At 38.3% G+C, this 140,143-nt stretch overlaps 10 protein-coding genes, 2 long non-coding RNA genes, 1 other non-coding gene and 8 pseudogenes across 98 annotated transcripts; 13 read left to right on the top strand and 8 right to left on the bottom strand.

Annotated features, from left to right (window-relative positions):
- Positions 1–6,480: 6,480 nt before the first annotated feature.
- LOC104773335 (putative rhamnogalacturonate lyase B) lies at positions 6,481–9,433 on the top strand. The gene is made up of 2 exons (XM_010497917.2): positions 6,481–6,489; positions 7,364–9,433. The coding sequence occupies exons 1-2, from the start codon at positions 6,481–6,483 to the stop codon at positions 9,332–9,334; spliced, it is 1,980 nt and encodes a 659-aa protein (XP_010496219.2). The 3' UTR covers positions 9,335–9,433.
- On the top strand, positions 9,362–12,696 carry LOC104773330 (uncharacterized). The gene is made up of 8 exons (XM_019242632.2): positions 9,362–9,698; positions 10,027–10,050; positions 10,395–10,500; positions 10,602–10,670; positions 10,987–11,480; positions 11,790–12,051; positions 12,150–12,358; positions 12,462–12,696. Exons 1-8 carry the CDS (start codon positions 9,694–9,696, stop codon positions 12,526–12,528), a joined length of 1,236 nt encoding a protein of 411 aa, XP_019098177.1. The 5' UTR covers positions 9,362–9,693; the 3' UTR covers positions 12,529–12,696.
- Positions 12,697–12,765: 69 nt separating this feature from the next.
- Positions 12,766–15,442, top strand: LOC104773328 (uncharacterized). Its single transcript, XM_010497910.2, has 5 exons — positions 12,766–13,054; positions 13,831–14,045; positions 14,512–14,592; positions 14,683–15,030; positions 15,228–15,442. The coding sequence occupies exons 1-5, from the start codon at positions 12,937–12,939 to the stop codon at positions 15,327–15,329; spliced, it is 864 nt and encodes a 287-aa protein (XP_010496212.1). The 5' UTR covers positions 12,766–12,936; the 3' UTR covers positions 15,330–15,442.
- LOC104773329 (aspartic proteinase 39) lies at positions 15,424–18,424 on the bottom strand. Its single transcript, XM_087490495.1, has 10 exons — positions 18,006–18,424; positions 17,622–17,751; positions 17,278–17,519; positions 16,966–17,190; positions 16,634–16,787; positions 16,466–16,536; positions 16,136–16,226; positions 15,931–16,006; positions 15,752–15,823; positions 15,424–15,668 (listed from the first exon to the last, which is right to left on the bottom strand). Exons 1-10 carry the CDS (start codon positions 18,218–18,220, stop codon positions 15,517–15,519), a joined length of 1,428 nt encoding a protein of 475 aa, XP_087346621.1. The 5' UTR covers positions 18,221–18,424; the 3' UTR covers positions 15,424–15,516.
- Positions 18,425–19,222: 798 nt separating this feature from the next.
- LOC104773327 (putative inactive receptor-like protein kinase At1g65250 pseudogene) lies at positions 19,223–22,961 on the top strand (annotated as a pseudogene). 2 transcript variants are annotated; one of them, XR_015583848.1, is made up of 2 exons: positions 19,223–20,599; positions 21,114–22,961. The product of XR_015583848.1 is annotated as a putative inactive receptor-like protein kinase At1g65250 pseudogene, transcript variant X1 (transcript). The 2 variants fall into 2 exon arrangements; XR_015583849.1 differs by having other exon boundaries at positions 21,527–22,961.
- A 988-nt stretch (positions 22,962–23,949) lies between these two features.
- LOC147925472 (uncharacterized) lies at positions 23,950–25,414 on the top strand. Of its 2 annotated transcripts, XR_015583903.1 has the most exons (8): positions 23,950–24,229; positions 24,390–24,451; positions 24,541–24,585; positions 24,717–24,762; positions 24,828–24,957; positions 25,052–25,151; positions 25,248–25,294; positions 25,366–25,414. It is a non-coding gene; the product is annotated as an uncharacterized LOC147925472 (long non-coding RNA). The 2 variants fall into 2 exon arrangements; XR_015583902.1 differs by having other exon boundaries at positions 23,950–24,451.
- Positions 25,415–25,514: 100 nt separating this feature from the next.
- On the top strand, positions 25,515–32,552 carry LOC109131558 (uncharacterized). 50 transcript variants are annotated; one of them, XR_015583872.1, is made up of 41 exons: positions 25,515–25,574; positions 25,678–25,712; positions 25,787–25,842; positions 25,936–25,968; positions 26,055–26,109; positions 26,224–26,272; positions 26,367–26,403; positions 26,511–26,955; positions 27,034–27,075; positions 27,167–27,222; positions 27,339–27,377; positions 27,452–27,520; positions 27,601–27,724; positions 27,836–27,890; positions 27,990–28,024; positions 28,099–28,154; positions 28,250–28,325; positions 28,401–28,466; positions 28,545–28,585; positions 28,737–28,851; positions 28,923–29,183; positions 29,265–29,405; positions 29,500–29,601; positions 29,698–29,730; positions 29,811–29,896; positions 30,013–30,077; positions 30,164–30,256; positions 30,328–30,370; positions 30,477–30,534; positions 30,646–30,701; positions 30,795–30,935; positions 31,039–31,096; positions 31,211–31,259; positions 31,354–31,390; positions 31,498–31,552; positions 31,637–31,679; positions 31,845–31,886; positions 31,979–32,033; positions 32,116–32,188; positions 32,263–32,319; positions 32,413–32,552. It is a non-coding gene; the product is annotated as an uncharacterized LOC109131558 (long non-coding RNA). The 50 variants fall into 50 exon arrangements; XR_015583873.1 differs by having other exon boundaries at positions 28,401–28,458; XR_015583853.1 differs by having other exon boundaries at positions 26,511–26,565; positions 26,649–26,691; positions 26,766–26,955; positions 28,250–28,585.
- Positions 32,553–32,642: 90 nt separating this feature from the next.
- Positions 32,643–37,037, top strand: LOC104773324 (uncharacterized). Of its 26 annotated transcripts, none has more exons than XM_087490505.1 (22): positions 32,643–32,704; positions 32,819–32,849; positions 32,944–32,980; positions 33,094–33,148; positions 33,232–33,274; positions 33,349–33,409; positions 33,503–33,558; positions 33,656–33,728; positions 33,901–33,972; positions 34,128–34,181; positions 34,298–34,397; positions 34,494–34,540; positions 34,612–34,676; positions 34,753–34,820; positions 34,924–34,958; positions 35,033–35,088; positions 35,182–35,314; positions 35,432–35,486; positions 35,601–35,807; positions 36,154–36,191; positions 36,325–36,567; positions 36,636–37,037. In XM_087490505.1, the coding sequence occupies exons 21-22, from the start codon at positions 36,457–36,459 to the stop codon at positions 36,921–36,923; spliced, it is 399 nt and encodes a 132-aa protein (XP_087346631.1). In that variant the 5' UTR covers positions 32,643–32,704; positions 32,819–32,849; positions 32,944–32,980; positions 33,094–33,148; positions 33,232–33,274; positions 33,349–33,409; positions 33,503–33,558; positions 33,656–33,728; positions 33,901–33,972; positions 34,128–34,181; positions 34,298–34,397; positions 34,494–34,540; positions 34,612–34,676; positions 34,753–34,820; positions 34,924–34,958; positions 35,033–35,088; positions 35,182–35,314; positions 35,432–35,486; positions 35,601–35,807; positions 36,154–36,191; positions 36,325–36,456; the 3' UTR covers positions 36,924–37,037. The 26 variants fall into 26 exon arrangements, 25 of the variants coding, with proteins under 25 accessions (XP_087346631.1, XP_087346643.1, XP_087346644.1 ...); XM_087490517.1 differs by having other exon boundaries at positions 34,301–34,397; XR_015583850.1 differs by having other exon boundaries at positions 33,901–34,181; positions 36,643–37,037.
- Positions 37,038–42,221: 5,184 nt separating this feature from the next.
- On the bottom strand, positions 42,222–42,824 carry LOC147925473 (uncharacterized). The gene has a single exon (XM_087492635.1). The coding sequence runs from the start codon at positions 42,822–42,824 to the stop codon at positions 42,222–42,224; it is 603 nt and encodes a 200-aa protein (XP_087348761.1).
- Positions 42,825–57,417: 14,593 nt separating this feature from the next.
- LOC104773323 (uncharacterized) lies at positions 57,418–61,186 on the top strand. 7 transcript variants are annotated; one of them, XR_015584306.1, is made up of 10 exons: positions 57,622–58,139; positions 58,388–58,450; positions 58,558–58,653; positions 59,005–59,052; positions 59,211–59,282; positions 60,056–60,114; positions 60,318–60,408; positions 60,489–60,652; positions 60,815–60,955; positions 61,071–61,186. XR_015584306.1 is itself a non-coding variant. In XM_010497904.3 (9 exons), exons 1-8 carry the CDS (start codon positions 57,816–57,818, stop codon positions 60,615–60,617), a joined length of 882 nt encoding a protein of 293 aa, XP_010496206.2. In that variant the 5' UTR covers positions 57,602–57,815; the 3' UTR covers positions 60,618–60,652; positions 60,815–61,037. The 7 variants fall into 7 exon arrangements, 4 of the variants coding, with proteins under 4 accessions (XP_087347365.1, XP_010496206.2, XP_010496205.2 ...); XR_765066.3 differs by having other exon boundaries at positions 60,917–60,955; XR_765067.3 differs by having other exon boundaries at positions 60,923–60,955.
- A 394-nt stretch (positions 61,187–61,580) lies between these two features.
- On the bottom strand, positions 61,581–62,401 carry LOC147925474 (putative inactive receptor-like protein kinase At1g65250 pseudogene; annotated as a pseudogene).
- A 479-nt stretch (positions 62,402–62,880) lies between these two features.
- Positions 62,881–65,076, bottom strand: LOC104773322 (protein neprosin-like; annotated as a pseudogene). The gene is made up of 7 exons (XR_015585448.1): positions 64,914–65,076; positions 64,691–64,777; positions 64,410–64,598; positions 64,154–64,312; positions 64,014–64,067; positions 63,797–63,921; positions 62,881–63,336 (listed from the first exon to the last, which is right to left on the bottom strand). The product of XR_015585448.1 is annotated as a protein neprosin-like (transcript).
- Positions 65,077–66,574: 1,498 nt separating this feature from the next.
- LOC147925475 (secreted RxLR effector protein 161 pseudogene) lies at positions 66,575–67,075 on the bottom strand (annotated as a pseudogene).
- Positions 67,076–77,856: 10,781 nt separating this feature from the next.
- Positions 77,857–82,158, top strand: LOC147925476 (uncharacterized). Its single transcript, XM_087492636.1, has 7 exons — positions 77,857–78,436; positions 78,487–78,996; positions 79,210–79,453; positions 79,540–79,695; positions 79,819–80,107; positions 80,230–80,973; positions 81,388–82,158. Exons 1-7 carry the CDS (start codon positions 77,857–77,859, stop codon positions 82,156–82,158), a joined length of 3,294 nt encoding a protein of 1,097 aa, XP_087348762.1.
- Positions 82,159–84,396: 2,238 nt separating this feature from the next.
- On the top strand, positions 84,397–88,131 carry LOC104773321 (uncharacterized). 2 transcript variants are annotated; one of them, XM_010497900.3, is made up of 12 exons: positions 84,397–84,557; positions 84,636–85,061; positions 85,330–85,640; positions 85,767–85,844; positions 85,938–86,040; positions 86,134–86,222; positions 86,352–86,463; positions 86,621–86,674; positions 86,764–86,812; positions 86,902–87,002; positions 87,091–87,206; positions 87,593–88,131. In XM_010497900.3, the coding sequence occupies exons 2-12, from the start codon at positions 84,651–84,653 to the stop codon at positions 87,954–87,956; spliced, it is 1,788 nt and encodes a 595-aa protein (XP_010496202.1). In that variant the 5' UTR covers positions 84,397–84,557; positions 84,636–84,650; the 3' UTR covers positions 87,957–88,131. The 2 variants fall into 2 exon arrangements, with proteins under 2 accessions (XP_010496202.1, XP_010496203.1); XM_010497901.3 differs by having other exon boundaries at positions 84,407–84,557; positions 84,618–85,061.
- A 9,981-nt stretch (positions 88,132–98,112) lies between these two features.
- LOC147925477 (small nucleolar RNA R71) lies at positions 98,113–98,219 on the top strand. Its single transcript, XR_015585610.1, has one exon. It is a non-coding gene; the product is annotated as a small nucleolar RNA R71 (small nucleolar RNA).
- Positions 98,220–103,188: 4,969 nt separating this feature from the next.
- Positions 103,189–105,553, top strand: LOC147925478 (uncharacterized; annotated as a pseudogene).
- An 873-nt stretch (positions 105,554–106,426) lies between these two features.
- LOC147925479 (uncharacterized protein At3g43530-like) lies at positions 106,427–108,424 on the bottom strand. The gene is made up of 5 exons (XM_087492637.1): positions 108,053–108,424; positions 107,638–107,923; positions 107,405–107,566; positions 106,992–107,308; positions 106,427–106,493 (listed from the first exon to the last, which is right to left on the bottom strand). The coding sequence occupies exons 1-5, from the start codon at positions 108,325–108,327 to the stop codon at positions 106,427–106,429; spliced, it is 1,107 nt and encodes a 368-aa protein (XP_087348763.1). The 5' UTR covers positions 108,328–108,424.
- A 5,730-nt stretch (positions 108,425–114,154) lies between these two features.
- Positions 114,155–115,450, bottom strand: LOC104750323 (cytochrome P450 72A13 pseudogene; annotated as a pseudogene).
- Positions 115,451–116,412: 962 nt separating this feature from the next.
- LOC147925480 (secreted RxLR effector protein 161 pseudogene) lies at positions 116,413–116,838 on the bottom strand (annotated as a pseudogene).
- Positions 116,839–134,048: 17,210 nt separating this feature from the next.
- Positions 134,049–134,447, top strand: LOC147925481 (histone-lysine N-methyltransferase, H3 lysine-9 specific SUVH7 pseudogene; annotated as a pseudogene).
- The last annotated feature ends 5,696 nt before the right edge of the window (positions 134,448–140,143 follow it).

Raw genomic sequence — 140,143 nt, forward strand, 5'->3', positions numbered from 1 at the left:
GGGCAATAAATGGTGAGAGGACAGCCGGTGCTAGAAGAGATTTGAAGTGATTCACCGCCAGGGTACTCATATCCAAAGGGTCATCTATTATAGAACCAAAGATAGAGGAAAAAGTTCGGATGGCATTGAAAGCATTCCTCATCTGCATGATTAGATGGAAATAGGTAGTGTTCAAGTCTCCTTCTTTAAGCCAATTAATTCTGGACCTTTGTCTAAAAAATGCCTCCTTTATTTTCCGCAAGAACTCCCATCTTGAGTGAATATCTTTTTCTTGTTGATACAAAGCAGGAGATGGGGTTACCAAGGCTTGACCTGCACAGATTGTAACAAACTGTTAGTCTCTCGCACTCTATTTTGGGTATCAGAAAAATTCTCTCGGAAAAGTGTTTTTAATTCTCTATTTAATGTTTTTTGCTTTGCACTCAGAGTGGACAAACAGGGTTCCTGAGGAGATATACTTCCAGCCTGATTCCATGCAGTTCCAACCGTATTGAGGAAGTTAGGGTGCTTGGTTAAGAAACTGAAGAACTTAAAAGGCTTTGTGCATGCTGAGGGAAGCGGGGTGAAAAGGTTTAGATAGCTAGGGGAGTGATCTGAGATGTCTGGAGCCAGAAAACACTATCATGGTAAGATGCAAGCCAGTGGTTGTTAACAAGCACACAATCAAGTTTTTTGGCTATAGGGTTTAACGGGTTTTTGTTGGTCCAGGTGAAGAGAGGGCCAGAGAAACGGAGATCAAACAGCTCAAGTTGCAGTAGACAATCACGAAGCTCCATCATACGGGTAGTAAAGTGGTTTGCACTTGGATTAGAATGATTTGTTGGGTGGATAATTTGATTGAAATCTCCACAGAGGACCCAAGAAGTTGAATCAAGAGATAGCCTCTGTTGGAGCCTCAATAGTTCACACCAAAGGTCAGTTCTATCTTCTCCCTGATTAGGTGCATATATAAAGGTATAGCAAAGGCGACGACCCCTTTGAACTGATACTTTACAGGTGAGTAGGTGACTCGACTGGTGTAGGACAGAGACTAATGTTGGCGCTTTCCAGATAACTACAATCTTACCATCTTCATGGGAGCTATGGTTAGAGGTAAAGTTCCATCCAGGACAAGCAAAGTTCATAACTCGGTTCAAGTTTGGTTCCTTAATATGAGTTTCTAAAAGAGCCCCAAAAATAGGCTTATTACTAGTTAGCCAAGTAGCAAAAGGACGATGTTTATCCGTATCGTTAAAACCACGGATATTCCAACAAAAGGATTTTATATACATAGGGATAGGATACGGTTAATGACAAAGAGGAGTTCCTCCAGAGGGTGGAGGATTTTCCCCAGAAAAAGAGTAGGAAGAGGTTAAAACTAGAGTGTCAATCACCATATCAGTAATAGGATCAACTGATAAAGTAGGGGAGGAGCAAGGATTAGCTAGAAGGAGAGGTGGGAAAGATTGATTGATAGGACTTGGTGGGTGCGAGCAAGAAAGAGTGGAAGCTAACACATCATAAGGATTGTGAGTAGCTATTTTAGGGTGGGCTGGGAGGGATGAACATTTAGGCTTGGCTTGATTTGTCAGGATGCGGGGCTTACGCTTAGAAGGGTTTTTGAGGTCAGTTGGTTGACTAACACATGACTGTTGGGCACAGGCTAATGAGACAGAAGAGAGGGAGGCACTTGCGGATGCACTCAAATCTACCAGGCCTTTAGGAGAAGCATCATGTAGTTCCGGAACTTGACGAGGAGAAGGACCTGTTGAACAGCCAACTTGTACATCAGCCGAACTAAATTCATGGACATGCTTCCCTTTACCTTTCTTGACCACAACAGGAACCGTTGGTAAGTCTTTTGCTTGTGGTTGTTTGTCTTGAGTCCAAGATTGTGTCACAAGAGGGCAGTAGCGAATAACATGACCTATTTCTTTGTAGTGAGAGCACGTAGGAGGAACCCAAGGGTAATCAACCTCAATTGTGATAATTTTGCCATTCTCTCTGACTACTTGAATTGAGGAAGGCAAGGGCTCATTTAGATTCCTCTCAACCTTTACATGAGCAACAGATAAGCTTACTAAATTCTTTGTAAACTCATCCATTTCCTTCAGCTCTCCAACCAAAACAGCAACTAAGCATATGCCTTTATGATGCATCAGGTCAAATGGCATACCCTTAAGATGAGACCATATAGGAATTGCATCAAGATCAGTATTCTCTCCTCCTGAAGCATCCCATTGGGCCACAAGGAACATACATTCACCAATATACCGCATTTTCTTCTCCAGGATTTTTGTTCGCAAGTATTCATTCGGGGCATGTACCAACATAGAGTTGCTTGCATGATTAAGGTGAATCTCAAGTCGTTTACCTCTACCCCAAATATGAGTGATAACACTCTTGATGTGCTTGTAGGTGGGGAGTCGTCCTTTAAACTTTTCAATGATAAAATCCTTGTGAATGTCAGCACCCTCTTGAAACACAGAGTCCGGTATACTAACATGAGGCTTGCCATCAGAGGAGTATTCGACTGGAGCTAGCCTCGTAAGTGATCTATCCGCAATAATTTTCAGCTTCTAAGCTAGAGTTTCCGGTGATTTATTAACAGTGGGAGGTTATGGGGCTTGTAAAGGAGTGGGTTTTGTGGGTTTAACGGTTGCAGGAACTGGAGTGGTGGAAGTTTGAACTGGAAAGGGAGGGGAGGGGAGAATAGGTAAGCTCAGGGAGAGGTAACTACGAAAGAGGCCAAATCTGTCTGTCTCTCAGTGGGTATAACATCTGCTTGCTATGTTTGAACTGAAGCACCCTTCGCCACAACTTATTGCTGAGTCGACACCTCCTGCGAAAGTACAACAGTATGCGGAATTACGCCGCCTACTAGTGGGGAACTACAAGATTGCGACTTGCTAATATAGCGACAAGCTACCTTCGGTGGAGGAGTACCAAGTAAACCATCAGTTTGTGCTACAACTTTTCCTTCCAGTACTGTAGTTTTAGCTATCGTGCCAACAGATCTAGGGTTTTGCCCCAAACTTTTGTAGTAGGAATTAAGAATTGCTTGTGCATGGGGATTCACCACCACAGGAGTAGATTTATGTTGAGCAGGGAGAGGCAGAATAGTTCTCTCAGGATCCAAGAAAACAGTTTGAGTTGTGAGATGAGTAGCAGAGGGGGAGATTGGGGAAAGAGGGGGTAATCGGAGAAGGATGGGAGAGGGATTTGGTCGGGTGGTGATGTTCATATATTTTACCCTGTTTTTCGTTAATATATTCACATCTTTTGCATCTTTTGCTATCCATTTTGACCATTATTGCATAGCTTTAGGACTGTTCTTGCATTAGAGTTTAGTTGCATTGCATTTGCATCTTTTCATGCATAAACAGGTGATTTTGGAGCTTAAGGAGCATGGAAGCAATGCTGAGGAGAAGTGAAGCAATCATGAGGAGAAAGCAAGAGAGCTAAGGCTGAAGAACCAAGGTCCGGAGTCCAACTCGACTGCCCACTCGACTGCCCACTCGACCAGACACTCGACCGTGTGCTGAGAGGGACTCGGCCGAGTGGGAGGAGCACAAGAGGAGCCAACTCGACCGGTCACTCGACCGAGCACCAGGTCGAGTTGGTCGAGCCGCCTGGCTATTTTGTCTTCTAGCATTTTTAGGGCTTCCACTACATTTTCTATATAAAGGCTTGTACCTACAGCCACCAAAAGAGTCCAGCTTTTTAGAGAGTCTAAAACCTAGTTTTTACTTTTTTGAGAATTATTCCTTTTGCACTTTTATTTTGATAGATCTTGTACTTCTTTTAAAAGGAGAAAACAAAGAATTCTTGGATTTTGTTGGTTCCATAACTTTCAAGATATTAAGAATTCGTGTTTGATTCCTTCTTCAATATTGTAGATCTTTGCTTTATCTATATAATCATGCAAGTTTCATCATTTTCTGGGTTTATGACTTTGGTGTTCATCATGTGTTCTTGTGAGTAGTTGCTTAGGATCTTGAGGATGGGTTAGGCTGGGCTGTGTTTGTGGTTTGTTTGATTTGGTCAAGATTGATTGTTGTAGATCTCTTCTAGGCTAGATGTTCTTAATGCTGATCCTATATCTGAGAGGGTAGGATCTGATTTCAAGCCTCTTAGCATCATACCAATGTCTAAGGAGCATAGATAAGGCTAGATCTAGAGACTATCATTAGGCTTGCTAAGAGATTAGAAGTCTTGTTTGATTTTTGACATATTGCTTAATGCCTGTTTGTGTAGATTCTTTACTTTGTGAGAACAAGTCTAGAGATGCATGAGTTTGATTGTTTCTTGCCATGAGAGTGGATTAAACATGTCTTAGAAATATATGTCTAGAGATTAGCTCAAGTTGTTTGAGATTTGTTGACCAAGTTAGATGACCTCAATTATTAGTCCAGCCCATGAATCCCTCCTCAAGACCTTCCTTGTTTATTGATTTCTTAGCTTAAATCCTGTTGTTTGATTCGTTTTGGTATTGCTCTGTTTTTCTTGTGTTGCTCTGTTTTGCGTATTTGTCCAGCTCGACCCTGCACTCGATCACCACTCGATCGAGTGCTTGCTCGAGTTCCAACCCAGAACTTGTGTTTATGATTTATGCTTGTCCTGTTTCATCCTAGTTGCATTTCTATTGCATTCATTTAGTATCCTGTTCATTACTTACCGTGCATTAGTTCAATATTTGCATTTCTGTAGTTTCTATTTCTGTTTGTCATAATCACTCTGTTCCATTTGCATTTAGCTCCTAGTTCTTGTAGTTTTACTTTCTACACTTTCCATTTCATCATAGGATTGTTAGTGACAAACAACCTTTACATCTGGCTTGACTTAGACTCATATGCACATCTTGATTGTTCACAAACACTCAGATTGGATTGACACCTCTTATACTACAATTGCATAAGGGGAATTGAAACACCCTGACATCCATTCATTCATAAGTCATCATTCCATACATCATTCATCACCACAAAAACACCAGTTTCAGGTGGGTCAGGGGGAAAGGGGGGGACGGCTAGAACTACCTTCAACCAAGGTTGAAGGAGGAGTCAGGCAGGAAGAACGATCATCAGGGAACCAGCAGTTCGCCATGTTGGTGGTGTTGTTTTGTGTTCCTTTACTACTGGTGAATTGATGATTTCTTCATGTATTGATTTATGCAATTGTGAAATCCAGATGAATTATGTGCCCACTAAGCTAAAATAAAGCCATTATGCCTGAATATATAAGCCAATGATGATCGGATCCATCTCTGCAGTGCATTAATCATCTTATTATGAATCAAGTTTGATATATTCTCAAGCATTAATCAAGTTTATTTTTTTATTTTGCAGAGATTTTATTTAGATAGAGTGAAGAGTGAGAGAACGAGTAATCTCAACAACTTGTGTCGTGTGTGATACACACGTAGTGCTGCCACAACAGTGTCGATTGAAGTTTTTGATCATGAGGTGGTTCCGGCCTCCCTTGGTACCATTGCACCTATGCTCTTGTCCCTGATCACTTTAATTTCCTTGAGCTCGTGTGAAGGTCGATTTGATGCATTCGAGAAAGCTCATAGGTTGGATGCAAGCTCTAGTGGAAGAGGTGTGAGGTGTGGTGAGAGGATGCAAGTTCAAAGGCCAAGGTTCCATTTTTAGGCTTTGGAGATGCAAACCATCATAGAGGGTAACAAACTACTGAACCATTTTCTTTCTTGCTGGTTGTTGTATCTCTTTAGATAATTTCATCATCTAAACTCTAGTTGAATACAAGTAGATGCAGAATTCAAAGTCCAAGATATGAAAAATAAATACAATGAATTAGAAATGAGAGAGAAGGGCAATGTAAAATTAAGTTTATGTATTAGTTTCAAGTGATGTTCATATGAGGTTTTGATTTTTGTGTTTCTTCTTAGTATTTATTTAACTCACCTGTTATACATTGCAGGGTTCTTCTCTTGAGTCTCAATGTCGATAACATGACATACGAGAAGAATCTGATTACAGTCTGTCACAAATACCTCTTTCCATTAATCACAGCTACTCTCCTAGCTTCTAAAGCAATAACAATTCAATGTTAAGAATGTTATTGTGAAGGATCTTAAGAGAGGGTTAGAGTATGACGCCTCCAACTCCAAGGATGACCCTGCCAAGGGAGCAGCCAACTTCACCTCTCAGGTTATCATCATGAACCACCCTGGTCAGTGTCAAATTTTACGTCGGTTTGCAAGGCAGTAGCTCTTGAACATCGACCTGAAACTCTACTCATCTTTAATTTCCTTTAGGTCTAAGTAGTTGCTGCTTTGTTCTTAGGATAGAGTACCAAATACAGTAATATATGTATTTGACTTGTGGATTCTGATTTGTTGGTTTAGGTTTGTAAAAAGGATCCTAGTTTCTGTTCTATGTTCTACTTCAAACAAATGTTTAAAAATTTGATAATTAATAAACAATAGTTTTAAAAATAATTATTTTAATGATTGGTGAAGGTTTCTCTAGTGGAAAGATGATTTTGGTTTAAGTACTTAGTGGGTTGCTTTGATTAGTTTAATATTAATGATATGATTAGTTTATTTTTGAGCAACCCATATCTATTGGACATGGTCTAAGGGTATCTCCAGTCTAAGGGTATTTTTGAGCAACCCATATCTTGTACAAAATTAACAGGTGCCATGTTTTTAATGGATACTACTAATAAAAGATAATAAATATATATATGATTAAAATAATACTTTTTTTTTAAGAAACCTTGCATCGTTCCTCCGTTTGTTTTCCTCTAAGAGTCTAGATAAACTCTACTGTTTACTACTTATCATTTGATTAAATTATTTGAAATTTCCAAAGTAACAAAACATTATTTATTTCTACTTTCAAATTATTTTTGTTGAAAACCAATCTAAATATATATTTCCAATACCAAATAGATTCAAACTGAACTATTTTAAAACTAAACCAAATTATAAATATTGTTTGTAGTTTCAGTATTCCTAATATTGATAAAGCAAAGACTTAAAAAATGAAAAAATTATCAAATTTTAATCTGTAAGTAAAAGTATATCAATATTTTTTAAAATTAAACCTTTATCAGATTTTAAAATATTTTAAATTTTTTTTGCTAGTTTCTGTTTTTTGTCGGTCTTTATATGGTATATTAATAATATTATCTTAGACAACAATTAATCAAAAGAAAAAATCAATAATAAATAAATATCAGACAAATCAAAGTCCTAGTTAGGATTTGGTGCACCTATTCCCGTTTAGTCCGGGACTTTGTTTAACAAATTAAACCATATATATATACATGCATATATAAATATGCATAGATTGAACTTGATGAAGCAACGATCTTTTTCTAAACTATTTTGAAAGCAAAGATGAGTTTGAAGAAGAAGAAGAAGATTACTTCTTTAATTATCTGTTTCCTTCTGTTGCTTCTTCTTCCAATCGTCTTTTCTAAGCCGACAAGAAACTTAGACGGAACAGGTACTGCAAGAGCTCCAACAGTGCAACAAATAAGAAACAAGCATGGAACTAGAGAGGTGATAGTGGATAATGGGATCATCAGAGTCAGTTTCTCGAGTCCTCAAGGGCTTATAACTGGCATCAAATACAAAGGAATCGATAATGTTCTCAGTCCACATCAACGAGCTCGAGGGTACTGGGACATAACATGGCAAGGAGGGTTAGATCAAGTCGAAGGAACTAAATTCAGAATCATAACTCAAAACCAAGAACAAGTAGAGATCTCGTTCTCTAGAACATGGGAGAGTGGTTCTCGTTCTCGTTCTCATCATCATATTCCATTAAACGTAGACAAGAGGTATATTATACGTAAAAATACTTCAGGAATCTACGCATACGGAATCTTCGAGAGACTTCCCGAATGGCCAGAATTTGATATGGGTCAAGTTCGAATAGTCTTCAAACTCGACCAAGATAAGTTTCATTACATGGTGGTCGCGGATGATATACAAAGAGAGATGCCAACGGACGGTGACCGCGATATCCATCGTGGTCATGCTAAGGCTCTTGGTTATAAAGAGGCCGTGCAACTGATTCATCCTCATAACCCCATGTTTAAAAACCAAGTTGATGATAAGTACCAATACTCATGTGAGATCAAAGACAACAAGGTGCATGGTTGGATCTCAACTAAATCCCACGTTGGCTTTTGGATTATCTCACCTAGTGGCGAATACCGCTCTAGTGGACCGGTCAAACAGGAGCTCACATCCCACACCGGTCCAACGGCCATCGCGAGCTTTATAAGCGGGCATTATCTTGGTACGGACATGGATGTGCATTATGGTGAAGCGTGGAAAAAAGTCTTAGGACCTGTTTTTATCTACTTGAACTCCGGAGATGATTTGCTATGGGAAGATGCTAAACGACAGTCTAAAGAAGAAGTTAAAGCCTGGCCATACGATTTTGTAGCATCCTCTGACTTCCCTTCTCGTCGAGAAAGAGGAACCGTTACTGGTCGTCTTCTAGTCAACGACGGACTCTTGACGCCGGGAAGATTTGCATATGTCGGTTTAGCACCACCGGGAGAAGCTGGTTCGTGGCAGACGAATACTAAAGGTTATCAGTTTTGGACAAAGACTAACGAGACCGGTTATTTCAAGATATCTAACGTTAGACCAGGAACTTACAATCTGTATGGATGGGTTCCTGGTTTTATCGGAGAGTTTAGATACAAAAACCGTGTTAACGTAGCTTCAGGTTCAGAGATTAGACTCGGAAAAGTTGTCTACAAGCCCCCTAGGAACGGTCCAACGCTTTGGGAGATTGGTGTACCCGATAGAACCACACGTGAATACTTTGTCCCGGAGCCGTACAAGAATACAATAAACCCTTTATATCTAAACCACACGGACAAGTTCAGGCAGTACGGATTGTGGCAACAATACACAGAGTTATATCCAAACCATGACCTCGTCTACACAATTGGAGCTAGTAACTATAGCCAAGACTGGTTCTACGCACATGTCACAAGAAACAATGGTGATTCCACGTACAAACCAACGACATGGCAGATCGTGTTTCATCTTCCATACGTGAACATGAGAGGCAGCTACACATTACAGCTAGCTTTAGCCTCAGCTTCACGGGCTAATCTACAAGTACGGTTCAATAACCAATACACTATGCCATTATTCTCAACGGGCTATATCGGAAGGGATAATGCTATAGCAAGACATGGGATCCACGGAATCTACCGGCTTTATAGCATCAATGTGCCTGGAAGGTTGCTACGAACTGGGACCAACACGATTTATCTTCGACAAGCTAAAGCATCAGGACCGTTCGAAGGACTTATGTATGATTACATTCGTCTCGAAGAGCCTTCTAGAGATTAAATTCATTTCTTAGTTACATTTGTTTTCGTTTTTTGGTTTTTTTGTGTGTGTTTTTTTTTTTTTAACATTGTTGGTTTAATTTAGCATTATTTTCTTCTATACGATTCTGTTTTCAATTAATCTTTTTTTTTCTTTCAAAGTTTATCGCAGTAAGTAAACTGACATTGAACCGGGCCGGTTTTAAAATCGGTTAGAGACACTAGGGTTAAATTCGTCATTTCAGCTTTACGACCTCTTCTTCTAGCTTAAAATTTTATGCAAGAGCGAGTAATTCAATTCCTTCTCCTTCCTCTTTTCTCTTCAAAGTCGAACTCTCACAGAAGCTTCGCCTCGAATTCGATCTATCTAGGGTTTGGTTTATGAGGTAAAGCTTCGTTTCGATAGATTTACATTCTGATGATGATGACGAATCTGTTGTGTTTGTTTCTCGTGAAAATTAGGTCGTCTTGAGGGACACAGATCTCGTATCTTTTCTTCGATTTCGCATTCTTTTGAATTTGGTTTACGTATCTGGCTCGCTATTGATTCACTGTTCTCCAACGAATCTATGAGAATTAGGGCTGAAAACGAGACTTGTTTGTTTCGGCTGTTAGGGTTTCTTTTCTTTTTTATCAATTTAGAATTCTTCTCAATATTCTTTTTTTTTTAAACCTGCTAATCTTGTTTTATTGCTCTTTTTTTCTTTCTTGCAGCTCAAAGGAGAAACCCACTCTCGGGTATGTGAATTTTAAAGCTACATTTTTGTTGTTTGTAGTTTGACACTTTGGTCTATGTTATTAATTCTTTGTGATTCGTCCATGGAAGTTGAAAACTTGATGTTCTGATAATTATGTTATTGTCATTTTAACCAAGTTAGTTCTGATATTTTCAAGTTGTTAATATTTTGGAAGTACTTTGAAATGATATATAATGTAAGAGAAGTCTTGCTCTGATTAACCTTGAGAGTTGAGACTTTTAATCGATCTAACTTGAGCCTTTCAATAAGTTTAGAATGGCTGTCTTGTATTATGACTTTTGGAACTAGTTGTATTCTTATATCTTGGTTCATTTTTATGTGTAGAGGTACGCGGATTAAGACCCGCAAAAGGAATATTGCTGCTCCTCTCGACCCTGCAGCTTTTTCTGATGCTCTAGTGCAGATTTATCTGGATACTGCTGGTGATCTGGTACCTTTTTCGTGTTTTGAAATTATTTTATGTATCTTTTTTATTTTTGCTTGTAAAATGTCGTGAACCTTAACTTGTGACTTTGCCTTTTCTTTTCTTAGGAACTTGTTGCCAAAAGTTTAGAATCATCAGATCTTAATTTCTCAAGATACGGTGATATTTTCTTTGAGGTAACTATACATATGTTGATTCTACCTCTGCTGTCTTATATTGCTTAAGTGTATTATATGTGTCTTACTTAGAGATAATTTCTCATGTCCACGTGAACTGTTATATTCACCTGGTTTTGTCATCACTTTCCCACAATCTGTGTTTATATATATTCACTGAAGGTGGTGTAGTAATCTGTTCTTCACTATCTTGTGGATGTTTGATTTTCTTCAATATCATCGGATACTAGTTTTTTTTTGTTTTCTGGTATCAAGTGACTTTATATTACTTTTTTTTCCGAGATTATTAATTGATGGATCTCTCTTATCATTTAAGGTTGTTTTCATTGGAGGACGTACACAAACTGGTTCAGTGAAATCTGATGAAGGGGAACGCCATCCCTACTCTATAATCGACTGTGAACCAACGCGTGAAGCGATTTTACCATCAGTTGTATACATACAGAAAATTTTGCGGAGGAAAGCCTTTCTTATAAAGAACCTTGAAAATGTTACGCGGAGATTCTTGCAGTCACTGGAGCTTTTTGAGGAAAATGAGAGGAAGAAGCTTGCAATATTCACAGCTCTCGCATTCTCCCAGAAGCTGTCAGGATTACCTGCAGAGACTGTCTTCCAGCCATTGCTTAAGGATAATCTTGTTGCCAAAGGGATAGTTCTCACTTTTGTAACAGACTTCTTCAATGAATATTTGGTTGAGAACAGTCTTGATGACTTGATTTCTATTTTGAGGCGTGGCAAGATGGAAGACAAACTCTTGGAGTTCCTGCCACCCACAAAGCGGACTACTGAAAGTTTTGCTGAGCATTTCACGTAAGTTTTTTAATTGCTTGAAGTTTGCTGCAATCAGTATTATAAAGTTGCTTCTTTTGTTGTTTTCTTGCTCTTCTGATTCCCTGTGTTTCTCTAAATTTTAGTTTTTTTAATATTGATATTAATGTCATTTGTAAGATCTACTTAGTGAAAATGCTTCTGTATAGGTTACCTTTTTGTCGATAGTTTGTGGAGTTCAACAATTCCAAGGCCCTCTTCCTTCTGAATGCTTTTATTATTTATCTGCTATGTTGTCTCTGCTTCTTAATGAATCTGTAAAATTGATATTTTTTTTCTTCTGATTTTAAGCAAGGCGGGTTTGACAGCTCTGGTAGAGTACAATGAAAGGAAAATATTTGAGGTGAAGCTTAAGGAAATCAAAGCGGTCCTTACGAGCCAGGTGACAGAGGAAATAAACGTAGACGAAGTGATTGAAACTGTGAAGCAACAGGTGAAAGATGCAAAGCTTCCAGAGATTGAGGTTGTCCATGTGATCTGGGATGGGATAATGAATGCTGTTCAATGGTCTGGGAAAAACCAGCAGCAAAATTCAAATGCTGTGTTACGCCAAGTGAGTGTATTTTTGTTTGTTTTAAGAGTTATTGTAAGTTTGAAGGAAGAATAGGTTGTTTGGTCTTAAAGCTAAATACTGGCTATATTGTGGTATAGGTGAAAACATGGGCGCCGCTTCTGAACTCGTTGTGCAGCAGTGGTAATATGGAGGTGGAGCTGATGTACAAAGTACAGATGCAATGCTATGAGGATGCAAAGCTGATGAAAGTGTTTCCTGAGGTAGTGAGGTCTCTGTATGAACTTGATGTGCTCGCTGAAGACACCATTCTCCACTGGTATCGCAAAGGGACCAACCCGAAGGGCAGGTACTAATTTTTGATTTTTTTGCACAAAAGGAAGGTTAATAATAAGATTCTTAGTAATAATATTAAAGGTAATAATGGTGTGTGTTGGGGTTTTGCATTGCAGGCAAACGTTTGTGAAGGGATTGGAACCGTTTGTGAATTGGCTGGAAGAAGCCGAAGAAGAGGAGTGAGTGAGTGAGAGAGTTGCTCTGCTTTTTTTTTTTTTCCTTTCACTCTATTCTAATAAAACAAACACAATCTTTTGCTTCCCTTACCGCAAAATTCAGATGCTTTTAAAGGTTTTGATTCCTACATTGTTGGTGTGATTTTTTTTAAATTGATTAATTTTTGCTTCCTTAGTTGATCGTTTGTTGGTTTATAGACAGATTATGTCTTTTTAACCCCTTGTGTGGTAATACAGTAATGCCATCTTGAAACATACTTCATTAATAAGAAGTTAAGAACAAAGAGAGAAAATAAAAAACCTTATCCAAAAGTTGAGTGATTTTGTTATTTAAAAGGGAACCACAAAAAAGGAGGAAGGAAGGCATTAAGCCGTTGGCCACACAATCAGATAAGCATAATGGAAATAAACTCCGATGGCTACTACTTCTTCCTTCCTCCTCCCTGCGTCCCCTCCCTCCACCGCCTCTCTCCGACGGCGTTTCTTCCGCCGCTCTTGTCTTTCCTCTAAGGTCCACCACCGTCTTCCCCGAGGTACATTATACTACTCTTTCTCTGTTTCACATCTCACCACTTCTCTGATTTTTCTATATCTTTGGATTATTCTGGAATCTTCTTCTATTTTTATGTGATTTTGTTAAGCCTTTGAATTAGGATTCCAGTTCTTGTTACTTTTAGGGTTTATGAGTGATTTCCAGCAACTTCTCAATTTGAGTGGTTTTTAAAAGTGATATATGAAGAATCTAAGTCGTAGTTCCAACTTGAATTTTCACATATTTTTCAAACTTGTGTTGTCTTCTAACTAAAGCCCTGGTTTATCTGACCGAGATCCATGATCTCACATTTGTCAGCTTATCTTCTTCCTGTTTGGTTACTATGCCTTATAACTTCCTTAAGCATTAGCAACCACTGTATAGAGAGTTAAACACCACATGTAGTCTATGTATATAATCCCAAGGATATATAAGATTTACTTTCATGTGCGTCAGAGGCCTGAGCACAAATGAATGCATGAACACCAAAACGATATGAGATTATGCGAGAAAATGATTTTAAGAAACGCTTAGTACAATAAAATTCTATTACAATTCCATGTTTTATCCTTTTTGACATGAGTTTAGCCCTTAGGTTCAAAATTGTGGTACAATTCTATCTCACTGGTGTTTTGAGTTGAATGATACTTCTGTTTTTTTTTTTTTTTTTTTAATTTATTTCTTGAGCCCTATTGATGTAGATCTCCCACTCTACTCTATCTTAAACCCTATCTTACTATCTTACTATGCAACTATCCTGTCCTTTATTTTTGTCAGTTATGAATGATTCCACCAGGACCGAAGTATCCATTGATAAATCAGAAGTAGACAAGCTTGTTGATAGGATTGATTTTGGAGAATTATGCAATGATTTTGAGTGCACAAGTAGCCCTCAGGTGGAATCCACAGCCAGACAACTTGTTCGCGACATTCTTGAAATCAGGGAAGGAAATCGGGCCTTTGCATGCTATGCAGTTTCCGTTAAATATAAGGTACATTTCTCTGTCACATTGTAATTTACAATGCATATTGTTTTTTGATAGATATGATTCAAGTAAATTTGGCACTGCCTTATCTACTTTGTTCAAAATGGGCACTTGGATATGTGTGCTTAAAGGAGTACTATTTATCTTGGGAGTGAATTATTCCAGCTTCAAGCAGTCTAAAACAAATTAGTAGGAACCTCTTGTCTTCTAGGCAGTTCATGCAACCGAATCAGATTTGTTACCTGTTTTGGGTAGCTTGGGCTATTTTTAGCAGTTGAAACGTTGTCTAGTTCATGAACTAGATGAGATAGTTCTTACGAGTTGCTGTTGAAATGGGAATATATATTGTGTTTAGACATGGTCCAATAAAATTGATTTCCTTGAACATTACTACTCTTTGTACCATTATTTCTGTTGTGATGTTCAGATCGTTGGCAGTAAGTAAATACATCGTGATTGATAGTGATTGCAGGATCCGGTTAGAAGTTTTACAGGTCGTGAGAAGTATAAAAGACCATTGTGGATAACTAGTGGATTAGAGAATCCTACGGTGGTGAGAACCGATCTCAACCCTTAACTTTTTTTTGCATATTCTAATCCTTTCCGGTTACAAGTAATGTGATTCTCTTCCTCTTATTTGTAGACGGTACAAGAGATGGTAATGTTGTCCACCAGCGTCTTGCGTATTAAATGGAGGGTCAAAGGAAAACCCAAATCTTTTCTTGCTGCTGTAAGTGGAGATTTGATAATCAAAGTCAAATCTGAATTTACTCTTAACCAGATTAGTGGCCAAGTGATTGAGCATGAAGAGTCTTGGGACTTATCTTCATCGGCCCCTATTGCACAAGCCTATTTCTGGACATCACGCCGCCTCTTTGCTGCTTCTGAATCCGCAAAAGATTTGAGAGATGTCACAAAAGACTTGACCGCCAATTTGACAACTCGAAAAGAGGACACAGATATATATCGGGATCCAACCGATCCGAATAAGGTCAGTTTCTACTAACAGTATTGTAATCATATAGACAATGATAATGTTTGGTTCTGTCAACCGGTCAGTTTGATTGAAATCCTTAAAGCTGAAGCAATCCCGAGACATGCTAGACATAAAGATACATAGTCGTCGTATCTATGTACATATTGTAGTATTGGGTGTAAACTAAGAGAATGTTACTTGTGGTGATGCAGTTTTTCCAAAGAGACGACAGCTTTGAGAGAGATGGGTATCAGATTGCACTATTTCTAGCCATTGTATACTTTGTTGTACAGTTCTTGAAGAACACCCTCTAATTGCTCCCTTCTCAATAACATACATATTTGTAAATTTCTATATATTTTTGTATATGATCTGTATAAAAACCCAACAAGCAAAGAGATATGTCTGTGTTGGAAGACTTCTAAAATTTATTTCATCTCCTTTTAGCATCCTTCACCAATACAAATGCACATATAACCAGATGAATGGTCTCTTTTGTTACTATGCTAATGAAGTAAAAGCCACTGCGATCAATGTCAACAAAAATGTAAGAAGCTTTGTTGTCATCAACAAAGGAGGAGCTGATGAGAGATTGTCTGCTCCGACCGAGTAATCACCTCCTGATCCGTCTTTTACTTTGATGGTTGATGAACCTTCAACATATGAGACCCATATATTGGTATGACAAAGAAAGGATAAAGAGTCTGCTACTTCTTTTGGTTCTAGAGATACTTACAGTTATGATCTGCCCATCCGATCACCTCGTTCTCCAGATCGTATACTACTAACTTGTTCGAGAGCACCAAATCTACATAATAGATAAGTCAATAAACACACTACTTGTGTTGTGGTATGGTATGGTTAATCGTTATTGTCTAGAGTCAGCAATATCGAAAGAAAGATTATGAAGTTTACCTCCTAAGAGAATCACTTCTGATCTTTCATCAGTTGTCAGACCACCAGCTTGCCAACCGAAGCAATACAAGTCATCCTGTTGGTAAATGGAGAGAGCATAAAAAAAAAAGAGAATTCTCATCAATCATTGTAACTCGAAACATTCTACTGAAACATCGCAAATTCTTTTTGTTGGAATTTCGAAAGCAAATGTTGATTTACTTACCTCAAGTGTGAAAAGATAATCATGAGGATAAACTGTCAGTTTGACAGAGTCCTCAAACTCAAAATTTACTGGTGGGAAGGCCTCATCCACGCTGTGAGATTAAGGAGGAAATATATTTAGCATATAACACACTGACTGCAAGACGAAAACGCTAGCGGGCATGCAAATGTTGTAGATAATTTCAGAACAGCTTATAGATTTTGTTATACCGCAAAACACTTACTAAGAGTGCATGATTGAAGCATGCTTATACAAAACACATAGTACGTATCTAAAACAAGAATGATTCGGAAATAAAACACCCTAAGGGAAAGAAACAAGCCGTCTTACTTTTTACTGAAGGTGAAGCATTGAAAAGTTTCCTCTACTACGTGAAGTTTTACAGGTTGACGAGCAAGAATCTACACAGCAAAAACTCATGTGTCAGGATTGTGATTCATGCAAACTAGAAATAAACACTAATATGAGTCTATATGAGCAGAGAAGAAAGTTAATTACCGTTTCTATTAGGGAGTCATAAAGAACTTTTGGGAAGTAAGCCAAAGTTGTACCACTGTCAACAATGGTTCCTCCGTTCCTGACAATACTTGGTGGAAGGTCAAGAGCAGCTCCACCCACATCCATTCCCATCAACATAACATTGTAATGCATCCTAAAATTGTTCATCGCAACACATGTTATAAATATTCAAGAGCATCCCTAGTGATTGTTCTAAATAAGTATAATTAAAGCCGTCGATATAAGAAGCTCTTCCTACAACATCAACTACTCATACTCTAGCTTCTTGATTGAAAAGAATAAATGAACTGAGAAGACAACAAGGCACGTACTGATTAGGTACCATAGGGGTTGTTTTAACTTTTGGAGAATCCACAACACCAACAGCAAAAATCCCACCTCCTTTAACATTATCCAAGCAATGCGAAAAAATTCTTTTCGCGTCCCCTGAGGCAGCTAGTTGTGAAAGGATAGAGGTGTTTGATTGTCCAAATCCCATAACACCATCAACTGCTGAATCACTATTCCCAAGTTGGCCAGATTGATCACTTCCACACCTGTCTCAAAGATAAGCCCTTATGAGCAAAGAAAAAAAATCACATCACAAGCCAAAACTCACACTAAGATATTATTATTAAGCTCACCCGAATACGACATCCTGGCCAAGTGGTCCGGTTTTAAGATCTCCAGTAACTTGTTCTAGTGTTAACTTGTCCCTTATAAAGTTCCCATCACTTGTGCTTTCGTCCGCATAGACAATGTGGTAACTACATCCAACAGCGGGCTGACAGCTATCCGATTGCGAAATAAAAGAGCAAAAATCATCTTCACAACCGACCTTCGTCGCGGTCGAGGAAGCATTCACATCGAACAATGATAAACGGAACTGCATTGGCAAAACAAAACAAAGATGATCTAGCTAGCTGAGAACATTTCTCTGCAGTTACCATTAGACACACTAGGTGAATAAGAAAGAAGGAAGCCTTACATTCAAGTTAGTTTTGGTTGGACATTTCGGACACGGCGCGCAATTAACCCAAAGTATATCACTACCTGTATCAACTTGTACATGATATTCCTTTGGTGGCGTCCCGAGCTTAATTCTAGTGAAATATAAACTGTGACACAAAAATCAAGAAAATGTAACTTCATTAGTACCTAAACTTACGCATTGTCCCAAAGGATACGTAAACTATACCAAACAAAATATAATATATATATATATATATGATTACAAATTTTGCGATGTTACAACGTCTCACATCAATATTTGCGGTTGTATCTAAACATATTATATAACAAAACATGGATGGTTCCACTTATTGCCAATTAGTTTTGAGTCAGGAGAGAGATAGGGGAAAAAGAGCAAAACCCGACAGAGTCTACGCGGCTGTCTCCACCGAGAGGGAAATCAACGGAAGCGAGCATACGAGAGTGGCGGCGCGTGTCGTGAGACTTGAAATGCTCGAGCTTTTTTGCTTTCCCTGCGAACTTGTGTTGTACCTTAAACACGAAGTTGCCTGATGCTAATCCGACCACGGTTACGAAAACTGCAACCACAATGCACAATTTTCTCCTCAGTTCCATCGCTATGATATCTCCGGAGGAGGAGAAAATTTTTGAGATTTTTATTTCGAATCTAATGTATGAAACTTTTGGTGATTCATATTCAGACAAAGAAACGGCAAAGAAGATACAGAGACGCGTTTTCAAAAGACGGATTTAGAAAATTGCCAAATTGTGATGTTTGAATTTTTTTTTTTCCTTTAATAAAAAAAAAAAAAAGAAAAACAGCTAAATTCTTGACTTTTCATTTATTACAAACCAATGCTTTTGTTTTTTATTTCTTCTAAAACCAATGCTTTTATTAGTAAAGAAAATCCATTTTGGGAACTATTGACAAATTTAAAAAAGAATCTTATACTAAAAAGGAATACAGATAAAATAATAGAGGTGATGATGAATGGTACACAAATTTTTCACCATCATCTCTATTTTATCTTCTATAGTAATTTTGAAGGATGGGATTTGCGGGAGAGAGCATACATACATATAAGAATCATTTTATAAGTATAAAACTAAAAGTTTATCATTTTAAAAATATAAACAGAATGATAATTATTGAATTTCGTTTTCATTTGCTATCATTATTATTATTTAATTATTGAAAATACTAAAAATCACCAAAAACGAAAATTTCCTAAAATTTTTCTCCATCTGTTCCAAATTATAAGATCTTTTAGCCTTTTTATTTTCTTTCATTTTATAAGATACAGATTTTACACATTTATATGCATCAGTTATCTTTATTAATATGTTATGACCATTTGTATTTTCCAGTCTTTTTTTTTGTCAATTGGTTAAATTTTTTGAATAAATTTTTAATCATATATTTCATGTAAAAATAACAAAGCATTTATGATTTCTTAAATATTGTGCTTTTAGCTAGAAAAATCTTATATTTTTGAACCGAGGGAGTATTATATTAAAAATAGAGATTTACAAAAGAACAATTTTTTTTTTTTTTTCTGTCAACGTCTAATTAAAATGTTTATTAATACACTCCCTTTCCATTGCTATTTTACGCGAGTATTGAATAGTCAACAAGAACTGAATAATCCCATTTCGTCTACAAGTCATTGTGTGAGGTCTTGAATCCTCTGGTGTAGTATTTATTTATTTTTTTTGTTTGGGGTTTAGAGATGGGTTGGAGGTGGAGGAAGAGGAATAAGAAGCAAACATTAGCAGGAGGCAGGGGGGCGAAGTTGTTAGAAGAGCTGATCGAATGTTGCGATGGCAAATCCAATCCCATCAAATTCTTCTCTGCTGATGAGATCTTAAAAGCCACCGACAACTTCAGCAAGTCCAATCGTGTTTCTGAATTAGATGAGTCTCACTACAGATGGTATTCAGGTAAAACCGAGAACCATCACAAAATTCTCATCAAGAAAGTTGTTTTATTCAGGTCCATATTTGACGTCTACCGAGAGGAAATGTTTTGCCGGGACGTAGCAGTATCAACGATGGTGAGTGGTCACAAAAACTTTATGAAATTGGTTGGATGTTGTCTTGACTCCGAAACTCCAGTCATGGTTTATACTGGTGTTAAGAAATATCACAAATTAGAGATAAGTAAAGAGCCGTGGAAAAGGAGAATGAAGATAGCAGAGGATATCGCCACTGCTTTGGCTTACCTTCACACTGCCTTTCCTATGCCTTTCGTATATAGGTGTGTGAGTCCTGGCAATATCTTTGTGGATGAAGATGGTGACGCGAAGCTGAATGATTTCTCTAACTGCGTCTTAATCCCAAAAGGAGAAACATTTGTCAAGGTTAATAATATACGGGGAAGATTTGGTTACATTGACAAGAAATACTTAAGAGATCTCGTAGTCTCCGAGGAAACGGATGTTTTTGCCATTGGAATGTTAATGCTAACGTTTCTACTAGGAGAAGAAACATTAAGGAATTCTAATTGTTATAGAAACGAACAAGAATCTGACGGTGAAGATGATGATGATAATTATGATGATGATAATAACTCTTATCACTCTGCAGCCATGTCGGAGATCAATGAACAGAGAAGACAATTTTCAGAAGAAACTGACATTGAAGAAGAAGAAGAAGAAGAAGAAGAAGAAGAAGAAGGTGATGGTGAAAAGGATGATGACTATGCAACCATGTGGAGGACGGCTTTTCCGTCTTATTTTAGATGGTTCAAATTCAGGGAAGAGCGAAGGATGGATGAGGTCGCAGATCCAGAAATGCTAGAAATGATGGGTGAAATTTCAGAGCATGAGCTTTCTCAAATGAAAGCCTTCATAATGCTCTCACTGAGATGCATTGTTGCTTGTAGAGGAATTATTCCAACCATGGTGCAAGTGGCCAAAGAACTAAAGAGGATACAAAGATCTCTTAACTAGGGTACTCTCTTCTTCTCCTTCACGTAAAACTCAATACATACAAGTATTGTTTGAAATACTTTGTTGGGGAATGCTATTGGCTACCCAGACCAACTAGTATTTTGTACTACTCTAATGGCAATTTGATGTAATATTTTTTTTTAAAAAACCCATGTCATGTCATGTTTCTTTTATTTCACTTATTCAAGCTTTAGTTTTGCAGATGCGAATTGTTTACCAAAAAGAACTTGTGGTTTTCTCGTGATATAAGTGTAACTTAATTTTAATATAATCTATGACTTTGCAAGAAAATGGATGCTTTTCCAAAAGTAATATGGAAAATAGACGATGATCAGTATTTACAATTTGTGAAATAATCTACTTATGTGAAAACTTATAGTGTATAACAAATAAATCCCTCCTATATCTTTGAAAAATATTGACACTTCGATAAAATAAAATATATATGTATCATTGTTATAAATGGTTGATATAAAAAATGAAGTAGAAAACAGAATGAATGTAATGAGGTGTGTAAGATCGTTAAACAATCTAAAACAGGATGTTTGTACTAACAGGTACTTTAAAACTAAAACTATTTTTTATCAGGATGTTTGTCACATATATTTGGATAACATTACTGGTACGGAATCAAAAAGATGGGTTAGTAAATTCATTTCTTAAAATTTAACTAATTTGGGTAAGAATTAACTATATGATAGATAATAAACTACTTTGAGACGTGTATTTTGAGTATTATGAATATTTTTGAAAATATTCTGAGAGTTCTTGAATTTTTTTACCTCAATTAATGAAAGGGGACAGTTATGAGACTTAAAAATTGTAAGGGAAATCAATACAATAAAAGAAAGATGTGTGACGTATCAACTTCAATATTGAAGCTGGTGTTGACAACTCAGTTAAAATTAACAGCCAGTAAAATGGTTCAAATGTTTTCAAAGTAAAGTAAACTTTTTTTTTTGGAGTTTAGAGATGGGTTGGAGGTGGAGGAAGAGGAATAAGAAGCAAACATTAGCATTATCCTTCTCTGCTCATAAGAAGCCACCAACAATTTTATCAAGTCCAATCGTATTTTTGAATTCGATGAGTCTCACAACAGATGGTATTCAGGTAAAACCGAGAACAATCACAAAATTTTCATCAAGAAAGTTTTATTCAGGTCTGACGTCTACCGAGAGGAAATGTTTGCCGGGACATAGCATTATCAACGATGGTGAGTGGTCACGAAAACTTTATAAAATTTGTTGGATATTGTCTTGACTCTGAATCTCCTGTCATGGTAATGGGCCTTACATGTCTACTGGCGGGCCCCAATCGTGTGAAACGGCCAAACCCAAGCTACAACGATTAGCTGGTCGGAGAGTTTTACGGTGTTGGTTTTGTGCTTTCTATTATTTAGATAGGTTTGAATCTTGTTAGGATGGATGTTATCTTCTGGTGTTCTTATCTCTTTAGAACTCAATAGTTCTATTCTTTGTAGGGTGCTTTTCCATATAAAAACCAATAAAGATCTTAGTAAAGAGGTAGTTTTAAGTACCCATAAAAACCTTGTGTCTTACGTTAGCATAACTCTGATTGGGACCTTAATAGATGGTATCAGAGCTATCGTGCTTTTGACTCGGACCACGTTGTGGTGTCAATAGCTATCTAGGTTCATTATCCAAGCAAGTTTGATCTGGACCACGACTTGTGTGGTGTCAAACATGGCGGGTACGGACAAAGAGAGGATTGGAGATTTGGAGGCTAATGTTATTGAACTGAAGGAAGAAGTGCAGCAGATGAATCTGGGGTTCACAAACAGATTCTAGATCATGGAGGCGGCGATGGATCGACTAACTGCAGCCGTGACGGCCAGCCAAGAAAGCGAGGGTAGTGCGATCCGTTCAAACACGAGACCACGAACCAGGAGCAACAACTGCAGGCGGCTGACCACCAACGACAGCGACGGTTGGAAGAGCTTCCCAAAGAGAATTGAAAGTGTTATTTCCAGCCAGACACGTTAGCTTCCCCCGTGTCTTCTCAAGGAAATCTTGGATTGGATCACAACAAGATCATCCGTGGTTTTACCAAGATTTATCTTGGCTTGCTTCAGTTCCATTAGGATCAAATCAGGAGATGACATAGGACTGTGATGGCAATGCTTATCGTTCATCCCTTTGATGTCTGAACTGCATCTCAGGGCTTCTTGCTGAAGCGGCCGCTTCAACGATCCTTTTTGTCGACACAAGTGCTTCTATAAACATCCATAGTTTCCAGCTCTTTCACTATCAGATCCTTCTCAAGCTCTTCCATTCTCTTTATGTCAAATTCTCCATTCTTAACATCGACAAACAAACAGATACGAAAATCATATCTAAACTCTGTAATAATCCAAATGCATAGACAATTAATCTCAGATTCTAGAACATCTGCTGCTTCGAGCATCTAACATGGGCTCTACTACTCAAGAGATTCCTAATTACAGAAGCAATCTCAGTGTACACAACGATGAAAACTTACTGATAATCTTAGAGGCAGAAGAAAACATTCTACACGACGTTGATCCTTTCCACAACTTAGTTACATACATAAGAAAAAAGGATAAGTAATAATGTAATATACTTATCTATATTAAGAGATTTTTACTAAGGTAAACACAAAACTTAAAACCAAAAAAAGAAGTTAATTTGGGGGAAAAAATATATACTATTAGGATTATGATATGCATGTACATTTTGGTTTTCTCAAGTCTGACAGAGCCACAAAGTGAGTATAAGTGTGTATAAATGTTAGGAAAGAAGAACTAAATTGTGTCATTTTTTTGAATTTTTTTTTTCGTTCTTAACATTAAAATAAAAGTTGTCTTATATATGTCCATTAATCATTATTTGCTTATTTGGTAAAATATGGTTTTTTTTTTCAAAAAAAGATAAAGTTGTCTTATATGTCCATTAATCATAGTTTGTTTTTTTACATCTGACTTTAAAAAAAAACACAAAAAAGAAGAAAAGGAAAACAGCGACGTTGGTTGTTGGCTATAGATTTCCAAATCTTTCATTTATTTTCCTTTTTAATTATTATTAGAATCCAACCGTTAGAATTTCCTGTCTTTTTTTTTCTTTTTTTTTTCACAACAAATCCCAATTTTTTTTTTTTGTTTTTAACAACAAATCCCAATTTCTTTTTCTTTTTATTTGCGTTTACTTAATTATTATCAACGGCTAAACAATTTAATTGCTTCAAAATCTAACTGTTGGATTTCCCTTTTTTATATACAACAATTACTAATTCCGTATCTTTTAATACAAAAATTACTAATTTCCTTTTGTTTTTACAACAAATTCTAATTCCCTTTTTTATCGTCTATAAATAACTCACTATACATCTCTCAATCTCTCATCATCATCACTCTTCATCGTCGTTTCTTCTTCTTCAAGCCCTATAAGATTTAGGGTTTTTTTTTGTTCTTCAAGCCCTATGAGAAACAGAGGAGGAGTGAGAGGCGTTTGATCGTTGTTTCTAAAAATTCAATCTTTCTAATGGATTTAGGGTTTTTTTTGGTTCTTCAAGCCCTATGAGAAACAGAGGAGGCTGGAGTGAGAGGCGTTTGATAGTTGTTTCCAAAAATTCAATCTTTCTAATCGATTTAGGGTTTTTTTTTTGTTCTTCAAGCCCTATGAGAAACAGAGGAGGAGTGAGAGGCGTTTGATCGTTGTTTCTAAAAATTCAATCTTTCTAATCGATTTAGGATTTTTTTTGTTTTTTTCTTCGAAATTCTTGGAGATCCCCTCTTTCTATTGATATAGGGTTTAGTCGTTTCATTGCTCACTGATTCTTTCTATTTCATATGTTAGATTGAATGGGTTAGCTTAGAACCGTCCAAGAAGAAGAGAAGACCAACTCCTCCATCCTCCAGGTGTATGTTTCTATAGATAGTGGCATCAGTCTTATGTTTAAGGTCCACAACGTTTTTATTGATACCCCATTCTTAATTTTTTTTTGCAGGTTAAAGAAGACCTGTGTTAGAACCAGTAGCTGCTACTACGCAAGGCAAGCCTCCAAAAATATATAACCAGTAGCTACTGTGTCTTTATTGTGTCTTTTTAGTTCAGCTCTTTACTGTTTTTTTTTTTTTTTTTTTTAATTATTGATTGATACCCCATTGATGGTTTTGATTGCAGGGTTTCACGCTTTCGGACTGATCTGAGATTCGGTGTTGGATAAGAGGTACATCTTTCTTCTAATTCTATGTATATTTTTGCTACTGAGTTGTGGTGTGATTTGAATTACAGGATTTAACATTCGACTGTTGAAGCTATATGATGCTTGACTCTCGAGCTTCTGATCTCAGACAAGGAAGAACATCATGAGGTATCCCATACTCTCGAGCTTCTCATCTTAGACAAGGAAGAACGTCCTGAGGTATCCCATACTCGTTGTCTCCTTCAAGGACATTTGAATCTTTAATCTCTTTCTATCTGACGTTTCTTCTTATATTTCTTATTGTATTATGCAGCAGCAGCAGCAGTAATCCGAGAGATGGTTTGAAGACTGGTGGAGTCAGAGAGGTGCCTCAACAAGTTCGTCTTCTTCTAAACCCTCTGCTCACCATCTATGTAAGTAAATCTCCACCACATATGTTTGACCATTTCATTATAAATTACAGATTTCTCTTGTCTTCTAACTCTCTCATAATCTCTGATGACTAAAAGATATCATGCTCAACAAGCTTGTTCAAGATGAAGACGAACTCCTCCAGGTTTTGTTTCAGTAATTCAGCACTTATGTTTATGGTCAACTACTTTGTTTTAACCATTCTTAGTTTTGCAGGACAAAGAGCCGTTAGAACCAGTAGCTACAACACAAAGCAAGCCTCAGGAAATAACCAGTAACCCGTAGCTACGTTTCTATTTTATGTCATTTAGTTCAACTCTGTACTAATTTTTTATTTACTGATGATACCATTGATGGTTTTTGGTTGCAGGTTTTCACACTTCCAGAGGACGGAGGACTGATCTGAGCTTTGGTATTGATAACAGGTATCTCCCTCCCTCCCTCCTTGTTCCTTTTCATGTTTTTGTTCTGAGTTGTGGTGTGTGATAAGAAGTTCATGTCATCTAATTCTGAAAATCCTTGAGGCAGTAAAATGGCGACAGGAGAGTAAACAAGTCAGAGAGGTATGCATCTTTTAAGTGTGTGAATATAGTACCTTGTTCTTTTTACGTTTTTTTAACCATTCTTATTTCTGCAGGATAAAGAGCCGTGTCAAAACCAGTACCTACACAGGCAATCCTCATAAAATAACCAGTAACTACTAGCTATGATTCTTTATTGTGTCGTTTAGTTCAACTCTTTTCTGTTTTATTGTTTATTGGTACCATTGATGGTTTTTGGTTGCAGGTTTTCACACTTTCAGGAAAAAATCAGTACCCTGTAGCTACGTTTCTATATTGTGTCATTTAGTTCAACTCTTTACTAATTTTTTATTTACTGATACTGCTGATGGTTTTTGGTTGCAGGTTTTCACACTTCCAGAGGACTGAGGACTGATCTGAGCTTAGGTATTGATAACAGGTACCTCCCTCCCTCCTTGCTCCTAATTCTATGATTCATTGATTTGTTCTAATATATATGTTTTTGTTCTGAGTTGTGGTGTGTGATCCAAAATTCTTGTCATCTAATTCTCAGAATCTTTGAAGCAGTATAATAGCGACAAGAGAACAAACAAGTCAGAGAGGTATGTATCTTTTTAGCGTATGAATATTGTTCCATGTTCTTTTTAGCGTGTGAATATAGTTTCATGTTCTTTTTAAGCATCATTATTTTTGCAGGATAAAGACCCGTTAGAACCAGTAGCTACAACACAAGGCAAGCTTCATGACATAACCAGTAGCTACGTTTCTTTATTGTGTGCCTTTTTAGTTCGACTCTTTACTTATTTTTTATATTGATACCATTGATGATTTTGGTTGCAGGTTTTCACACTTCCATAGGACTGAGGACTGATCTGACCTTTGGTATTTAAAAGAGGTACCTCCCTCCTTGTTCCTCTTTTAATTCTATGATTTGTTCGTATATATATGTTTTTGTTACTAGTTGTGGTGAGTGATCAGAAATCCATATCATCTAATTCAGGAGAGCAAGTAAGTCAGAGAGGTATGCATCTTTTTAGCGTGTGAATATAGTTACATGTTCTTTTTACGTTTTCTTAACCATTTTTATTTCTGCAGGATAAAGACCCGTTAAAACTCCATTTTTATTTCTGCTTCACCACATAAAACTCCACCACATATGTTTGACTATTTCATTATAAATTACAGATTTCTCTTGTCTTCTAACTCTCTGATGACTTAGAGATATCATTCTTATTATTTCATTATGCTCAACAAGCTTGTCCAAGATAAAGACCAACTCCTCCAGGTTTATGTTTCTATAATGCATTACTCTTATGTTTAAGGTCCACAACGTTTTTATTGATACCATTCTTATTATTTGCAGGATAATGACTCTTGTTAGAACCTGTAGCAGCTACAACACAAGGCAAGCCTCAGAAAATAACCAATAGCGACTGTGTCTTTATTGTGTCTTTTTGGTCAAGTCTTTACTGATTTTTTTGTTTACTGATTGATAGGTTTTCACACTTTCAGCGGAGTGATGATTGATCTGAGCTTTGGTATTTGATAAGAGGTACCTTGCTCCCTCCTTGTTCCTATTTCTATGATTTGTTCTAATATATACGTCTTTGGTCTGAGTTGTGGTGTGTGATCCGAAATTCATGTCATCTAATTCTAAAAATCCTTGAGGCAGTAAAATGGCGACAGGAGAGTAACCAAGTCAGAAAGGTATGCATCTTTTAAGTGTGTGAATATAGTTCCATGTTCTTTTTACGTTTTTTTAACCATTCTTATTTCTGCAGGATAAAGAGCCGTGTCAGAACCAGTAGCTACACAGGCAATCCTCATGAAATATAACCAGTAAATACTTGGTATGATTCTTTATTGTGTCGTTTAGTTCAACTCTTTTCTGTTTTTTTGTTTAGATACCATTGATGGTTTTCGGTTGCAGGTTTTCACACATTCAGAGGAGTGAGGACTGATCTGAGCTTTGCTACTGAGCTGCGGAGTGTAATTTGAATTTTCTTGTCTTATAATTCGGATAAAGACGTTAGAACCGGTAGCTAAAACACAAGGCAAGCCTCAGGAAATAATCAGTAACTTGTAGCTATGTTTCTATATTGTGTCATTTAGTTTAACTCTCTACTTATTTTCTATTTACTACCATTGATGGTTTTTGGTTGCAGGTTTTTACACGTCCAGAAGACGGAGGACTGATCTGAGCTTGAGTATTGATAACAGGTACCTCCCTCCCTCCTTGTTCCTTTTATGTTTTTGTTCTGAGTTGTGGTGTGTGATCAGAAATTTATGTCATCTAATTCTAAAAATCCTTTGAGGCAGTAAAATGGCGACAGGAGAGTAAACAAGTCAGAAAGGTATGCATCTTTTTAGTGTGTGAATATAGGTCCATGTTCTTTTGACGTTTTTTTAACCATTCTTATTTCTGCAGGATAAAGAGCTGTGTCAGAACCAGTAGCTACACAGGCAATCCTCATGAAATAACCAGTAACTACTAGCTACGATTCTTTATTCTGTCGTTTAGTTCAACTCTTTTCTGTTTTTTTTTGTTTATTGATACCAATGATTATTTTTGGGTGCAGGTTTTCACACTTTACTCCCTCCAAATGATGGCAAGCATGTATTGGAACTTGGAGCTGGTATGGGTAGATTTACAAGGTAAACTGGTTGCTCTTGACTTCATTGATAGGTCATTAAGAAGGTTTACCTTTTTGACCATTCTTATTTTTGGAGGATATCGACCCGTTAGAACCATTAGCTACAACACAAGTCAAGCCTCAGGAAATAACCAGTAACCAGGTTTATCTTTCTATAATGCATTACTCGTTTGTTTACGGTCTACAACGTTTTTACTGTTACCATTCTTATTTTTTTCAGGATAATGACCGTGTTAGAGCCAGTAGCAGATACAACACAAGGCAAGCCTCAGAAATAACCAGTAGCTACTATGTCTTTATTGTGTCTTTTTGTTCAAGTATTTACTGATTTTATTTTTTGTTTATTGATTGATACCCATTGATGGTAAGTATATTTTTGCTACTGAGTTTTGGTGTTTGATTTGAATTACAGGATTGAGCATTCGGCTTATTTGACAGTTGAAGCTATGATGCTTGACTCTCGAGAACATCCTGAGCTATCCCATACGCTCGAGCTTCTGATCATAGACAAGGGAGAACGTCTTGAGGTATCCCATACTCTTTGTCTCCTTCAAGGACATTTGAATCTTTACTCTCCTTCTATCTGACGTTCCAGCAGCAGCAGTAGATCCGAGAGATGGTTTGAGGACTGGTGGAGTCAGAGAGGTACCTCAACAAGTCTGTCTTCTTCTAAATCGTCTGCTACTACTACACAAGGCAAGCCTCCGAAAATATATAACCAGTAGCTACTGTGTCTTTATTGTGTCTTTTAGTTAAAGTCTTTTACTGATTTGTTTGGTTTATTGAAGCACCATTGATGGTTTTCGGTTGCACGTTTTCACACTTTTGGACTGATCTGTGCTTTGGTGTTGGATAAGAGGTACATCCTTCTTCTGATTCAATGATTCTCTTTTATATGTATTTTTTGCTACTAAGTTGTGGTGTGTGTTTTGAATTACAGGATTGAGCATTCGGCTTATTTGACTGTTGAACCTATATATGATGCTTGACTCTCGAGCTTCTGTTCTCAAACAAGGAAGAACGTCCTCAGGTATCCCATACGCTCGAGCTTCTGATCTTAGACAAGGAAGAACGTCCTGAGGTTTCCCATACTCTTTGTCTCCTTCAAGGCCATTTGAATCTTTACTCTCTTTCTCTCTGACGTTACTTCCTCTATTTGTTATTGTATTGTGCAGCAGCAGCAGCTGTAGGTCCGAGAGATGGTTTGAAGACTGGTGGAGTCGGAGAGGTACCTCAACAAGTTCGTCTTCTTCTAAATCCTCTGCTTTACCATCTGTGTAAGTAAAACTCCACCACAAATGTTTGACTATTTCATTATATATTAGAGATTTCTCTTGTCTTCTAACTCTCTCATAATCTCTGATGACTTAAAGATATCATGCTCAAGAAGCTCGGTAGATTTACTGGTACATCCTTCTTTCGATTCTATGATTCTCTTCAATATGTAATTTTGCTACTGAGTTTTGGTGTGTGTTTTGAAATACAGGATTGAAAATTCGGCTGATTTGACTGTTGAAGCTATGATGCTCGACTCTTGAACTTCGGATCACGGACAAGGAAGAACGTCCTGAGGTATCCCATACTCTCTTTTTAATAAAGTTTCATTGTTTGTCTTCTTCAAGAACATTTGAATCTTTACTCTCTTTCTATCTGACGTTTCTTCTTATATTTCTTATTGTATTATGCAGCAGCAGCAGCAGTAGATCCGAGAGATGGTTTGAAGACTGGTGGAGTCAGAGAGGTGCCTCAATAAGTTCGTCTTCTTCTAAACCCTCTGCTCACCATCTATTTTAGTAAATCTCCACCACATATGTTTGACTATTTCATTATAAATTACAGATTTCTCTTGTCTTCTAACTCTCTCATAATCTTTGATGACTTAAAGATATCATGCTCAACAAGCTCATTCAAGATGAAGACGAACTCCTCCAGGTTTTGTTTCAGTAATTCAGCACTTATGTTTATGGTCAACTACTTTGTTTTAACCATTCTTAGTTTTGCAGGATAAAGAGCCGTTAGAACCAGTAGCTACAACACAGAAAGCCTCAGGAAATAACCAGTAACCCGTAGCTACGTTTCTATTTTATGTCATTTAGTTCAACTCTTTACTAATTTTTTATTTACTAATGATACCATTGATGGTTTTTAGTTGCAGGTTTTCACACTTCCAGAGGACGGAGGACTGATCTGAGCTTTGGTATTGATAACAGGTACCTCCCTCCCTCCCTCCTTGTTCCTTTTATGTTTTTGTTCTGAGTTGTGGTGTGTGAATATAGTACCTTGTTCTTTTTACGTTTTTTTAACCATTCTTATTTCTCCAGGATAAAGTGCCGTGTCAGAACCAGTACCTACACAGGCAATCCTCATAAAATAACCAGTAACTACTAGCTATGATTCTTTATTGTGTTGTTTAGTTCAACTCTTTTCTGTTTTATTGTTTGTTGGTACCATTGATGGTTTTTGGTTGCAGGTTTTCACACTTTCAGAGGAGTGAGGACTGATATGAGCTTTGCTACTGAGCTGTGGACTGTGGAATGTAATTTGAATTTTCTTGTCTTATAATTCGGATAAAGACACGTTACAACCAGTAGCTAGAACACAAGGCAAGCCTCAGGAAATAATCAGTAACCTGTAGCTACGTTTCTATATTGTGTCATTTAGTTCAACTCTTTACTAATTTTTTATTTACTGATACCATTGAAGGTTTTTGGTTGCAGGTTTTCACACTTCAAGAGGACTGAGGATTGATATGAGCTTATGTATTGATAACAGGTCCCTCCCTCCCTCCTTGTTCCTAATTCTATGATTCATTGATTTGTTCTAATATATATGTTTTTGTTCTGAGTTGTACTGTGTGATTCGAAATTCTTATCATCTAATTCTCAGAATCTTTGAAGCAGTATAATAGCGACAAGAGAACAAACAAGTCAGAGAGGTATGTATCTTTTTAGCGTATGAATATAGTTCCATGTTCTTTTTAGCGTGTGAATATAGTTTCATGTTCTTTTTAACCATCATTATTTTTGCAGGATAAAGACCCGTTAGAACCAGTAGCTACAACACAGGGCAAGCTTCATGACATACCCAGTAGCTACGTTTCTTTATTGTGTGCCTTTTTAGTTCGACTCTTTACTTATTTTTTATATTGATACCACTGATTGTTTTGGTTGCAGGTTTTCACACTTCCATAGGACTGAGGACTGATCTGACCTTTGGTATTTAAAAGAGGTACCTCCCTCCATGTTCCTCTTTTAATTCTATGATTTGTTCGAATATATATGTTTTTGTTACTGAGTTGTGGTGTGTGATCAGAAATCCATATCATCTAATTCAGGAGAGCCAATAAGTCAGAGAGGTATGCATCTTTTTAGCGTGTGAATATAGTTACATGTTCTTTTTACGTTTTCTTAACCATTTTTATTTCTGCAGGATAAAGACCCGTTAGAACTCCATTTTTATTTCGGCTTCACCATCTGTGTAAGTAAAACGTATTTATTGATACCATTCTTATTATTTGCAGGATAATGACTCTTGTTAGAACCTGTAGCAGCTACAACACAAGGCAAGCCTCAGAAAATAACCAATAGCAACTTTGTCTTTATTGTGTCTTTTTGGTCAAGTCTTTACTGATTTTTTTTGTTTACTGATTGATAGGTTTCACACTTTCAGCGGAGTGATGATTGATCTGGGCTTTGGTATTTGATAAGAGGTACCTTCCTGCCTCCTTGTTCCTATTTCTATGATTTGTTCTAATATATACGTTTTTGGTCTGAGTTGTGGTGTGTGATCAGAAATTCATGTCATCTTATGCTAAAAATCCTTGAGGCAGTAAAATGGCGACAGGAGAGTAAACAAGTCACAGAGGTATGCATCTTTTAAGTGTGTGAATATAGTTCCATGTTCTTTTTACGTTTTTTTAACCATTCTTATTTCTGCAGGATAAAGAGCCGTGTCAGAACCAGTAGCTACACTAAGCAATCCTCATGAAATAACCAGTAACTAATAGCTATGATTCTTTATTGGGTCGTTTAGTTCAACTCTGTTCTGTTTTTTTGTTTATTGATACCATTGATGGTTTTTGGTCGCAGGTTTTCAGGCTTTCAGAGGAGTGAGGACTGATCTGAGCTCTGCTACTGAGCTGTGGAGTGTAATTTGAATTTTCTTGTCTTATAATTCGGAGAAAGACCAGTTAAAACCAGTAGCTAGAACACAAGGAAAGCCTCAGGAAATAATCAGTAACCTGTAGCTACGTTTCTATATTGTGTCATTTAGTTCAACTCTCTACTAATTTTTTATTTACTACCATTGATGGTTTTTGGTTGCAGGTTTTCACACTTCTAGAGGACTGAGGATTGATCTGAGCTTTGGTATTGATAACAGGTCCCTCCCTCCCTCCTTGTTCCTAATTCTATGATTCATTGATTTGTTCTAATATTTATGTTTTTGTTCTGAGTTGTGGTGTGTGATTCGAAATTCTTGTCATCTAATTCTCAGAATCTTTGAAGCAGTATAAGAGCGACAAGAGGTATGTATCTTTTTAGCGTATGAATATAGTTCCATGTTGTTTTGAGCGTGTGAATATAGTTTCATGTTCTCTATAACCATCATTATTTTCGCAGGATAAAGACCCGTTAGAACCAGTAGCTACAACACAAGGCAAGCTTCATGACATAACCAGTAACCAGTAGCTATGTTTCTTTATTGTGTGCCTTTTAGTTCGACTCTTTACTTATTTTTTATATTGATACCATTGATTGTTTTGGTTGCAGGTTATCACACTTCCATAGGACTGAGGACTGATCTGACCTTTGGTATTGATAAGAGGTACCTCCCTCCATGTTCCTCTTTTAATTATATGATTTGTTCGAATATATATGTTTTTTTACTGAGTTGTGGTGTGTGATCAGAAATCCATATCATTTAATTCAGGAGAGAAAGTAAGTCAGAGGGGTATGCATCTTTTTAGCGTGTGAATATAGTTACATGTTCTTTTTACGTTTTTTTAACCTTTCTTATTTCTGAAGGATAAAGACCCGTTAGAACCAGTAGCCACAACTACACAAGGCAAGCCTCAGGAAATAACCAGTAACCACTAGCTATGATTCCTTATTGTTTCTTTTAGTTCAACTCTTTTCTGTTTTTTTGTTTATTGATACCAATGATGGTGTTTGGTTGCAGGTTGTCAGGCTTTCAGAGGAGTGAGGACTGATCTGAGCTTTGGTATTTGATAAGAGGTACCTCCTTCTTCTAATTCTATGATTCACTTTATTATATATTATAGCTGCTGAGTTGTGGTGTGTAATTTGAATTTTCTTGTCTTCTAATTCTCAGATTCGTTGAAGCATTACAATGGCAACGAGTTGAAGCATTACAATGGCAACGAGTGAGCAAACAAGTCACAGAGGTATGTATCTTTTTTTTTTTTTTTTTTTTTTGTGTTCTTATAAATTCAATATCAGTTAGTGTGTTTCTTTTTGACGGGTTTGTTTCTTTTTTTTTTGATTCAAGGTTTGTTTTTGATTGATTCTCGTTTCTTGTCTAAGCTCGTACTTACGTTGGATGTTTTGTTGCTACAGTTCATCGGTGACTTAGAGATATCATGCTCAACAAGCTCTTCCAAATTACAGGCCAACTCCTACAGCCTCCAGGTTTAAGTTTCTATAGATAATGCATCACTCTTATGTTTAAGGTCCATATCAGCCTACAGTTCATCGGTGACTTAGAGATATCATGCTCAATATGTATTTTTGCTACTGAGTTTTGGATTACTGGATTGAACATTCGGCTGATTGGATTGTTGAAGCTATAATGCTCGACTCTCGAGCTTCGAATCTCAGACAAGGAAGAACGTCCTGAGGTATCCCATACTCTCTTTTTAGTAAAGTTTCATTGTTTGTCTCCTTCAAGGACATTTGAATCTTTAATCTCTTTCTATCTGACGTTTCTTCTTATATTTCTTATTGTATTATGCAGCAGCAGCAGCAGTAATCCGAGAGATGGTTTGAAGACTGCTGGAGTCAGAGAGGTGCCTCAACAAGTTCGTCTTCTTCTAAACCCTCTGCTCACCATCTATGTAAGTAAATCTCCACCACATATGTTTGACCATTTCATTATAAATTACCGATTTCTCTTGTCTTCTAACTCTCTTATAATCTCTGATGACTAAAAGATATCATGCTCAACAAGCTTGTTCAAGATGAAGACGAACTCCTCCAGGTTTTGTTTCAGTAATTCAGCACTTATGTTTATGGTCAACTACTTTGTTTTAACCATTCTTAGTTTTGTAGGATAAAGAGCCGTTAGAACCAGTAGCTACAACACAAAGCAAGCCTCAGGAAATAACCAGTAACCCGTAGCTACGTTTCTATTTCATGTCATTTAGTTCAACTCTGTACTAATTTTTTATTTACTGATGATACCATTGATAGTTTTTGGTTGCAGGTTTTCACACTTCCAGAGGACGGAGGACTGATCTGAGCTTTGGTATTGATAACAGGTACCTCCCTCCCTCCCTCCTTGTTCCTTTTCATGTTTTTATTCTGAGTTGTGGTGTGTGATAAGAAATTCATGTCATCTAATTCTGAAAATCCTTGAGGCAGTAAAATGGCGACAGGAGAGTAAACAAGTCAGAGAGGTATGCATCTTTTAAGTGTGTGAATATAGTACCTTGTTCTTTTTACGTTTTTTTAACCATTCTTATTTCTGCAGGATAAAGAGCCGTGTCAAAACCAGTACCTACACATGCAATCCTCATAAAATAACCAGTAACTTCTAGCTATGATTCTTTATTGTGTCGTTTAGTTCAACTCTTTTCTGTTTTATTGTTTATTGGTACCATTGATGGTTTTTGGTTGCAGGTTTTCACACTTTCAGAGGAGTGAGGACTGATATGAGCTTTGCTACTGAGCTGTGGACTATGGAGTGTAATTTGAAGTTTCTTGTCTTATAATTCGGATAAAGACACGTTAGAACCAGTAGCTAGAACACAAGGCAAGCCTCAGGAAAAAATCAGTAACCTGTAGCTACGTTTCTATATTGTGTTATTTAGTTCAACTCTTTACTAATTTTTTATTTACTGATGATACCATTGATAGTTTTTGGTTGCAGGTTTTCACACTTCCAGAGGACTGAGGACTGATCTGTGCTTAGGTATTGATAACAGGTACCTCCCTCCTTCCTTGTTCCTAATTCTATGATTCATTGATTTGTTCTAATATATATGTTTTTGTTCTGAGTTGTGGTGTGTGATCCAAAATTCTTGTCATCTAATTCTCAGAATCTTTGAAGCAGTATAATAGCGACAAGAGAACAAACAAGTCAGAGAGGTATGTATCTTTTTAGCGTGTGAAATGAGATGAATGGCCGTTGGGATGCGACGTTCCTCGTGCTTGTACACCCAAGCAACTACTGCTAGAAAGATTAGCTAGTCTGCTGAAGAATCCATCTGCACTTAGGCCAAAGTCATCAGAAAATTGTGAAAAAGGTAGGTGACAGTCTTAACAAGTATACCCAAATATGGTATAACCAAGTTATATATAACATCACCTAAACGGCTAAACCCAGCAATTGCAAAGGAAGAGTTCGCAAGAAAAATTATACGGTCGTGTCAAATATCTCTTGGTGTAACTATTCTCGACTTTTTCTTTTCCCTACAAACGAAATACATTAGTTACTTACAATTCAAGAGCGATGATGATTGATGCTATTGCTATTTGTTCTTTCTAGCTATTTTAGCTTTTTCTTTGGTGAGTTGTTATAACTGAAAAAAATCAAAAAATTATCAAGTCTGAGCTTATCCAAACTTGTTTTTTTTTTTTTTTTTTTTGTAGCGATTCGACTCTTTTGGCGGCGGCTACAGCTGGATTCTGTAATCATCTTACCTAATACTCCAACTTTTTTTTGGTTTTGGGGCTTTATAAGTATAATAATTTACTAGATATTAGAATTCGTATATATTAGTTTCAATGAATAATATTAATAGATATTGTTGGATGGTATAGATAGTTTGATCCAAACAGATCCACCCAAAAGATTGGATCGAGAATGGATTTGAGAGGATAGCGGCCTTGCCGCCATGCCTGGTTGTGTACTGCAACAAGTGCTAAAAAGAAGCGGATCGGAAGCCGACACACATGGATCCTATCCTGATTGGTGATTTCATTCCAGGAAACGTCAAGTCGTTTTATATTAACAGGCGTGCTAATGATGCCGAGCTTGCTGAAGCCGATACTTTCTTTCGTCAGGTAATTATCGCGAGACATCCTACAATGTCCGCTTCCAAACTAATCCGTTGTTGACTTTGCTTATCCAGATCGCAGGTACACATCAAGAATTGAACCAGGATCTCCAGTACTTTCATATGAAAAAAGGTAGGATCGACCGCCAGCTGAAGACTTTAGAATCTGAAGTTGCCATACTTAAGGCAAAAAGGAAAAGTACTATTGACTTGTTGGATGAGTCCGAACAGAAGGCCAAGGCATTGGAAACTCGCCCCGAGGACTGGGAGAAGATCGGGCTGCAACTGTTGTGGCCGATGCCAAAACGACTTAAGACGAGTGTTCGTGAGATCGCGGCGAATGGCGCACTAGTTCGGAATTAACATGTGTTATTTGAAATAAAGATTATTTGAGTATTTAATAAGATTCTGCCGCATTGTAGCAGACGAATTACACTATTTGAGTATTTAAAGTTTGCTATTTTTATTGCTGAAAAATGTACCAGAAGCGAGATGTCTCTCGGCTTATATCCGGCAATTTTTATTTAAACGATGGTAAAAAACATCAATCAAACTTTAAAAATTAAGCTATTTAGCCTTAACGGGATACGTTTGGTCGGAGGGCGAGATATTGGGCTCGGCTTATCTCCTTTGCTTTAGTTCGGATGCCGGACTGCCAAATTATTCTCTGGGTTCGGCTAACCATTTTGTCCGAACTAAAGTTTGGGTGCGAAATAAATACTCTGGGTTCGGCTTATCCCAAAATTAAAAGATCGGGTGCAGAATAAATACTCTGGGTCCAGCTTATCCCTACATATGAAAGTCAGGTGCGAAATAACAACTCTGGGTTCGGCTTAATCCTGAAAAATAGTGCGTAGTTACGCGAGTTGATCACCTGGCCAGGGTGTCAACGAAGAGTGAGTTCAGTATATACCAATACTTAATCCAGTTCGGTGTTTTTTTTTTTTTTTTTTTTTTTTAGAAAAAATAAAAAGACGCGCTGCATTAAATGTGATACGCGGTCTTTGAGAATTACTTTCGGGACGCGGCAAAAATTTCGCGGTATTGTGATTGGTGGATTCAGCGGCGGTTACTTCCCACGACCCTATATAAATAGGGTTGAGGGTTGGGAGAAAGAAACATTCCAACTTTCACAATTTCTTGAAAAAGAAGGATGGTAACTACTCGATCCGCATGGCTAAGACGGGCCCGTAAAGAATAGCTGCTTCGGCGAGCAATGCCGGGTGTACTGAAGCGTCGGATAATCCCTCCGCACTAGATTGGGCAGAGACGTTTCTGGTTCGTGCATCTGTCCCCTTCGTCGATATGACTGGCGCGGAGGGGAGTCTTATATGCCAGGAGCTCCGACGGTACCGAGTTCGCCGCTATAGGTTGGGGGCTCATCTTACGGCGAGACGTCTTAGGCTCGGCGAGATCTGTCGGTTCTAACGCTTGGACGGGACTGTTCGGGTTCTGAACGAAATGATCGCCGAAGGTTTCTTCTTGGCGAAGTGGCGAATGACCAGGTTGCTTGCCGCGCGTGCGACGTGCCAGGAACAGGTTGCGCGCATGGATGTGCCTGCCTTACTCGAGGCCGACTGCCAATCTTTGGAGGATACCGCGCATCTGTTTATCATGGACATCTGGGCCTATCGGGCTTCCCTGGAAAGGTTGAGGCGATATGCCAATTTTTTGGAATCGGCTGGCCCAATCTTTCGCGAAAGGCATATGGTCGAGGGCCAATGCACCTTCCTGGAAGATTTGGTAGCTAATGGCTTCAAAGTCTCGGCGGATAGACTTGAGGCCTTAAGGCAGGCACGCCGGTTTTGGCGAGCCGAACTAATCAAGATGGAGGTGGAGGAACCTTTGGAGGACGATTTGTTTGGTCCTCGTCCTCCACTTCGGCTGCAGGACCGTCCAGAACGGTGATGGTGGGCCTCGTACCACTCCAAAAACGGGCAGTTTTTATTTCTTTTTGTTGTTTTTGTTTTGTTTTTTTTTTAAGAGAACTAGCGCTAGAAGGAAGGGTTTTCTCCTTTGCGTCTCTTTTCTCCCTTTTTTTTTTATCTTATTAATCGGTCAAATCTCCAAAGCATGTAATGGCGATTTGCGGTCAAGAATTTGCTCACTCGTATTATCCGAATTATTCAATTGAAGTTTTCCATTTATACTTGAAAATAACGATTGTAGACGAAGTGTAATGGAAATTAATCCAAACGACTTTCAGCATAATTTGGCGTACTACCGATCCAAGTGTATTCGAAACAAAGACTTTATTAATATCTTAGCTGCATTCACTTAATCTTGAAAAAGACAAGGAATTGCCTACGTACCCCGAAACGGGGATCAAGCCAACCGTAGTTCGTATTACAAAAGAAAGATGAATGGAGTTCGGATTCCCGGAAAACTCCTAGTTAGGGTCGTGAAGACGACTTAGCAGTAATAACGCTTCAAGTGGGTTGCGTTCCACGAGTTTTTGATCCGTTTTCCGGCCATGGTTACAAGTTCGTAGACGCCTGGGCGAACTGCCTTGGATACGAGGTATGGACCTTCCCACCGAGCGCCGAGTTTACCGGCATTGACTTCTTTGGTGTTCTCGAAAACTTCCCGTAGAACCAGATCGCCTTCGTTGAAACGCCGCTGACGAACAGTCTTGTTATAATACCGAGCCGCTGCATCTTGGTAGTGTTGTACTCGGACTAGGGCTTGATCCCGCAGCTCTTCGGCAAGATCGTTGTGGTCAACCAGCATCCTGTTGTTAAGTTCGGGATTGTCGACCATCATGGTACGTCGGAGTGTCGGGACTCCTGCTTCGGCAGGAGCGAGTGCCTCGAGACCATATGCAAGGGAGAAAGGGGATTGTCCCGTACTCCGCCGCGGGGTTGTTCGATAGGACCACAATACGCCATCCAGGTGGTCTGCCCACGCCCCCTTTCTTCGACCAAGTCTCTTTTTTAGTCCGTCGACGATCGACTTATTAGTGGCCTCAGCTTGTCCATTTCTATGCGGGTATCGGGGAGTCGAAGTGCTGAGGTGGATTTGCCACTTCGTTAGGAAACGTCTGGTGATCATCGAGGTGAATTGTGTGCCGTTATCAGTGGCAATCTCTTATGGAAGTCCGTGCCGACATATGATGTTCTTCCATATGAAATTGATTACATCCAAGGATTGGATCCTTGTGAAGGACTCTGCTTCCACCCACTTGGTGAAAAAATCGGTCAGCATCTATAGCGTCCATGGCCCAGCGCATGAAAGGATATGGAGCTGTCACGGTGTTTAGCAATTCCGGCGGGATGTGCCGCATTGGTCCGTGGCGCCGACAGGCTTCGCACTTTGCCGCGAAGGCTTCGCAGTCGGTCATCATGGTCGGCCAATAGTGTCCATCCTTTTTTATTTTAGGGCGAGTGCGCGTCCGCCAGAATGGTTGCCACCTTCGCCTTCGTGCATCTCCATCATGATTCTTTCGACCTCGTCCTGAGTGATGCAGGTAAGGAAAACTCCGGACGCGCTTCGGCGGAATAATTCCCCGTCCAAGAGGATGTATTTGGCACTTCGAGCCTTTAAGCGTCGGGCTGCCCATCTGTCTGGTGGGACGACGCCGTCGGAGATATAGAGTTTGATCTCAATTTGCCAGTCGTCCGGAGGCTTCGTGACGTCCGTCAGATCCTCTACTGGTTCATTGACCTCCATCAGAACTGAGTCGTCGTTGATTACTGCTATCTGATTGTCGGGGTCGATGCTGGGAGCGTCGATGCATTCGATCGGGATGGTGCACCGTAAATCAGGGTCGGAGCTGTTTGCCAGGGCTGCGAGGGCGTCGGCTGACGCGTTTTTCGTTCCGTGGGACCTTCGTAAGAGAATAAGACGTGAATTCCCCGGACAGTGCTCGGACCAACTGCCGATACGTCCCCATTCGCTTATTTTTGGCGTCGAACTCTCCACTGAATTAGCTGACTACGAGCTGGGAATCACAGAAGACTTGCAAATGTGTCACTCCGAGTCCTCGTGCTAACCGAAGTCCCGCAAGGACGGCCTCGTACTCCGTTTCGTTATTTGATGCTCTGAAGTTGAGTTTTAATGCTTGCTCGAGAACTTCATCGGTGGGGGACTGGAGAATGAGTCCCACTCTGGATCCTTCATTCGTCGACGAACCATCGACAAACATTGTCCAATGCTCTTCCCTAGGATTGGAGTTGTCGAGGTCAGGAGATAGCTCGGTGATGAAGTCGGCCAGGACTTGCGACTTCAAGCTTGGACGGGAGCGGTATTCGATGTCATACTCACTTAACTCGACTGCCCATTTTGCCATACGTCCGGATTGGAGGGGGCTATGGAGGATAGTTCGGAGTGGCTGTTCGGTTAACACGACGACGGAATATGCCTGGAAATAGGGTCAGAGCTTCCGCGCGGCGATGATTACTGCGAGTGCGAGCTTCTCCAGCGTGAGGTATCGTGACTCCGCGTCGTTGAGTGCTTTACTCGTATAGAAGATAGGTTTTTGATCCCTGCGGTCGTTTCGAACCAACACGCCGCTGACAGCCGAACTGGAGACCGAGACGTAGAGGTACAGTGTTTCGCTGTCTTCTGGTTTGACTAATATTGGGTGGCAAGTCAAGTACTCCTTCAATTGCAGGAAGGCGGCCTCGCAATCCTCGTCCCAGTGAAAATCCTTATTTCCGCAGAGAAGTTGGTAGAAAGGGAGGCATTTATCTGTTGATCGAGCGATGAAGCGATTTTAAGCTGCAATGCGGCCGGTCAGGCGTTGCACTTCTCGCTTGTTGGTCGGCGACGGCAGTCCCAATATGGCTTCAATTTGTTTAGGGTTTGCCTCTATCCCCCGCTCAGTGAAGATATACCCCACGAATTTGCCTGAAGTGACTCCGAATGTACACTTCGTTGGATTCAGTTTCATCTGAAAATAATCCAAGATATCGAAACACTCAGCGAGATGCTCGATGTGCTGCTCTGCGATCAAACTAGCGCACATCATGTTTACCAGCCGTTGGTAGGTTGCTCCAGCGTTCTTTAGTCCGAACGGCATGACCTTATAACAATAGGTCCCCATATCCGTAATGAAAGCCATTTTTCGCGGTCAGTTAAACTCATGGCGATCTGGTTGTAACCTGAGAAGGCATCCATGAATGAGAGCAGTTGGTTTCCAGCCGTGGCTTCGACGAGACGGTCTATATGTTCCAAAGGAAAGCTATCCTTGGGGCAAGCTTTGTTGAGATCGGTGAAATCCACGCATACCCTCCATTTACCGTTCTTCTTTTTGACCACTACTCGATTGGCCAGCCTGTCAGGGTACTGGACCTCCATTATCTGGTCAGCTTTGAGCAGCCGCTCGACCTCGTCCTGAACTACTCTAGCCCGATCTGGACTCAGGCGTCGTCGTTTCTGCCTTACTGGTCTGAATGTGGGATCGACGTTGAGCTTGTGGCAGATAACATCGGCGTCTATCCCGATCATGTCCTTCGTTGACGAGGCGAATGTGGAAGACCGAGATTGCAGAAAAGCGATCAGCTTTGACTTTATGTGCTCCTCCAGTTCGGCACCGATGCCAATAGTTCGTGAGGGGTTGGAGGGATCGATGTTCACCTGTAAGATTCGACACTCCGGAGACTTGAGGAGATCTCTCTCCGGCTTATGGGGATCGGTAAGATGGTCCCCGCTCTGTAGTTGCTACGCGTCTTCAGTCTTCCTCTGCTTCTTCTCGATAACAGAGCAAGTTCGAGCTACCCTCTTGTCACCATAAAGTGTGCAGATTCCCGTGGTGGTTGGGAACTTGAGGCAGAGGTGATAGGTCGATGGTACGGCCTGCATCGCGTATATCCATGGTACTCCCAAAATGGCCTTGTAGACTGGAGGCGCGTCGATGACTGCGAACTTGGTCTTCCGGGAAAATCCGCCGGCTCGCACCTGCAGCTTTACGTCGCCCATCGAAAGTTTGGCGACCCCATCATAGCCCGTTAATGTTCGAGATTCGGGTTTCAGTTGTTCCGGCGTGACACCCATTTTTTCTAGCGTTTGCCAGCATATTACATTGACGGTAGTCCCCGTGTTGACCAAAACTCGTTCGACGTCAAAATCGCCCGTGGAGACTTCGATGACTAAAGGGTCTGAATGGGGGTGTTGGATTCCCTTGGCGTCTTCCGAAGTAAACGATATGGGGTCCCAGCAGAGTGGAGGTTCGCTTGGGGCTGCCTGAAGGCTGCAAACTTGACGCGCCCTCTTCTTTAGTGCGCGGTCGGAGTCGGCGCAGTCCTCTGGTGGGCCTAGTATCATGGTTATTCGTCCTCGGACAGGAGAATTGGCCCGCTCGGGATTTTGCCCTCTCTGTCACTTGGGTGGGCTAGGCAGCTCGTCCGCCTGGAGCATCTCCTCTTGATGGTTCGCCCGTACTTGGTTAGCCGGCTGTTGAACTCCGTTGGCCGGACCGTTGTAGCCTCGTCCTCCTCCGGCGCCACGGCCGCCGTTAGATCATCCACCACGCCATCCCCCTCGGCGACCTCTGCCTCCACGAATACTCTTCGGCTGAAAGGTGGCTTCGACTTTGCCGGAAAGATACTTTCCGTACAAGAAATTTTTCAGATGGACGCATTCGTGCGTAGACTGGCCGACAATCATGTGGAAATCGCAGTACAGCTCCTTTGGGTCGGATGGCTGTTTGTTTTGGTCCTCCACTTCGGAGACCGCGTGAACGACACCCTTTTCGATCTTGGGGGTCGTGATGCTTGCGAGGTTCGTGGTGCTCGTCCCGACTTTTAGCCTTAGGGGGATGCGACGGTTGCCCGATTATTTTTGCGGCTAACTGGGCGTCGTCATCTTCGTCGAGCGCGAATCTGGATGCTCGATGTAGTGCGTCGTCGAGGTCCTTGGGCTCACGTATGTTAAGATCCTTTCGTAGTGGCGGCCCGGGAATCAACCCCTTTTTGAAGGCTGCCATTGCGGCATCCTCTGGGACGGTGACGCGCGTTAGTTTTTCCTTGAATCTGCTCAGGAAGGTGCCGATGGATTCGTCGGGTTCATGGGTCATCTCCCAAAGGTCTGAGCTTGTCACGCCTCGTTCGATGAGAATTCGATAATGCTTAAAAAAAGTCGTAGACAACTGGTCGAAGTTATCGATTGAACTCGGTTCGAGCCTTGTGAACCACACCAAGACAGGGCCAGAGAGGCTATCGACGAATAGCTGACAACAACCAACATCCCTCTGTTTTTCGGTGAATCGTGCCTTTGTCATGGTTGCCATGAAGGACGTCATGAATTGGACGGGGTCTTTGTCGCCCAGGTAGGTTGGGATGGCGCCCGCAAGATCCGTTGAGTAAAAGGGGATTGCAGGGTCACTTCGACAATCCTGTCGATTTCTGGAGCCGTGCTAACGACCCGATGAAGAAGCGTGTTCATACCGCTGATATGCATCTAGATTTCTTCGATTTCGAGGCAAGACCCCGCGTTCGTGAAGCGGGTGACCATGGCGGCCGAATTCTTGTGCATACGTGAATTTGGGTTTGTTGGTCGAATACTCGATGTCGTCTGAGGGGGAGGATTCCTCCGCTCGTATTGGACGTCCGAAAAGTCGAGACGACGAGTGAGACCATCAGTGCCGAGTATGGGCGACTGTCCAGCAGAGATTTGCGATGGGGTTGTCTCAGTTATAACGGCGTCGACCCTGCGGTTAGTTTCAGAGATCATCTGGTAGATCTCTTTCGTCATGGTGCCGAACAGGATCTTGAAATCTTCCATGGAGACGACTTGCGGATTTTGGACCGCTGTCGTGGTGCGAACAGGGGGGGTTCCCGTTTTGTGCGCGGAGCCGCTGCTCCGTGGCGCGTGCATCTTCCTCGCCTGGTTGTTCATCGGAGAGCTCCGTCTCGTGGTTGGTTGTCTCTTCGCGAGTTTGCCCTGCTTCCTGGCTGGTTTCCCCTTCAGATCTTGCCTCAGGTGGGAGTTCGGAGGAGACATCAGTCAGGTTCCTCGATTCGGTGACGGGGCGGCGAACATACACGGCGGTAGCCGGCCTGATTGATACATCGCTCTGTGTTGCAACGTTGTCTTGAGCAGGTGCGATGCCCGTGACATCGGGTGTGTTGGAGGTGGTACGGTTTGCGCCGGTGACTTCGGTGATGAGTGAAAACATTATCGTGGACTTTTCAGAGAACTTTTTTTGGATAAGATTGTCTTTCTTAGAGAGTAACTTTTAGAGACGATTTGCTGTCCCCACAGACGGCGCCAATTTGTTTATGGGGGAAAACTAATTCAGTAAAGTAAACCCTCTAGAAAATCAATCTAAGCTTTTATTGTTAGAAGAAAAGGAATTGATCTTTTAAGAGCTAGGGTTTCTATTGCTAAGAACAAGAAGGGAACTCAATAATTGTATTCAATGATCGATGCTTTACAATGGAGAAGTCTTTCCCCCTTTCTACATATTCATAAATCGCATAATATATTAACTTTCCTTATCAGACGAACTGAAATAAGGAAAGTTACTCTATCTCTTAGATCGGCCGTCGGGTGAAGTGGAATTCGGTTCTTAACCCTCGAGGCTGGGCATCTTCTATCCGAAGTGGGCTTAAATGACCTAACTGAGTACCTAACCGGATTCCCAGTTAAACAACCAAATTGTCTTTCTGGTTTAGTTCGGTATGTCGGGGGTGCTAAATCCCGCACCAACAAATACGCATGTTGACATCGTTTTGTCTGAATGACCAACGGAAAGGTCACCAAAGGATCAACCTTTCTCAATAGAACTTTACGCATCAAGTTCGTAGTAGCTAATTTTCCACAAACTTTCTCAATAGAACTCTACGCATCAATATTGTTTCGTCTGTCGAATAGTGATTAGGAGATAAAGAAAGATGTAACCCAACATAACGTGGGACGACGGTCCTGAAGAAAATGAGGAGAAACTTGGTCCTGAAGTACCATATATAAGTGGAATCGAAGCACTAATGTACCTTAAAAATTGCACTCGGCCTGATATATCATTTGCACTTAACCTTTTGGCAAGGTTCAGCTCATCCCCTACACAAAGACATTAGAATGGGATAAAACATGCCTTTCGTTACCTTCAAGGGACTATTAATTTAGGATTAGTTTATCCTAAAGACTCAAAGGTTCAAATGGTGGGTTTTGCAGATGCAGGATATTTATGAAATCCACACAAAGCTCAGTCACAAACTGAATATGTTTGTACTCCTGGAGGCACCGGCATATCTTGGCGCTCTCAAAAACAGAGTTTAGTAGCTACTTCCTCAAATCATGTTGAAACCATCACACTCCATGAGGAAATTAAAGAGTGTGTATGGCGTAGGTCAATAAGTCAACACATTATGTCAAGTAGTGGGATCAACGTAAATATAGAGCCAACTTTCTTATATGAAGATAATTGCGCATGTCTTGCTCACACGAAAGAAGGATATATCAAAAGCGATAGAACTAAACACATCCCTCCAAAGTACTTCTCATATACCCGAGAGCTTGAGAAGAATAAGGTAATTGATGTAAGATATGTTTGGTCATCTGATAATGCAGCAGATCTTTTCACAAAGTTATTGCCTACTATAATATTTAAAAAACATGTCCATAACATTGGGATGCGTCATCAATGAGATCTCTAGAGAGTTACACTAAGTCATTCGAGGGGGAGCAGGTGTGATTGTACTCTTTTACCTTACTATGGTTTTTCTCAACAAGTTTCCTAGAAAGGTTTTTAACAAAGCAACAAAACACATCAAAATGACAAATGACAATGGACTCCAAGGGAGAGTATTGCAAAAGTCAAGACTTTACATATAACAATAAAAATGGAGCCCAATTGTCATTATAACTCACAGTAATATTTGTCTCAATTTTTATCTATAAATTCGTTCATATGAAATATACATTATTAAGATTGCAAGAAAACGCATTTAAATTCCTCTCTATTACTCTTCTCATTACATATAGAGCTGTCAAAAGGGCTTAGAGCCCGCGGACATGGCCCGATTAGTACTGTTACGGGGCGGGCTTGGACCAGATTAATTTTGTCCACAAAACTGTGGGCATAGCGGGCACGGTCCATGCGGAACACGAATTGAGCAGGTTTGTCCATTGCGGGTTAGCGGGTTTAGGGAAAGGTTCTATCTCTAAGAGAGTTTTTGTAATCCATCAACTATCATAACGAAATCGTAACATAAAAACTAAAAGTCTAAAACCCTAGCTAAATATTTGAATTAGAAGGAAAGACAAAGACTCTCGAGTCTCGACTTCATCGAGACAGAGATTCAGCGTATTCCTAGTTTCACAACTCAGATTCTCATATCATCAATCAACTATCACAACTTCAGGTATTGAGATCCAGAAATCTGCAATGGTAAGCTACTAGCCTACTAGGCTACTACTTAATACTTACTAATATAGTGTCTAGATGATTTAACATTCAACCTTGTTGAAACTTAAAAGTAATACTTTGTGTTTTGTTTTAGGAGTCATGTGATTCTTGAAATCTTAGATCGTTGGATGTGGAATCATAGAGAATTGTTGATTATGCAAATGCTGAAAACGTAAGAGGAATTGAGATCAACGACAATGATTATGTTAACAAAGAAAACTCACCATTACAGAGGAAGAGAAAACAGTCTAATGGAGCTAAAACATCGAAACCTAGTAAAAGTTCATCCAATGAAATTGAAATCGATGATGATGAGGATGATGATGATGGTGATGATGGCGACAAAGGAAAGTCACCAAAACAGAAGAAGAGAAGGCAGACTGATGGAGCTGAAACATCTAAGCCTAGTAAAAGATCAACCATTGAGATCAACGATGATGATGACGATGGTGATGACGATGGTGATGATGGTGACAATGGAGATTCACCACCAAAGAAAAAAAAAAGACAGTATTCAAATGTGTGGGCTGACTTTACAGTGATTACTAAGAAGGATCGCAAGGGAAAAACTGAAGAAAGAGCAATGTGCAAGCATTGTAAGTCAAATTTTGCTTATAATCCACACAAAAATGGTACAAATTCATACAGACGTTATTTTAAAGGGTGTAAACTTAAGCCTAGAAATGGTGATATTAGTCAAAATGTGATTAATTCAGAAGCAAGGTTACAAGCTAGGAAGATAGATCATATGGTTTTTCAGGAAATGATAGCAAAATGTATCATTCATCATGATCTCCCATTTGCTTATGTTGAGTATGTGAAATTTATCAGCCGAAACACAGCGGCAGCCTATGTTTACAAGTTTTATGAAAATGAAGCAGAAAATTTCAAGCGAGAATTAGCTAATCTTCCTCGAAGGATCAGTCTCACTTCTTATTTATGGTCTGCAATCACTCAGGAGGGATATATGTGTTTAACAGCACATTACATTGACAAGAATTGGAAGCTTAACAACAAAATTCAGCATTTTGTGCTGTACCGCCTCCACATACAGATACACACTTAGCTATGAAGATTCTTGAGAAACTGAAGGAATGGGGGATTGAAAAAAAAAAGTGTTCTCACTTACTTTAGACATTGCTACTAACAACGATACAATGCAAAAGATGGTGAAAAATCAGCTTGTGTTGCGATACGATTTGTTGTGTGGAGGAGAGCATTTTCTTGTGAGATGTGCAGCACATGTTCTTACTCTCATTGTTCAAGATGGTCTGGCAGTGATTGGTAATTCGTTGGAAAAAATCAGAGAGAGTATCAAGTATGCTCAAAGATTAGAACACCGGGAGATACTATTTGCAAAATGTGTGGAATCTTGGTATAAAGCATAAGGCTGGTTTGCTGTTGGATGTGAAAACCAAGATGGAACTCAATGATAACATCATTATTTACTCATTTTAGCTATAGTTTTCATATGCATTCAGAACTAGTTTGATGAGATTTCAGGTATAAAAGGTCTATAATCAAGTATTTAGGTTTCAAGAAGATTTTACAGGTTTTATAGCGAAAAGTACCAAAATACAAGGAAAATACGTTTTAGGACAGATTCAGAGCTTTACAGTACGAGCAACGTTTGAAGACCTTCCCGAACTCAAATTTTAACGTTCTTGGTGTCTACGGAAAGCTGAAAGAGTCATCTTTTTCCTCAAAGTAGAGTAAAGTCAATCCATTCAATAATCCGGAAGATATACCCAATTTACTGAGACGTGTTACAAACCAATGTAAGGAGAAGCAACCAGCCGATGGGCTTTTATTGAAAGTCGGACCAGCAACCATCACCACGGCCCAGTCCAAGACTCCTCCATGGTCCAGAAGCCTCTTTCGCCGCCCCTTGTCCTGCACTCAAGAAGAAAAGACGTTTCTACCCTTACAAACCTTAATTCAAGACAAAACCCTATAAATACTCTTAAAGACCTAGGGTTTCAAGTGTGCTTCCTTGGTGCCTCTAAGTTCTTCATCCAAGCCACCGTTCTCTCTTTCTACTCTTTCTAGTTTTTTCATACTTTCATTGCTTTTGGGATCAAGTTACTTTTGTGACAAATAGAGAAGTTTCCTTTGAACCCCTTTTTGTTATTGATTCGTTTTTGATGCTACACTTTATAATATCAATGTTGTTTCTTTGCATCATGAGCGAGTAGTGTACTTTGTTGGGTTTTATAGGGTGATTCAAGGGGAATTCATGGTTCACTTCAATTAGGTTGTTAGCTCTTATTTTCGGTTCTATATTAGAGTTCTTTTGGGACATCTTTATCTTAATGCATGTGCTTGGATTGATCACCAAGTGCGGATCTAGAGAACAGGAGCGCTAACCGCATTATCCTACTTCTCCGAACTAGTGTTATACCAAAATCTCGCGTTGTAACCTGCGTAAGTTGAGTTGCGGAGTTTGGTGAATGTATCGAACTTGTTTTACTAGCTGTTTGACATGCGTAGTTGCCTGTGAAAGTTGAGTAACGAAGTATGAAGACTTTAGACTTTCATTCTATGAGAATAGCTTGTTAGTTCTTTAGTGTTTCGTAGTTGAAAACCTAGACCGAAATTAGTATTTACCTGTTAGATCTTACACTTAATATTGCTTAGAACCATGAAAACCCTGAGATGACTCCCAAAACGCCCAACGCCTTAGTCTTATAGTTTTAAACCGCTTTTATTTACGCTTTCTTTATTTACAATAGATAATAGGAAAACCAAAACCCCAATCTCTTATTTAGTCTTAGCCATAGTTCTTTGTCTTTTAATTCAATTCGTGTTAGCTATTACTTTCTGTGGGATCGATCCTAAAATACTACACTGATTAACTGTGCACTTTTAGTCGTTGTGTAGTCTTTTCAGGCAAAAGATTTGGAGTGGAATTCTACACACATCACTCAACATACAAAATGCTTGATACGACTCTCAAGTATAGAGCTGCATTTGCTAATCTCTATGGGAAAAACTACAAGTTTTTTCCTACAGAAGATGAATGGAAACGACTCAATAGTCTGTGTGATTTGTTGGAGCCGTTTGATCAGGTTACTACTCTTATTTCAGGTTCCACATATCCAACTTCCAACTTGTACTTCATGCAAGTTTTGAAGATCAATAACTGGTTGACAGTGAATGAGTTTAGTGAAGATGAAGTTATTAGACCCATGATTGTACCCATGAAGGAGAAGTTTGATAAGTACTGGGAAGACGTAAGTGATATATTTGCAATGACTACAATGCTTGATCCAAGGTTGAAACTAACACTTGCAAACTTTTTTTTTGGTAAACGTGATAAAATTTCTTGTCATCAGAAGATTGAACACTTGAAAAGTAAACTAACTACTTTGTTTGAATCATATGAGAACAAGCCAGTTTTTGCATCACAATCTCCAGCAACACGTGAAACAAATCTCCACAAAGATGACAATGAAGGACAAAGAGGAACCTTCAGCAATTACGATGTAAGCACTCCTAAATTCTCTGTTTGACTACATTCAGGTTCCGTTTTTATAAAAGACTGCAGGTTCTGGTTTTGAACAAGTATTCAGTCTCTATTTCAGGTTCTGTTTTTATAAAAAACTGCAGGTTCTAATTTGTTTTGAACAATTCTAGTTTCAGTCTCTATTTTTATAAATTCTAGTTTTTTAAAAAATGAAGGTTTTGGTTTTTCAAGTTCTGGTTTTATAAAAAACTACAGGTGCTGGTTTGGTTTTAACAATTCTAGTTTCAGTCTCTGTTTTTATAAATTCTAGTTTTGGTATTTCAAGTTCTGGTTTTATAAAAAAACTGCAGGTTTTATAAAAAACTGCACGTTTTTAAAAAAACTGCAGGTTTAGGTATAAAAAACTGCAGGTTTTATAGCAAATGCAGTTTTAGTTTTAAAGTTTCAGTTTCTTAATTCTTACTGTTTCTTATGCTGGATTTCTTAGCCTTTCGAAAAGAGACTGTTGTTGCTAGTGGAAAGATGTCCTCACAAATGTATCTTGATGAACCGACAATAGACATGAAGAATTTTGAGAGTTTAGATATTCTAAAGTATTAGAAAGATAACTCTCCTCGCTATGGAGAATTGGCTTCCATGGCTTGTGATCTTCTTAGTATTCTTGTACCGTCCCCAAACCGTCCACACGGCTGGACTAACCGCGGACCGGCCCGGAGGTCGCCACAAGAGATGAACTGTCGCGATCCAGCTAAGGTTCCACCAACGAATTAGGTTCCCCGGCCAGTCCACTGACAGCTGTCTACCCGCTATGTACATCCCTTAGGCTTTTCAACCCTCAGTACGTACGCGGCGTTGTGCTGGCCCGGACCAGACCGTACCAGCTTCACTTGTCCGAATATATATAAGAAAATAATTTGATTTATTATATTATATAATGTTTACAATTCAACAAAACACGGAATAAAAGCAGTTGGATCCAAATTGAATGCGAAAACAATCGAGCAAAGAAATCACAGATTTTGCAACACAACACAAAAATATTATATCCGGTCCTAAGCCTTAAGTCTACCCACTTAGTTCCCTGCAAGAAAAACAATTGTGGAGAAGGGTGAGTAATCCAAGATTACTTAGTGAATTGGACAACCCTCTAACATGCTATTCCCCTCTAACATGCTATCACAACCCATCCAACTACCCCAACAACCCCACAATCAAAGCACGCAATGCGGAAGCGCGAACAAGCAGGCAAACAACAAAGAAACACAATCAAGCAAAGAATAAACCAGACACGACTCGTCTATACCTTGATTCTAACTTGGCCTCCACGACACATCACCAGCAATCACTGCCAAGGTGGAATATGCTAGTGGTGCATCAAGATAACTTGACCACCCTAGTCTTCACACAGTCAGGCCTCCACGCCGTGACCAACATAACTAGTTCTCAACCTAGGGATATAACTATCAACCTAAGGAACCACCACCAAACCTAGGTAAATCACATCCTAGAGAAACCACCACAACCAAGGGCCCATCGATCCTCTATTCCATCCCAACATTCTTCCGCGTTGATTCCACAAAGGTAACCAACCAGACACACCCAAATCCTCCGCGTTCTTACCCCCAAGTAAACAACCGAGTATACAATGCCGCATTGTCATGCGGTTCGGGCTAGTAGCTAGCTAGACAACTAATCTGTCATGCCATGAGATCCCTCTGGATTAGCTCACCGGACATTCACAACCCATATCAGGAACAGAGATCGACCACTAGCTACGAACCAAGACGTTTAACTCGCGAACTAGCTAGGACAACGCTTAACTCTAGGACTCAAGACTCCACGAATTAAGTACAACCACACCACACGCAAACATGCAAGCGTCACACGGAAGCAACAATCAATCACCACACACAAAGCTTAAGTAGCAAGAAAACAATCATGCAACTTAAGAAAATTCTAATCATGCATGCATCCTATATGCTCCCAACCCCAAATTTTTAACCTCAAGTTAATTCTTTAATTTTATACAATTTTTGCATGCATCTTTACCTCAAATTTCTCACATGCATGCGGCTCTTTCCGTCCTGGAGATTCTCGCATGACATAAAAAAAAAAAACACTCCAATGGCCTGATTTTCCATCAACACCATGAGGTTATATTTCTTTGGTTTTGGGTACATATGGGGCTCTTTCCTCCCGGAGATTCTCGCATGGCCTCACCAAAAACCACCCATTACAACTTAGAGGTTAAACTTATCCTTTTAAATTTTGGGTCCTCATACGGCTCTTTCCATCCCGGAAATTCTCGTATGTACTCACCAAAATAATTTCCCCTCATCTACACTGATCTCCTATCAAGTATATGGGTTTAGCCTCTGACAAAAATCATGCAAAAATTAAATAAAACTTTTAATATGCATGACACACCCCCAATTAACCAAATTTTAAGTAAGAAAAATTCTTACTAATTTTTCCATCGATCCACATGACCGAGAAAAAATCCAAAATCAACATGCAAGGCATTTCACACTTGCAAGTGATTTTTAAAATATTTTCTCACCCTTAGAAAATTCTCAAAACCCCCAAAATCAATCATGCAAGGCATTTCACACTTGCATGAGATTTTTTAAAAATAATTTTCACCCACCAATTGGTTTAAAAACCTTTAAGGTAAAACAAGTTCCAAGATTATAACTAAGGGAAAACAAAATTGGCCAAATCTCTGAAGAATAAATCTTGAAAGGAACTAAGAGCTTAATATCAGTCCAGTTCTACTTTTAATTTCACATCTCTTGAAATGAGGAGTCATATAACAAGATTCTAAATCAGGTGAAAAGAAAACTAGACCTCGTGGCTTCGATTTAAGAAAAATCATCGTCTTTGTCGTCGGAATCAGCCATGGGAGTCAAAAGCACTCGATCTCTTTCAAGATTGACCATAATAATCACCGGCTTCTCGTCTCCATCGCCGATATACTCAGAGAAGAAGAAGAAAGAAAGAGAAGAGAAGAGGAAAGAGAGCCAAACTAAATTAACCTAATCGATCTTATTTATCTTTTTTTTATTATTATTTTTTAAAACTATTTAGAAACATTTTAGAGGCAATGAAATTTTCACCTTCCCGGTTACTCTATGATAACGGTTTTATTTTCATCTATGCTATTGTAAAACTAAAATTTAGGAGCCAATTAGAAATATTTCGCGGTCATCATATCGTGGCGTTTGTCTTTTTAGAAAAGCTATGAAAAATTTCTCGAAACTCAACTATAGCAGTATCATCAAAAACGCTTTTATATACTGCTATTAATACCCTTATTTCCTGTAGTGGAAAAAGTCATTCTCCCCCAAGAATGCTTAAACCCCCTTGAATCCCTCTTGACTACATGCAATCCTCTAGATTGTAACAACCCGTCCCGTGGACCCCACTAGCCTCACTGCTAGCTTGCCCCTATAGGCCCAAAGCTAGCCCTGCAGGGCATCGATCCTAACCCCTCACCGTGGTAAATGGAACTACTTATCCAAATCCACAATAGGTTATTGGTGCGCCAGGCGTTCCTCGAACCCTGGTCTTCACCCTTTATCAACCTTCCCACAGGACAAGTTGCCATAGTGGAGATAGAGGATGACTTGAGGTCACATGTAGTGGTGGTCAGTCCAGCGGTTCAGACAGAGGAGACTTTGGAGCAGAACAATTCAAGCAAGAGTAACAAGTCGGAGCAAAGACATAAGAGGAAGCGAGAAGACATGTCAGGTATGCAACATGGTGGGTGAGGGTGCTTCGGATGTGGAAGCAAGAAGAACAGGTTGGCAGACTGTCCCAAGAAAGGTGATCCACAGGAATATCGTCGAACTTGTTACCATTGTGGGGAGGAGGGGCACATCAGGCCTTTATGTCCTAAGTGAAGGCAGATGATGGAGGGTGCGGCACAACCGAAGGGAGGACCGGGTGCTCAACCCGGAGTTTAGTTTGACTTCTCTTTCTTTTTATTTCAGCTAAGTATTTTTCATTTGGAGTTGTAAACGCTTATTGCACTTGAGGTTTTAATAAAGTGGAGTTATTTGGTTTTTGAAATTGTGGATCTTGTGAAAAAGGAAATCGCTCGGGAGTTCTATAAATGGAAAGTTTCTAAAAATAGAAAGTTCTATGAATAGTTAGGACTTGTCTATTTTTGGAAAGGGGATATGAAATGTTGGAGTTGCGGCTTGCAAAGCATTTAATGCGGTAAATTAGAATATGCGAACGTATGGTACTTGTTTGTTTTATTACGCTCGTATTGATGATTTGCTGTGGATAATTGGCAAGCGGAAAAACTATCAGTGGAAAGGGTGTTTGTAAACACCAAAGTGTTTGTGATGTTAGTAGTGAGGCCTGGGGGTGGTCATGGCGGTGGTAATATTCTTGGAGAGAATATGGTGTTGGTAGGACATTGAGATGTTCTACGCGGATCACGGGGGGTGGTCCCGGTTGGAGAAATGTTTATAGATGTTATGACCATTTGCTATTGGGACGGGGGGGTCCTGAACAACTCATGAGGAGATGGGGGTTCTCCTGAGGGGACGGGGGATTCCCTAGATACCGATAGCTCAAAGGACTGCGGTCCTGAGGGTGGCAGGGAGATGGGGGTTCTCCTGGTACCGAGATCTTGAGGGTGACGACCCAAGGGTAAGACGGTATGGCTCAAAGACGGGGGTCTAAGAGAGTTTGATCGGTATGGTTTGAAGGTTGCGGCCTAAGAGCAGATGAGTTGGTGGCAAAAGTGTCAAGGACGTGGGGATAAGCATGGTAACCGGATGTGGATTTTTGAGATTGATGGGGGTTCAATCTCAGGTGTCCCGTTGAGATCAAATGCGGATCTCGGGGTTGATGGGGGTTCAATCTCGGGATATCTGTGTGTTGACCGGGAGGGTCAGGTGTATGCTGGTCGGGGGGACCAGAGTGGTGATGATTGGGAGAGTATGGTATGGATTGACCAGCGGGGGCAGGGCTTTGTTGCCCGGAGGGGTCAGGATTGTGTGGACCAGTGGGGTCATGGTTGCGGCAGACCAGATGGTTGGATGGTACAAACCGTTGCGGCAGTGGTTTGATGAGTTTTGTGGATGAGTGGCTGTGTGTTCAGATTTGAGGACAAATCCTTTGGTAGAGGGGGAGAATTGTAACGCCCGCGAACTAATTTCTGGAATTTTGGAATTGTAAATCAGTTTTGTTTCATTTAAATCGTTTTAAAAAAATATTCTTTTTTATTTGATGAATTTCAGTTTTATTTGGAAAAAAACAATATATATATATATATATATATATATTTTATTTAATTCGTATAAAAAAATACAAAATATCATTGTTTTGATTTGTTGAATTTCAGTTTTATTTGAAAAAAAAAATCTTTGTTTTCATTATATTTTTCAATAAAAAAAATGCAAACTTTGGTTTTAGTTTTGAGGACAAAACCTTTTCAAGAAGGAGAGAGTAATGTTATCCTAGAAATATCAACTCATCAAGAATTGATTCAAGGAAAATCAAGATCAAATTAAAAAGAAGTTTCTAGAAGACAATCAATTCATGACTACATTAAGAAAGTGTCTACATACAAAGAACCAATCTCCATCAATGATGATTGATAAAATCTCTCAAATTTATTCTTGATTTATTTATGTAATTAATTTGATTTATTTTATATTTCGGTTATTGATTTGTAAATTGAGCCTATATAAGTTCATGTTTCCCTTTATTGTAAAGATATAATTTTTTTGGAAAAATAAAAGGGAGACTTTTCTCACTTTGAAGCTTTGACTTTTGTTTTACTTGTCTTTTCTATTGTGTGTGATTCCTTTAGAAAACAAGTTGAATCTTTATCTTTGTGTGTGATTCACTTAGATATTGATTTGTGTTCTTATCACAAAGTCATTCTGCAACTTTGTGTGGCGAACTTCGATCCATCATTCATCTGCATCCTATCTAAGTTAGTTAGAGAGGTCCTTTAGACCAGCTATCGCCTCACCCCTATTTTGGCTCACATCACCTTAGTTTTAAAGCCCTTTGGCCGACTGTAACTTCACCACACCACGCCGATCTGACAGCACCTCCCCTTGATCCAAGCTCTTCTCCCACCGACGAGATCTCCTCACCTTCCTCCTTTTATCTCGAAATCAAAAGATTTTCTCTCCAAAAGAGTTGAAAGGAAATTTGGGCAGAGTTTTGTTGTTTGAGAGGTTTTGGTCAAAAATGAGAAGGCAAGGAGTGTATTTATAGCCCCTTTGGTCAACTTCTTGGCTTGGCAAGTGGCAAAAATAAAGTGACAAGTGTCACATTTTTGCATGTACTCTCCCCCACTCGCGCGTGCATCTCACTCGCTGGCAAAGGAGGCTTAATCTGACGATACGTGGTGTTTCTGACCCACTTGTACCTCACGTACAGTGTCCTTGTTCGGGTCTGTCTACTTTCCTCCATTCGACTTGTACGTCTCGTGCGTACTTGTCACATACCATGACCGTCCCATCCTTGGTCCCGTGGTACATTTTTCAATTGATCGGTACATGGCCATTCCGTTCTCATGGTCTGTTTTACGTCCTTCTCGCCATTTTACCACGGCCATTACTTTCTTTTTCCTTACTTTGGTCCTTTCACCATCGTCCTTGATCATTTGTCATCCAATGAACCGGATATCCCAACGGTTCACGTTCGTTCTTTGGTCTTGGACCGTTCCGCGACTTGGTAACTTTATGCACAGTTACTTGGGTCATTCTCGGAGATTTTCTTTTCTTTGTCTTTCAGAGATATCTCCACGTCTTTCGTACACGTTTCCCGTGTCCGGTACGTATTCCGTGATACGGGTCATTACAATTCCTATCACAACAGTAATCTCTGAATCCTCATTTAGCATTGGAACTAAAGTTTTGAACAAGTATAGAAGTTGTTTCCTCCCAAAAAATGTTCAAGCATTAATATGCCGTCGCAATTGGTTCAAAGGTTTTGAAGCATATGAAAATGATAAGCAAATGTATTTCATAAGTTTTCAATCTCACAATCTTAGACCGTGTATTAACTTGTTTTTTTTTTTTTTTTTTTTTTGAAATCTGTAGAGAAGGAGAATGGATTAATTGGTGAAGATGAGGCACTACCTTCTTTCCAATCGATTGTTGATGATGAAGACACGGCTTGAGTTCCAGTTTAGTTTGAGTACAATAGTATCTGGATCACCATATTATTACAAAATTCATTACACAATTTATTACTTAAATAAAACATTTTTTTTTTTTTTTTTTTTTTGAGTACAATAGTATTTGGGATAAAAGCTTTCATTTTTCGTTTTCTTCTATTTATTTATTTATTAATTTTGTTTCGTTAAGACTCAAAAACTTGCAAAATTGGATCGTCCGAGATATATTGACTCCGCGACCCTCTCTGCTGATCTACAAACACAAAAGACCTCAATCGCCCCGCAACAATGGCGAAGCTCACACTTGTCTTCTTCCTTTCCTTTCTCATCTTCTCTTCATCCATCGCTTTCCAATCAGACGAGCTCCTCGTTGACGACGATGAATTTGGTCTTGAAGGAGCAAAGCCCCGCTCCACCGATCTTTACACCTCTTCTTCTTCTTCTTCGCCGCAGCAGCAGCAACAGACTCCCACTATCCGGAGAAGGTACTCAGATCCTACCGATTTGGATTCCAAAGTCCAATTTACTCTCGAACATGCCTTTGGCGACTCTGATTTCTCCCCCGCCGGTACTTTCTCCGCTCGCCTCAAAACCTGGAGCCATGGCGGAAAGGTATCCTTGTGATTGATTTTTTTTTTTTTTTTTTTTTAATCGCATCGTTCCAGATTCGGTTTATTGATGTTAGGATTTTGGATCAATCTTATTCAGTTTAAACTGCAAATTCTCAGAATTAATCTATAGATCGCTTCAAGTAAATTGAAGATATAATTTCATTAAGATTAAGATTAAGATAATGAGTAGAGAGAGCACACCTTACTTAATTCACTAATTAAAACTACTTTTATTATGTGTGGATGCAGACATTAACAAAGCTGCGCTTCTCAAGGAACGATTTTTCTGCTGAAGAGAAAGATGCATTCAAGGTAATGTTCTAATGTTGTTTGTATCAATTGTTTCTCTAATTTTCTTGGAATAGAGAGAGAGAGAGAGAGAGAGAGATGGAATGCTTTTTGTTGGAACCTATTTGTAGAATCTGCTGAAAGGAGATGACTTTTATCGGATTCGGCTTCCATCTAATGTGGTCTCTCCACGGGGGAGAGAGTTTGTGGTTGCATCAGTGAGAGCTGTAAGTCAATGTCAACCTTTTTTTTTTTTTTTTTTTACTTTTTACAAAAGACTCTTTGTAACCACGGTGACTGCAAGATTAGTTTATGTAGTTTCACTCATTGAACTCCTAGTAGGCTACAGCTTTCTAGTAATAATCTACTCTTTCGAGATTGGTTATTTGTAGAATTGGTTTCGAATGAAATGACTAGTCCTTCTCTATAACAAATTTAAATTTGTTGTTACAAAGACAACCTAGACTTGTTTAGATTTGTCTAAGTCTCTGTGTTCTGTATTTCGTTTTCTTTTTGTTTCCCGCTTTTCTGTCAGATTATGTGTTTGGTTTTAAAACAATATATATGTCTGGTTACAGAGATGTCTACCACGGGATGGCTTGGATGAGCATTTCATTATACACATGGTAATGCTTTTTGTTTTTCATATAAACATTTGTGAGCTCAGTTTTGTTCGCACCTTAAATGCTACTCTGTGAATTACAGAGAAAGTTGGGACTATGAATATGGTTCATATCTGTGATTGGCTCGGTTAGTTTACTTGCTATACTGTCTCTGCTTGCAGGAAGGTGCCAACATCTTGGCAGTCAGTTATGGTTCTCCTGGGGCGTGTCAATATCCTAGACAGTTCAAACTTGTAAGTGAAGTCTATTATCACAACTTCTCTTTTTATTTTAAAATCTAACTGAGATAAATAGGACTCAGACTAATCCCTTCTTGCCTTCGGTCTAGATTCTGATGTAATGATAATTTATGAATGCAGATACTATAATAAAGTCATTAGTTTTTTGTTTGCCACTTCTTTCTGGGATTGAACATAATTTGAGTCATATTCTAGAATACAGTATTGCACCCTCTTTCCCTATTATGCTTATGTATTTTCAACTGAAGTGGACTCTTTATTTGCGTTCTATAATATGTGATAGATCTACAGACACTTTCTTGAGGAAATACCATTAGAAGATAAGATATGTGAGAATATGGTCTTATGATAATTGAAACATTACATAATAGTGTGACTTTGGGTGTGGTTTGGAGTGAGGAATGTTGTGAGTTTGTTTGTGTGTTTCTAATTGACTTTCCGCATAGTCTAAATCCCTGTTGTAATCTCGTGCCCTATATATGAGGGTAAGCGTCCTTCCATGGAAAGATAGTCTTTTGTTGTGGATTGATTAGAGCTAACTGTTTCCTTTAATAAACAAAGTAGGCGATTTGCTGATTTCTCCAGGCATCCCTAATAGTGATATTTTCTGATAGAATCCAACCTTGGGTTCTATTACATCTCTTGTCTACTTGAATTCTGAAACCCTATATTTATGATGGAAGAAGGTTACATTTTCGTAACAACTTCTAACTTTGATTATCTATGTGATCTAATCTATGTTTCCCTTTTTATTTTTCTTACTGTAGCCAGCAAAATGGTCGTTTAATTCACACACAATTCTGAAAAGCAGTGAGCAGGCGCCAAGGTAGACCAATTATTGTAGTTTTTTTGCATCAAATGGCTTAACTTTGCATGAGGCTGCATATTTATATTCGACATGTGTTCTAGATACCATAAATCTTTTTGTCAGTTCATAAAGTTATATCAATAAATATCTTTGCTTCCACTGCAGCAGCGCTTAGCCCAATAACTAATATTCTAGCTTATCTTCACCTGACTATTCCGCAGAACTCCAATATTCACTGAGGAGATTCTAGGCAGTGAGAATGCAGAGGGAGAAGTTGAACCACCAGCAGAGAGATCATTTTGGGCGAAATATGTGAGTAATACAATAAAGATCTTTTGATGGATCCTTTTGTTTCAGTTCAAGTCTTGATGTAAATTTCATATGATACGCAGTGGATGTATTTGATACCACTGGGACTGGTTGTGATGAACGCCGTAACCCAAGCATCAAACATGGCTGAAGAACCAACGGGTGGACAGGCCGGAGGCGCACAAGTGCAACAACCTGCCAGGAGAAGATGATTCCACTTTTACTTCTTCTCCCATAGCAATCAAAGGTAGACCTCGACGCATTTACGATTAACAAATTCTTTTAAACCAAGAAGTCTTTAAAGCCTATGATCCCAGGAGGATACATTTATGTATATGTTAGGCTATCTTTACAGCTGTGGATTTATACTATTTGGTTATAACTTATAAGTCACACGGATTTGAATCAGGAATTTATGATGATAATGATATCTACAAGGTTTAGAGAGAGACAAATGTGTTTTGACGTGAGTTATGGATTGGAGTCTGATTGTTAGCTTATGTTGTTGTAGCTGCAGCTGATAAGAGATGATAATTCAACAGATCTTCATGTAAGCCATCTTTTCATCATTTGGTAACTTTTAATTTTAATCCTCAGTCGGTGTTTTTTATGCAACAAATGAAAATCAAAAATCCTCGAACTTGATAGCATCTTTTGTTAACTAGAGGCTTCATGGCATCCCAAGAACAAAAACATTGAGAAGCATCATATCTTGTTTTGATCACTTTTGTCATGTGCCATCATGTGTTTGTCAATTTGATTTTGAATTTTGTTAGTAAAATGTAAGGAAAAAGGCCATGAAAGAAATCATCTTCAAACGAAGATTTAAGAGCGTGTGTAAGAAACTTGATTAATTATCCGTTCAATAAACGTGTAAACATGTATTAGACAGTAGATAATGAAACAATGGTTTCTCATACTACTAGGTAAACTTAAGAATATGTAATAGCTATACGACTTGAGTTATATGTCTATATAAATATTATCGATAGACTCACATGTATAACATCTCTTGATAACATTAATGAAACGTGAAAACAAAGGGATCAATCAAACCCAAAACACACGTACACAAAGCAGGGGGAGATGTGACAAAAGTAAAAGAAAAGCTCCGGGCGCTTGTTAATGAATGTCTTAATACATACAAACATGAAAGTAACTAATTTACAGCACATTCTTGGATTTAGTTTGAAGAACCGAAAGCAGTTCAACATTTGGTGAAATATCTGACTATGCAAAATACCTTTGTCTTAGGGAGAAACGTCTTAGGGAGAGTCAGAATTGAGTTACATCTGAAGGAGAAGAAGAGTCGTTTTGAAGAAATATTTGGATTTTGTTTAGTTCTTTGACCACTTCAACAGCCGTTGGTACTTCCCCTTTAAGACCAATGCTTCTCAGTGAGAGCTTTAGGAAAGCTTTCATTTGAGAAAGCTCTACCTCTGAAATATCACCCATCTCTTCTAGCATCTTTGGGATCTGCAATCTCTTCCATTCCAGCTCTCTTTCCATGAATTTTAAAAGCCCAAATTGAATTATCCAAATATTCGAAGGGCAGCAAAGACATCCGTTTTCTCGGAGACGACACTAGTTTTCAGGTATTCAGATTCCATGGAACCAAATATTGGCATTCCTTCGACCTGTACAAATGTTTCTCCTTGTGGAATTGAGTTGAGACACACAGAGAGAAATCATTCAGCTTAGCAACGCCATCTTCATCCAACAAGATTTTCCAAGGACACAAAAAACCTATATACGAAAGGTAAGCTAAAGCAGTGGCGGGCCATATCCTCTGCTATCTTCATTCACCTTTTTCACGTCTGCTCACTTATGTCTAATTTGTAATGTTTCTTTACACCATGATAAACCAAGACTGGATCTTTAAGCTCAACACAGCATCCAACCAACTTCATGAAGTTTTTGTGACCACTCACCACCGATGAAACTGCTGTGTCGCGGCAAAATGGTTTCTTCTCCGTTGACATGTTTTTCTTGATATATCACCATGTGATTTTTCTTGGTTTTACCAGAATACCATTTGTTGTAATACTCATCTAATTCAGAAATATGATTATTACTTTATTAGACTGCCTTCTAGTAAAAGTAATACTTTTGCTGTTTATTAAGAGATTTGACTTGAGGATTTGGACCAACTCGCTTGTCGAATCAAATACACAACACACATGAATATAAGATGTAAGTTTAACGATTTTGTTTTCTTTTGTTTTTTTAATAGTTTTTATTTTCTTTGTTGGTATATTATTTTAGCTTTAAGGAACTTGAATAGTAGAAGAAAGCCTATGGAGTATGCATTAGTAGTGTTTACAAAAATGAAAGTGCAAGTAGATGTATTGTTGTAAAAAAAAATAAAAGTGTTATCTTTGCTAAAAGAAGAAGTATATATCATTGCTTCATGTGAGTCCATCTACTTTTTTTTTTTTCTTTAAAAGACATTTAAGAAAGAAGAAATAACTAGACTTTATCAAATTGTGGATATTATTTATTTTTATTAAATTTCAAGTTTAGAGGTAATATTTGTATATGTCAAACTCCACAAGAGTTTCCTCCCGGACCACCATAATTGAAAAAGAAACCAAGTATTTTTACTTTACCAATTCGTAACCCGTAGCATTTTGGACTATCTAACAACTTCTCTAGAGGAAAATAATCAATTCTACGTTGTACATAGTTGGAATTCACGACTTTAATATCTGCAAACAATGCTGAATCTCTATTGCCTCCATTCGGAAATTTACCATTACCCATAGGTGGGCTTGAACCCTGACGAGAAGCCTGAACTACACCTCCAACTCCAACCATATTTGCACCAGTATCCATGATGAGATCAAATAACTCTTTTGGCCAATATCCAATATCTATGTTAGGTACTTTTGGTATCAATTTTGTAATCCACCAATTTCCTGTTCGTTTATCCTTTGAATGAGAGAGAAAACAAATTAAAATTTTAATTAGAAAAGACTGATTACGAAACTATGTTCTAATAAAGATTATTTAAATGGTAAATTTTTAGACATAGGAGGTTAGTCAATACATCGATCATTAATTTCAAAATTAAATCCTCCACAACTAATTGGGAACGACAAGATAATTTAAAAATTGCACTGGTTCTTTTTTTCATAACATATCTAACTTTTTTTAAAAAAAATTAAAGATATTACAGATTTTAGATAACATTTTTCAATGTTAAGAAAATTCATTGAATACCAGACTAGAAACAATTTAACTGATAACACAAATGATACAAAATTTCAAGAATTACGAAATATCAGACAAATTGATTTTTTTTCATAATATGTTAAAAACGAAACAAAAAATCAGATAAAAATTATTGAAAAAAAAGAATGGAAGACGTATTTAAAAAATAGATAAATACCTGATGAATAGAGTAATGCAACAAATCTTCCCCTCGTTGGTCCAAGGGTTGTGCTATTGGTACCTCCTCTCATATTTGAACAAACCCAGGACATGCTGTATTGTAACATCTTTTCCATCTTTACCCTATTAATAAAATATTTTATATTTATGTTATTTGATCTGGTTCAACATATATATATATAGAAACCAAAATAATTTATTACATTTGCTCACACCTTCCAAGATCCGTATGACCAATGATTAGTGTCGCCAAATAGACTTGGAATTATCTATAAACAATTACTATACTTTAAGACTATCTAAAGTTTTATAAATAGATTTTAAAAACAACGAATTAATTAAGTATAAGATTTACCATCCAACCTGCATGGATAAAATTAACTTGGTTATTCAATCCACTGCCTATATATATTTGAGTATATGAAGTTTGATCTCTTCCGATATTTAAGTTATGTAAACTAAACCGACCTTCTACACCACGATATGGACCATCAAGTGATCTTACTCCAGCAATCTACCAAAAGTCAGTTACAATAACATTTCTATTAATATCTGAAATAAGCATGTAAAATGTTATTAGATCTAAGGAATTAAGAGAAAATTATACTTACATGTGTTCCAGGACTATCACCTGTAAGTGGATGGAAATATTTCTCTGTGTAAAGTTTTGTATTGTTGATGTATTCTTTTGAATTTCTCAATATAGGAACAGTTCCATCTGGACATCCCATTTTTCTCTTATATGGTTTATTGTTGCCAGTTTGATTCTTCAATTCAGGTTCTGAAACTGATGTTTTCAGCTTTTCAAAAAATAAATAATATATTCAAATTCAATATCATTTATATCATAATAAAATGTGCTTATGAGATGCATTATTGAACATTTATGCACCTGAATTGTATGATCTTTGAGCAAGGGATGATCAAGTCCAGGCTGCTTATAAATGTCAATGCAATCATATGTTACATTTTTACTTATCTGCTAATAACAAACAATGATTAAGATTATAAATGAAGTTAAGCAGAGTCCATAAAACATATCAAACTATAAAATATAATGATGTTAAACTAATTAAGTATATCGAAAAAAAATTTAGTTATATTTTAAAGCTAACCTTGAAGGTTTTGAGAGGCATAACATTTTGATCTGAATGAATTAGGGTTGCTGAAAACAAAAGATGTAAGAAAACCATTATAAGAGGCATCCTAACTCCTGTAGACATTTTATGAGTTCTTAATTCTAGAAACACTAATTTGATTATAAATAGTACACTGATGTAAAGAAGAGAAAAGGAAACACATTAAGCACACTGAAATGTTTGACTGACAAAGGAAATATAATGTTTGACTGAAATATTATGGAAAGGTTGTGAAAGAAAGTTAGAGATAACTCAAATATTATATATATAAACAAAATTGGCAAAAAGTAGAAGATCATTAAATGGGAGATGGTAGAATATTGACTTTAAACAAAATTAGGTATATGTGCTCTCAACTATTTTTTATTTGCTAATTTAATAGTTAATACTAAGATTTTTTAGTTGGAATCCCTGTTTTAAAAATCGCTAGGCTCTAATCGGGCGGTAAGATTGGGCCTAACGCCTAGGAGAAAAATGGGGGAGTAATCAGGAATTAATCGGGAACTAGTTTTTAATAATTAATATAATTGTAGTTTAAAATAATAAGTATATGACGTTAAAAATATATAGTAAATTTTATTATAGTATAAATTTCAGTTAAAACAAAATTTGGAAAATATATTAAGGTAACTAACTAATGTATACTTCTAATATTAGTCATCCATCACTATAATATAATTGCTCCATTTAAAATAAATAATAATAAAACAAAATGAAGCTTGTACAAGAAAAATATATTATGAAAATAGTAATATGACAGAAAATAATACTCACCCTTGTGCATACATTGACTCTCGTAGGTGGTCAAAAAAAAAAAAAATACATTGACTCACGTATAGATAATAATTTTATTTAATAAATTATTTTTTAATAACATGGGATCCCACGTCGGCAGCTTGAGAACTGATAACTAGAAATACTGACTATAAATAAAGTAGCTGTTGAAAAACTATTATAATAATAGTAAAGAGAAGAGAGAGACGAGAGGTAATAAAGAGAGTAAACTAGAGTGTGAGCTTTATTGCTGTTTTCACCTTCCAATGATCCAAAACTATCACATATATATAGGTTGTAATTACTTAAGGAAGAAGTAAAAGATTAGGAGATAATTATCACCAATAGATAAATATCACTACTAGATAAATATCACTAATAGATAAGTATAGATAAATAGATAATCATTATTCAGTTTTTAACGCTTCCCTTAATTATCCATGATTACGTACTGCTTCGTTAAAAATCTTATTATAAAAAAACCCATTAAAATAAAAATTGTAATAAGAAAAAAAGAGTATAGTAATATAATCCTCCCTGGAAAAGATTATGTTAATCTTTTCTTTATAAACCTCGTAGATGACGCATTCCAATACTATGAATATGCTTTCTGAATGTTGAAGTAGGAAGTGCCTTTGTAAATAGGTCTACTGCGTTATTGCTTGAGCAGATATGTTGGACTTCAACTTTTTTCTTTTTCTCGAGCTTTTGAGTGTAGGAGAAAAATCTTGGAAGTATATGCTTAGTTATGTCGCTCTTGATAAAACTTTCTTTGATTTGGGCGACGCATGCAGCATTGTCTTCGAATAATGTTGTTGGTTCTTTATTAATGACTGTTCCACTCGATTTTTGTATGTGGTTAGTCATGATATGAGCCATACACATTCTTTGGATGCTTCATGCATTATTTCTGCATAATTTGAGGAAGTGGCGACCAATGTCTGTTTTTGTGAACGCCAAGAGATTGTTGTTCCTCCAATTGTGAAAACGTATCCAGTTTGAGACCGAGATTTATGTGGATCTGATAAATATTCTGCATCTGCAAAACCAACTAGACCAAATGTAGAGTTTCTACGATACAATAATCCCATGTCAATTGTACCTTGAAGATAACGAAATATATGTTTTATCCCATTCCAATGCCTACGGGTAGGCGATGAGTTGTATCTTGCAAGTAGATTAGTAGCGAATGCAATATCCGGTCTTGTGCAATTTGCAAGATACATGAGTCCACCGATAACACTCATATATGGTACTTCGGGACCATGTATTTCTTCGTTATCTTCACAAGGTTTGAATGGATCATTATCAACATTCATAGATCTATTAACCATTGGAGTACTCAAAGGATTCGCTTTATCCATATAAAAGCGCTTGAGGATTCTTTTCGTATAATTTGATTGATGCACAAATATTCCATCTTGGAGATGCTTTATTTGGAGCCCGAGACAAAATTTTGTCTTTCCAAGATCTTTCATTTCAAACTTTTCTTTCATATGAGTTCTTGCATCATCAATCTCCTTTCGAGTTCCAATTACATTTAGATCATCAACGTATACAACAATGATCACAAATCCCGATGGAGATTTCTTTATAAAAACGCACCCTTTCTTCAATAGGTATTCGCTTAAGCGATTATACCACATGCGTCCGGATTGTTTTAATCCGTAAAGTGATCACTGTAATTTGATCGCACAAATTTCATTAGACTTTGAGCCTAATGCCTCAGGAGTTTTAAATCCTTCTGGGATTTTCATATATATATATCATTATCCAATGATCCATAAGGTACATTTCTAAATTATTAGAAGTCGTTAGGCTCATTAATTACTTGAATGTAATTGCATCCATGACCAGAGAGTATGTTTCCTCATAATCAACTCCAGGTCTTTGAGAAAAACCTTGCGCAACAAGTCGGGCTTTATATCGTGTGATTTCATCTTTCTCATTTCTTTTTCGCATGAAAACCCACTTGCATCCAATAGGCTTTACTTCTTTAGATGTATTGACAAGATGTCCAAAGACATTTCTTTTATTGAGGGAGAGCAACTCAATTTGCATAGCATTTTTTCATTTCTCCCAATCAGGCCTATGTTGGCATTTTGATACTGACCTTGGATCTGAATCATCTTTTTCATGATCGAACTATTTAGATATAGAAAAAGTGAATATTCCATTATCAACATTAATTTCATCTCTATCCCATAAAATTTTATCTTGGGTATAGTTTATAGAAATCTCATATTTTTCTGTATCGTCCCGAGGACTTTTCTCTTTATTTGGTTCTTCCTGAACCTTTTCATTTTCATCTCCCATTTTCTTTTTCTTTCGGGGATTTTTATTTTTAGAGCCGATTGGCCTCCCCATTTTAGTTGAACCTTAGGTTCATTGGCTTAACCTCCATCGAATTCCTCTCTAGGAATTTCAACTCTTGATGGTGCATTTGCAGCAGGGATATATGATTTTGTCACCCTTTTTGTATCTATGAACGCATCAGGTAATTGATTTGCCAAATTTTGTAAATGTACAATTTTCTGAACTTCCAGCTCACGTTGATTTGTCGATGGTCAAGATGTATCAAAGATGGTGTAGACCATGTAATATCTTTCGGAATTTGTTTAATTCCTTGATGTGATTCTTGATGCTCTGATACCACTTGATGTGATTCTTGATGCTCTGATACCACTTGATGTGATTCTCCCAAGGAATCGATGCTCTAAGGTAGGTAGACTGATAATCCTAGAACTTCGATGGCTCGCGAAGCTGGATGATAAGGCGGGAGATAAACTCGAAAATCATTATGCCCCAAACTCTCTTAAAACAAACCAAACAAAGCAAGGTGGTGGAACTTTAGATAGAAGCTTCGCGGAGACAGATGACAAAGCGTGAGACGAATCCCAAAAATCCTTGTGCCTTAGACTCTCTTATAACGACTCTTCAATCCTCAGCTAGTGAATGGCAACGTCAGTGCGGCAGAATCACTTGATATACCGAAAATCTTTGATGTAACCCACCAAGGAGAACTCTTTGATGTAACCCACCAAGGAGAAAGAACAAGTTCCAAAAGGAACAAAGGAGTTTACCACTCTCAAATAAAAGATAAAAGATTTCTTGACTGAATGATTTTCTCAAATGAGATTACATGTGTTTATATAGGGATAGAAAACTTGGTCACAAAGCCAAGTATTAAACCTAAAAACATTAAAGATACTAAGTTGAATGAAGACCAAACTCTTGATGCATATTTCCTTCCTCCAAAGTGACTTTTGGTGCATGTATCTCTTATTTTCGTCATTCTTCTTAGACCACAAAATAAAGTGATTATTTTGGGCTTTCTTGGGCTTGTATTAGGTTCAAAGTGGACTGGACTTGGTAGACAACATCCCCAAAAGATTTTCTCATGCTTTCTTTGGCCATAAGCTCTTGAATTGACCCATTATGTGTTTCCTTGATCATCTCTCTATTTAACTCTTTGATCCAACTTGCTGATGAGAAACAACATGGACTGTATGATTTCTTCCCCTTGGGCTTAGTAGAAACAACTCCTGGCTGCCAAACATAATTCTGGAAGCACCTAAACCAATTGGACCTAAAACTCTTCATGTGAAGAATTAGATTGACCTCTTTTGGCAAATGGGGCCTAACCTTGTAGTTTGTTGGAAAAATCTTGTGTTCTTTGGCTTTTTGGAATCATAAGAGATCCATTAACTTCCTCCAACTGATTTCGTGTCGAAATTGTTGCTGAGTTGGTTTGTGTAACACGATCTTTGGCTCATACGTGAAACTGGAATTGGGATAGATCCACTGACTTAAAAAATCCATATCTTTCACATATGAACTGATATTAAGCTGGTTCCAATTCTCCGTGGTTATGTAATGTATCAAGATTCCAGAACAATTTGGTTCATACCTTGAATCCTTCTGACCTGGTCGGAATCCTCCGTTGAATGCTCGTAAGTCCAAATCGCATAACCATGAGTTCACCTGATTTGTAAAGTGAACAACTCCTTCATATGAACTCTGATTGGACTGATTCCACTACGAGATATGCTCTAAATGAGGTAAGAATGTATCCTAAATAGTCGTTTGGCTGGACGAATTTATCTTTGAATTCGTTCGTGTTGAACAAGACTGAAGGATCTTCTTAGATGGTTTCATGATCATATCATTCCTCTCCCTAAAGCTGGAAATTCATCTTCATTAAAATGGCAATCAGCAAAACGTGCTGTAAACATATTACCAGTTTGCGGTTCAAGATACCGAATTATACTCGGTGATGCATAACCGATGTATATACCCAATCTCCATTGAGGTCCCATTTTTGTTCTTTGCGGTGGGGCAATAGGAACATAAACCGCACAACCTAAAATACGGAGATGTGATACATTTGGCTTTTCACCAGATATTAGTTGTAAAGGGGAATGTTTATTATATGCGCTTGGTCGTATTTGGACCAATGCTGCAACATGCAGTATAGCATGACCCCATACAGAAATTGGGAGCTTTAATCTCAATATTAACGGTCTAGCAATGAGTTGCAGCTGTTTAATCAAAGATTCAGCCATGCAATTTTGTGTATGAGTATGAGGAACCGGATGCTCAACATCGATTCCTATTGTGAAGTGAATTCACCAGCGTTATCAAGTCTGACTTTCTTTATGGCATTATCAGGGAATTGAGCTTTCAACCTGATTATTTGGGCAATGAATTTTGCGAAGGCCGTATTTCGTGTTGTCAATAGATACACATGTGACCATCTACTAGATGCGTCAATCATTACCATGAAGTAACGAAATGGCCCACATGAAGGGTGGATAGGTCCACATATATCACCATGTATTCTCTCAAAGAACATTGGTGATTCATTCCCAACTTTGGTTGGCGATGGCCGAATTATGAGTTTTTCTTGAGAAGATGCTTTACATGAAAACTCACCAGATTGAAAAATCTTTTGGTTTTTCAATGGATGACCATTTGAATTTTGCGCAATTTTTCACATCATGATTGAACCAGGATGTCCAAGTCTTTCATGTCAAATCTTAAATGTACTAGTAAGCTTAGAGTTTACTGTAACATAAGATGTAATCATATTTATTTTTGTGCAATATAATCCAGAGGATAACATTGGCAATTCTTCTAATATGTGTTTCCTCTCATATGTGATGCAAAGATATTCAATGCCATTTTTATTCAGAGTCTCTATATGATATCCATTTCTTCGGATATCTCTGAAACTTATCAAGTTTCTATGAGACTTAGGGGAATATAATGCATGAATTTCAAATTTTGTTCCCCTTGGAATTGAGAAATTGGCTTTCCCAAAGCCCATAATGATCTTTGCATTTCCACATATAGTGCTCACGCTTCCGGCAGAGTCTTTTATTTTGCGAGAGGAGAAATATTTTTTATCTTTAAGTATTGAGTGGGTTGTAGCACTGTCTGCTAGACACATATCTCCATCCTCAATCTCAAAATTTGACATTTTCTGAGATAAAGCATTTATAAAAATATGCATTAATAAAATAACACAAAATCTTACAAAGGTTTGTTATATATATTATAAGAAAACCATTATTCAAAAAGACTTTTATGAAAAACATAAAGTACATATAAAAATATTACAAGCATATCATGTCATTGCTTTTATTCGCATGATTTCCCGTTTTCATGATCAACGAGAAAATCTGCGATATCTAGATGGGTTTCATCATTCAGGCTATGGAAGGATGGTCCAGCTTCATCAGAGATGAGGTTGGTCTCCACATCCCTTTCTTTTGTCTTTTGAGATGCTTGATACAGATCAGCCAAATGTTTTGGTATACGACAGGTTTGGAACCAATGTCCTTTCATGCCGCATCTGTGACAAGTACTCTCATCTTGTTTCTTCAAAACGCGACCAACATCATTTATTTGTAGATTTTTGTTGGGTTTTCTTGCGTTGAAGTTATTAGGAGAGAAACCCCTTCCCTTTCCTCGTCGACGACCTCCTCCACGATTTCCTCCATGACTGCGACCACGGCCTCGACCGCGTCCACATCCTCGTCCTTGCTAATTGTTGTAGCTGGATGTAGCAACATTCACTTCTGAAAGTGGAGCTGATCCAGTTGGACGAGTTTGATGATTCATCATCACGAGTTCATTATTGTGTTCAACAACAAGAAGAACTTGCATTAATTCAGAATATCGAGTATATCTTCTTTCTCGATATTGTTGGTGCAGGATTACATTTGAAGGATGAAAAGTTTGAAATGTTTTCTCGATCATATCATAATCAGAAACATTCTCTCCGCAGAGAATCATCCTAGAAGTGATTCCGAACATAGCGGAATTATATTCACCTACAGTTTTGTAATCCTGAAACCGCAGATTTAGCCATTCATGTTTGGCTTTTGGTAGGATCACATATTTTTGGTGATCAAACCTATCTTTGAGAGAGATCCAAAGATCTACGGGATTTTCTCTCGTGATGTATTCATTTTTAAACTATCGTGGAGATGGTGACGCAAAAACGTCATGGTTTTTGCTTTTTCCTCTTCTAACCCATTTTCAGATGAATCAAAGGTTTTAAGAAGCCCATTTTCTTTTAGATACATTTTTGCATCTAATGCCCATGTCATATAATTATTTCCACAGACTTCAAGGGCAGCGATCTCAAGCTTTGCCATGTTTGACATGATACTTATAGAAATAACAATATAATTTGTTAAATATAAAATATTATAATCTATAATAGATTCATAATATAAAACAATCATTTTTAAGAAGCATAACCTTCTATTTGATTGTAGAAAAAGGCATTAACCTTTTATGAGATCCAGGAGACAAAGCTTACCATTTAATCCAAATATATAGATCTAAATATATGATCAAGGACACAGAGCCTACTATTATGATCAAGATTATAGATCTAAATAATCGAGGAGGCAAAGCCTACCATTATGATTAATATAGATAGATCAAGGAGGCAGAGCCTACTATTATGATCACATATAAAATATAACGTCTTACTCTATAGTAATACATATAATAATATATGCATATAAACTTAAATTAAAATTAACATAATTTAAATGTTATCTCGAATTGACGACGAATTGGGAGTCGTTTATATTGATAACGTGTTGAAAAACTATTATAATAATAGTAAAGAGAAGAGAGAGACGAGAGGTAATAAAGAGAGTAAACGAGAGTGTGAGCTTTATTGCTGTTTTTTTTGTTGTTCTATTTCACCTTTCAATGAGCCAAACTATCACATATATATAGGTAGTAATTACTTAAGGAAGAAATAAAAGATTAGGAGATAACTATCACTAATAGATAAGTATCACTAATAGATAATTATCACTACTAGATAAGTATCACTAATAGATAAGTATACATAAATGAATAATCAGTATCCAATTTTTAATAGTAGTTAAGTTTAAATTTAGTGACTTTAAAACTGGGCTTCATATATTTATGGCCCGTTTGTAGCACATTACAGTTTTTTAAAATTAAAAAATTGGGTAATAAGTCGAGTACTGACTAAGATGACTGATTTGGTCAAAATCGCCATGGGTATGCTCCGATCAGCACTTAGGCGGACGCGTAATCGGCTAGGCGCCTGATTTTTAAAACAGGGGTTGAAATACTTCATTTTTGAGATACATATTTTTAGGTCAAAACAAAAAAAGTATCCCATCATTAAATATAAATATTTGGGCTAAATTTCTTGACCCTCCGCTTTAGTCTAAAAGATGCACTTATGCATTCTTAAAGCCTTGAAGATATGAATCTCCAACAATGTCGACAATTGGTTTTGATCATCAACAATTTCGCTCCTTTCATTATGTCAATTGATTTTTATTTAATTTGAATATTTTATTTTTATATAGATCACACCATATATTATATATAGAAGGCTCGTTTGTGTTAATGTAAAAATAAAAAAATTATGAATCAAAAACGTGTAGTTACTTTTGCGGACTCCGTTGAATTCATATCTTCATGCAATTGACAAAGTATTGCATGGATTCCATAATCTAGAAATCAAGTGAGATTGCCCTTTCACACGAGTGAATATCTTTTTGAAAGTGGTTCTTAGATCAAAATATGTGTGGCGTCGCGTCGATTTAAACTATTCAATTATGTGGATGTCGGATCCAATACTTGAATATAAATCTATGAACGAGATGAAAAGTAATCTAATAATCATAATTATATAGAGAATACATATTTAGATAGTAAAAATATGGTAGCAAGAATGTATACAATAGCGTATAAGATGGATCAAGAGGTCAAGAAGTATGAAATCGGTATCTCTATCCTTCATATTCTCAAGGGCCCTATATTTTATATACAAACAAATATTTAATGCGGTTAGGGGTGTCAAAATAGATCCAAATTTATGGATCAACTCAAACCAAACCAATCAAAAAACTTATTGAGTTGATAATTTGAGTTTTAATGAGTTAATGGATCAAATCTGTTTATGGGTTTAATGGATTGGGTTGAAATAGATTGGGATAAAATGGTTGATGAGTTGACTAAAACCAAGCTCTCTCTCCCACTTCCCGACTTAAACTTCTTCTTCTTCTACTTCGACCGACTCAAGCTTCTCACTGGCCCCTTCTTCTTCGATCTCCCTCAAATTTCTGAATACATGGGTATGAATAACGTTCTCAGATCGATTTATGGTGTGGGTTTCCCTAAATTTTTGCTTATGTCTTTTAGGGTTCTTATGTTGGGTTTGTTAGATCGCTTGTTGTATTCATCTGTGGTATTGGCAACTTTGGTCGAACGTTTGAAATCGATTAAAGTCAACTGTAATAAGGTTGCTAGATCGATTTAAGTTGTGGGTTTTTCTATTTTTTTTCTCTATTCTAGCTTAGATTTTTTACAGTTGATCATTTGTGTGTTCTATGTGTTTAATTTTGGATCACATGTTCACATGTTCATCCACTAATACATTGGCTTCAATAGTTGTATATTGGCTAACGCAATTGAATAAATACTCGGTTTGGCTGTTGATTAACAAGACTATGTTCATATTTATGCACCTGGAACTGTTGATTAAATTGAAATGATCATATTTATGCATCTGGGGTTTATCTATATGAATTGCGTGGGGCTTTGAGTGAATGTTAGTTGTGTTAGAAACGTCTCATTGGTTTTGTGTTGTGGTTTGCAGAACAAGTGATGAATGAATCGAATGATGAAGAAGAACCTCCTAGTGTTGTTGATGGAAAATCATCATCATCAAGCGCATCACAATCTAAAATACTAGTAAGTTTTTCTCATCATGCAAAAAGACATAAGAAATAATTAATGTGGAATTACTTTGTAACAGAAAAAACTGATGATGGTAAAGAAAGGGCATATTGTAAGAAATATCCAAAGAGTTAGTTGTGGAAGCCTACTAGTAGAACATCTAATTTGAAACGACATTACGATGAATGCTTACTAGATGTGGATGTAAAAAGAATGAGGGTGAAGTTTGATGATAAAGTTGCTAGGGTAGAAGTTTAGTAGGGTGGTTATACGACATAATCTTCCTTTTCTTGTGGTTGAATACGAGGAGCTTATGGATTATCTTAGTTATTTAAACCCGGATTACAATTGTTATAATAGAAACACGACTACAGCTGATGTGATCAAAACTTGGGAAAAGAAAAAACTGAGATTAAGGTCTGGCTGGGAAAAATTCCTAGTATTATATGTTTAACTTCTGATTGTTGGACTATTGTTTATGGTGATGGATATATAGTTGTGACTGCACACTATGTTGATGCAAAATGGACAGAATTTTGGTATTAAACAGATGCAAAATGTTGATGCTTTAGCTTGCAAGATTCGTTAATGTTTAAAAGAGTGGAGGATAGAAAAAGATGTTTAGTTTGACTCTGGATAATGCTACAACTAATGGAACATTGAAAGACGTTAAAGGATACACTTAATTTAGATAATGATTTGATTTGTAAATGAGAGTTTTTCCATGTGAGATGCTATGCACGCATCCTAAATCCTATTTGATGAGGACATCAGTATTCAACTTCCAGAAGAACCCATTCTTCCAATTCCTGAAGAACCTGTTCTACCATTTCCTGAAGAACCCGTTTTGCCAACAATGGTACATAAACCTATGACAAGGTTGGGAGCAAGGACCTTAAGGGAACAATTCAACAAGTCCATTGAAAGTCTAATTACTCTCATTGAGCTAGAAGATTCCAAAGAGAAGACTCCGAAAGCATCATTTCTGCCAGTTCTACAAGGTATTAAAGAACCCGTTCTTTTCATCATTTCCAAAGTAATCAATGAAGGGCTGGAGCGTGCATGAGAGCTATGACCAAGGTAAGTGTTTGAATTCAAATAATAAATGATGGTTCTTTTCTTGTTTTGCAGGAATCGACCGTTGGGTCTTTATTGAGTCTTTTATTTTATTTAGGTCCTAAAATTGAGTTTGTTATTTTTGCAAGTTTAGTCCTTTTATTTGTAATAATTTCGACCCTAGAAGGTCTCCCGCTGCTGGATCGTTATATAAGGTCCCTTCTCAGCATTGTAACCTTTCAAGTTTTTATGAAATAAAATGAGAGGTTTCTTAGGTTTTCTTCTGAGATAGAAGCAACCTCCCTTTTCTCCTTCTTCTTGTGTGTGATTCCTTGAAGACTAAGATTTGACTTGTCATAGATTCTTTCACAGATCAGTGTGGCGTCCTTCAATCCACCCATCTATCTCTTCATCTTCCACTGCTACCGAATAGACAGAACAGTGTTTTCAACCATTTGTTTATTCACCATCTCTTTGCTGCGTTCCATCTATCATCCAACAAATAGGCAGAACAGTGTTATCAACCATTTGCCTATTTCTCTCTATCCATGTGGGTTCCCTCATCTGGGTTCCTATATCATCTGGTATCAGAGCTAAACGCTCCAAATCAGGTTTTATCTATCCCTTTTGTTTCAGTTTATTTCCCTTTGTTTGCTTCAGTTTGTGTCTGTTTCAGTTCGTTTTGTTTCATTTCGTTTCTCCCCTTTAGATCTGCTATTTTCGTGTGTCTTGCTCTATTTTGATTGTTCATCTTCTAAAAAGAAAACCCTAAAAAAATTTCGTTCAGATCTGTTTATTTGATTGCCTAACCCCCCCCCCCTCCTCCCAAAATCCTAGATCTGTCAGTTTTTGGCAGTTTTCCATTTTTGGACCTTTCAACTTCCTGTGCACTTGATCTCTTTTTCCTTATTTTACAGAAACGTTTTGAACCATGGGAGAACAAGGAGCAGAGGTGAACATGGCTGAGATGCTTACAGCTATTTAAGCCCAACTCCAAATGTTTGGTGATTGCATGACACGAATTGAACAACCCCCACCTGCACCAAGAGCACCAGTTCGTAACTCGCCAAGAGGAAACCATGAGGTTGATAATGGAGATCAGTCTGATTCAGAGGAAGAATATCAAGATCTTAATCAACACCACAGGCCAAGGATACACTACCAACAAGGTAGAGGACGAGATGAAGGCAACATAAGAGAAGGATGTTATGATCTTAAGCTTAATCCGCCAACATTTGCTAGAAAGGTTAATCCTGAAGCTTACATTGATTGGGAAAAGGGGTGTCAAAATGGGTAACCCGACCCAACCCAACCCATGCCCACGTGGGTTCGAGCTTTTGTGGGCGGGTTCAACCCGACCCATTTATTATAATGGGTTGAATTTATATACCCAAACCCAATAATATAAAACCCAATAGCTAAATGAGTTATATGGATTACCCATATATAAATTAAATAAAATAAAATAATTAATATAAAATCCATAACATATTATATAGAATAGAATTATAAAACTAATCAAAGTTTTCAAGCTTAAGAAAATAATATCAGATATTAAAATAGAAAAAGCATCCTATAACTTAAGCCAAAAATCCTTATAACCAAAATACAAAGTCATTATATTATATATATATTATTTTTGTTTTTTTCATTAACCCATGGGTAACCCATAACCTTAATGGGTTTACCCCGTTAAACCCACAAACCATTGGACGAACCCATCAATACCCATTTATTTATATGGGTATAAAAACTTAACCCATACCCGTTAAAATAATAGACAAACAGGGTAAACCCATGGATTTCTATCCATTTTGACACCCCTAATTGGGAAAGACGTATGGAGCATATCTTTGGCTACTACAACTATTCAGAACAGAGAAAGGTATCCCTAGCTGCTGCTCAACTTACCGATAATGCCTTAGCTTGGTGGAACAGAGATGTGTCTAAGAGGAGGAGGCATAGGCATATACCAATCACTACTTGGGATGATATGAGGTTTCAGCTAAGAAAGAGATATGTCCCAGCTTATTACCACCGGGAGCTACAAAAGAATTTCCGCAAGCTCTCACAAGGAAGCAAATCTGTTGAGGAATACTTTGAAGAGTTTGAATCTCTTAAAAACAGATGGGAGGTAGAAGAGTCTGAGGAGAACTTGATGGCGCAGTTTCTAGATGGCCTTCATGATCGGATTTCTAGAAAGGTGGAAAGACAAACCTATCATGATCTTGTAGAGTTGTTGCACCTAGCAGTCCAAGCGGAACAACACATCAAAAGGAAGACAACCTCTACTAACCGTGGTAAGATTCCATGGACACCGCCACCTCAGAAACCTTTAGACAAGGGAAAATCTATTGATGTGGACCAGAGATTTAAAAGAGTTGCACCTAAGGCATCAAAAGTAACCAAACCAGAGAAAGGTAAGCCTACTAACCAAAGAGCTCGTGATATTACTTGTTTTAAATGTCAGGGAAAATGACACTATGCAAGGGAGTGCCAAACCAGCGAGTAATGATCCTTAAAGCCAATGCAGAGTATGAAGCACAAGATGAGGAAGAAGAACGTGTTGAATGTGAGGAGGATATTGTGGACTATCCAGAGATGGGAGAGCTTCTAGTCATAAGGAGGGCTCTTAGCACTCTTTTTGATCCTGAAACAATTCAAAGAGAAAATATCTTCCACTCTCGCTGCTCCATAAACTCCAAGTTATGTAGCTTAATCATTGATGGTGGTTCATGTACTAATGTAGCCAGCAAGTATTTGGTTGATAAGCTAGGTATCCAAAAGACAAAGCATCCCCATCCATATCGACTTAAGTGGCTCAATGATGAGGCTGAACTAAGGATCTCCGAGCAAGTCACCATACCATTCACCATAGGCAAATATTTAGACCAAGTTGTGTGTGATGTGGTTCCTATGCAAGCTGGACACCTTTTTCTAGGACGGACATGGCAATTTGATAAGGAGACTTTATACAATGGTTGAACCAACTACTACACTTTCTTTCACAATAACAAGAAGCATACTCTAGCTCCACTCACCCCTCAAGAAGTGCATGACATGCAACATACCATGTCAAAGGGAGCTAAGTCAAACAAAACCAATCTTTACATAACACCTTCTACTGCTTTGAAATCAATTAATTCACAGGACAAGGTGCTACTAATGATCTTTAAGGATGTTTTGTTTTCAGGTCAAGAAGAGAAAGACTTACCACCAGAAGTGCTTGAACTATTAGGAAGGTTTAAAGAGGTCTTCCCTGAGGAGATACCACATGGACTACCGCCTATAAGAGGAATCGAATATCAAACTGATTTAGTTCCGGGAGAACCATTACCTAATAGACCAGCCTATCGAGTAAACCCTGAAGAAGCAAAAGAGCTGGAAAAGCAAGTTCGTGATCTAATGTCAAAGGGCTACATTCGTGAAAGCCTAAGGTTGTTCTTCTAGTACCTAAGAAAGATAGAACTTGGAGAATGTGTGTAGACTGCAGAGCAATCAACAACATCACTGTCAAATATAGACATCCCATTCCAAGGCTTGATGACATGCTAGATGAGCTTAATGGAGCTACTGTCTTTTCTAAAATTGATCTAAGGAGTGGTTACCATCAGGTGAGAATGAAAGAAGGTGATGAATGGAAAACGACTTTCAAGACAAAGCAAGGACTATATGAGTGGTTAGTTATGCCATTTGGACTAACCAACGCCCCAAGCACCTTCATGAGGTTAATAAATCAGGTCTTAAGGGAGTACATCTGTAAGTTTGTGGTTGTTTCTTTTGATGATATCTTGATTTATAGCACAAGTCTTGCAGATCACGTAAAGCATCTTGAAATGGTGATAAAAGAGCTTAAGGCTGAACATCTCTATGCTAATCTTAAGAAATGCACGTTTTGCACTGATCAAGTTGTGTTTCTAGGATTTGTTGTGAGTTCGCAGGGACTAAAGGTCGATGAGGAAAAGATCAAGGCTATACAAGACTGGCCAACTCCAACAACCATTGGACATGTTAGGAGCTTCCATGGGCTGGCTAGCTTCTATAGGAGATTTGTGAAGGATTTTAGTATCATTGCTGCACCCTTGACATCAGTGATTAAAAAGAATGTGGAATTCAAATGGGTCAAGCACAAGAGGATGCATTCAACCTGCTCAAAAACAGCCTCACACATGCACCCGTTTTGGTACTTCCTAACTTTGATAAAATGTTTGAGATTGAATGTGATGCTTCTGGTACAAGAATAGGTGCTGTTCTAACTCAAAGAGGAAAACCATTAGCATACTTCAGTGAGAAACTCAGTGGAGCTGCACTTAATTATCCAACCTATGATAAAGAGCTCTATGCTTTGGTAAGATCTCTAGAAACTTGGCAACATTATTTGCTATCCAAAGAATTTTTTATTCATACAGATCATGAGACACTCAAGCACCTAAGAGGACAAACTACACTTAAGAAGAGACATGCAAGGTGGCTTGAATTTGTGGAGACATTTCCATATGTGATTAAGTACAAGAAGGGCAAAGAGAACATTGTAGTTGATGTTATATCAAGGAGACATGCTTTGATCACTACAATGGAGGGCAAAGTCATGGGATTTGATCATATCAAAGGTCTATATGCGGAGGATCCAGATTTCAAAGAAGCCTTTAAGGAAACAAGCAAAGCGGCTTATGGGTCATACTACCAACATGATGGATTTCTCTTTAAAGACAAAAGGCTGTGCATTCCTCAAGGATCCATGAGAGAGCTGTTGATAGGAGAAACACATGGAGGAGGACTTATGGGACATTTTAGGCGAGACAAAACTCTAGGTGTTCTGATGGAACATTTCTTTTGGCCGCATTTGAAAAGAGATATGGAAAGGTTCTGCGCAAAGTGCATCACATGCTTGAAAGTAAAATCCAGGTCACATCCTTATGGTTTATATATGCCTTTGCCTATCCCTAACCTACCATGGGTATATATTTCTATTGATTTTGTTTTAGGGGTGCCTAAGATCAACAACCGAGATTCTATCTTTGTTGTGGTGGACCGGTTCTCCAAAATGACGCATTTCATTCCATGTAACAAGACAAATGATGCTTCTCAAACTGCTGAACTCTTTTTCAAAGAAGTGGTGCGTTTGCATGGAATCCCGAGGACCATTGTTTCATATCGAGATACCAAATTTCTCAGCCACTTTTGGAAGACTTTGTGAAAAAAGCTAGGAACTAAGCTACTCTTCTCCACCACTTGTTATCCTCAAACGGATGGACAAACTGTGGTAGTTAATCATACTCTCTCCACTATTTTGAGAGCTACGGTGGGTAAGAATCTCCGGAACTGGTTATCTTGTTTACCCTATATTGAATTTGCTTATAATCATGCTAAGCATTCTGGTACCAAATTCTCTCCATTTGAAGTTGTCTGTGGTTTTAATCCTCCAACCCCATTAGACATCACACCTCTACCCCAAGCTGTTTATTCTAGTGCAGAAGGATTCACCAAAGCTGACTTTGTGAAGAAACTTCACCAAAGAGTTAAAGAGAATCTTGAGAAGAAAAGCGCAAAGAACAAAGAGCATGCGGATAAGCACCACAAAGAGCTGACGTTTGAACTTGGAGATTGGGTCTGGTTACACATGAGAAAAGAAAGATTTCCCAAGAAAAGAAAGTCCAAGCTGTCACCAAGAGGATATGGACCATTTCGGGTCTTAAAGAAAATCAATGACAACACCTACAAGATTGAGCTACTAGGTGAGTTGAACATTTCTCCAACCTTTAATGTTGCTGATTTATCTCCTTTCCATGCAGATGAAATAGTTCTGCAGACGAAACTTTCTCAAAAGGGAGGGAATGAGGAGGACATCAGTATTCAACTTCCAGAAGAACCCGTTCTTCCAGTTCCTGAAGAACCCGTTCTACCATTTCCTGAAGAACCCGTTCTGCCAACAATTGTACACAAACCTATGACAAAGTTGGGAGTAAGGACCTTAAGGGAACAATTCAACAAGTCCATTGAAAGTCTAATTACTCTCATTGAGCTAGAAGATTCCAAAGAAAAGACTCTGAAAGCATCATTTCTGCCAGTTCTACAAGGTATTAAAGAACCCGTTCTTTTCATCATTTCCGAAGCAATCAATGAAGGGCTGGAGCGTGCATGAGAGCTATGACCAAGGTAAGTGTTTGAATTCAAATAATAAATGATGGTTCTTTTCTTGTTTTGCAGGAATCGATCGTTGGGTCTTTATTGAGTATTTTATTTTATCTAGGTCCTAAAATTGAGTCTGTTATTTTTGCAAGTTTAGTCCTTTTATTTGTAATAATTTCGACCCTAGAAGGTCCTCCGCTGCTGGATCGTTATATAAGGTCCCTTCTCAGCATTGTAACCTTTCAAGTTTTTATGAAATAAAATGAGAGTTTTCTTAGGTTTTCTTCTGAGATAGAAGTAACCTCCCTTTTCTCCTTCTTCTTGTGTGTGATTCCTTGAAGACTGAGATTTGACTTATCATAGATCATTTCACAGATCTGTGTGGCGTCCTTCAATCCACCCATCTATCTCTTCATCTTCTACTGCTACCGAATAGACAGAACAGTGTTTTCAACCATTTGTCTATTCACCATCTCTTCGTTGCGTTCCATCTATCATCCAACAAATAGGCAGAGCAGTGTTATCAACCATTTGCCTATTTCCATCTATCCATGTGGGTTCCCTCATCTGGGTTCCTATATCACTATTGTGCAAGATGGTTTATTTGTTATTAGTAGTGCATTGACTAAGATTAGAGAAACTATAAAGATGTAGTACATGAACTTGTACAAGAAGCGATATAATCGATACAGAGCAATACGAAGGAAATCAAACCATGGATCTAACCAACTATATGAACGGTCTAGGATTTGAAATTCCTTAACAACATGCCTATTTTGGAGATATTTGTCAAGACCCACGAGTAAAGAAAGAAGTGATTCAATGAGTAGCACCAAGAAGTAGCTCAAGGCATATCAAAGTTGCCATTTTGGGAGCTGAGTGCCTTTAATGCTCAACGGTCATATTTTCCTCAGATTTTGCAAACTCTCCTAAGCCTCATAAATGACCCTAGACGTCCCAAAATCACATCACTTCCAGCCCAAGTTGTCAAGACTCAAGCATCACAACTTTCCTAATTTGACTGATTCTCTCATTCAATTTCTAACTGCCATTTTTCATTTATTATTGAGATTTCTTGTATTTTACTAGCTTATTACCCTTGTAGTTGTAGATGAACCTATATAAGCTCACATTCATCATTTATAACATTCTTCCATCATTTTAGAAATTATCTCAATACACTTTAATAAGTTTGTTTTACAAAGAATTGTCTTTGTGATTTTTCATTTCAAGTCAAGTGTGGATTCACTTCTCTTGTGTGATTTGCGGGCTAAATAACTTGTCGATTCAGGTTGTTTAATTTGTGTGTTGATTATGGATTCATTCAACAAAACCTCCATTTTCCATTTCTATCATTGCTCATCGACCATCGAAGCTTCGAGTATTTGCTTTCGTTGATTAAATCATTGGGTGGATTCCCATGTTTGTATCATGAACCGTTGTTATGATGAATTTGATCTATTTACTTCATAAGCAAAGATAAATCACCTCGAGACTGAGCTTTATAAACTCTTTGAAGAATATCGAAAAAGATTCCTTTGACTCCAATTGTGAGTTTTGCAAGAGCAGACTCTTATGTTCCTAAACAAGGTCGAGGAAACTTGGACGTATATAATGTAAGTTTCCATTCTTGTAAGTTTAAGTACTCTGATTTTATGGGCTGTTTTAAGTTTCTAACATGGTTAAATTATAATGATAGATGACTTGTTTGATTTGGATGATGTCCCAGATTATATGGAAAAAGGAAAGTCGGCTTTGCGTATGTATTTAGAGGAACCAAAATTAGAAATGAAAATCATCCTCAATTGAATGTTTTGCATTATTGGAGAGAGAACAAACATTGTTTTGGCCTTAGACATTCTTATCATTCTGATAACTAGTAGCTGGTAACTCTTCCTTGAATACTGGAGCTCATTTGATTTTGAATCAACTTGGACTTTTTTGATTTTTCTTCATAAACCCATTTGCGGATTGCGAACTTATCCGCTAGGTAGTTTTCATGCTTATAAGTGGAGCCTCTATAGGTTATTTAATTAATATAAATAATTTTTTTTGTAGTCCTGAGTTGGACCAGTATAATAATTTATTTTGTAGTCAGACTTCTAAGCTCCTAAACTAAATTATTTCTAGTATCGCAAAATTACAACGATCGTAATTTATAAACCGCTTCATATGGATGTTATTATGGGCCTAAACGGGCTTAGCATTAAAAAATAGCCCATAACATGCAAAATAAATGGGTTTAATTGTTAATTTCGTTTAAACGACGCAGTTTCTTGTGTCGCCGATCTTAGCTCATCTCTTCTTTCCACAAGCAGACCTAAATGACGAACAAAGATACCGGTTAGGACGGAGTACTCCACCGGAAAAGTTAATTCTCGTTCTCAACGGTGCCGGAGGAGTAGAGGAAAGGTAATAGACAGGTCAATAGTTAACTTTCTCGTTTCAATTTTGTGATTGGGGGCTTTATAGGTTGAAATCTGAATTCAGGGTGATCGAAACAAAATGGGTAAGCATAGGAAGAGAGATGCTGATTTGGAAGACGATACTCCATCTTCAGCATCGTCGTCTTCGTCTTTCTCGTCATACAGCTCCTACGAGTCTGATTCGTCTTCTAGAAAACGGAGGAAGAAGCAAAGGGAGCGGCGGGAAAGTGACGGAGGAAGTTATGAGAGAGAGAAGCGGAGGAAGAGAGAGAAGGAGAAGAAGAGGAAGAAGATGGAGAGGAGGGAGAGAAAGAGGAGAGATATGAAGAAGAAGAGGAGGAGCAAGAAGCGTGATTATGAGTCTGATTCTGAGTCACAGTCTGGTTCTGATGATCCCATCTCCGATGAAGAGAGTTCACAGGATGAGCCTGAAACTGTGGTAAAAGAGATGCTTTTGGAGTTTCCTAATGTTGGCAGTGATTTGAAACAGGTAATGAATGTGATACTTCTTTACTCTAGATAGGTTTGGTTTATGAGTAGTAGGATTTGTGGTGAACCTGAATGTTTATGTCCAATATCTCTGTATGTGCTAAGATTTCGAATTTCATGACCTTTTTGTGTAGCTGGTGAAAATGATACGTCTTTCCCCGAACTAGATCTTAGTAGTATTTTATAGTGAATCTGAATAATTGCTAGTGCTATGCCTCCAATGTCTTTGTTTTTTTTTTGATATATCGAGTTTATGTTCTTTTTTGTAGCTTTTGAAAATGATAGATGATGGGCAAGCGGTTGATATAAAGGGTATTTCCGAGAGCGCTTTGAAGAAGCGGTTGAAGAAGCTGTTTCTTTCTTTAAAGCTTAAGGAACGTGGTGATAGAGTCTTTTTATTACCACCAGGTGCTTCTCCTTCTTTAGATTTGGTGGGGCATCTTATAAAAGGCGGAGAAGAAGAAGTTGAGAAAAACTGTGATGATTCTGTCCCATTAAAGAAGACTGAAAAGGTTTTGGCAGATGAGAACGATTTAGGATCGAATTCAGCTGATGATGATGTTGCTGGTCCAAAGAAAAGGTGATTCACGCTTTCTCTTTGTGGTTCTTTCTAGTGTGCTTCATATTAATTAGTTATCCTATTAGATCTTAAAGTGGGTATAGACTCTAGAGGATAAAACATGATGGTGTTATAATTTGATTATAGGGTGATTGGACCTGCAATGCCATCCGCTGAGTTACTTGCTGCTGCAGCAAAGCTAACAGAAGCTCAAGCTGAACTTAGGTACTTTTAAATGATTATTAGCTCTAAGATTATCATTCTTTATTATTTTATGTTTATTAAACCGTTTAATCAATATTTATTAATATACCTCAGAGAAGCTGAGCTAGCAGAAGATTCAGAATATTTCATTGGACCTGCTCCACCAGCTGTTGTTGCAGAAGTTGCATCATCTAACGAGGCAGAGCGATTTGAAGAGGTTCATAGTTTTCCTTCTGGCAATATAGATACAGTTCTTTGTTTTCAAATTTTATTGATAATTCGTTAGAGTAGCATCTTATACTCCTTATAGGTGACCCGGATTATGGAAGCTGAACCTGATAGTCCATACGATGTCTTAGGAGTAAATCACAATATGGCTGCTGATAATATGAAGAAGAGGTATGGATTCTGTTACACTTTTGGAATCAAGAAAAATGGTTATTAGTCACTAAATAACTGCGCTCAATCATTTTACACAATTTTACGCAGTCAGTTGCATAATTTGATATAGACAATTATGGTTTGTAGGTACTGGAAGCTGTCTCTTCTTGTTCACCCAGACAAATGTTCTCATCCCCAAGCCCAGGAAGCTTTCGTTTTACTGAATAAAGCTTTCAAGGAATTACAAGATCCAGAAAAGGTGAGATAATGAATCATCTAATGTCTGGTTATTTTTCAATATGCTCTCAGAGACTTACTGAATCATGTGGGCATTCACCATCTATTTATGTATATTCCCTTAATACCAGCTCTTTTATTGCCCTTTGTTTTATATCTCTAATGTATAATGTCTACAGAGAAAAGCAATGGATGACAAGATTAAACTTAAAGAGGAACAAGAGGCATTTAAGGTTTGTAATTCTGCCTGATTGATCTATGTAATCTTTTGGGATAAATCTGTTGGTCTGGCTTACAAAGACACGGTATTCTTGCTCTGCAGGCTGAATTACGCTCAATGCAAGAAGCAGCACAATGGAGAAGATCTCAAGGTGATGATGAGTCACTGTGTTATGCAGGCTCCCTAATCTCTTTCCCTTTATGGGATGAAAATATAATGCTGTTTTTCTTGGGCTTTCAGGCATATCAATGGAAGGTGATGCAGAGCTGCTGGCAGCAACTGAGGTTAAACCTATACCTAAAAGAGATGAGTGGATGACCACCCTTCCGCCTGAAAGAAAGGTGAGAGATCGACAATTACATTGGTAGAAAAAGGTTTTTAACTATTGGTTAGGGTAAAAATTTATATGTATCTCGGGTTCTTCTGCAGGTTGGAGTGGCCGTGCAACAATCAACAACATTTAGCAGAAATGCTAGAGAAGGACGCGGAGACACTACAGCTTGGACAGATACTCCTATGGACAAAGCTGAAAGAGCAAAGATGAAGTAAGTTAACGCCAATTTTGTCAACCTTTCGCTCGCATTTGTTAACGACATTTCACGAGGTTGTTTTGTAATAAAAGCAAAAATCACATTGGTTCTATTTGAAGAAGTTCAGCTGCTCATACTTAAGCTATAGAGGTCTACTATAACTAGCCTAGGACTGAATGCAGCGGATTGTAGCTGTTGTGAGTTGGTTAAAGAACGTTAGTAAGGGCTGGATTTTATAGGGCTGTCTCTGCAGATTGTTGAAGGATAGTTGATTTTTAAGGGTTCAGGTATTTGGTTAAGTGGCCCTCTCAGAAATTAGATCTCTCTGTTTTGCGATTGTAGGAATTATGAAGTTTCATAGCTTTGTTCTTATTTTTGTTCTCTTCTGGTGTTCTTATCAGTTACTTGGAGGCATACAACAAGGCGAGTGCGCTTGCATCAAACGAAGGGGAAAATATGAAAAGAAGCATGGATGCTGAGCTTGTGGACAAGTATAACAAAGAGAAAAGAGCAAAGTCTCTGGTAGAGAAGCACAAAGAAGAGTCTACTTCTTCTTCAAGCCGTCTGAAGAAGAAGACGAAGTTGTCTTCATCAAAAGAAAAAACCGAAAAGGACGAGTGGGTGGGGAAACATCCGTGGAAGCCATGGGACCGTGAGAACGACCTCACTGCCGGGAGACAGAAGGTGAAACTTGATGCTGAGGGTATGGCTGAAGGTTTGGCGTCCAAGTTTTCTTCTGGGAATTTCCAAAGAAGCTTTCTTTGAAGTGAAAAGCTTGTTGCATGTAACTTGTTGACCATATAGATATGTATCTAATGAAGTTTTTCTTTAAACTGAAAACATTACCCAGAAATTTTTTTTTTCTCATTTGCAAACTGCTACATGTGAACATGATTGGACACATGCTTAATAGTTAATACAAATTAGTAAGATTATAAAATCTGAGTTAATGTTGCATAGTTAATACTTTTTATACGTTCCATATATTTCTCTGAATAATAACATAAAAAGGAAAAGTTGGCTAGTAACAATTTTTTTTTAATTGACCAATTAAAAATGAGGATGGGTAGAGTGTTTCGTATATTTCCTACAAGTACGACCAAGAAAATCCTTCTTCCTACATGATATTTTAAAGGTTAAAAAAGTATTATCAAACTTTTATCACTTGAAAAAGTAATTCCTTTAATCAATTTTACTGAATTTTTGTTTCTCTACTGCTCTACATTCTTATATATGAAGGGTATGAAGCAGCACTATTATTCTTGTTAAAATCCAATCTTGGATTTCTTGATTTCTCTTATCAATTTCGTTTATGTAAACCGGTTGGCTTGATAAACCGCTGAGCTCACAGCTAAATTCCAGAAACGAAAACACCACACCTGAAGAATTCTGAAAAAGCGGCAAAGGATAGACCGAACCTGAAAAATCAGCTCAAGGCGTGTCAAGAGATGCATTCATACATACGTGAGCGTTAATGTCTCTCAAGATCGCTGCCTTGGAACACAAGTAATTACCGAAAAGTGCAAACTATGATATCATGGTTTGTAATTGTAACGGCAGCACGACGATGGTGAAGACTTGGTCGGGAAAAATAGAGATGTGGCAGCGAGGACACAGAAGATGGAGAATCTACTTTCCATTGCCGTTGGAGCCACCGTAGCTAGTTGGTGGGTGAAGACGATGATGAGTACAGATACCGTCGTAATGCATGTGATGATCATGTACATATTGAACATCATATTACTAAGAAGAAAGAAGAGCAGCGAGCGGCAACGAATATGCCTTTGAGATCATCATCTCAATCTTGAGAAGGCTTAACCTTGAGAATACGATCCTATCAAATCTTGATATATATATATATTTTACTAATGGTTTGGTATGGCTTAGTTTCCAACGAAACTTTCTTTCAGTTTTTAGTGACTATATAGAGTATTGAATTCTTCCTATGGAATGGCATCCGCGCGCGTGTGGGAAGGTGATAGGAATATCCGAATTCTCGTGTTTCTTCTATGGATGATATAAAGAGATATTATGTTTGATAAATAAAATTTTTTGAAGAATTGTTAGAGTTTTTTATAACTTTGTTGATTACTTTTTTTACAAAACGTCTCCCAAACAATTTCTGTATTTTAATGATTTTTTTTATGACTTGTGAAAAAAATGTATAGAATCATAAACTAATAACATAATAATTCAATTCATTAACAATTTTAGATTCTTTTGTTTTAGTTGAATAACACAAAACTTTATAAAAAGATTCAACAAAATCCTAATTGAATAACAACAGATTCTACATAACATTTAAATTATTAAAACTTTATTTAAATCACAAACCAATATATAACACAACCTTAACTAAATGAAAAATACGTTTGAAGAATATGAATGATCGCAAGTCACCTCGAGCGAGCAACATCAATTACTAAAATCATTAAAGTCTTTCTAAAAACCAGGACCACCTTCAAGTCCCTCCAAGCTAGCTATTTTACACCTCACATGGAAAATTATGCATATGTAGACTATCTAGTCTGAATTCTATTACTATCACAAAAACTTAATTTATGATTATATTTCTTGTGGAAGTTACTACTATTTTTAATCTTATTAGATGAAACAAGATTTAATTAGTGGTGTGTGAATGATGTATGCAATGGTGAGATATGAATGGAATGATGGATGTGTGTTTCAATTCCCCTTATGCTATTGCAGTACAAGAGGTATCAATCCTAAATGAGTGTTTGTGAACAATTAAGATATGCATATGAATCTAAGTTAAGACAAATGTAAAGATTGTTTGTCACTAAAAATCCTAGGAAGAAAATGTAAAATGCAGAAAATAAACTACAAGAGCTAACAACTAGATGCAGATGAAACTGAATGATTGAAACAGTGATAAAGCAAGAACAGAAACAGAGACTACTACTAATGAACTAATGCAAGATAATTAATGAACTGAAAACTAAATGTATGCAACTGGAATGAAACAGGAATGAAACAAGACAAACACAAATCATAGACACAGAGTTCTAGGGATGAACTCGAGCAGCACTCGACCGAGTGTAGGTCGAGTGGGTGGTCGAGCTAGACTAGATGCAGAAACAGAGCAATGCAATAAAAACAGAGTAATGCTAAATCCAATCAAACAACAAGCAAGCAACAGGATTAAGACTAAGATTTCAATAAACAAAGAAGGTCCTGAGGATGGATTCATGGGATGGACTAATCATTGTGGTTATCTAACTTGGTCAACAAATCTCAAGCAAACTTTGAGCTAACCTCTAGACATATTAATCTAAGACAAGTTTCTCCCACTCTCATGGTCAAGAAACAATCAAACCTATGCAATTCTAGACTTGTTCTCACACAGTAAAGAATCTACACAAGCAGGCATTAAGCAATACATCTCAAACCAAACAAGACCTCTAATCTCTTAGCAAGCCTAATGGTAAGCTCTAGATCTAGCCTTATGTATGCTTCCTAAACATTGGTGTGATACTAAGAAGCTTGAAATCAGACTCTACCCTCTCAGATATAGAATCAGCATTAAGATCATCTACCCTAGAAGAGATCTACAACAATCAAGCTTGACCAAGTCACACAAACCACAAGATCAATCCATCCTAACCCATCCTCAAGATCCTAAGGAAACTACTCACAACAATACATGGTGATCAAAGTCAAAAACCCAGAAAATATTGAAACTTGCATTATTAGAAAGATTAAACAAAGATCTTCAATATTGATGAAAGGATGAAACTCAAATTCTCAATATCTTGAAAGTTATAGAACCAACAAAATATAAGAATCTAGTCTTCTTTTTTAAGGAAGTACAAGATCTTAAAAATAAAAATGCAAAAGGAATAAAACTAAAAAAGGTAAAAACTAGGTTTAGGGAATATCTAAAAAGTTGCACACTTTGGTGGCTGCAGGTACAAGGCCTTATATAGGTGAGGAGGTGGAAGCCCTAAAAATAGAAAAAGTCAAAGTAGTCAACGGCTCGGTCAACTCGACTAGTGCTCGGTCGAGTCCATGGTCGAGCTGGCTTCTCTCGTGCACACTCCACTCGGTCGAGTCCATCTACCCACTCGGTCGAGTGCTTGGTCGAGTCGGACTCTGGACCTTGGTTCTTCAGCCTTAACTCTCTTGCTTTCCCTTCAAGATTGCTTCACTTCTCCTCAGGATTGTTTCCATGCTCCTTAAGCTCCAAAATCACCTGTTTATGCATGAAAAGATGCAAATGCAATGCAACTAAACTCTAATGCATGATTAGTCCTAAAGCTACACAATAATGATGAAAATGGCTAGCAAAAGATGCAAAAGATGTGAATAAACTAAGGGAAAACATGGTAAAATATATGAACATCAACACCCCCAAACTTAGTCTTTGCTTGCCCTCAAGCAAATAATCAAAGACAAAAGAAGGTAGGTGAGGTTTGAAAGTGGGATCTCAGCTCCTAAAGCTTGCAAATAGACTATCTAGAATCAATGTCCAAGTTACTAGTACTATGATGCAAGTTGAATGAGCTATACTTAAAGACTTTAGACAAGCATATCACAACCTTCACTGATTTGAGCCTTAGACATCCACATGCATTCAAATCAACCATTTCCTTTAACATTCATTAATCAAGAACATGAATCAATTCTATGCAATGCTTAAACTCATTTGGCTTGGCAGTAAAAGGTTTAGAGACAATGATGGTCTCTTTTTAGAGTAGGGCTTATCAATATCAAGGTTCTCTCATAAAAAATGAATTGAGCTTTAGAAGAATGCTAAAGGTAAGAACACTTAGACACATACAAGAACAAAACCTTGTCTATCCAAAGGCACCCAAAGTGTTTATCCTATCAATCTAAACCCAATTGGTCCTAGTGCTACCCTTTAACTTCTTTTCTTCTTTTTCACCCTTTTCTCTTTTGGTTTTAAAGTCTTAGGAGAGGTTTCTTATTTGATCTTTCTAGTGGAATGGGGGATTCTTACTTATTTGCTATGGTTCTCTTTTCTTCTTATTCTTAAGACATATAAGCATTTTGCTAGACTTCTCTTTTCTTTCTTTCTTTTCTTTAACTAGAACCATCTTTAAACAACCTTATTCTTCCCATTCTTTCACTAGACTTTAAATTTACTTAAACACATTCCCCTCCTAAAGACTCTAACCTTTTCTTTCTCTTTTTCCTCTTTTCTTTTCATGACAGCCAAGTCCCAAACCCAACAAGTGAACCACCTAGTCCTATCTAGTTTGAAAAATGCAAACTAGAACTACACAAGGCTTTACTCTTGTCAGTTCAAACCTAACACTTTCTACCAAGCTCAATCCCAAAAATAGGCCTCACACACACAAGAATAAACATGGCTTGAAAGAAGGTTTGGTTTAGGGGTAGGGGAACTGATTCTTAATGAGGAAATCAGCTACTTGGATCAACAAGTGTGGTAAAAAGGAAAAAGATGATCCAAATATGTATGTGGTATCCATGAGTTTAAAGCATTGCACACATTGATAATTGAAAGTCAATATTAGGTTCTTATAAATAGGAAATGGTTTCAAATCTCAACATGCTTCAATTTAGACCAAATGCAATGTAGGAATTCAAGGCTTGGTTCAATCTTATTCTAACCACTCAACTAGCATCAAAGTACTATTAACTTGGGCATTGATCCTAGTCTAGTGAATAAACAAGCTAATAAGGGAATACTCATCATAGATCCCTAATGCAAGTACTATACAATCCTACATGAAACATGCTAAACAAGATCCTAATGTGCAGTGCAAACTACATGAACACTCTTTTTTTTTATAAAGATTTTTGCAAAAATTTTCAAATTTTTAGGGTTTTTCTATGCCTTAGATGATTATGCAAGTGCTAACATGATGATGCAAGTGCTAACATGATGATGATAAAAATTTGAAATAAGAAAACAAAACACAACATCAAATGCTATCTCAAACCCTCCCCCAAACTTAAATCACACAGTCCCTTGTGTGAAAGAAATTTGCTTGAGGATTCAAGACTTAAAACAAAACACAACATATGAAATGCTATGGTATATACAATGGTAAGGTGATAATGTTACCTCAAGGATTGGAGAAGAAGTTGTCCACATCCTCCTGCATACTATCAAAGGTGTAGCTGGGATCCTGCTGGTGACTGGAGGAAGGTGATTGGGGCAGCTCGACAATGCCAATCGACCGTGACTCGGTCGAGTGCATGTCCGAGTGGGGGGGTCGAGCTGGACCGCGAGTCTCCATATCTTGAGTCTGGTACTGCTGGTACTGATGGTATTGTGCTGGATCCATAAAGTATTGGGGTGGTATGGGGGGTAACCTGGATAGCCTGGATAAGCAGCTGGAGGTGGGAAGCCAAATGGTGGTCTAGGCTGGAACTCGGTCGAGTGGCTCCAAGGTGCTCGGTCGAGTGGGTGCTCGAGTGACCCGGTCGAGTGCCTCGAAAACTGTTGTTCTCGGGTACTTGAGCTCCTCTTCCTCTGATTTGGCTCATACATTGAAGCCCTAGCTGGTTCCACAGGGTTTGCAACTCTTGAAAGTGCTCTAGTTGAGCCACTTCTCCTCAAAGAGCTTGATGGAGTTGGTGAAGAGTTTCCACTCTTCAAGTCAGCAACTTCCTTCTTCAGGCCTCTAATGGACTTAGCCATGTTGGTCACCTTCTTCTTGAGCTTGTCAAACCTCTTCCCATGCCATTTGTTCCACTTTTGCAGCAATGTCAACCTCTTGCTATGCTCTCTCACTCCTCTACTATCCCTTGGATTGGGCTCATAGTTCTCAAAGTAGAACTGCTCCTCTCCATCACCCATCTCTACATCTCCAACTGAATCAATTCTAGGCTGTACTACTCCATCAAATAAGTACTCATCAGCTGGCCAAAAATCAATGTTGGCTCCTTCTTGAATGGTAGTGAGCTCTTTGTTTGGTAGGATCACTTGTTTCTTCCCAACTGTTGGCAGCTCAAAGTTAAAGATATGGTTTCCTTGATGCATCTCCTTGGCTAGGATGAGTGTAGAGGTTAGGTAGCTGGAATCAATCCATCTTGGTGAGACCCCTTCTCCTCTAAGTGGAATGTTAGCAGCTTGAAGAATTGGAGTAATGATGCCTCCAATGGTAAGTGCTCCTCTTGAACCCTTGTTCTCAAGCTTGCCTACCCAACTTCTCAAATATATCATATGGTCTATCAGCACCATTGCAAGATCAGTCTCCACAGTGCTACCAAGGATGATGGTTCCATTCCTTGCTTGAAAAAGAACTCCATTGAGAGCCAAGTCAATCATCTTTAGCTCTCCCTCATTGATGTTTCCAGTTTCCTTCCTAGCAAAGAAGGTGTTGGCAAGAGCTTTGTGGTAGTACCTCAAGACTGGGCTCCTAATCCTTGAGCTCTTGGAGTTGGAGGATGAGTAGAGCTTGTTATCCCCAATGGTTTCCCACACAGCATACAGTTCTTCTCTTGGCACAATCAAGCTCCTATTGCTTCCAACCTCAAAACCAAACACATCAGCCAGCTTCTTCATTGAGAGCTCATGCTTCTTCCCTTTGATTGTGAAAGAAATGTGACCAGCTCCTACTACAGCATCCTTCCTCACATATGTGTGCAGCTTGACAGTGGCTAGGAACTCACAGCTTTCCTCTCTATACCCCTCCATACAAAGCCCCATGAACTTGTAAGGCTGCTCTTCTCAAAGAGACACTCCACATCTTCATCAATGGCAAGCTTCTCCATGGTCTCCTTATGTGGATATCTGGTTCCCAAGAACTCCATCCTCATGAAAGCATCATAAAGCTGCTTCTTTGACAATCCACAAGACTCAGCTTCTCCATCATCCATTAGTTCTTCTTCCTCACTTTCTTCTTCCTCACTCTCACTTTCACTCCCTTCTTGTTCAACCTCAACAGCTGGCCTCTTTCCTTTGGCCCTTGCTCTCCTCATAAACTCATTGAGTGTTGGCTCCCTTTCCTCCTCTGATTCAGTTCTCTCAGGATCTTCCTCAACAGCTGGGTTTCTGGAACTCGCACGCTGGCTTGGTCGATCACTCGGACGGCCACTCGGTCGAGTAGATGCTCGAGTGGGACGTCGAGTGGACCTTCCAGCATCCTCTCTTGATTCTAAATCAGCATCATGACGACCCTTAGAGATTGCAGCTGCTTGCTTGGACTTCTTAGTGATCTTGGAAGACATTTTTGAACAAAAACTGAGAGGAATAAACTCAAAGCTTAAAGTTAATAGGTTAGTGACCCAAAAACTAGAAAGAACTAAGCTTTGAGCAAAAGATGAACTTGAGAGAGACTTTTAAAGCTTGAATTTAGATATTTTGAGCAAATGAGAGAGTGTGAGAGGTGTGATCTCGTGCTAGGAGTATATAAAGAAGCTAAGGGGACAAGGAGACAAGGGTGGAGCGTCCATACCATTCAAATTTGAAATGGGAATCTTTGACCTGCTTTTTGGCTACCACTCGACCCCACACTCGACCAGCACGTGGTCGAGCTCCTTGACCAATTTGAAGTTTCAAAATTTTTCTTCCTTTTCTCCCTCCACTCGATCGTTCTAGAAGCTTTGGAAACCAAATGGGCCTTAATCCTTACCCAGCTCGATCGAGTACTTCTCGTGGCCTGGTCGAGTGGGCTTGCGAACCTCTTGCCCAAGTCCAAATCTCTTCTTACCCAACTACATTCTTAATAAAAAGCCTGTCCAACAAAAACATAAAAGAAAACACATCAAAACTACTAACAAATTAAACCATATTTACAAAGGATACCTTAGGGACTTCCTCCCTAGTGAGCTTGTTTAAAGTCACTAAGCTTGACTTTGATTTCCTTCTTAGACTTGATCTAGATACCAAGGAGGTGATGAAATCCTCCCTGGAACCTCTTGGTCACTGTGAAGTTGATCCTTGATCACCTCACCCTTAGCACACAAACCATATTTCTTCTTGATTTTGAGCCTTGGTCTTGCTTTCCTCAAAGACCTTTTGTTCAGCTTTACTTGAAGATCCTCAACCATACTAGTCAACTCTTGAACTGACCTCTTAAGCTTTTCCACAGAATCCTCTTGAAGTGGGAGCTCAGCTTTTGGAGTTGCCTTATCACTTAACCCTTCTTGACCACCTTTGTCCTTGATAGTAAAAGGCTGGTCATCAATGGTGGAAAGGTTGGTTGGATTGTAGATATTGAACTTCATAACTACATCTTCAGCAATGTTCAAGGTCACAAGACCTTCCTTGACATCAATAACTGCTCCAACAGTAGCTAAGAATGGCCTCCCTAGTAAGATTGGATCTTCAGGCTCCTTGTCCATCTCTATCACCACAAAGTCAGTGTGGATCCTTGCTCTTCCTATCTTGATTGGGACATTCTCTAACCTCCCAACTACCTCTCTATTTGTCCCATCAGCTAGGCACACATGGAGTTTAGTAGATTTGAAGTCAGTTCTCCCAAGCTTTTGAGCTATGGAATATGGCATGACACTTGTTGAAGCTCCCAAATCACAAAGGCATTGATTGTAGTGGAGGTAACTGATTGTGCAAGGCAAGTAGAATGGCCCTGGATCCTTAAGCTTTATTGGAATGATCACTCCTCCAAGGTTCTCAAGATCCTTCTCATCTTGAGCTACATCCTTCTTCTTTGACAAATCAAGCAAAAAGTCTTTGTAGAGAGGATATGGATCATACTGTTCCAAGGCAGGTCCTCTCTCCTCTTCTTGGTAAGCAATGGTGATCTCTTGTATGGCCAACACTTCCTCAACAACAGATTCTTCAATCACAACCACTTCCTTCAAATCCTTCTCTTCCTCTTGTTGCTTAGCCATCATCTCCTTTCTCTCAATGATTTCCCTAAGCTCCTTAATCTTTTGTGCTTTGAAACGTCCTGGGAATGGAAGAGGAGGCTTGTAGGCAGGAGGAATGTACTTGGCAGGTTTGTCAGCCTCGGACTGTCCAGCTCGATCGACTCGAGCACGCACTCGATCGAGTGGCTGCTCGAGTCCATGGTCGAGCTCAGGTGCGAGCTCCAATTGCTTGTTACAAACATCACTTGGGGCTTCAGTAACTAATGAATTCCCCCAAACTTGAACTGCACTGTCCTCAGTGGCTTCTGCCTCATGAACTTGAATGGCTTTGGCTGTGAACTCCCTTGGATTTTGGACAGCTTTTCCAGGGAGTTGGTTGGGTTTTGGAGCTGAAGAAGAGGCTATGTTACTCTCCATGTACTTAACTCTGGAATTCAGACCCTCAAACTTCATATTCAGATTATTGTATTGAGATGTGAGCCTTTGGTTTAGCTCAGCAAACTGTTTGGCTTCCTCTATCTTCCCTTGTGTTTGACCAATCAACAGCTGTTGTACCATGACTCTAAGGTCTTGTTCCTGGCCTTGGTTAGTCTGAAACCCTGGTGGGGGACACAACTGGGGCTGGAACACCTGTTGCTGTTGTTTGGGGACATAGTTTTGGTGCTGTTGAGGCTGTTGAGGAGGGTAGACTTGATCTTGTGGGTTGGCCACATTTGTGCTCCTATAGGACAGATTATTGTTCCTAAACCCTCCTTGGTTATAACCCTTGAAACCTCCTTGGTTTTGCATATAGCATAACTCAGCAAACTCATTCTCTCCCTCTTGAACTGGAGGCTCCTCTTCACTAACAAAGTGAATAGACTTTTGCTGACTGAGCAAGATCCTATCAAGCTTTTCATTCACCATTTTCAGATCCTTCTTGTACTTGTCTTCTTGATCAGTTGATGATGACCTTATGGTTCTGTCATAGTCCTCATTGTAGTTCCCATCAGACTGTGCAAGGTTCTCTACTAACTCCCAGCCTTCTTCCACATTCTTATTGAGGAAGTTTCCATTGGAGGCTGTATCAAGAAGCATTCTGAACTTGGGAAGCACTCCTCTATACAATGTGCTCAACAAAGACTCCACACTGAAACCATGATGAGGACACTGAGTTTGGTACCCTTTGAACCTCTCCCAAGCTTCACAAAAGCTTTCATTACTCCTTTGAGCAAATCCAGAGATCTCATTCCTTAGTCTTGCTGTCCTAGCATTGGAGAAAAACTTGGCCAAGAAAGCCTTCTTGCATGCATCCCAAGTAGTGATTGCACCAGTAGGGAGAGTCTTTTCCCATAAATGAGCCTTGTCCCCAAGTGAGAAAGGGAACAACCTCAGCTTGAAACCATCTTCACTTACTCCATTGATCTTGGTAAGACCACAGATTCTGTCAAACTCATCAAGATGATCTAGTGGATCCTCCATAGGCAATCCATGGAATTTATTGGCCTGAATCATTGAGATCAATCCACTCTTGATCTCAAAGTTGTTGTTGGCAACAGTTGGTGGCACAATGCCAGCTCTTTGGTTGTGAGTGTTGGGTGCATCTCCAGCACCAATGTTCCTTGGTCTCTGAACCTGATCCTGTTGATCCATAGCTACTATAACCTCTTGTTGTTGCTGAACAACTCTCCTTTGCTTAGCTCCTAAACTCTTGGTCTTGTTGTTGATGTTGTCAATAGGCCTAAGAAGATTGTCCTTTCCTTTAGACCTTGTGTGCATTAACAGACACAGACGATTTGTGCTAGGCAAGCGACTGAGCACAGGCTCAAGTAGGAGGTCAAGTCGACTGGAAAATGATGGTTATAGAGATCCGGCTTCTGGCTCGAGCAGGTGCTCGATCACGACTCGGTCGAGTGGTGGTCGAGTGACTGGTCGAGTGGTACCTGAAATGGAACTTCAACCCAGAAACAGAAGATTCGAGTACAGCAACCTCACAAGCGTATAAAAGAACATAATCTTAGACTAATATGGATCCTAAATGTCACAAAAACACACTCAAATGGGCAACGGCGCCAAATTGAAACAAGATTTAATTAGTGGTGTGTGAATGATGTATGCAATGGTGAGATATGAATGGAATGATGGATGGGTGTTTCAATTCCCCTTATGCTATTGCAGTACAAGAGGTATCAATCCTAAATGAGTGTTTGTGAACAATTAAGATATGCATATGAATCTAAGTTAAGACAAATGTAAAGATTGTTTGTCACTAACAATCCTAGGAAGAAAATGTAAAATGCAGAAAATAAACTACAAGAGCTAACAACTAGATGCAGATGAAACTGAATGATTGAAACAGTGATAAAGCAAGAACAGAAACAGAGACTACTACTAATGAACTAATGCAAGATAATTAATGAACTGAAAACTAAATGTATGCAACTGGAATGAAACAGGAATGAAACAAGACAAACACAAATCATAGACACAGAGTTCTGGGGATGAACTCGAGCAGCACTCGACCGAGTGTAGGTCGAGTGGGTGGTCGAGCTAGACTAGATGCAGAAACAGAGCAATGCAATAAAAACAGAGTAATGCTAAATCCAATCAAACAACAAGCAAGCAACAGGATTAAGACTAAGATTTCAATAAACAAAGAAGGTCCTGAGGATGGATTCATGGGATGGACTAATCATTGTGGTTATCTAACTTGGTCAACAAATCTCAAGCAAACTTTGAGCTAACCTCTAGACATATTAATCTAAGACAAGTTTCTCCCACTCTCATGGTCAAGAAACAATCAAACCTATGCAATTCTAGACTTGTTCTCACACAGTAAAGAATCTACACAAGCAGGCATTAAGCAATACATCTCAAACCAAACAAGACCTCTAATCTCTTAGCAAGCCTAATGGTAAGCTCTAGATCTAGCCTTATGTATGCTTCCTAAACATTGGTGTGATGCTAAGAAGCTTGAAATCAGACTCTACCCTCTCAGATATAGAATCAGCATTAAGATCATCTACCCTAGAAGAGATCTACAACAATCAAGCTTGACCAAGTCACACAAACCACAAGATCAATCCATCCTAACCCATCCTCAAGATCCTAAGGAAACTACTCACAACAATACATGGTGATCAAAGTCAAAAACCCAGAAAATATTGAAACTTGCATTATTAGAAAGATTAAACAAAGATCTTCAATATTGATGAAAGGATGAAACTCAAATTCTCAATATCTTGAAAGTTATAGAACCAACAAAATATAAGAATCTAGTCTTCTTTTTTAAGGAAGTACAAGATCTTAAAAATAAAAATGCAAAAGGAATAAAACTAAAAAAGGTAAAAACTAGGTTTAGGGAATATCTAAAAAGTTGCACACTTTGGTGGCTGCAGGTACAAGGCCTTATATAGGTGAGGAGGTGGAAGCCCTAAAAATAGAAAAAGTCAAAGTAGTCAACGGCTCGGTCAACTCGACTAGTGCTCGGTCGAGTCCATGGTCGAGCTGGCTTCTCTCATGCACACTCCACTCGGTCGAGTCCATCTACCCACTCGGTCGAGTGCTTGGTCGAGTCGGACTCTGGACCTTGGTTCTTCAGCCTTAACTCTCTTGCTTTCCCTTCAAGATTGCTTCACTTCTCCTCAGGATTGTTTCCATGCTCCTTAAGCTCCAAAATCACCTGTTTATGCATGAAAAGATGCAAATGCAATGCAACTAAACTCTAATGCATGATTAGTCCCAAAGCTACACAATAATGATGAAAATGGCTAGCAAAAGATGCAAAAGATGTGAATAAACTAAGGGAAAACATGGTAAAATATATGAACATCATTAGACAAAGTTCATTGTAGATGTATACCTTCTTAATATTATGACATAGGTAGTTTTTCCCTTTCATTCTGGTTTTATATAGTGCAAGGTTCTCTCTTTTCATAGTTTGATCACGTGGAAAACCTTTTTTGTCCATTCTGCCATGTCCATAATATATCAACCACTAGAGATCCTCGGTTTCATTTTCATAATGTGATGATGTTACCATACTTGTTGCAAGAGTATCTATTGAGCCATCTTTAGTTGTCATATAATCAATGTCGGTGACCGTATGTTTGTCAAGCCCGACTAAGCGCATTTCACCTCATTAATAGAATATATCGCCTACTTGTACTCTAGGAACTGTACAGGTCCTCTTTTTCATAGTAGTTTGGACCCCCATAAACCTCCAATTAGCGTCTGCCGTTGTAATGATGTCTTTCGAGAGTTTAAGCTGGCATAATCTTCGCTAAGCCACATCAAACTGCATAAAAACCGACTATACTATCTCATGGTTTCTGGTTTCTCTCTCTGTTTTAGTTATTCTTGAATCAAAAATTTTAACGTCTGCAACCGTTCTGCTATTGGGATCTTCTGTCTTACAACAGCAGAACAGTTGCAGGTGTTATAAAATTTGATTCAAAGATAACTGAAGCAGAGAGAGAAACCGGAAACTATGAGATAGTGGAATCAGTTTTGATGCGGTTTGACGCGGTTAGACGAAGATAATGCCGACTAAAACTCTCGAAAGATATCCTTACAACCGCGAAAACCAATTGCAAATTTATGAGGGGTCTAAACTAATATGAAGAAGAGGACTCATCCAGTTCCTCGAGTACAAATAGATGATATTTTCTATTCTGGGGTGAAATGTGCTTAATTGGGCTTCACAAGCATACGGTCGTCGGCATTGATTATATGACGGCTAAAGATGGCTCAACAGATACTCTTGCAACAAGTATGGTAACATTAGGACAATATGATAATGAAACCAAGGAACTTCAGTGGTTGATATGTTATGGACATGGCGAAAAGGACAAGAATGGTTTACCTCGTGAATTGAAAATAGGGAACCTTGCACTAGATACAAATAGAATGAAAGGAAATGATGTTAGAGTCATCCAAAGGCAGAAACGACCCCTATGATAATATTAAGAATGTATATATCTACGATGGAGAGTAAAGAAAAACCCTCTATTTAAAAGAATTTTAGGATGATGCGTTAGATGAACTTTCACCATAGAAAGTTGTAGTCATTAAGAACCCCATATTTTTTTCTTACAATTCAATGTATCTTATGATTTACTCATTGATTTTTTTTGGGCACATTTGTCAGAAAAATCTTTAAAATGAATGGAAAATATCTATATTGTCTTTTTAAAATAAGATATTTTACATATGTGTAATATATTCAGCTATTTTGAAAAAGTTGAATGGGTACAGCTAAAAATAATGAATCATATAATTAAATGTTTGATTGTTTTAATTTAGATACTAGTTACGGACCCATACATACGTGCGGGGTTATGTTTATAAACAGTTATATATATATATATATATATATATAGTCAAACTCATACTAATTGAGATTTTAGTTTGATTTTGATTCAAGTTCTTACATGATTCATTATTTTGGTTCAAACTCATATGTTTGATTTTGGTTCAAACTCATATGTGTGATTCATGATTTTTTTCTTACAATTCAATGTATCTTATGATTTACTCATTAATATTTTTGGGGGACTTTAATCTCTTATGCCCTTATGTCCAACATATCATTCTATACTATCCACATTTTTTCTATATACCCTTGTACCTTTACAATAAACCTATATCTCTGTTTTGCCCTTTTTATTTTCTTTTTATATAATTTAAATAAACTATGTATTTATATATATTTGATAAAAAAAAACTAAAAAACAAACCAATCAAATTAAAACCTAATCGCATCTCCTCCTCCCCATCCGTACAACCCACGCATCTCCAATTCCACCATTGAAGCTCCATTGAAGCTCGTATTCAGGTAATTTCTGGGTTTATTCTACTGTTTTTGTTCAATTTCAACGTGTTTGAAACTTGTTTATAGTGTAAGAACAAGTGTTGATGTTAGATTTGTACAACATTTGTGTTTCTATTTGGGGATATTGTTTAGATTTCTTTTAAATTCGTGTTCTTGTATGTTTATTGGGTTCATCTTGTTAATTTCATTTGCTCAAGTCTATTAGACTCAGATTACGTTTATAATTTATGGATCTAGGGGTTGAATCGAGCTATATGACATTAGGTTTCCTCGTATCTGCATATTTAGGTACAACTGATACAACTAGGACAACTGATACAACGATTACAACTGATAATGAATAGAAAGCGAGAAATATTCTGATGTTAGGGAATTTTATTCTATTTTCAGGGGATAATGAATAATAATCTTTGCACATTCATTCATTTTGATTATGGGGGTAATTATTTGAACAATGGAGATGAAATACAATGGATTTCAAGAGAAGATGTTCGTCATGCTCTTTTGATGAAGGCACCTATTGAGGAGGTTACTTTTTCTGCATTGGTTGATAAAATATGCAGAAAGATGATGGTAGATGCAGCGACGAAGATGAAATTTAGTTACATTCCAGTTTCAGTGAAGCCTAAGAAACCAATATATATCTTCGATGATGATGATCTTTCGTGTTATCTAGAATGGAATCAAACTGAATTCAATGTAATGCATGTGGAGTTGGAAAAAGATGACGAACAAAATCATGGTTGTGAGCAAAATCGAGTTGGTGAAACTGGTGAAGTTGGTGAAATTGGTAACGTTGGTGAAGTTGGTGCAAGTAATGCGGAGGAGTTGATTTCATGTGCAAGGACTCGTATTGGTGATGGTATCATGACTCTTTATGCAGGTGAAACGTTTGAACATAATGAGCTGGTTCAAAACGATGACAATGTCGCAAGTGAAGAACAAGAAGACGTCATTGTTAACGATGATATGGTGCAAGTTACAAAGGTACATTTGGAATGGTAAGATGGTGTGAATCTGACAATAGGTCAATAATTTAGAAGTAAGAAAGCAGTACAAGATTTAGTTGAAAAATGTGCACATAAGAACTGTTTTGAGTTTGTTATTGTGAAGTCGGATCCGAAGTTGTACGTGGTAAAATGCAGTGAATCAAAAAAGGGTTGCAAGTGGTCTTTACGAGTTGCGAAGCTTCAGAATTCAGATTGTTTCTCAGTTAGAACTTACAACAAAATTCATATGTGTTATCGTTCAACAACAAGTACAAGCAGAAACAAAAGGAAAGGCTCACAACGATTAGTAGCATCTGTTTTGCGTGAGGAATATCCATGTAAGCTTAAGACTCCAGTTCCTAAAGATCTCATCCCTTTGATTCAAACAAGAGTTGGTGTTAAAGTGTCATACTCCACTGCATGGAGAGGAAAAAAGCAAGCTGCTAGTGAGGTTCGTGGTAGTCTTGAGGAAAGTTACAAGATGTTGTATTCTTATATGCACATGTTAGAGGTAGTGAATCCAGAAACTGTCTCATGTGTGGAATTAAACGAAAAGAATAATTTTAAGTACTTATTCTTCGCGCTGGGAGCTTGCGTTGAAGGCTTCAAGGCTATGAGACAAGTGATCATTGTGGATGGAACCCACCTTAAGACTGCACAAGGTGGAGTGCTTATTGTTGCTACAGCTCAAGATCCTAATCATCATCATTATCCTATTGCTTTTGGTGTAGTCGATGGTGAAAATTACTTAAGTTGGAGTTGGTTTTTCAATAAGTTGAAATCAAGAGTACCAAACGCCCCTGAACTTGTGTTTGTTTCTGATAGAAATCAAAGCCTTATCAAGTCAGTAGCTGAGGTGTATCCATTGTCTCAACATGGTTATTGTATATATCATTTGGCTCAAAATGTGAAAGCAGCATGCAGTAACGTCAACAAAGACACCGTTGGAAGAAAATTCATAGAATGTGCTAGGTCTTATACAGAAGGTACGTTCAAAACACTTTATCATGATTTTAGGATAAGGTATCATGCTGCAGCGGTATATCTAGATTCACATGTTGAAGAAAAAAAATGGGCTAGATGTTATTTCCCAGGAGCAAGATACAATATAGACACCAGCAATTGTGTTGAATCTATTAATGGTGTTTTCAAAGACGCAAGGCAATACTTGCTCTTACCAATGATCGATGCTATTGTTGGGAAATTGGCTGAATGGTTTAACGAACATAGGAAGACTTCTGCATCAGTACCTCCATCGCAGATAATGGTGCCTCTTCTTGAGAAAATATTGCACCAGAGATGTGAAGAAGCGAAGTTGTTACCGATGTATGAACTAAATAGCTTCTTATTGGAATATAATGTCATTGGAGTTGATGGTAGCGGTTATTTGGTAGACCTAAAAAACAAAAGTTACTCTTGCAAGCAATTTGATATTGATAAATATCCATGTGTGCATGCAATAGCTGCTGTCAGCGAAGCATCTAAGAGTGTTGATAATGAGTGTGAACTACATGATTTATGCTCCAAATATTATCGGATGGAATAGTGGTCATTTGGCGTATTACCGGACAATATATCCAGTTCCCCATATGTCTCAGTGGATTGTACCGGAACACATACAACAACTGTTTGCCTTTCCTCCACCTTATGCCCTGAAAAAAGGAAGAACCAAAACAAAAAGGTTTAAATCAGTTGGAGAACATGGGAAAAGGAAGAAAAGATCTATGGGACGCATGTACGAGTACTTCCAGAGTGGTGGTAGTACTGTATAACTGTATGTTCTGTTTTTTGTTGTGAAACTCGTTTGTTCTGTTTTTGGTTATCAAACTCGTTTGTTCTGTTTTGGTACAATTGACTGTAACAGGAACAACTGTGGTACAACTATGTTATATCTAACTTTAAGCAATTTTTCCCCGTGGTACAACTACGAACAACTAAGGTACAACTATGTTTAAGTTTTGTTTTCTTAAATACTAAATTTAAATATATGATTTACAATTATGGTTGCTAATGAAATGAAAAAAACTAAACTTTTAACTTTATAACTTATGCAATTTAAAAAACTATTCCTAATACATTTGATGTTCCTACATATAGAGACAATATTTCTTATACTTTGATTGTTACTTTGTAAATTTTAACCAAGTAATTATGTCAAACATGAGAACAAGTTATTTGACACAAATTTTCAAATGAAATTGCATTAAATGTACTTTAATCACGTATTATCAAATGTACTACTGCAAACGATCCTTTTAAATTAAGGTACTACTGATAATTTGATAAAACAACAAAAGTACAACTATGTTCATGCATGTACAACTATAAGCTTGAGTACAATTACTTGATTTCATGACCATTATTTTATTAATTTATTGAACTTTTTGACCAATATTTTATTGACCAAGTAGTAATTTTTGCCTTTTTGCCTTTTTGCCTTTTGTTGACCAATGTACTTTAGTTACGTATTACTTGATTTTTTACATTTGTTGACCATTCATCATTATTTATTTTATTCATTTGTATTTAAGTTCTTTATTTTTTAATTTTATCGTTATTCTTCTTCTCCTCAATTGTACCTAAACTGTACCAGTTGTCCCAAGAATTTTTTACTCATATAGTTGTTCTTATTCATTATTTTATACTCAGTTGTACCTAACCTGTTCCAGTTGTCCCAATAGCTTAAGAAATACATTGATCAATCCGAAAATCCTGAGTCCATCAAACAACACCAACGAAAAACAAACAACACCAACAAAAAACAAAATGAAAACAACACCAACACTAACATCATTTTGCCTTCAATTGTTGACCTTTCTTCTTTTGCCTTGTATAAGGACTCTTAAGGTACTTTGAAGGTTCGCATACTCTCTTCCTCTTCTGCGAACGTGTCTTAACCATCTCAACATCTCTTTCTTCGCCTCCTACTGCTGCTGCTTCATCTTCACCACTCATCTCAACATCTCTTGATTCGCCTCCTATTGCTGTTTCTTCTTCACCACCCATCTCAACATCTACTGCTGTTGCTGCTTCTTCGCCTCCTATTGCTGCTGCTTCTTCACCTCCTACTGCTGCTGCTGCTTTTTCGCCTCCTCCTTCTTCTTCTTCTTCTTCTTCTTCTTCTTCTTCTCCTTCTTCTTCTTCTTCTTCTTCTTCTTCTTCTTCTTCTTCTTCTTCTTCTTCTTCTTCTTCTTCTTCTTCTTCTTAAACCCTGCTTTCATCGCTCCCATTACTTTCTTTTCAAGCGCTTTAAGATTGTTCACAAACCTAGAAGTCTGTGGCGGGATGTTTTCCTCTTCTCCTGCTGCTTCTCCTTCTTCTTGCTGCTGCTCTTCTCTCCCATTTTCTCCTCGAGCAGACACATCTAAATTATACAGCTCTTTCCAGCATATCTTCTTCCTTTCTACACATAGGCGATGCTCCCAACTCTCAGCAATTGGATCACTCGATTGTATCTCCTCATTTTCTGTGATGCGAGCCATAAGAGGGACCTCAGACAATTCAGGTTCCAAAATGCTATGAATTTCCTGTTGAATAAACAAACAAAATGCTAAGATTTCTAAATCTAAAACAAACTTTAGATCACTATGAGAAACAATTTATAGTTAAGGGGAAACACTTACCGTTGTAGATCCAAGGGGGTCATTTACATCTTCAATTGGGAAGCCTTTCATGTGACTATACCTCCATTTTTGTTTGCACATTCTTGGACAACCTGGTTCTGCTCCTACCACATCCACTCGAAACTTACTCTTCAAATCAGGAATGCACTCACACGCCAATATCTACAAGTTACATTAAACCATAAGATACAACAATTATCTACACAAAATGCTTCACAACAATTAAATTTTACCTCCAAAGGAGTTAAGAAACCCGGAAAACACCAAGTTGACTTCACACGCCCCTTAAAACTATCCATCAAACGGGAGATATTTGTAATACTTTCGTCAAATGTGTATCTCCCCCACGGAAACGTTTCACATGCATATAGATCATCCACAATTTGAAGCATAAAATCATCAATGTAGCCATACTTTTTTCTAGGTGAGATGATAGTGCTTAAGAACAAGAGCACCGCCATCTTTAACCGGTCTCCACATGCTTTCATTGAATGTAGCTTTCTTCTCACATCTTTGATTCTTACCACAATTTTTTTCGGCTTTTTATTTCCTTCTCCTTCTTCTTCTTCTTCTTCTTCTTCTTCTTCTTCTTCTTCTTCTTCTTCTTCTTCTTCTTCTTCTTCTTCTCCAAAATTCCTTTTCACAAACTCATCACTCCCCAATTTGTTAAAGTTTGATGGATAGATACGACAGTCTAATCCACAAATGAGGCCATGCTCCCTAAGCGAATATCGAACGGGAACGCCATTCACCACAAACCAACAGACTCTATCTTTCTCCATACAAACCATGCGAAGCAACAACAACCACATACACGTATACCTATGGTTCTCCTCCTTATGCATGTGCCAAATGTGCTTAAACTGCGAGTGTGAGCGAAACCAATCCTTCTCCGTTTCCGTAAGGATTTCCAAGTCTTTCATCGTTTTGTTCTCTTCAGACCTTGATTACAGCCTACACCACTTTGTATAATTTGTTTGCTTGAAGTAAAACTTCAGAGATGGTATTGGTTGGGTCTCCTCTTCTGTATCCTGCAAAACAGAATTGTAATAAATAGTTGTACTAAAATGTCTAGTTGTACCAAACAAACTTATATGTACTAAAATGTCTAGTTGTACCAAACAAACTTATTTGTACCAAAACACAACTCATTCAATTTCTCAATTCCCGCTATATCTACAAACCTAAATCAAACCCGCTCCATGTACAAACAAAATCAAACTCTAGTATCTCAATTTCTCTAAATTTCACTCTAGTTACCTGTGGATGCGATGGAGGAGACCTCTGTTCCTCGGATTCTGTTTGGGATAGATCCTCATCATCTGGCGGCTGAGGAGGATCTAATGTTGGCGGAGGAGGAGAACCTTTAGTTTGTGGAGGAGGAGAACCTTCACTTGGCGGATGAGGAGAATTTTCAGTTCGCGGAGGAGGAGGATCTACTGCCAACGGAGGAGGAGGATCTACTGCCGACGGAGGAGGAGAAGCTTCAGTTTGCAGAGGAGGAGGAGTTATTGCTGGCGAGGGAGGAGCTATTGCTGGCGGAGGAGGAAAACTTGAAGTTCGCGGAGGAGGATCTTCAATTACGGGATTCTTCTTCTTCCTCTTCTTCGAATTTATACCATTTCAAGTCTTAGGACCCATTGATATCACTAGATTAACAAAAAAAACACAAAATTTAAGAGATTTCGTTCGTTTGAGTTTGAACCCTAACTTTACAAACCCTAATTTTACAAAAGAAATAGACTTACCTTTACCAAAATTGAGGAAAACGACGAGAATTGATAAGATTTTGAGCAAATAGAGGAGATGCCCAAGAGATTTTGGAGGATATTGTTGAAGAACAGAGAATTTTGGTGAAGAGAGGGAGAGGGAGAGAGTCGGACAGTTAAAAATGGGGAAAGAGGATAAGCGAAGGAAACAAAAAAAGAGTTGAAAAATGTTTACCCGAATTTGTTTGGATAACCCGAATATTTGGGTGGGTAATCCGAATGTTGCTGGTTGGGTTGGTAAATATTGGAAATCGTTAAGGTTTTTTAGTATTTGACCAATTTTTTGATTAAAAGAAAAGAATAAACAAATTATTTATTATAACAAAGGTAAATTAGAAAAGAATTTGAGAGAGAAGGGCACGAGAGAATAAACTCCATTTTTGGGGCACATTTGTCAGAAAAATCATTAACATGAATGGAAAAATTGAATGGGTACAGCTAAAAATAATGAATCATATAATTAAATGTTTGGTTGTTTTAATTTAGATACTAGTTGCGGACCCATACATACGTGCAAAGTTATGTTTATAAACCATTTTTTTATATATATAGTCAAACTCATACTAATTGAGATTTTAGTTTGATTTATTAATGTTTGAAAATTTGAAATAATAATCGTTTCATCTGTATTTTAAAATTTGGAATGACATAACAGTTGGACTGGCAACAAACTTATCAAATAAATAATTGGTTAGATTCTATTAAATTTGTGAACTATCAAACTGGATATATATATATATATATATAATCGCTAATAACGATGAAAACCCGTTTGAGATAAATACAAATATTTAGGGGCGGACGTAACTCTCTTTTCGTTTTGTCATGTTCCATTATGTCCTACACTCGTTCTCAAATTTTCATTGCAGAACAGAAAGCATTTCCAATATGGGACAGCCCGGATATGGGAGAAATTTGTCTTTATGATTGAAATCGGGAGGGGAACAAACAAAAACATAAATTCTCAAACTCCCGTATGAAATAATCATAAATATAATTCATAGTATAATTATATATCATATGTTATAATAAAAATATTACAAAATTAATTGACTTCTTTATTTTTATTATTTTATATGTGGTTCACCTATATAGATTTTTTTGTTTTAATATATCCCTCCTATTAATCGTAAACATACTTTTCAAACTTACATTACTTTTGTAAAAAATTACATCAGAATGCCATTGGAAGGAAGACAAAATAATATATTTTCATTAAGGGTAAAAACGTCAATTATCCATATCTTATTCGAATAAATGCGCGGGTTACCGGGTCGGATCTTACATTTTCCCATTTTTTCCTTATCTTTAAAGCCTTTAAGATAATTTAGTTATGTCATTTGTTGCGAAAAATAGAAATGGTGTGGTGGTCAATTAGTATGTTTTTTTAAATTTGGTTCTCCATTTGTTTAGTCTTTCTAAATTAACAAGCTCAGCAGAATTTTTGTGTTTTACTTGGTTACCCCATTTGTTGGCCTATTTATTTTTTTTGTTTTATTTTTTTAACATCAAATCAATTGTATTAATCATAAAAGAATTACATGATACATAAAACCATTATTTTTTCCTTTATTTGTTTCTTTTTATTTAAAAGTAAGTTATTTATTTAAATACGAGATAAATCAAAATAATCATTATAATAGTTTATGATATTAAGATAAATTTTTATAAACATAGTGTCAAAGTTTGTTAAAATTATGAATATTTCAGTTTCCTAAATCTTGAATAAGTAATTTAATTGATTTAATCGTCTACATTAATGTTTATCTTGATTGTTCAATTGTAACGTTAAATTGTTGATATAAGAGAAGAGAACAATAGAACCTTGATGGAAGTCTAATGAATAATCGAAGATTAGCGGATTGTGATTTCTGAATTGTGAAACTGATGATGAAAGTTCTAACCGTAGCTTTGAGCCTCTAAGCCTCGATCTTGTGGGCGACTTGGGCACTTGGGATTTGTTAACACACCAACAAAGACATAGATACAGAAAATTGAGCGAGGCAAAGTGAATTTCTAGAAAAAAATTAGTTTTTGATTGGAGAAAGAAAACCTAAAAACTGTATTATCCAATGAAAATATGAAAGGTTAAGTAGGAAGAAATCACTAACAGCTCTAAATCAGAATTAGGAGGAAGATACAATTTTTATCCATTGGGTATTCGAGTTATTTACCAGATTATGAGGTACATAGTTGTAGTTTCATAATTTTCGTTGAAATCAAAATAGAACAAAAGAAGCAACGATAGGTTGCAGAAAAAGGGAGAAGAAAGACAACTAAATTGTTTAGAGTTTATTAAATAGTTAGGGTAAAGTTAAAAGACAAAAAATTGAATTTGGGCTGGACATGGTGAAAATGCACTTCTTGCACTCGGCCAGCGCCGGGCCTGGCTAGGATTAATCCTGATGAAGGTAAAATAGACATGATTACTGTAACGCCCGCGAACCAATTTCTGGAATTTTGGTTAGGGTGTCGATCGACACCACATGTGGTGTCGGTCGACACCGTTTGCTGACTGTTCGATTGGCTCAATTTTAATCGTCCGGTTTGCGTGGTTGGTTTAAGAGAAGCCCTAAACTCGAGTTTAAAAGGGGAACTCAACTTATTTCGTCCTTTTAGCCGTTTTTGGACAGAGAAGCAGATAGAAGAAGGAGAAAACATTTTTGAGAGAGATTTGTGAGATCCTTTGTTGTTCTTGAGAGATCTATTGCTGTGGAGTGAATATCTTGTGTTAGCAACGAAGGAGAAGGCTTCTAAGTGTTGGATTCGTCATTGTTGAGTGAGAATCTTCCTGCAAAAGAGTTGAGTGCTTGACCATGGCTGATCTAAGCCTGAGATCTCTGTTGTTTTTGCTGTTTCTTTGTGTTTGTGGTGTTTTGCTTGTGTGGGTTGGTTGTTTTCATGTTCCCATAGGTTCCTGAGAAGTTTGGAAGAGTTTGGGAGGGCTTGGAAGCGGTTTGGAACGGAGGTTCGTCGTTCAGCTTCGTGCAGATCGATTCTGCGAAGGTGGTGTCGATCGACACCATGTTGGTTGAGTGTTGGTCGACACCGACCTAGTGTCGGTCGACACCGACCTAGTGTCGGTCGACACTAGTGACGCGTTAGTGTCGGTCGACACCGACTTAGTGTCGGTCGACACTAGTGACGCGTTAGCGTCGATCGACACCGACTTAGTGTCGGTCGACACCAGACTTGACCGAGTCTTGTTTTTCTGGTTTGTTGTGTTGTTTGTGTTTTGGTTGTTGGTTTATTAAATGCTCATGCATCTCAATTTGTGTTTGCAGTGCAGGTAAAGGCAAGTGTGAACGTGGAATCAAGGCGATGAGGAGGAGGATGATCTAGGTTCTCATTTGTGTGTTGTTGGTTATTTATGGATATGTGTTGGAACCTTGGTTAGAGTTATGATAGGTTGTTGGATATAATGGTTAGGAATGTTATTTTATTAAGGATATGTTGGTTTGGTATTGTTTGTACGTTTCCGCTGTGTAAGATAGTTATGGCTGGTTTAAATGATGTTTTGTGGTTTGGGTTGATTTAATTAAGTAGTATGGGATGCTTAATTATATATATAGTATTTAAACAAAAAAAACGAGTCAGGTCGATTTCTCGAACATTGGAATTACTAATATAAAAAACATTGAGAGACATTGATTAATAGAAAACAAATATCTTTAATAACACCTGCTCTACAAAATCATTATACAAAATTGTGTTAGTTGTAACCATATTAAAGTGTTAAAACTCATACATAGTTTACTTAAATATTATAGTATAAATTAAGATTCAAACTAATATACATTATCTATCTAACATATATTATTAACATTCACCATCTCTCTTGTTTAAGCTGATTATGGACATGCACATGGCAATATGATGTTCATAAACTATCTTTGATAGTAGTAAATATATATTACGCTCATATATGTTGAGCCGGATCAGAATTTACAAGGATGAAGGCATGATCACTAAACTGGTTTTTTTTTTTTTTTTTTGTCGGCAAACAATTCCATTCCATTATGTAATTAGAATACAAATTAAAGGAGTTTATCAGTTATACATAACATACATTTATAGAACCCAACCATAAGAGGACTTTTTTTTGTCTTGTTTCTTTAGCTAAGGTATCCGCCAAGCTATTTGCTGTCGTGGGTATTAACTTGAAACTATGGACACCATTCACCATTATAAAGATATCTTCTAGATGTCCCTGTATATCTATAGGACCTAGAGGTAAGTGTCTTCTCTGTGGAGTTGCAGATTCCAAGTACTTATAGAGGATTTGTGAATCACCACAATATGGGACATTTTGATAGGTGAGTTGTGTATTAATTTAAAATAAAAAGGTTTTGAATGATTATTCAGTGGAAGAAAGTGAGGAAGTGGACGAAGAGGAAAAATAAAAAGTATAATGAAAAAGCGGACGGAAGTTATGTGGTAATTTAAAACAAAAATGTTGTCAATCATTATTCAGTGAAAAAAACGAGAAATCAGACAAGAAAGAAGAAGAATAAGAGTATAACAAAGAAGTAGACGGTGAAAGTAATGATGACAACTACCATGCAAAATTAATAATAAAAATGACGAGAAAGAATATGAAGAGTAAATGAAAAAAATACGAAGACATAAGTGGTGATGTCCAATTGAATATTGGTTCATGATTCTTTTGATCATATTTGATTATTATATACAATTGATTTTAATATTTTTAATTGTGTATTTAAAATAAAATTATTATCTTAATAGTAGCTAAAAGTTTTAGAAGATAATATTTCATAATATCAATTATATATAGTTTTATCTAACTATATAAAAAAAACGTTCAAAACCTAGTATAGTCTAAAAGACGATCGGTGAGCATGGTCTTTACCTTATCGAATATATATTAAATTATAGATAAGGTGAGTTTTGTATTATGACATGGACTAGTTTCCTCAGTGTATATTAAGTTTATTTGACAACAACACATTGCGTTATAGAATTATAGCTTCTGAATGATAAGAGGAGCACCAAATTGTGGGTGAATGGTCATGGCTTCGTAAGGTGCATGAACATAGGAAGGAGAAAGCTCGAAGGAGAATCTCTGTAGAATCAAAGCCATTGCCATCTTTGTCTCTAATAGAGCAAAATTCTGACCGATGCATATCCTTGGTCCCCACACAAAGGCAAAGAAGGAGACTTGGCATTTTGTTGCCTTTGAAAGACCGTGTTTGAACCTCTCGGGCTTGAACTCTGCTGCATCGTTGCCCCACAGTTCGGTGTCCCGTTGGACTAGCATAATAGGTAGATTAATCTGAACCCCAGCTGGTAGTGTCAAGTCTCCTAGCTTCATCTCTTTGTCAGTAGCTCGCATCAGCTGAACAGACTGGAGGATATAGCCTTAATACTTTATATAATATCATTTTCATCAGCAAGGGATCAAATCATTCAGCAAAAAAATAACAACACACAAAAAAAGTACTGCTAGGTTCTTAAGTTGATTTTACATACAACTTTGAGCTGGTTAAGGCCTTCTGTATCTGGTTCTTTATCGCCGAAAAATTGCTTCACTTCTTCTCTTGCACGAACCTGCCAGTCTTGGTGTTGGCTTAACAGAACCATTGTCCAAACCAAAAGTAATGAAGTCGTCTCTTGCCCGGCGAAATAGAACATCTTGCACTCTTCTATCACTTCCTCAATGCTCAATCCATTTCCTTTTGCTTGACCCATATTTGACTCAAGAAGTATACCCAACAGATCCTCGTTTGGTGCTTCCCCTTCTTCTCTCCCCCCTTATCCTTTTGTTAACGATCCCTCTCAGTATAACTTGGGTCTCTCTAGATGCTGCTTTCATCCTTCTATTAAGCTTTGTTGGGAGATAACTATGCAAATACAAAAAAAAAAAATAGAGAATATGGATCATAATACCTAATAGATTGTAACACTAAAAGACCATGAGTCAAGCTCTAAAGGGATTATTCGAAAACCATACAAGTTGAGAATTTATCTTTCTTTACCTATATATGTCCTTCTTTGTAGCTTGTATAACGAGCTCAGCTAGTTCTGCCTGGAGCTCAAATATCCTATGTCCTTCTTTGTAGCTGCTACCAAAAGCAGTTCCAGAGATCACATCTGAAGTCATATTCACAAGCCAAGGCCAAACATCCACCTCGCATGGAAACCCTTTATTGGAAACTAACTTATCCCATTTGTCAACAACCTCACTGCAGCTCTGGTGAAACGGTGGTACCATATTCTATACATAAAAGCTTTCTTTGAAGTGAAAAGCTTGTTGCATGTAACTTGTTGACCATATAGATATGTATCTAATGAAGTTTTTATTTAAACTGAAAATTTTACCCAGAAATTTTTTTTTCTCATTTGCAAACTTCTACATGTGAACATGATTGGACACATGCTTAATAGTTAATACAAATTAGTAAGATTATAAAATCTGAGTCAAGGTTTCATAGTTATTACTTTTTAATATTTATACGTTCCATATATTTCTCTGAATAATAGTAACATAAAAAGGAAAAGTTGGCTAGTAACAATATATAATTTTTTAAGGGAATTTTGCCGAGATTACCATATTTGCTAACAAACTTTTTAATTCTACCACATTTTAAAACTCTTTTTCTCCCCTACCACAAATAAAGTTTCTTAAACACACTTAGTTTGTATAAAGAATAACTCTCTTTATTGAATGTTTAGAAAATCTCTCAAAACTAAACAACTCACAAACTCTCTTTGTGTTCAAAGTTGTTTGATACAACCCATCAAACGTATTTATAGAGAACTCAAATTAGCTTCCTATTCCTCTTTTGATAATGGAAAACTACTCTTTTCCTATTCTTAAATAGAACTTTTCCTTTTCTCTTAACCCAACTTGGTTAAGGAAATCTTAGGCTGAATCTTCTAGAAGCTTACCCAACAATCACCCCCTTAAGCTTCGAGTCCTTCTTCGTGAGGTCTTGAACGCCGATCAAACTCCTTATCTTCTTGAACTGAATCCTTGCTAGGGATTTTGTTAGTATGTCTGCACACTAATCTTCTCATGGTACAAACTCCACTTCAGTTTGCTCATTTTCAACACACTCTCGGAAGAAGTGATAACGCTTGTTGATGTGTTTTCTCCTTTCGTGGAAAACGGGATTCTGAGAGAGCTCTATGGCTGACTTGTTGTCAATGTATATGGTTGTCTTCTTACAATTCTTTCCCATAACTTCACTCACCAAGTCTTGTAGCCATATAGCTTGTTTATTTTGCTTCTGTTGCGGCCATGAACTCGGCTTTGCAGCTAGATAATGCAATTGTTCCCAGCTTTTGTGAGCACCATGTAATTCGTGTTTCTCCTAGATAGAACACATGGCCCGCCGTGCTCTTCCCATCATCAGGATCCGTGTTATGACTGCTGTCACTGTAGCCAACTATCGTTTGTGATCCTCCATGCTTGAATACTAGACCATACGATAGTGTTCCTTGAAAATATCTCAAAATTTGCTTCAATGCTGCCATATGTGACTCTCTCAGATCTTGCATGTATCTACTCACTACTCCAACTGAGAAAGCGAGATCTGGTCTTGTGTGTAGGAGATACCTTAAGCAGCCGATCCTTCGCCGATACATGGTAGCGTCTTCTACTGGTTCCCCATGTGTCTTAGACAGTTTTAATCCAAACTCCATTGGAATATGTGTGAGATTACATTGATCTAATCCTGCTTCCTTGAGAATCCTTTGTGCATATGCTTATTGTTTTAACTCGATGCCATCTTTTCCTTTATGTACTTCAATGCCAAGGTAGAAAGTGAGTAGTCCTAAGTTTGACATCTCGAACTTAGACGCCATACTAGCTTTGAACTCTTGAATCAATCCCAATGAGTTCCCCTGAGTATCTTCGTGAACCTCCTTATTGAGAATCCGTTCTTCATAGGCCTTGAGTCTCCCTATGATCTCTGCGAAGCTTGTTTTCTGTAAATCCAAAATTTGTTAAAGAGATGCTATAATCTGAATGAGCTTGTTCCTTGGTAGACTATTGATAAACTTCTTCACAAGTTTTGCTTCCTCAATTTTCTGTCCAAGAGAAGCCGCTTTTGATGCAATCTCCGATAGCTTGCTTGAAAAGCTATCTATTGTGTCAAAATCTTTCATCTTGATTCTCTCAAATTCATACATAAGATTCTGAAGCCTTGCTTCCTTGACACGATCGACACCATGATGACGAGATTGGATGGCATTCCATATCCCTTTAGGAGAGTCTTGTTCAGCGACTTGTAAGATAAGAGCCTCCGGGATAGCTTGAAAAAATAATCCTCTCGCGATATTGTTTAGATCAGGATCCGCTGATCATGGTTCGATTGCTTCCCATACATGGTAGATCTTCAACAAGATTTTCATCCTCATTGACCACACCGTGTAGTTAGAGGGAGTTAGCATGGGGCATTGAATTGATGGTGGAGTAAACTCTTTCGGGCGTGCTGAGCTTTCGTCTGCCATAACTCGGGGACGACGGTTGTACGTTCGTATGATCTTTGTCTCGGGTTCTTCAGGGGTCACAGGTTCCAGGTTCGTGAATAACCTAACGCTCTGATACCAAATAAAGTTTCTTAAACACACTTTGTTTGTATAAAGAATAACTCTCTTTATTGAATGTTTAGAAAATCTCTCAAAACTAAACAACTCACAAACTCTCTTTGTGTTTCAATGTTGTTTGATACAACCCATCAAACGTATTTATAGGGAACTCAAATTAGCTTCCTATTCCTATTTTGATAATGGAAAACTACTCTTTTCCTATTCCTAAATAGAACTTTTCCTTTTCTCTTAACCCAACTTGGTTAAGGAAATCTTAGGCTGAATGTTCTAGAAGCTTACCCAACAATCACCCCCTCAATCTTCGAGTCCTTCTTCGTGAGGTCTTGAACGCCGATCAAACTCCTTATCTTCTTGAACTGAATCCTTGCTAGGGATTTTGTTAGTATGTCTGCACACTGATCTTCTCATGGTACAAACTCCACTTCAATTTGCTCATTTTCAACACACTCTCGGAAGAAGTGATAACGCTTGTTGATGTGTTTGCTCCTTTCGTGGAAAACAGGATTCTGAGAGAGCTCTATGGCTGACTTGTTGTCAATGTATATGGTTGTCTTCTTACAATTCTTTCCCATAACTTCACTCACCAAGTCTTGTAGCCATATAGCTTGTTTATTTTGCTTCTGTTGCGGCCATGAACTCGGCTTTGCAGCTAGATAATGTAATTGTTCCCAGCTTTTGTGAGCACCATGTAATTGGTGTTTCTCCTAGATAGAACACATGGCCTGCCGTGCTCTTCCCATCATCAGGATCCGTGTTATGATTGTTGTCACTGTAGCCAACTATCGTTTGTGATCCTCCATGCTTGAATACTAGACCATACGATAGTGTTCCTTGAAACTATCTCAAAATTTGCTTCAATGCTGCCACATGTGACTCTCGGATCTTGCATGTATCTACTCACTACTCCAACTGAGAAAGCGAGATCTGGTCTTGTGTGTAGGAGATACCTTAAGCAGTCGATCCTTCGGCGATACATGGTAGCATCTTCTACTGGTTCCCCATTTGTCTTAGACAGTTTTAATCCAAACTCCATTGGAATATGTGTGAGATTACATTGATCTAATCCTACTTTCTTGAGAATCTTTTGTGCATATGCTTATTGTTTTAACTCGATGCCATCTTTTCCTTGATGTACTTCAATGCCAAGGTAGTAAGTGAGTAGTCCTAAGTTTGACATCTCGAACTTAGACGCCATACTAGCTTTGAACTCTTGAATCAATCCCAATGAGTTCCCCTGAGTATCTTCGTGAACCTCCTCATTGAGAATCCATTCTTCATAGGCCTTGAGTCTCCCTATGATCTCTGCGAAGCTTGTTTTCTGTAAATCCCAAATTTGTTAAAGAGATGCTATAATCTGAATGAGCTTGTTCCTTGGTAGACTATTGATAAACTTCTTCACAAGTTTTGCTTCCTCAATTTTCTGTCCAAGAGAAGCCGCTTTTGATGCAATCTCCGATAGCTTGCTTGAAAAGCTATCTATTGTGTCAGAATCTTTCATCTTGATTCTCTCAAATTCATACATAAGATTCTGAAGCCTTGCTTCCTTGACACGATCGACACCATCATGACGAGATTGGATGGCATTCCATATCCCTTTAGGAGAGTCTTGTTCACCGACTTGTAAGATAAGAGCCTCTGGGATAGCTTGAAACAATAATCCTCTCACGATATTGTTTAGATCAGGATCCGCTGATCATGGTTCGATTGCTTCCTATACATGGTAGATCTTCAACAAGATTTTCATCCTCATTGACCACACCGTGTAGTTAGAGGGAGTTAGCATGGGGCATTGAATTTATGGTGGAGTAAACTCTTTCGGGCGTGCTGAGCTTTCGTCTGCCATAACTCGGGGACGACGGTTGTACGTTCGTATGATCTTTGTCTCGGGTTCTTCAGGGGTCACAGGTTCCAGGTTCGTAAATAACCTAACGCTCTGATACCAAATAAAGTTTCTTAAACACACTTTGTTTGTATAAAGAATAACTCTCTTTATTGAATGTTTAGAAAATCTCTCAAAACTAAACAACTCACAAACTCTCTTTGTGTTTCAATGTTGTTTGATACAACCCATCAAACGTATTTATAGGAAACTCAAATTAGCTTCCTATTCCTATTTTGATAATGGAAAACTACTCTTTTCCTATTCCTAAATAGAACTTTTCCTTTTCTCTTAACCCAACTTGGTTAAGGAAATCTTAGGCTGAATCTTCTAGAAGCTTACCCAACAACAAATACTACTTAAAAAGACAATAATATCCTTGAAGTTATGAGCTGTTGTCGATCAATTATGTTAATATATATATTTGATCTTTTGACAACATAGACGTGCATTAATTGTTTCCACTAGATAGACAAATGAGACCCATAGTGGTGTAGATTAAATTAAATTAAATTAAATTTACCTTAAAGGCTACGTAGAGTTTACAAATATATCTATATGTTTTTTTGGGTTAGAGATCTGGTGGGTGGAGTAGCATAAGTCTGTAGACAAAATTAGTTATGTGGGCAAGGTTTGTCCCATGGACAAGTTGAGGAGTTTAAACTTGTCTATTAGCTTAAAGTACTTGTCCATTTGTCAATTATGTTGTCTATGAATTTTTTTTATGAAACATGTAGTACATGACATAATTAATAGTGGACAAGTGATGATTTTGGACAAGTGTAAAACTGGTTAGTAAATAAATTATTAACTTTGTAGAATAACTTGTCCATCACAAGATTAACAATTGAAACGATCCGACCCGTTTTTTTATAAATAATAAATAATAATAATAATAAATACTCTATAACTAGTGGTACCATACCCACTAGCCACCTAACCAGAAACACACAACCGCAGATAACATAAACCATAGCATTAAACCAATAAATATCCAATAGATAAATAACCATTAATCAAGTATAACCAAAATCCTATAACCAAACATCAAAGAATCATAGAACCATCAAAGAATCATATAACCACAAACACACCACAAAACCACGACCTAGGTCGTCCTCTCACTTATATATCATGGTCTATTGGTTTCCTTAAGCCAAACCGGACCAAATCGATCATTAAAAATCAATCTGGTCGAACCAGAAGATGTTAGTGTCGACTGACACCACCTTGGTATCGATCGACACCCATACCAAAAACCCAATAATTGGTTCGCGTATGTTACAACCGTGGACAACCTCGTGTGTTTAATTTGTTCACCAAATTAATAGCTCCGAGGTGGTGAATGCTTTGGGAAAAAAACACAGGTGAGTTTCTGAAAGAGTCGACAATAGAGAAAAAAAAAAGAGATTTTTAGAAAGAAAAGTTGGAAAAATTAAACATAAAAAGAAATTTTTGTGTTTTGATTTTGTAAATTTGGAGAGATGTGGAGATAATTAATAGAAGAAGAAAGAGATGAGAAAAAAAAATGAGATAAGTGTTCAGTAGAAATGAAGAGAGAATTAATGGAAGAAGAAAGATATGAGAAAGCTGAAAAGACAAGGCAGCAAACAAAAACAAAAACTTTATTTTTGTTTTGATAAAAAGAAGAAAATGATTAGGGCTATTTTAGTATTTTCTGTTCTGATTATAGTATTTCATAAAAGGAGTTAGCAAATATAGTAGAACTAATGAGTTCTAAAGGTAGAATTGTTAAAAAAACTTTTTTTTTCAATCGACCAATAAAAAATAAGAATGACTAAAGTGTTTCATATATTTTCCTTCTTCCCACATAATATTTTAAAGGTTGAAAAAGTATTATAAAACTTTTAACACTTGAAAAAGTAAATCCTTTAGTCAATTTTACTGGATATTTGTTTCTCTACTGCTCTATACATTCTTTATATATAAAGGGTAAAGTAGCACTATTATTCTTTTTTAATTTCAATCTTGGATTTCTTAATTTCTATTAACACTTTCGTTTATGTAAACCGGTTGGTTTGATAAACCGTTTATGATCATCAACACTAGAATATTTTCGTCATGGAAACACCACACACCTGAAGAATTCTGAAAAAGCAGCAAAGGATGGAACCCGAAGAATCCGCTCAAGGCGTCAAGAGACGCATACGTGATAGTTGTAGTGTCTCTCAAGATCGCTGCCTTGGAGCACAAGGAATTAACGAAAAGTGAACTATGATATCATGGTTTGTAATTGTAACGGCAGCACGGCGATGGTGAAGGACTTGGTCGGGAAAAATAGAGATGTGGCAGCGAAGACAGTCAAGACGATGACACAGAAAATGGAGAATCTCCTTTCCATTGCCGTTGGAGCCACCGTAGTTATTGGTGGGTGAAGACTGGAACTACCTGACCCGTTTTTTTTTTAATAAGTAATAATAATAAATACACTACAGCTAGTGGTCCCATATCCACTAGTCACCTAACCAAAAACACAACCAACAGCGGAAATAACATATACCAATACTAATAAATAATTCAATCATAATCAAATAACCGATATTAATTCCAAATCATAAACTAATGATCCAAACAGCATAAACCGTAGAACCAGCAATCCTAAACAACATTCTAGGACTCAACTCTAGCAACCTGACAGAAGCCAGATAACCAAGCGAACCACTAGAATATCCTCCTCTTCATTGCCTTGAACGCAAATGCAAATTGCAATGCATGAGTATTTTATAAACACTCAGTAAGGCAATCCTCCCATCTACTGGGCTATACACACAAGCAATAGAGTCATTTCTAACCATCCATAAACAATCAACAATCAACAATAACAAACCAGGACTCAGCATCGGCCGACACCAACATGCATCGACCGACACCAGTTGGAGGTTGCGTCGACCGAAGCAAGATCTGCATCGACCGATGCAAGGCTAACTTGCATCAACCGATGCTCCCATTGCATCTACCAACGCATGCTCGACATAGCACGAAAACCCTAGATTTTACGCGCCGTCCTCGCATCTGCATCGACCGACGCACAGTGTGCATCGACCGATGCAATGCCGAGCATCGTTTCCCCCCCCCCCCCCCCCCCCAAAGCTTCTCGCTGGATTTTTGTTCTTGTAACCACAAAACACAATCCCAAGCCAGAAGAAAGCTTCCAATCGTCCAACAACACAAAACAAGCAAATCAAAGATTTCTCCAGCTTAGATAAGCCATGGTCATGCACTTACCTTTGCCAAGAAGATTTTGAACCTTAAACACGCAGGAAAACACTTGTAGAAGCCTCCTACAACGTCCTAAACCTCAGATCTCACCCGAAAAGCCACCAATCGACCAATGCAATTCCTAAACCGGAATTTCGGTTCACGGATGTTACAATTCTCCCCCACCAATTTAGATTCGTCCTCGAATCTCGATCAACACTCAACCAAGGACTCCCGTGCTACCGTCTCCATGACCCGCACTCCTCTGACCAACATACGAAAGATCACCTCCAGGCGATAGACTCACGCTCCAGGCATTATTTGCTCTCGACTTTTGGACTTTCCTTTTACTCACAGGCCTAAATCTTGAGTTTTTATTGGCTCCTCATCAGACCGAAGCCTGCATGCAATAATATTGGCTCCTCATCGGGCCTAAGCCCACATGCCATAAAATATATAAGGAAGTCCAATACTCGTCTCTCGGGTTGCCACCCTACAGCGCGCCCCCAGTTCGTCATCCGAAGTTGATATACCAGCCATACTCCCAAGCCACAAAGTCTTAGAATATGACGGTACTAGGAGAACCTAAGTTCTCCAAGAGTCACGAGCAAACAATTCTAAACACGTCTGAGTCCTATCCCTATCCAGGTTTCCTTTCCGTGGCTCGCGTAAGACAACACAATGCCCTACCAACCACATATCCCCTCACTAGGATACCTCATGACCACACAAGGATCATCCCACTGCCCAACGGGCCGCCATAAATGCCAAACACATGTCCTAAACAGGACCGCCACAAAGGCTAAACAAATTTCCTAAACATGACCCCCACCAAGGCCAAAAAAATGTCCTAAAAAGGACCGCCATCAAGGCCACTCGTTCCAAAGGACCGTCACAAAGACCAGCAAATGTCCCAAACAGGACCGCCACCAAGGCCAAACAAATGTCCTAAAAATAACCGCCACCAAGGCCACTCGTCCCGAAGGACCGTCACAAAGACCATCTGTCCCGAAGGACCGCCTCAACAGGCACTCTGGCTAAACAGCCCGCCACAAAGGCCACACTCTGGCTAAACAGCCCGCCACAAAGGGTAAACAACCCGCCACAAAGGCCACACAATGGCTAAACAGCCCGCCACAAAGGCCACACAATAGCTAAACAGCCCGCCACAAAGGCCACACAATGGCTACACAGCCCGCCACAAAGGCCACACAATGGCTAAACAGCTCGACACAAAGGCCACATAATGGCTAAACAGCCCGCCACAAAATCCACACAAGCCCTGTCCAAGGCTCTCCGCCACTAAAAATGGACAAATTCTAACTCACATAAAACTTTCCATTTTTAGCACTTTCCACTTCTGGAAACTTTCCACTTATAGAAAGTTCTAAGACAGGAACCTTTCCTCCAACGCACTGCCTCGCGGAAACTTTGTACCCCAAACGCCACCTCATCTTGTTACTTAGTCGCACAACCAACCACCCCAAGCGACCAAGTAAACAAGAGAGATGGGCTGGAATACTCCACTCCCGCTCCAGCAATGGATTACAGATGGGACCAGGCTAGGCAAGCTCAAGTCGCGGCTTGATTCTCATACCACTTCTTAAATCTTGCCTTCATTCTCGCCTCAGGCTTCCAAGTCTGCTCCTCCACACCATCACAGTCCCATAGGACTCTCATCAAAGGAATCTTCTTCTTCTGAAGTTCCTTGATCCTCCTCCCGAGAACCCTCACTAGTCTCGCCTCCAAAGTCATGTTAGGCTGAAGATCCTTAGGAATCTTAGCCAACAACTGATCATCCTCGCGGAGATACTTCCGCAACATAGACACATGGAAAACCTTATGGAATGCACGCATAACCTCAGGTAACTCCAGTCTATATGCCACTGGTCCAACTCGCTCAATCACTCTGAACGGACCCATATACCTCGGACTCAACTTGGTCTCAGTCAATGACCTGTTCGGACCCTGCAACATGGCTATCTTGAGGTACACCCTATCTCCAACCTAAAACTCAAGGTCTCTCCTCCTCCTATCGGCATAACTCCTCTGCCGATCCTGAGCTTCCTTCATGTTCAGCTTGAGAACCCGAATCTTCTCCGAAGTCTCCTGAACAAAATCTGCCCGTACATGCTTCTCTCCCCCCACCTGAGTCCAGCATAACGGTGTACGACACGACCTCCCATACAAAGCCTCATAAGGAGCCATGCCAATACTCGCCTGGTAACTAGTGTTGTAAGCAAACTCTACCAAGCTCAAATGATCTGCCCAATGGCCACCCCAATCCAGCACACACATCCTCAGCAAATCCTCCAACGTCTGGATCGTCCTCTCTGATTGTCCATCTGTTTGGGGATGATAGGTTGTACTCATATGAACCTTAGTGCCCATCTCTGCCTGAAATGCCCTCTAGAACACCGTAGTGAACTTGGAATCCCTATCAGACACTATGCTCGTTGGCACCCCATGCAACCTGACTATCTCCTTCACATACTTCTTAGCCAAGACCGCTGCTCCATCAGTCTTCTTAATGGCCAGAAAATGTGCCGACTTAGTCAACCGGTCCACAATAACCCAGATAGCATCAAACATCATGGACACTGGCAAACCAACCACGAAGTCCATAGTAATCATATCCCACTTCCACTCTGGAATGGGAAGACTCTTCAGCAAACCATCTGGTATTTGATGCTCAGCCTTCACTAGCTGACACACATCGCACCTCGCAACCAAACTAGCCACGTCCTTCTTCATCCCGACCTAGTGATAATACCTCTTGAGATCATGGTACATCTTAGTCGCTCCTGGATGAATAGAGCACATGCTCGCATGAGCCTCACTCAAAATCTCCTGCCTCAACTCATCATCCTTAGGCACACAGATCCGCCCATGCACCAGAATAGTATTATTAGCTGAAATCTGATACGCACACAAGCTCAACGCACTGATATCCCCTACCAGAGACTCCATATCTTGCTCCTGAGACGAAGCCGCACGCTTCCGACTCAAAGCATCTGCAACCAAGTTAGCCTTACCAGGATGATAGGCTATCTCCAGATCATAATCTGCCACCAGCTCCATCCACCGCCTCTGCCTCAAGTTCAGCTCGGGCTGAGTGAATATATATTTCAGGCTCTTATGATCTGTAAACACCTGTACTTTGCACCATAAAGATAAGATCTCCAAATCTTCAGGGCAAAAACTACAACACCCATCTCCAAGTCATGAGGAGGATAGTTGTCCTCAGGCTTTCGCAACTGCCGCGAAGCATAGGCAATCACCTTCCCATGCTGCATCAACACATATCCCAAACCCACTCTAGATGCATCTGTATAAACCACATAGGGTTCTCCCTGCTCAGGCAAAGCCAACACCGGAGCAGTAGTCAACATCTCCTTCAGGCTTGCAAAGCCCTCCTCACACTCCTGTGACTAGACAAAAGGAACATCCTTCCCCGTCAACTTAGTCATAGGACGTGCTCTGCTCGCAAACCCCTGCACAAATCTTCTGTAATACCCTGCCAACCCAAGAAAACTCCTGATCTCCGTGGCATTCTGCAGTCTAGGCCAATCGCTGATAGCCTGAATCTTCTCCGGATCTATGGAAACCCCATCTGCAGACACAATATGACCCAGAAAACCCATCTCACGCTGCCAGAAACTATACTTGGTCAGCTTAGCAAACAACTTCTGCTCCCGCAGCTTCTCCAGAACTGCCTTCAAATGCACTAAATGCTCTTCAGGACTATTAGAATAAATCAGGATGTCGTCGATGAAAATGATGACATACACGTCCAGAAACTCCTGGAACACGTTGTTCATCAATCTCATAAATGCAGCTGGTGCGTTAGTCAACCCAAACGGCATCACTACAAAGTCATAATACCCATACCTTGTCGTGAAAGCGGTCTTCCTCACATCTGCCTCATCTACCAGGATCTGATGATAACCCGACGCCAAATCTATCTTGGAGAACCAAGTAGCACCTCTCAACTGATCCAACAATTCATCCATCCTCAGAAAAGGGTACTTGTTCTTCACAGTGACCCGGTTCAAACCCCTGTAATGAATACACAAGCGGAAACTCCCATCCTTCTTCTTAACGAATAAGATCGGCGCCCCCCACAGTGATACACTAGGACGGATGAATCCCTTGCTGAACAAATCCTCTAGCTGCTTCTTCAGCTCTGCCATCTCTGCTAGAGCCATCCTGTAAGGAGCCTTGGATAACAGTGTCGTCCCTGGTTCCAGTTCAATCGTAAAAGGATCAGACCGAGAAGGTGGTAATCCCTGCAATGACTGGAACACGTCCTCAAACTCATCTACAACCTGAATACCGCTAACCGTAGACTTCCCCACTGACTCTGGCATAGATATAGTAACCAAATAAGCCTCACGGCCCTTCTCGATCATCTTCCCAGCCTGAATGGCCCAGATCACGAGACTCCCTGAAGTCGGTCTAATCCCCTGATAAACCAACTTCCCTTCTGAGCGCTCAAACTCCACTCTGCCCCGATGAATAATCCAGATGAACCATATGCCAATGCAACTAGTCCATGCCCAAGATAACGTCATAAAGCTCCACTGGGCTGATAAGCAAATCCGCGATCTGAATATCAATACCCCTCGCTCGACCAATGACCCTCAGAAACTTGCCTCCAACAACTCTAACAATCCCGCGCGCTCTCCGGGATCTCCTACGATACCCGCGCTCTCTGTACACTCCGGGGTAATGAAGCTATGAGTAGCTCTAGAGTCAAACATAACATGGGACTTAAACCCTCCCACCAACAAGGTCCCTACACAAACCTCATGTGTTGAGAACCTAACAGTTTATCACAGGACAACATAAAATCTGAACTTACTAAGAATTCACAAAGACAAAACACCAGAAATTATACCTGTGATTGCTCCGGCACTGGTTCCACCAGTCTCTGCAGTCGTGTAATCCCGTGGCGCCTGCTCAATCTGTGCCACCTGCTCCCCTCGCAGCTGCACCTGCTAAAACGCTGCCACTGCTACCGGCTGCAACTTGGGACAATAGGGCCTAATGTGCCATGGCTCCCTGCAATGATAGCACACAAGATCTGCTGCCATCTGAGCACTCCTCTTGGGACAGCTAGCAACCTTGTGATCCTTGCCTCCACACCCGAAGCAACTCGGATCACCCGGCCTCTGTGTAGCCTCCCATCTTCTCTTGGTTCCCTGCGCAGACTTTCCGCCCTTGCTAGAACGTCCCTGATGTTGTACCTTGCTTGGCTGGACAGCTGGGCTAGCCACCACTGACTGTGCCTGGATATCCTCCTCAATCCTTGCTGCAGTCTCAACCAGTTTTGCACGCGTAGCGTAACTCCGCCCTCTACAGTGAACCCTCAAGTCATCATGTAGGGCCCTCAAAAACCTCCTGATCTGAGCCTCTTCAGACTCCACCCCCATACCTCAAAAGTCGACAGAACTCCAAGTCAAGCTCCCGCACTGACCGAGTTCCCTGGGCTAGCTGAAGGAACTGCACCTCCAACCTATCCAGTGCCTCTCTAGGGAAATACTTGCGGTTGAACTCCAAGACGAAGTCAGTCCAAGTCATCTCCCTCTGCACTCTCTTGGCTGCCACAGAACTCCACCACAACTGAGCATCACCAGCCAAATGGTGGACTCCAATGTCCACCCAAAACTCCTCAGGACATCTCAGAGTATGGAAGTTACGTTCCACACTCGTCCTCCACGCCTCCGCAGCGGTAGGATCTGTACCTCCCGAAAACTACTCGGTACGAATACGACCCATCTATGTCAGCATGTTGATATAACGAGAATGGATCCCCACATCCGCAGCCACTGGCTGCCGCTCCTCCGCCACCACTGGTGGCACAACCTGAGCCTGAGCCGGTGCCACTGGCGGCAACCGCGCTATCAACTGTGCCAGCAAACCCGCAAGGTCGACACCCGGGACTCCACGCATAGGGACACCCGCACCTGGGGCCCTAACATCACCGGCTACTGGAGCATCAACACTGCTCCCTCCGGCCACACTCACGGAATCCCCCTGGACACCCTGCGAGTCACCGACACCCTCTAATGTCACACTCTGGTCCTCGGTGTCACTAACCACTGGGACTCTGCCCCTACCACGACCACGTCCGCGTCCTCGACCACGACCACGACCAGCGACAGCATCCTCTCTAACCATCTGCACTACCATGAACAGAAGGCTAAGCACACAATTATCATAACACAGAAACATAAACTCACAGTGGAATCACACTGTAGGCTCGAAGAGGATGTTCTAGGACTCCATGCCACACACAATCGAGTAACTCACATAATAAATCAAGACCTGCAATCCCAACATCAACAATAGAAACCAAGTGAACCCAAACCTAGAACCGTAGGGGCTCTGATACCAAACTAAAACAACCTGACCCGTTTTTTCTTTTAATAAATAATAACTACACTACAGCTAGTGGTCCCATACCCACTAGCCACCTAACCACAAACACAACAAACAGCGGAAATAACATAACCAATACCAATAAATAATCCAATCATAATCCAATAACCGATATTAATTCCAAATCATAAACTAATAATCCAAACAACATCAACCGTAGAACCAGTAATCCTAAACAACATTCTAGGACTCAACTCTAGCAACCTGACATAAGCCAGACAACCAAGCAAACCACTAGAACATCCTCCTCTTCATTGCCTTGATTCTACGATCACACTTTGCCTTTATCTGCACCACAAACGCAAATTGCAATGCATGAGTATTTTATAAACACTGAGTAAGGCAATCTTCCCATATACTGGGCTATACACACAAGCAATAGTGTCATCTCTAACCATCCATAAACAATCAACAATCAACAATAATAAACCAGGACTCAGCATCGGCCGACACCAACATGCATCGACCGACACCAGTTGGAGGTTGCGTCGACTGACGCAAGATCTGCATCGACCGATGCAAGGCTAACTTGCATTGACCGATGCTCCCATTGCATCGACCGACACATGCTCGACATAGCATGAAAACCATAGATTTTACGCGCCTTCCTCGCATCTGCATCGACCGACGCACAGTGTGCATCGACCGATGCAATGCCGAGCATCGTTTTCCCTGCGAAACTTCTCGCTGGATTTTTGTTCCTGTAACCACAAAACACAATCCCAAGACGATGACACAGAAAATGGAGAATCTCCTTTCCATTGCCGTTGGAGCCACCGTAGCTGTTGGTGGGTGAAGACGACGATGAATACACATACCGTCGTAATGCATGTGATGATCATGTACAATTTGAACATCATATTACTAAGAAGAAAGAAGAGCAGCGAGCGGCAACGAATATGCCTTTGAGATCATCATCTCAATCTTGCGAACTTAACCTGGATAATACGATCCTATCAAATCTTGATATATATATATTTAACTAATGGTTTGGTATGACTTTTAGTGACTATATAGAGTATTGAATTCGTCATAGGCATCCGTGCGCGTGTGGGACGGTGATAGGAATATCCGAACTTTCATGTTTCTTCTATGGATGATATTAAGATATATGTATGTTTGATTGAGCTGCGTTGTTGATAGATGGATAATTTTAAAGCTTGGACCCGGAAGGAGATCGTATACGGCTGAGAGATGTAATTAAGGACACTGAATCATCATCATCATCAACGCCTTTAGATCTTCTATTTTTAGCTAGGCTTTAAGTATTTATACTACAGAACAACAGGTAATTAAATTCTCTTTACGAAATTGGATTACTGTTTCTCTGTTTGTATCTTCCTTAGTTCCTTTCACACAATCTTCCTCCTTTTATTCCTCCAGCTACCATAGAAGTGCTAAAAAACTCGAGCATGCTACAAAACAAGGTTTCAATATACACTCATTCTTTTGTTTTAGTTGAATAACACAAAACTTTTATTGACTTTATAAAATTCTGAATTCAATAACACTAGATTTTAAAAAGATTTATTAAAATTAAATGACTTTTTACAAACATACTAAACTTTAAAAGAATTTAACAAAATCATAATTGCATAAAAACATATTCTACGTAACATTTAAAATCATTAAAAATTTATTTAAATAACAAACCAATAACACAACCCTAATTAAATAAAAAATATGCTTGAAAAATATGAATGATCGCAAGTCACCTCGAGCGAGCAACATCAATTACTAACATTTTTGTAGCATATATAAATGTTTGGTCCAACCCTATGCGTCATCATCATCATCATCGCCTTTAAATCTTCTATTTTTAGCTGGGCTTTAAGTATTTATACTAGAGAACAACATGTAATTAAATTCTCTTTACGAAATTGGATTATTGTTTCTCTGTTTGTATCTTCCTTAGCTACTTTCACACAATCTTCCTCCTTTTATTCCTCCAGCTACCACAGAAGGCGTGACATATGCTAAAATCTTGAGCATGCTACAAAACAAGGTTTCAGTATACATTCATTCTTGTATTATTAATTTCATGTGTCGCCCATTGGCTTGGCAATAAAGTTGAGTTTGTATTAATTGATGCGTTATTTCAGTTCTAGCTAAAGAATAAGTGAAAGTGAATAAATAAAAAAAATTTGAAGAATTGTTAGAGAGTTTTTTATAACTTTGTTGATTACTTTTTCTACGTTTTGTAAGTCTCCCAAATAATCTGTATATTTTAATAACTTTACTTGTGAATAAAGTGTAAAGTGGTGAAGTAACTTTAGTGTAGTGGCCAATAGTCTATAACTGCATGGAATCGAGAGCGGTTACGCGGAAGCGGAAGCGTTTGGAAGTGGAAAAGCTGATTTTTTATAAAAATTAGGAAGCATGTACGTATTGAAAGCGTATATATTAAAAAAATATTGAGACATACAAATTAAATTTTTATTACCTTCTAAACATTTATCTAACAACTAATACATATTTAAATTAATTAATAATTGAAAAGTGAAAAAAAAAATAAAGAAAAAAATAAAGCAGAACACTAACTAAGTAACAACAATTAGACAAACAACACTTTAAAACACACAAGAATAAGTGACGTGGGGAAATTGACGAAGTCACTAGTCCATGAGAACAATGCCCAGCCCATTATCACTGTCGATTGTCTTCTCCGTACAAAGTCGCATCTTCTAAAGCCATCTCCGTCGTCGTCTGTTCAGGCTTATGGTGCAAAGTAATAAACTAATGTGAACGTGATTCTGCTTCCAGAGCAGAAAATGCGTCTTTACGGACGATTCCGTGTAATTTAAACAATGGTAAGTATTTAATGCACAAGGCACCATCACACAAGAGATCGAGTCCCATAATAGGAGAGAATCGAACTATGGTTAGGGGGTCAATTTAGAGGGAGACGAACCAACAGTACTACTGATAATTATCTGATTTACATGCAGAAGCAACCATTTTATTATTTTAGGGGGGTCAGTTGACCCCACACCTCCTACATAGGTCCGCCACTGTATAGAGTCAATGACTACAGATCATGTGCAACTTCCATGAATGAGAGTATGAGACTATAAGCAATTGTCCAAAAAGAAGAAGAAGAAGAAATGGATTTATAACTTATGTATTGGATTTGGTATGGATTTATAACTTATGTATGGATTTAGTATGAACTTTTGAGTGTTCATGATGAATTTATAAGTTTAATCTTGAGAATTAATATTTAATGAGTTTATGTATAATTTGGACATCATGGACAGCTCAATTGGCCATGGTTCTATTTGGTTTGGACATATTTGGACATGGTTTTATTTGGGCTTAAACCATGAATGTCCAAAAAATGGAGGTGTCCAATTAGACATACCCATTTGGACATGGACAGCCCAATTGACATCCCTAAGAGTCATCATAAACTAATAACATAATAATTCAATTCATTAACAATTTAAGATTCTTTTGTTTTAGTTGAATAACATAAAACTTTTATTGACTTTATCAAATTCTGAATCCAGTAACACTAAACTTTAAAAGGATTTATTAAAATTTAATGACGTTTTACAAATCACAAACTAATAACACCAAACTTTAAAAGGCTAATTGAATAACAACAGATTTTACATAACATTTAAAATCGTTAAACTTTATTTAAATCACAAACCAATAACACAACCTTAATTAAATGAAAAATACGTTTGAAGAATATGAATGACCGCAAGTCACCTCGAGCGAGCAACATCAATTACTAACATTTTTGTAGCCTATTGCATATATAAAAGTTTGTTCCAAAATTCTTTATAAAAAACATGACCACCTTCAAGTCCCTCCAGGCAAGCTATTATGCACCTCACATGGAAAATTATACATATTTAGACTATCTAGTCTTAATTCTATTACTATCAGAGAAACTTAATTTATGATTATATTTCTTGTGGAAGTTACTACTATTTTTAATATCTTATTAGACAAAGTTCATTGTAGATGTATACCTTCTTAATATTATCACATAGTTTATTTTTGCCTCGGATGACTCTAACGTCATTCCCTTTCATTCTGCTTTTATCTAGTGCAAGGTTCCCTCTTTTCATAGTTTGATCATGTGGAAACCCGTTTTTGTCCATTCTGCCATGTCCAGAATATATCAACCACTAAAGATCCTCGGTTTCATTATCATAATGTGATGATGTTACCATACTTGTTGCAAGAGTATCTGTTGAGCCATCTTTAGTTCTCATATAATCAATGTCGGTGACCGTATGTTTGTGAAGCCCGACTAAACACATTTCACCTCATTAATAGAATATATCACCTACTTGACTCTAGGAACTGTACAAGTCCTCTTTTTCATAGTAGTTTGGACCTCCATAAACCTGCAATTAGCGTCCGTAGTTGTAATGATGCCTTTCGAGAGTTTTAGTTGGCATAATCTTTGTTAAACCACGTCAAACTGCATAAAAACCGACTCTACTATCTCATGGTTTCCGGTTTTTCTCTCTGGTTTACTTATTCTTGAATCAAAAATTTTAACGTCTGCAATCGGTCTGCTATTGGGATCTTCTGTCTTACAACCGCAGAACGGTTGTAGATGTTAAAAATTTTGATTCAAGGATAACTGAAGCAGAGAGAAACCGGAAACTATGAGATAGTGGAATCGGTTTTGATGCTGTTTGACGCGGTTAGACGAAGATAATGTCGACTAAAAGTCTCGAAAGATATCCTTCAACCGCGAAAGCCAATTGCAAATTTATGAGGGGTCTAAACTAATATGAAGAAGAGGAATCATCTAGTTCATGGTGTACAAGTAGATGATATTTTCTACTATTGGGGTGAAATGTGCTTAATTGGGCTTCACAAGCATACAATCGTTGGCATTCATTATACGACGGCTAAAGATGGCTCAACAAATACTCTTGTAACAAGTATGGTAACATCAGGACTATATGATAATGAAACCAAGGATCTTCAGTGGTTGATATGTTATGGACATGGCGAAACGGACAATAATGGTTTACCTCGTGATCAAACTATGAAAAGAGGGAACCTTGCACTAGATACAAATAGAATGAAAGGAAATGATGTTAGAGTCATCCAAGGCAGAAACAACCCCTATAAAAATACAACGAATGTATACATCTATGATGGACTTTATCTAATAAGATATTAAAAATTGTTGTAAATTCCATAAAAAGCATAACTATTAAATTTTTGTGATAATAATAGAATTCAGACTAGATAGTCTAGAAAACGAGAACCTTGTGAGGATGGAACCTATACAACACCAACCACCCTTCCTGCTCATTAACCGATCTATAAACGCAAAACTTTCGTAAGAATTATGGAATCGTAACATAATAATCAAATATGTAAAAACTCTATCATATATATATATATATATGCTATTGAAACAAAGACACAATAACCAACAGTTTCAAACTTTTTTTTATAATCTCTCAACGAAATAAGGGTAAAATCTCAATTCTGACACTAACAAGAACAAAAATGTGTAACATAAAAACAAAATAACACTACAAGAAAACACGTTTTTTGCGACGGAAATCTGCGACAGACAGATTCTCTCGCAAATTTGTGATGAATTTGCGGGTCATTTGCTACGAAGACGAGGACCCACACAAATCCCTCGCAAATTTGCGAGGGATGTGCGATTTATTTGCGAGGAAAAAGCTGTCCCTCGCAAATCTATCGCAGAATTGCGATGAATTAGCGAGTAATATAATTCGTTCCAAATTTGCGAGGAAGAAGCGAGAGATTTGTGAGGTCTTTATGGGTTTAGGGTTTAGGGTTTAGGGTTTGAGCTGAGGGTTTGAGTTTAGGTTTAATTCTGAAGTGAAGTTCCCAGTAAAAACATCAAGAGACAAAGAATTATTTGAGATGAATCAACATGTGTAAAGAAAACACATATATAAGATATATATATATATATATATATATATGTAAATCAAGATGTGATTTACTTTCATTATGAACATATGACCAAGTGTTAAAGTGTTTTGATCAACATTTGCAATGTAGAGTCCATAGTCTAGTGATCACCAACTATATGAACAATGAAATTGCCAAAACACTTCCAAAACATGAAATTAATATAGATTGTATCATTAAGAAAATAAAGTTTATGCAAAAGAATATATACACTTGCGAGGGATGTGCGGTGGATGTGCGAGTGCTCCCCTAGCTAATCCCTTGCAATTTGCAAGGGATGTGCGATACACCCTAGCTAATCCCTCGCTAAAGCCTTACGGTTCCCTCGCAATATGATCTTTTACATGCAAATTAAAGAAGAGCATTACTAACCAACATAGTAAACTATTTGTATATAATAATATTGGACTTAGCAAACTAATATTATTGGATCAATGAACAAGTTGGCATATCAAGGAAGTTGCTAAGATGTAGAAAGAAACTTTGAGATCATAAGATATATAAATCAAGATGTAATATTGATAAATTTACAAACCATAGTCTAGTAATTTACAAACCATAGTCTAGTAATTTACAAACCTTTGCAAGGGATTTGCGACGAGTGTCCTTGCTAATCCCTCGCAAAATTGGTGTATTTTAATTGGCCAGTTTTTTGCGAGACTATTAAAAGTCTATATATATAACCGAGCTTTGGTTTGAGCGAAGCTCAAACTCCTCCAAACCCTAGCTGATATGATCATGAGACCATCCAAGACGACCCTTGAGTCTTGCTCAACACGAACGAAGTCAAAGATCAACCCTTCCTACCAAACTACTATTTGGGATGCATTCTTACCTCATCTAGAGCATATATCGAAGTTGAATCAGTCCAATCAGAGTTTAGGTGAAGGAGTTATTCATTTTACAAATCAGGTGAACTCATGGCTACGCGACTTAGACCTACGAGAACTCAAAGGAGGATTCCGACCAAGCCAGAAGTACTCAAGCTATGAACAAAACTGTTCTGAAATCTTGATCCATCCTAGAACCACTGAGAATTGGAAGCGCGTTAAAATCAGTTCATACTTGAAAGATATGGATATTTCAAGTCAGTGGATCTGTCCTAGTTCCATTTTCGCGTCTGAGCCAAAGATCGTGTTACACAGACCAACTCAGAATCAATTTGGACACGAAATCAACTGGAGGATCTCAATAGATCTCTTATGTTTCCAACAAGCTCAAGAACACAAGATTTGGCCAACAAACCACAGAGTTACGTCCCATTTGCCAAAGGAGGTGGATCTATTTCTTAACTTGATGAGTTTCAGGTCCAGTTGGTTTAAGAGCTTCCAGAATTATGTTTGGCAACCAGGAGTTGTTTTCTACTAAGCCCAAGATGAAGAAATGATACAGCCCATGCTGTTTCTCATCAGCAAATTGGATCAAGGAGTCAAAGAGAGTTAAAAAGATCAAGGAGGTACTTAATGGGCTAATACAAGAACTTATGGCAGAAGAGAGCATGGAAAATTATTTTGGGGATGATACCTATCAAGTCCAGCCCAGTTTAAGCCTAATTCAAGTCCAAGAAAGCCCAAAATAATCACTTTTTTTTGTGGTCAAAGAGAAGTGGCGAAAATTGGAGTTCAACTCACCTTGGGAAGGAAACCTTGGGAAGACAAAATTCAAGAGTTGAATCTTCATTCAACTATCTATCTTTATTGTTTTTAGTTTCAAGAATAATACTTGGCTTTGTTACCAAGTTTTCTTATCTTATATAAACTCATGTAAGAGTAAAAAAATAATAAACAATCCAACTTTTTATCAAAACCTTTTCTTTTTGAGAGTGATTCTCTTCTGTTCTTTGTGAACAAAACCGATTGCTTGGTGTGATTCCAACAATCAAAACCGACTACTTGGTGTGATTCCGATAGTCAAAACCCCGATCTCTTTGGTGCGAGGCTGAGAGATCCGATCTTTTTGGTGCGAGGCTGAAAGATCAAACCGGTATATCAAGAGTCTTTCCGCAACTCTTGTGCGACCATTCATTCCACCATCCTTATTCTTGAGGCTTCGTCGTCTTTAGAATCAAGGTGTCTCTATCAACCAACTCGAAGGTGCTGAATCCTTGGGAGGATCATATCACTAGCCGACAAACCAAAGCCCGATTTCTTGTTTCAATCGTCTTTCCCGAATCTCCTTCTCTATCTTCTCTGTCAAGGTAGTAACCCAAACCCTAATTTTAATTGTTTATATTTCAATTGTTTCTACTATTTTTCTTAGATCTGATTAAATTTCCATCTTCTCCGTCTTTGATTGTTCTTATATATGTTTAATGGTAACAAGTACACAAGGTTTCTCTCTAGTCAATGTTTACCCGAACCCACCAGTTCACACCGTAGTCGGGGTTTTACCGCATCACAAAACACACCAGTGGTCCAAAATAACCGCCGTTCAACCTCCGCCTACTAACCAACAGCAGCCCTCTCATCAACCGCCGCCTACTAATGTGGATCCAGAGATTGGTACGACACCATCTGCTCGTTCGTCATCTTCTGGAGCTTCTGTCCGACTGAACAGTCTAACTTTGGAAGAGTTACTCGAAAGTCCTGGGCGTGCAGGATTAACGAGGCTAGATCCACGCCGACCTCAAGGAACTCTCTGGTAATGTATTAATGTTTTAATTTCATATTAGTTCTAATGTTTTCAATTTCATTTTCGAATTGTAATGTTGATTCATATTTTTGTTTAAAGGTTTGACCAAGATCATGCTATTGCGGTTACGGTACGAAGCATCTTTGAAAGAGATTTCAAAGAGCCTCATGCCAATTGGACACAAACCCCGACTCCGGTGGTTGACCGTTGGTATGAAACTTTTGCGGTAAGTCATTTTTTGTTTTCAGTTTTTACATATACTTTTTTTTTGGTTGATGAGAGACTAATATACTTTTTCTCTTGCAAGCAAACATATAATTGGGACGGAGCCATAAACGGTAGAGTAAGAAAGGAGTTTGAAGACAAGTTGAAGGAAAGGATGTGTGATCAAGTGTCACGGTGGAACTTAAAGTGGAAGAAAAAAGGTGATGAGGCAAAGCCACAGTGGATTGATCCTAGAGTATGGGAAGGTCTGGTTAGGTATTGGCTTGATCCCAAATCAGAAATCAAGAGCATCAACAGTCGTAATGCTCGATATCATGACCTAGAAGGAACCGAAATATATAAGCACCGCTCAGGCCAAACTTCTTTTAAGGCTCGTGCTCGAATACATGTAAGTGTAGTTATTTAAGTTTAGGCCTTCTTTTACCTTATGCACAATTATTATTTGATCAATCTCTTTTTCTCTTTTTCAGTCAGAGCTAACCGGTGAGTTAACTCCTGACTTTCTACGCATCTTAGAAGACACTCATCGAAAGCCCGATGGGTCATTTACGGATGGAAAGTCCGAGTCTCTATTCAATGAGGTGTCGTCCAAGATTCAAGAGTTGGAATCTGAGCTTTGTACCGGGGATAATGGAGAGAGTGCTTCTGTTGGGGTGCCCATTCATATCAAAAACAAAATTTACACATCGGTAAGTTTTATACACTTATATACTTTGTATTGATGCAATCGTATAGTAATGTAGTAGAATGTTTCTGTTGGGGTTGCCAATTGTATAGTAATGTCGTAGAATGCTTCTGCTGGGGTTTCCAATTATATAGTTTAGTTATATGGTTAAATTTAGTAATGTAGAGTACTGCTTCTGATGTGTCTCTCTTTCTTTGATCTTCATATGTTTAATTGACAAGTTCATTTTTTTTGTGTTCTTAGGTTGCTCCTAAGAAAAAAAAACAGGATTTTCGGGGTTGGTTCTATGCAATTTGAAGCGTCCTCTTCCAGTAGTTGTGCACCGCCTATGTCTCCGACTAATGATCCGGTCATTTTGGCTCAGAAACTAGCTGCTGCTGAGGAATGTATTCAGACTCAAGCGACTCAAATCCAAGAGAGTGCACAACGGATGCATAGCTATGATGCTTACTTCGACTATCTCGCTGATAAAGATCCTGAATTTGCTGCAAAGTTTCGAAACCCAAACAACCCAGTAGCTAACCCAGTAGCCGGAGAAGAGGTTGCCGGAGAAGAGGGCAACACCAATGAAACAGGAACTGGAACCAGAAATATAACCTCTCTCTCTCAATCTTTTTAAATACTCACCTGTCTCTCTCTCAAAATCTTTTTAAAGACATGTTTTGTAATTGAATTTCATTAGGAATCTTTTTAAAGACATGTTTTGTAATAAAATTTTATTTTAAGACAATTTAAATTTCATTTTTTAGTTTGAATTTGATTAGTAATTTGAATTCTATTCCTAATTTTAATTGAAATTTTAGTTCAATTCAATATTAAATCTAATTCCAATTAAAATTGCATCTTGTAAAGTATTTGCGATGGATTTCAGTTTCTCGCAAATTGCTTCAGATTTGCGAGTATAAAGGTTTCTCGCAAATTGCTAGAGATTTGCGAGGAAAGGTGTCCTCGCAAATTGCGAGGGAATTGCGAGGAAAAATATTCCTCGCAAATCTTGCGAGGGATTTGCGATATTTGTGAGACGTGATTTGCGAGGAACCTCTCTGTCTCGCAAATCCCTTGCTATTGTTGATTTGCGAGGGAGGTGCGATGAATTCTTCCATCGCAAATTGATTGTTTTCTTGTAGTGTAAATTATATACTCTGATCTTTCATTTTGACAACACATTAATCAAGTAAAAAAAACACAGCTTAAACAGAAAATTAAAATGCATAAATATAATCATCAACATAAGCTGTATATAAAACAATAAAATAGTGAAAGAACAATTGAATGAGTAAGTACCTTAACAGACCGAGAAAATAGATTTAGATTACAAAATAAGGAGCCGGAGACAAAAAAAAAAAAGGGAAACTACAAATGAGAAATGACTGAAAAAT

The sequence above is a fragment of the Camelina sativa genome, chromosome 16 (assembly GCF_030686135.1).
Source record: "Camelina sativa cultivar CO46 ecotype springtype chromosome 16, ASM3068613v1".
NCBI classification, from domain to species: Eukaryota; Viridiplantae; Streptophyta; class Magnoliopsida; order Brassicales; family Brassicaceae; genus Camelina; species Camelina sativa.

What these genes read in the sequence shown, in the direction of transcription:
- LOC104773323 (XM_087491239.1), top strand. Translation starts at nt 57,816, where the DNA reads ATGGCGAAGCTCACACTTGTCTTCTTCCTTTCCTTTCTCATCTTCTCT. An exon ending in ATCCTAGACAGTTCAAACTT is followed by an intron (nt 59,283 to 60,055) that starts GTAAGTGAAGTC and finishes TTCTTACTGTAG; the next exon opens with CCAGCAAAATGGTCGTTTAA. An exon ending in AGCAGTGAGCAGGCGCCAAG is followed by an intron (nt 60,115 to 60,317) that starts GTAGACCAATTA and finishes ACTATTCCGCAG; the next exon opens with AACTCCAATATTCACTGAGG.
- LOC104773328 (XM_010497910.2), top strand. Translation starts at nt 12,937, where the DNA reads ATGGCTACTACTTCTTCCTTCCTCCTCCCTGCGTCCCCTCCCTCCACC. An exon ending in CCACCACCGTCTTCCCCGAG is followed by an intron (nt 13,055 to 13,830) that starts GTACATTATACT and finishes TATTTTTGTCAG; the next exon opens with TTATGAATGATTCCACCAGG. An exon ending in CAGTTTCCGTTAAATATAAG is followed by an intron (nt 14,046 to 14,511) that starts GTACATTTCTCT and finishes TAGTGATTGCAG; the next exon opens with GATCCGGTTAGAAGTTTTAC.
- LOC147925476 (XM_087492636.1), top strand. Translation starts at nt 77,857, where the DNA reads ATGGAGCATATCTTTGGCTACTACAACTATTCAGAACAGAGAAAGGTA. An exon ending in TAAGGAGACTTTATACAATG is followed by an intron (nt 78,997 to 79,209) that starts GTTGAACCAACT and finishes TTTTGTTTTCAG; the next exon opens with GTCAAGAAGAGAAAGACTTA. An exon ending in TACATTCGTGAAAGCCTAAG is followed by an intron (nt 79,454 to 79,539) that starts GTTGTTCTTCTA and finishes TGTCAAATATAG; the next exon opens with ACATCCCATTCCAAGGCTTG.
- LOC147925473 (XM_087492635.1), bottom strand. Translation starts at nt 42,824, where the DNA reads ATGATACTAGGCCCACCAGAGGACTGCGCCGACTCCGACCGCGCACTA.
- LOC104773324 (XM_087490518.1), top strand. Translation starts at nt 36,457, where the DNA reads ATGGATCCTATCCTGATTGGTGATTTCATTCCAGGAAACGTCAAGTCG. An exon ending in CCGATACTTTCTTTCGTCAG is followed by an intron (nt 36,568 to 36,635) that starts GTAATTATCGCG and finishes TTGCTTATCCAG; the next exon opens with ATCGCAGGTACACATCAAGA.
- LOC104773330 (XM_019242632.2), top strand. An exon ending in ACGGTGATATTTTCTTTGAG is followed by an intron (nt 10,671 to 10,986) that starts GTAACTATACAT and finishes TTATCATTTAAG; the next exon opens with GTTGTTTTCATTGGAGGACG. An exon ending in GGGACCAACCCGAAGGGCAG is followed by an intron (nt 12,359 to 12,461) that starts GTACTAATTTTT and finishes TTTGCATTGCAG; the next exon opens with GCAAACGTTTGTGAAGGGAT.
- LOC104773329 (XM_087490495.1), bottom strand. Translation starts at nt 18,220, where the DNA reads ATGGAACTGAGGAGAAAATTGTGCATTGTGGTTGCAGTTTTCGTAACC. An exon ending in CAACCAAAACTAACTTGAAT is followed by an intron (nt 17,520 to 17,621) that starts GTAAGGCTTCCT and finishes TTGCCAATGCAG; the next exon opens with TTCCGTTTATCATTGTTCGA. An exon ending in TGCTTCACCTTCAGTAAAAA is followed by an intron (nt 16,227 to 16,465) that starts GTAAGACGGCTT and finishes TTAATCTCACAG; the next exon opens with CGTGGATGAGGCCTTCCCAC.
- LOC147925479 (XM_087492637.1), bottom strand. Translation starts at nt 108,327, where the DNA reads ATGAAAGACTTGGAAATCCTTACGGAAACGGAGAAGGATTGGTTTCGC. An exon ending in ACCCCCTTGGATCTACAACG is followed by an intron (nt 107,309 to 107,404) that starts GTAAGTGTTTCC and finishes TTTATTCAACAG; the next exon opens with GAAATTCATAGCATTTTGGA. An exon ending in ATGGGAGCGATGAAAGCAGG is followed by an intron (nt 106,494 to 106,991) that starts GTTTAAGAAGAA and finishes TGATGGACTCAG; the next exon opens with GATTTTCGGATTGATCAATG.
- LOC104773321 (XM_010497900.3), top strand. Translation starts at nt 84,651, where the DNA reads ATGGGTAAGCATAGGAAGAGAGATGCTGATTTGGAAGACGATACTCCA. An exon ending in GTTGCTGGTCCAAAGAAAAG is followed by an intron (nt 85,641 to 85,766) that starts GTGATTCACGCT and finishes ATTTGATTATAG; the next exon opens with GGTGATTGGACCTGCAATGC. An exon ending in ACAATGGAGAAGATCTCAAG is followed by an intron (nt 86,813 to 86,901) that starts GTGATGATGAGT and finishes TTGGGCTTTCAG; the next exon opens with GCATATCAATGGAAGGTGAT.